Raw genomic sequence first — 144,179 nt, forward strand, 5'->3', positions numbered from 1 at the left:
ATAAAGCCTTTTAAAACCTCATTTCTCCTCTTTCATCTGCCATGACCCACCTGCTACAGCCTGCTTCTTTCCCAATGGAAAGGAAAGGTTAACAGGTTAACAGGCCCGGCCCTGCCACCCAGCGGGCTGCTGGGAAGCTCAGCCCCTTGGCGTCCCGTTGGTGCGAGTGCTGCGGTCTACTTCCGGTTCGGGGTCACACATCTCGCAGAGGGGTTGGCTGGCCGCTAGCCAATAGGAGGGCTCGGCGGACAAGTGCCGTGGCCTCTGGTTGGTCGGCGGCGGGGCAGGGGCGGGCAGAGGGGAAGAGGCGGAGCGCGGCGGGTGCCGCCCCGGAGAGGTGGCGGAGCGGGGCCCGGCAGAGGTCGGCGCCAGCGCCGCGGGAGGATGCGGCTGCGCTCGGGTGTCTTCGCCTCCTCCTGCCTCCTGGTGGAGGCCCTGGGAGTCGCGCTCTTCCTCCGGGGCTTCTTCCCGCTGCCCGTCAGGTCTCTGCCCCGCAGAGAGGCCCGCGGGGACCCTCCCGCCGAACCGGCCCCGCCCGGCCCAGGTAACGCCAGCAGCCTGCCCCTGCCCTAGTCACCGCAGCAACCGTGCTCCCCTCTCGCCGCCCGCAGCAGCTCCCGGCCCCGCCCCGGCCCGGCGGGGTGGGGGACGGGGCGGCCGAGCCCCGGCGGGGCTGGGTGTCTTGCCGCGCACCGTCGCGCCTGCCGCCGCCGCCGCCGCTTTGTGTTGGGTCTCCGGGGCTGTGAGGTTGCAGAGGCGGGAGCAGCCGGCGGCCGGCCCGTGCCGGGAGGCCCCTCGGTACTGCAGGACAGCTTTCGGTAGCGCCGTCCTGTTCCCAGACCTGTTTCCGAAGTAGCTGAGAACTTAACTAATTTTGCGTGCAGTTATCAATCACCGCCAGCAGTATCTGCTCACGGTCGCAAAAAGCTACTTAAGCATCAGCTGTCGCGTTTTCGGAGGGTGTGCTTTTCTGTCGTTCTGTTCCCCTTTCCATATCTCTGATGCAGCTGTCGTAGCCATACTTTTTAATGGTAAGTCGTTTGCATTAAATAATGCCATTTCAGTTATAACAGTTCGCTTGCTTGCTGTGTTAATTTACTTGTTGCGTTGTGCTTGAGAATCATTGTTTCTGTGATTCTCACTGTGGTGTGTGATTGTCTTAATGCCACGTTAGTGAGACTTTTAACACCTCAATAGTGAAGAAAGCAACTGTAGTAATACAGGTTTCCTTCACAGTTCAGTCAGATTGCAAAACGCACAATATTACTGTCCATTTCTCTGAAGTCGTGGTCTCTACAGGTCCTGCGGTATTCCTTAGCTGAAATTGTGAAACTGAAGTTTTCAAACATCTTTTTAATGAAGAGTCAGTAGAGGATGTGCTGATATGTAGCTGTCTTATATGTCCACTAACAAGTTGTATTAACATAATGAGAAGAGGAGGCATGTGTACTTGAAGGAGTGTTTTTCACTGGTGTTTGGAGCTTGTGAGGTGAAACTTCAGGTTCAGTGGAGAGCTGAATTGAGTAGTATCTTGCTCATACAAAGCTCTTGCTCAGGACATCTACTTATGGTTAACTTGGTGAACAGGACTGTAGTTGTCAAACTGGGTCTTTAGCTGCTTGTTATTAACTCTTCTAAAGTATATAACATTATGCATGTTGGGACAGGCTTACTTAAATTGCAAGAAACAGTGGAGGAAGAGAAGGTTGTGTAATTTAGAGCGTGGTGTGCTGATATCAGTTAAGCAGGAACACTGAAAGAATCTAATCTGGTAACAGACCTGAGTGGATGCAGCCAAATGGCAGGTTGCTTTTTAGCTGGAGATTACCAAGACTGTCAGAAATGTTTGATAGCCTGCTGTGAATGAAATGTTGTATTCACATGTGGTTATTAGCAGGAGACTAACATGAGTTGAAGACTATAAATGTGTACGACGGGGCTCTACAAACAGTTTAAATTTAGGCATGTCACTAGTAATCCTGGGCATAGGTAGGCAAAAATGGAATGACAGTGGAAGAATACTTCCTTTCTGTAGTTCTTGGATTACAATTTGCTTGCAGAGTGATCTCTTGATCTGGATGATAAGCTCTAAAGGCAGGGGGTTGCTTACTAAACCATGATACAGGAGGCTTTCAGCCTACTTTAGATCTGTTCAGAAAAGAATATTTTTTCAGTGCGTCTGTATTTCCTGAATGTTTCACTTTGTGAGTTGTGACTACCATTGAATCCATGCTGTCTTGCCTGTGGGATGACTGATAAAATTGTGTAGTTGCTTGTATAGTAGTGAATACTTGCAGCACATCATTGTGGTAAGTTTTTGATAGAACCTGTGGTTTTGTTCACTGCTTAGAGAAGTTCAGCTTAATTTGAAGTAACTGTTTTCTAAATAACCGTAGCAGGGATAAATAAGTAAGCTGCATGCCAAGAGTTACACTATGTATTGCTTTAGCTATCTTATAATAAATATTTTCAGGTGACTTGTAATTGCCTCCTAATTCCTTTGCACTTCTCAATGCTTTGACTTACTGATGAATAACACTGTAGGAGGGAGTTGTGAGTAGGGTGTATGTGATCTGAACATTTTTGGTGTCCAGCAAGTTTTGTTTCCCTAAGCAAGTGGATAGGACTAATTTAAGAGAAAGATTTAACTAACAGTACAGCAGTTGTGCCTTCTTGTTTTTCATTGAGAGCCAAAGCATGCCCACTAAGTTGATAATTCAAGTCCTGGAAAAACATTATCATTTTAATCAAGGTTGCTGGCAGTTGGCATTTTGCTGTTGTTGAGATTTCCTTCTTCCTCGTCGTGCCCCCTTCCCCAATTTTCTTATCTGGAAAAATCACTAGCAGCAATGAGTCTGTGAATGTCAATTTATTGATGCTTATCTGTGTACCCAAAAATACAGTTTCTGAGGTTGTTTTTTGAGGTTCTCTTGTTAGACACGACATTATCTATGACCTTTCCAAATTGTCATCCACTTGTTCAGAAACACATTTTACTCTAAAGGAGTGTAAAAAACCTAACTTTACATAATACATGTACTGAGAAGTTGATTCACCACAATGTTGTCTGAGTAGAGATCTGTGGGTAGGATCCATTCTGCTTCTATTTTATCCTTCTGTTTTTTTTCCTGGTAGAGATGTGGGACCTGTAGAGGTTGGGTCAAAAACTGCTGCTGTAAAAGCTAAAAGTCACTGTGTGGACCAAGCTCAATGCAAATGAAGAGTTGTTGCGGGCAGAATTAAGTGGTGGGCTTGAAGGCACGACACTGCCTGTTCCCTCATGCACAGCAGCATTTTGCTGTGCCCACCCACGTAGTGTGATAAGGGGATTCTGGAATTGGATTTTGGTCCTGCCATCACTGAACTATCCCAGCATACAGTCTTCTACCTTGAAGGGCTCAAGTGTGCACAATTATTTTCCCTTCAAATTTCAGTGAAACTGTCTATTTCTTTGTAATTTTCCTGTTCTCTTATGGTGGGATTTGATAGAGAGGCATTGCTTGAGGTATGTTCTGATGTGCAAAACTGGGTATTAGCACAGGTGAATGCTGCATCTTTTTTCTAACAAAACTTGTCTGTCGGATATATGTCGTTCACCTTTACTAAATTAACCAGAGAGCAGGTAGCAGCTATTCCTTCTTATTCCTTTGAACATTCTCCATTTCGTAGCTTTTTCTTAGTTCTCCCAATTGCACATCATGCTTTCCATTCACATTTTGTTTTCCTTCCTAGATGCTGTATTGGATTTTTTTGTTGTTATTGTTGTTGTGTCATTCCTGTGCTGGATGGCCTGAAAACTCAGCTTCCTCTGATTGCTTCTCATGTTTGCTATTGTTTGCAACTTCTCGCTTCTGAACGTAAAGTTAATAAAGAAGTTGGAAGCACTCATTTCTGTGGTGAAGTTGTCCTTTAACTTCTGTCTAGCCACTGTTAAAATTTGTTGATGACTTTTATATACCTTTTTTTTTTTTCGTTTAGGAATGGTTTCTAACTGGACCGAAATTCCGTCACCACTTTTCAAAAAAGTTGTCATTGTGCTCATAGACGCTTTGAGAGATGACTTTGTGTTTGGATCCAAAGGTAAACAGTTCATGCCGTATACTACACAAGTTGTTGAAAAAGGGACATCCTACAGTTTCATTGCTGAAGTGAAGCCACCCACTGTGACTATGCCTCGAATTAAGGTAAGTGGTTTTTTTCTACTTAGGGTTGTTTCATTTGAGGAAGTTTTGAAGGCTGGGTTGTTTGATATGCTGAGAGGTGGCATAAAGGCCAGGTTTGCTGTGTTATTGCAATTTGTGGCTGAAACTCGCTTTGCTGTAGTAGTGCATGTGATAGAGTCCTGATTTGCCATGCCCAGAGATGCTTCCTGCAGGAAAGGTCAGGTCAGGGATCGAAGGAAAGTAGAGAGGCTGAGTAAGAGGAAGACGTGGCAGCTTTCACTTAAGCCACTTTTCCTTGTTTTCTTCCTTTATTTGGTAGCTTTGTGGTGGGAAGGTCTGTGAGAGTCAGGTAAGGGCAGTTAAGGCCCTAGTGCAGGCTTAAATGATTGAAATAATCTTTTCATTTGTAATCATGGGAAGGCAGTAGCCTCTCAGTTGTCAAATTTACCAGTTGTCTTCTATCCAAGAACATTTTTGTTGGTATTTCTCTGTGTTCTTGTAACTTCTGATAGGAAATCCAGTTTAGTGTAAATTTGTTTTGTCATAGGGATGTTTTTGCAGACCTTAAAAAGAAAATTGTGCCAAGTTCCAGGTAACTAAAAGATGAATTGTCGCTGTCTCATCAAAATACTTGATCATCCAGGATTCTTAGTGATGGATCTAAGTGACATTTCTTGCATTGAGGAAGCTGAGAGAGCGAGCTTTGGTAGATCAGCTAGAAGGCCAGTGAGAGAGTGAGGGGGAGATAGTCTGGTAACTTGATAGGTGGACTTCATTGCGTTTTCTAGAAGATTCTTAAGTACGGTTTTGAATGTGCTACCATTGTTGTTGTTGTGTTAAGTCAGTTTACTTAGGCCTTCTAAACCGTCTTTTTGGTGTTTTAATGACTAGTAAATGAAGCAAATTTCAACTGGCATACAAAGTCGTTTTGCTGTCCACTAATTAAGAAAATATTATTTAACCCTTCTGTAAAGCAGTTATTATCTCTGACATCAGCTAGGACTCTGTTGTGTCAGGTGATGCGATGTGGCATGGCAGCTCATATGCTCTTTTACTTTATTATGTTTCTTTATTGAAAGTGTATTTTCTCTGCCCTCTGCTTCATTGCTTCCTCTTAAATTAATATTGCCTTCTGAGTACTGGAAACTTTTTGGTTTCTGTTAATATATCTCCTTTCGTTTCTTGTTTTATGTAGGCTTTGATGACGGGTAGCATACCTGGTTTCATTGATGTTATTGTGAACCTCAATTCTCCAGCTCTGTTGGATGACAATCTGATATGGCAGGCAAAAACAGCTGGAAAAAGAATAATCTTTTATGGTGATGATACTTGGGTTAAATTGTTTCCAAAGCATTTTGTGGAATATGATGGAACAACATCCTTTTTTGTGTCAGACTTCACAGAGGTAAGAGGCTTTGTATAATCCCAGGTTAAATAATGTGAGTACAAACACATAGTGACAACTTCTAAGAATGAATGAGTAAAGCTATCCTTGTTCTGAAATACAAACCTGGCAATTAAATAGAAATTACAGTTATATGTGTTTTCAGTATTGGCAATGTGAAGCTAAGCATTTCAGTCCCTCATGCATATGCTATGGGAAGTGTTTGGATGATACAGTAACAAACTGTGTTACTGTATAACTTTCCTAAACATATGATATTCTCACAAAACTTGTGGTAGGAAGTCAGACCACTTGCTTTGTTTAAAAATTCCACTACCGTATGGGCAATATGAGCAGTGTTTCAGTATGTTATCGAAGAGGGAGCATAGAAAGTAAATGAAACAAATTGTGAAAATTTTTATTCTAGGCACACTAAAAGAGTAAATAGTTCAGCAATTTCAGTTCGTATTTTGAACTGTTATGATTTGTAAAACCTCAGGCCATTGACCTGCCGCTAGTGACAAAAGTATTTTATTATCGTGTTTAGGGAAGTTAGGTAGTTTAACATGTGAATTGGAAGACACTTTTAACTGGTTACTCTAATAAGACTTGCAGAAGCTTCAACGTGGAGTGGAAAAATGCAACCATGCTGCTGGGTCCGCTCTTTATGCGGTCTTTATGCTTTCTGAATATAGTCGGTTAAACAAAAAGCTTTTTATAGTTGTTTAGATAGTTATATCCAGAGTCAACAAAGTGGTGTTGCATGTGAAATTTTGTAAAGACTTTTAATATCCAGAGAGAAATATATGCAACTAAAACCAGGTAGTCAACCTAAGCAGGAGAACATGTGAGTTAGGCCCCAAATAGCACTTTTCAAATATTTTTTCTTTCTTGCTATGTTGTCAGTTCTTTTTCTCACAGCAAGTAGAATCTTTTTGTGTTTGCACAGTAGCAAAAATTGAGTTGAAAGAGCAGGAGTGGGTTTTTCTCCTGTGCTTCCAAGCACCAAAGAGAGGCTTTTCCGTGTACCTACTTCTTGTGCAGTGATAAATCAGGAGTGTGAAGGATGAAAGTGACTGAAAATTTCTTGAAACAGTTCTTAAAAGTATTTGTGGAAGCATGGCAACTAATTTTCTGTTTGTGTGTAATCTGATGTCTCATAACCAGAAAAGAGTGAAATGGGGTGAAGAATCTGGTTTTTAAGACAGATTTTTGGACTGCCTGGCATTGAACTAACCCATCTGATTTTTTTTCTTTTTTTTTTCCTTGCTAACACTGTGCATGACTGTAATTCTCATCAGCTTCTACAGAATTTTCATGTGTAGTGTGTCTAATTTTTCTATGGTTTTTACAAGAGAGAAATTATTTTTACCTTTTATTTGTTTTCCTTTTATTTTTGAGGTTGATGATAACGTTACCAGGCATTTGGATAGAGTGTTAAAGAGAGAAGACTGGGATCTCCTAATACTACATTACCTGGGGTTGGACCATATTGGACATGTGACTGGGCCAAACAGCCCATTAGTGGGACCAAAACTTCGTGAAATGGATAACATCCTAAAGAAGATTCATATTTCTCTTCTTTCAAAGGTCATATAGCTCCTTGGATCAATGTCTGTTAGTTGTAGACTAACTTTAAAATGCTTGCTTGTTTGTGGGTGGTAGCTTGTTTATTCCTAGACCAAAGTGGGTATTCTGTTCTTTTCCTTCCCTGACCATTCCCCAGTTAATAGTATAGTGTAGCATTTTTAAGGATTTAATGGCTGGCTTTAGTAACATCTGTTAACAGACTCTTCTGAACAGCTATGGGAAATAAGTCCCCCTTGGTGTGCGGGAAGAAGAGAGGAATGCATGCCAAAATTTTATCACTCATGAATTAAAATGGTGGTTGGTGTACTTTCTGGTAACAAAATTCAGCAGAAGGAATAATGGACAAGTATAGCTAATGGCTCTGATTTCTGTAATTGTGAAGGCATACCTAATTCTTAGATATTGAAAAGATTCAAATGGAAATGGTGGTTGTAAACAGCATTTTTCTTATGCTAAATGAAGCACATAAATTGCCAAATCTGAATCTGTTCTTAGATTTGGAAATACAGGATGTCACTTATCTAAATAGTCTGGATGTTGAAGTACCAAGTCCTAATTCCAAGTGGCCTGAAGCTTTTTTCTTTTTTTTTTTTTTTTGGGAACTGCAATTGAGAATAGCTGCTGATAAAATTTCAATAGTATTTTTAGACAAATGGATACTATTGTATGAAAAAAGAGGTTAAATCCTGCTTGTGGAAGTTATAATCTCATGAAAGTTGCAGTGGTTTTGCTGCAGTTTGTTAGTATGTTTTGCTTTTGGCAACTGTATGCAAGCCTTTATCTCAGTTTTAGAATACAGAAATAATAAAAGCACTTTACCAGTACCTGTTGTATCCAAAAGTAATAACTAGAGATTACAAAAAGCTGCTTTGTTATGGAATGACAATATTTATTTTCTGCCATCTTTGATTTGTTAGCTCAAAATTGTTGGATAGGCCTTACTTATGCTTGTGTTTTCTCTTGCTTCAGAAAGGTAAACATCATTTGACATCAGTCATGGCAGATGTCTACCCCAAAAGCAGTTGAGAGACTAGAGACTATTAGAAATAGGATTATCTTTTTATATTAAATTTCTATTTTATTAATATGTACAATATTAATAATTTAGCATTTATATTATATTAAAAACTTAATGAAGCTGAAGAAATGGAGGTGGGGAATACTTCTCTGTTAATGCTGCTGCTCCTGGACTCCTGATTTGCTTCCTACAGTATGGTGACCTTTATTTAATCCTTTGGTCAGTGGTGACTGTAAATGAGGGGTTTTGTAACGGTTTTTTGTGTTTTTTTTGTAAAATACTGAGAAGTATGTTAGATACATATGTGTGCCTTAACTGCTACAAATGAATATTACTGCATAACACTTAGTTGCAGACATATCTTGCAATCTGCCCCAGGTGTGGTGAGCCAATTTAAAAAATGGAATTTATTTTGAGAAATATCGATGTGTGAAAATGATAAAGATAGTAAAGCACTATACATACACATCTTGTTTGTACAGTAACTTACATTTATTCCTGTGACTTGCAGGAAGAAGCTTCTCTGCCCAATTTGCTAGTTGTCTGTGGGGATCATGGGATGTCTGAAACAGGTAGTCATGGTGGTTCTTCAGAAGGAGAAGTGCACACACCACTGCTGTTTATCAGCTCCGCTTTTGAAAAGAGAAGTGGTAAGGATCAAAGAAGCTTGACCTTTTTTAGAACACACTGCCATCTCTAATTTATATTACCCCTAGAATTCTTCCTGAAAAGTGCTTTGGTTTGTTTTACAGATATCTGGCAAGGCCTATTCTCTGTGACTTAAAACTCTGGTTTTAGCCAGAGTTTGCATCGTCGTGGTGAAACCATGACTTAAGCTTTGTCACCACTGCGTATTTCTCACAGGATAACCTTTTGCAGTATTGTCCTACTTGAGTGTTGAGAGCTAATGAGAGCTGTTGTCAGTATTCTGGGATACTGGTAAATGGATAGGATTAGAAGTAAAATCCTATTTGAAATGAGTTTTAAGTTTTGTCTTTCTTGGCCAGAATATTTCCCTGGCCTCCATTCTTCCCTCTCAGACAGCGAGGACAGAAAAATGAATGACAATTTCTCATGCTGAGAGTAACAGGAAAGAGGAAGAATTGCTCTTGTGAAATGATGAAAGATGACAGCAGTGAAAACATCACTGTTGATTGCTGAGTGTTAAGGAGAGAGTATGACCCATGAGTGTATTTACTGTGTTGGACAGGCAGGTAATTTTAAATCATTGATGTGAGTTTATCTGTTCCTAAAACTCATTTTCTAATTGTATAGTATAGCTTAAGGAGAGAGGGAAGAAGGGAATGGTGTGGTAGAGAATCTTTAATCTAATCTCTAGAGTCTTGCTTAAATAAACTCCTTGACTGAGTGAATCATTGAGATGTAGTTATACCAGGAGTGAGTATTTTCTTCAAAATAATACGTCCCTTTGCCTTTCATTCTGCCTCTTGCTCATTTCCATCTGATTTGCTTGCTTTTAAAGCCTGTTTGCAGAACCTTGCCTTGTTTATCTTGCTGGAGGTTCCTGCAGCACAGTTATCTGTCATTTATCTGTCTGTCATTTATAAAGCTGTTATCCAGCTGCAATAGAAAGCATTGCTTAAGGAATCACTGGACTTTTTTTAGATATAAAACCAAAACAAAGTCAAGAGCTGACCAAAGCTCTCAGGTAAGTTTTTGCTATATAAATTTCACTGATATGTGTTGACAACCAGGCCACATGAGTGTAGTTTCTGTAAATGATTGCATCCCAGAACTAATCTTGTTCATTGGGATTAGTTTCTGTTAGGTTTAAAGTGAATGTGCAGTTTTTACAATACAGTGAAATGTATCTATTCACCTATGTTTTGGGATCGAGTTTGTGATTTCTAATGATGCCCATGTAAATATCCAGCAGCTTGCTTCTCATTGCTACAGGAATCAGAATTCTAGTGACTGCTCCTTATGATCCTACTGTAAACAAAATGTGCTGTGGTTAATTTAGTCGACCTCAAAATAGTAATCCTGTGGGCTTTTGCATTTAGTCAGAATATTACTTGTGTAGCCTTCTACAGAGATGTGTCACTCATGATGGGCTAAATGCATTTGATAGTTTGGCTTTTTTTAGCCAGTTAAGAACTTGCCTTTAAAGATGAAATCTGAAAACTGCTGACATAGAGGCACTCATGCAAAGAGGCTTTAGGGATTATAGATGGCGTTCCTGTACAAGTATGGGATTAATCAGAGCTAGGTGAGAAATGAGAGAAGTTCTAATGCTCTTAAAGTGACCCTTGAGAGTAATAAACACTATATATAGAATTCTTTCTGTACTGTACTTAAGTCAAAACACTCAATGCCTGGAGTTACAAAGAGAACAAAATAAAAGCATAATAGAAAAACACTGTTATGTAACTAGTAAAGCACACAAAGAAACAATTGGGAAGACAATCTTAAAGAAAAGCTTACTTATGTTATTGAAATCGTTCATGCATATAGATGTGTGTGGGACTGAAGGCTGATACCTGCAGTAAGGTAATGGGAACACAGAACCCTTTAAAAATCACTGGGTTTGCCTGCATGGAGCCATGGATTTGGTCCTCAGCATTATTACCTGACCTTTAATTCTGTTTGCCTAGCAACCTGATATTAATTAAATCTTGTGCTGTTGTCATTGTATCAAGAAGCTTCTTGAATGCTGTCAGCATTATTCTCATTCTTCATTCATGCATTAAATTAGTCTACAGTAGTGCTTTCTATTCTTTCTAATGTAAAAGTTATCAGACCCTCTTAGAATGTAGGCTGCAACTTGATATTAAGGTGATCTCCTGGCCCATCTCTTTTCTTACTTGTACTTGCATAACATTCATGTTGTATTTGCAGTAGTTGCTAACATTGAAGAGTGATACTTGCTGAGAATTGAATAAATTTTGGTTTTGCAACAGCAGGGGACAGCAGCTGAAAAAGATCACTCAGCCCTCTGTAGATCACTTGAAATAGCTGACCTAACACCAATGAAAAAATTTTGAAACTAACAAGATCAAGATGCCAGCTGTCTCTGGAGAAATAGAATGGGCCTGTTACTGAAATATGTTTTTTCCTCTCTCTTCCCGCCCCCTCCTTTTTTTGTTGATTCTAGGTCCTCTAGCCCAACCTGAACTTGTGCAACAAACTGATTTAGCTAGCACACTGGCAGTAGGTCTAGGTCTACCAATTTCAAGAAACAGTGTTGGGAACCTTATATTGCCAGTTGTGGGAGGCAAGACGATGAGAGAACAACTACGGTTTGTGCACTTGAATGGGTTCCAGCTTAGCAAACTGCTGCAAGAGAATACACCTGCGTATGAAAAAGGTAAATTAGCTAAAAAAAAAAAAAAGTTGTACATACAAAAGGAGATTGTTTATAACACAGTTTGGGCTTTTAGGTTCAAGAGTATAGCATGGCACTGCTATATATAGCATGGCACACAAAATTAGCCATTCAGTTGAAAGCAGTGTTCAGAGAAATGGTGAGGCACACTGCCTCTGAATAAAGTTTTTTTTTTTTAATGACCAGTACTGCTCCTAGTAGGCAAAAGAGCAGAAATAATGATGAAAGAGTAAGATTAAAGTAAAACCTCAGTAGTTTCATGTCTGCTATTTGTGAGGTATCCTACATAGGACACAGATTCTGTGCTATTTGGAGGAATAGCACAATGGAGTGAATTTTCTAGTTTAAATAAAAAGATGCTTCAAGTAAAGCCGGGAAATAGTTTAAGTAAAGTTATCTTTTTATTTCATTGTTATGTATGAATTTACTTGGAGTGAGAACCTAGAGAACTGCAAAATTGTATATTAAAAATACACATAGGTGTGCACATATATATGTGTGTGTGTATTTAGAGGAAAGAAAAAACAAGTGGAAAAAATAACCGAAACCTAGCAAAATGTAGTATTTCGTTAAGAAGCATGATACAAACTGCATATAAGTTAAGCAAGTTAATATGATAATTATGTGAAAAAAATTGAGTCAGAGGATGAAGGAGAATGTGGACATTATAAGATGGACATTAGAAGATGTTGTTGTCTTAAAGTGACTGTGAAGCTTGAAGTCCTTGTCTTTTGATTTATAATCTGTTGAATCATTAAAATAACTGGATGAGGATGCAGAACTGTGTTACAGGTATGAATAATTAAAGTGGATAACTGTAAAGTTTAGCAACATGATCATTGTAGGTCAAGAATTAATTATCTTTCAACATCACGACTTCTAATCATAATTAAACCCTGTCCAGGAGTCTTAACAAAACAAATGCTGCTTATGATAGCAACACGTCAATAGCAGGACCTATGCTCCATCTATTCTGATGTTTTTTTCTGCACAGATTTCCTCACTTAACCCATTTGTGTCAAATGAGGAAACTTGCCCTGTTGGTGGAGTTCAGGATATGGCTGTGTTACTGACAATTCCAACACAAAGCTCCATCTGACAGTATTTCTGCAAGCACTGCTGAAACAGACTGAAGTTTCTACCAGCTTCTGGTTTATATCTTCACTTTCATTTTCTTTTTGTCCAGAACAGCTTAATTTCAACTTGTAGCCTTCATCTGAGAAATTAAATCAAAATTGCTGAGGATGGAAATGTGAGAAATTTTTATGCTACTTTCTTGTGACTGCAAACTGCTATTAGAGGTGCTACCCTACTGGAAAGGCGTTGGGGGGCAAAGCATCCATGATGAGCTTCTCTCAGTAATGGAGAGTCTCAGTAACATGGAACTAGATCCAAGTCGTGGTAGCTTTTTTTTTTTTTACAGAGTCTTAGGGTGAATTCTCCCTGTTGCTGTAAACTTCTTAGTGGGTCTTGTTTTTCTTAGAGTGTCCTAGATGTGCAAGGCTGTAGCCTAACGCTTTGGTCAGGACAATTAAGATTGGCAGGGAAAAGAAATGCGCTGTTTGTTTAGTGTTGCTTTATTGATGTGGATACTTCAGGCCCTAGAAATACTAAAGAAAATGTCACTAACTCAGTGAGTAATGCTGCATGTAGTTTAAAAGCATGCATGAATGGCCCTTTATTTTGAGTGGCTTCTAAGTGAAGATAAATACCATCCCACCTCTCCCGCGACAGGTGCATACACGTTTGCATATCTGTCATGATTCCTATAGGAAAGGGATTATCTTGCAAAGAAGTCATTATATTCAGTAATCAGATTCATCTTCAAGAAGGATGCCCATTTTTAAAAAGGGTAAAAAGGAGGACCCTGGGAACTACTGACCAGTTAGCCTCACCTCTGTGCCCAGTAAGATCATGGAATAAATCCTCCTGGAAGATATGTCAAAATACATGGAAGACAGGGAGATGATTACAGATGGCCAGCATTGCTTCACCAAGGGCAAATTGTGCCTGACTAATCTAGTTGCCTTCTACAATGGAGTAACTGCATCAGTGGACAAGAGAAAAGCTACAGGTGTCACCTACCTCGACTTCTGTAAGGCCTTTGATACGGCCTCCCCCAACACTCTCGCTGCTGTATTAGAGAGATACGGGTTTGACAAATAGACTCTAGGATGAGTAAGAAATTGGCTGGATGGCCATGTCCAAAGAGTTATAGTCAATATCCAAGTGGAAACCAGTAACGACTGGTGATCTAGTGAAAGATGTCCGTGCCCATAGCGGCAGGGGTGAACTAGATGATCTTTAAAGGTACCTTCCCTTCCAACCTGAAGCATTCTATGATTGTAAGTTGGGAAGGTGAGGAGGGACAGTTGCCCTTTATGTGAGAAAGCAGTGGCAGTGCATGGAGCTCTGCCTGGGAGTGGATGATGAAACAGTTGAGAACTTCTGGGTCTGGATTAGTGGACAGACCAACATGGGCAATATTGTTATGGGTGTCTGCTACAGACAGCCTGATTGGGGGTCTTCAGACAATGGGAGGAAGCCCCATGTTCATCATCCATGGTGCTCATATGGTGCTTCAACCATCCTGTTGCAATTCAGGCTCAATAACTGGACAGTGAGGTGGACTAAAAAGTGGCTCAGCAGCTGGCTTCACATGGTTGTGATCAGCAGTACCAGTCCCAGGGCTTGACACAGGCCAATACTGTTTAACGTCTTCATTAATGACCTGGGCAATGGGACAGAGTGCCCCCTCAGCAAGTCTGCACACAATACAGAACTGGGAGGAGTGTTTGATACCGTAGGTGGGTGTGCTGCCATTCAGAGGCACCTTGACAGGCTGGAGAAACCTCGACGGGCTGACAGGAACCTCTTAAGATTCAGCAAAGGGAAACGTCAAATCATACATGTGGGAAGAAGTAATCCCATGCACCAGTGCAGATTGGGTACTGACTGGCTGGAAAGCAGTGTGATGGAGAAGGACGAAGTGTCCTTGGAGACACCAAGTTGAACATCAGCCAGCAATACACCCTTGTGGAAGGAGGGTCAACAGTATCCTAGACTGCATTAGGAGGGCAGTCATCAGCAGGTGAATCCTTCTTCTTTCTTCAGCTGTAGTGAGACCACATCTGGGGTCCTGGGTCCAATTCTGGGCTGCCTAGTACAAGAAAGGCATGGGTATAATGTAGTGAGTGTAGTGAATGGCCATGAAGGTGATGAAGAGATTGCAACATCTGTCATACAAGGAGAGGCTGAGGGTCCTAGGACTGCTTGGGTTGGATATGAGAAGACTCAGCAGGGATCTTATCAATTTAGGTAATACATAATGGGAGGGAATAAAGAAGATTGAACCAGGGTCTACTTGGTGGTGCCCAGTGAATAGACAAGAGGCAGTGGACATAAATTGATATACAGGAAATTTTATTTAAATGAAAGAAAACTTTTTTTATGTAAGGGTTGTCAAACACTGGAATGAGTTGTCCAGAGAGGTTGTGGAGTCTGCATAGCTGGAGACATTCAAGAACTGACTGGACACAGTCCTGAGCAACCTGCCCTAGTTCACCCTGCTCTGACCCTTTGATTTTTATTTGTGGACCATCTGGACACTCATCAGGGTTGTGCTGACAAGTCTTGGGCCATACCATTTCTGAATTCCACAGACAAGGTGTGCTGCCAGGTTTTCTGTGGGAAAGAAATTCCAGAAGATAACCCAATTAGACATCTCACTCACATTTGCTGCTGCAGGTTCAAGCTTTCCAATGCAGATTCTTGGCTAGTAACAACTGGTGGATCATAACATTTCAGTTGAATGCTAAGAGAAAGGCCTGTGACTGGAGCTTGAGTTTAAAGTGAAAGAAACTTGACAGAGATAGCCTAAGCCTTGCTGCTTTTTTTTTATTATTATTTTCAACTCTTCAGCTCAAAAAGAGTAGATTCTTCGTAAGGGGAAAACATGGAATTCCTGTGGAGGGTATTGTAATTTGCAGCACAGAGATAGGGCACCAGCTATTAGTACCTTGAGTATGATGACTGAGTCATGGTAAGAAAAGATTCACCCATTGTAAGCTATAGCATAATGTATACATTCATTTTTGGTGCAGTGTTCGTTTCCTTTTTAATGCAAAAAGATGAAGTCAGATGTCAGTTGAGATGAATCACAGTCAGATGGGAAGGCAGTATGACTTTTACATGCTGTTTCATGAAGAAGCTGTGGAGTTGCCTGGATTCAGCCACTCCAATGTTAAGAACAAACTGGAACAGTACACAAAAATCTCTTCGTCTTCAAGGTTGTTTTAAGTATATCTGTTAATAAAGAGCAGAATGGAGGCAACCTAGTAACTTTTTTCTTTCCTCCCCACACCTCCTCCCCCTCCCCACCCCCCAATGTTTGTTCATACAAACGTGCATTTTCAAACCAAGAAGTGGTACAGCATTTCATGGGACTTTGGTTTTGTTAAACCTATCTTCAGCTAAATGAAATTCTCAATGAGAAACTTGAAGGTTGACTAAGGGCTTGATTATTTTGGAAGAGACTTTTTGAAACATACTAATAAATGCTAATGTGAAGCATTAGGTTTTCTTTTGATAGGGATGGACACATGCAGCTAAAAAAAGTCTGGAAAAGGAGAGTAAAAACAGCTGGCAAAAATGAAGAAGCTGAAAGGAGAAGTATCTAGAAACACACTTTGGGTTTCTGAGTGAGTTTGTACCTCAATGTAAGGTGGGCAGCTGTAGGTATCTAGTAATGCTTCCCTCATGTTCTGAACTAGGGATGAACTGGGATTGTTTCTTTAAGAGGCACTTCGCAGTGGAATGAAGAGTCACGCTTGAGAACAAGTTGGATATTGTTATTAAAATGAGTGTCCACTTTTCAATTTGGAACTAATCCGGAACTTGTATTAGATGCGTGGGTTTATTGAAACAATTTGATTGTTGCTGGAAGATTTATATACTGAAACTGGAGAAGTCACTTTTACATTATCCATTCTTTTCTTATGTTTGTAATTTTTGTTTTAAATGGTTGCTGTCTGTGACTGGAACTAAGTGAAATTGTTATCAAACAGATGCTTGGGAAGCATAGCCATTTGCTCATGATAACATTGGAGGGAGGCTGAAGCAGAAAATGCTAGTATCATACTATGCAAGTAAACCATTGCCAGTTCCTTGGGAAACGTGTAACTGGGCAAGTTCGCTTTGAATTTTGCCGCAAGTTTAACTTGGCTTGTGAGTATCCCATGCAGGAGTGACTTGCAAGTGTTATCCACCAGTTACCAAAATAGTGTTCCAACAACCCAGAGTCTATGACCCTTTTCATTTTGTACTTACTGCATACAAATGTGCCATTGGACACATATTATTGGAGTTCTCAAAGGCAATTTGCTAACTGTGGTCTTTATTCCTTTCTACAGGATCTTTAAATCATTGACTTAACATATATCAAAGATATAAATGTGCGTTTGACTAGAACAGTAATCTTTCATAACATGGACAGAATGGGTTTCGTGGGCAGTAGCATGGAAAGAGGTAGATGAGAGTGAAATAAAAATGCTAAAAGGAATGAAGAGGAAGACTGGGCAAAAAGCATGAAAAGGGAGCAGAACGGCAGCAGATGTGGAGAGAATTTATTTAGATTTCAAAATATAACTTGAACTTGTTTCAATATTCTGTTTAATGAAGTAGTGTCATGTCAAATCTCAGTTTGATTAAAGCTCATTTTAGATGATCCTTTCTGGATTTCCTCAAAGATATGAATATTTAACTCTTATTTCAAATATACTGGAAGAGGAATTTTCTAGGGAATTCACTGTTCAAAGAACTAGGGTAGGGAAATGAAAGTCTTCACGCGCACTGGCAGCTATCTCTATGTGCAACTGTTCGCTGCTGGCTGAATTGTACTTTCTAGCAGATACCTGCAAGCCTCCTGCGCAGTAGGATCAGCATGCTTTGGAGTCTGTTATAAATCTTGGGGGACTAGACTGGACATTCTGAGTTAAACACTGCTTTCTAAAACTCTCACTTTGAATTCAGCCTGTTGCAGATCACAAAGTGTCTTGTAGTGATAAGAGACTTGCAAATGGTAAGCACAGTTCTTTCATAACTGTACAAGAATTGCGAATAGAAATACCTGATTCATCTTCTTTCACTTGAAATAAAATTTTAAATGTTTCTGAGTTTAATAATGTACTTTTGCTGAAAAGGCTTAACAAAGAACATGCTGGGTTTTTTCCAAGTCTGATACACTGTTGATCTATCAGGAGTAAAAATGAGCTGTAACTTAGTCTTTGTGACACCAAACTTACTTGAATCATTGCTTTAACCCTTGTCATCTGAAACCGTACAGCAAAAGTTTTGCCCTACTTTTTAGCTAAGAAGGTAAGGATTGCAAATGGGAAGATAATGACAGGCTCATTATATAAAAATTTCCAAATTGACCTTTTTGCTCTTAAGTTGTCATTAACTTTCAAGTGAAATCGCAGGGAAATAGCAAGGATTATTACTGTGAAGTGAAATTAAACATTTATTTCTTGCAGAAAATAGATATATGTGAATGTTCATACATAGCACAATGTCCCGTGAGATACAAGTTTCTGAAAATTTTATGCTCTTGCTTTTCTTGTGTTGTTGACTGCATTTATGCTGTGATTACATACTATACTCAATGACCAATATTTTAAATAGCATGTAATATGTTGGAGTATGGGGTGATGCACTTACATAATGAAGAGGGAAAACATGTCTTAAGTGCTTTCAGGAAAAACACCATTTTCCACATTTACAATAAAACACAGAAACTGACTTAATCGTTCTATTTTAAATAAATGCTCTTGAAATTAAACTTACATGAAGTGAATAGAATGCTCTTCAGGTGCATGTAGGACCCACACCAATAACTTTGGCAGAAATGGTTTTAATTTTTTTTACCTTTATGCTTGTAGTAAGTGTCTACACTTTTTTTTTAATGTGTGAACAAAATGATGCTTATCTGTTTTCACCTGCAGAATCAGGTTATTGTCGCTGCTAAATATATCTTTTTGGGAAGTAAAAAGGCTATCAAGAGTCAGCTTTTTGTGGTGCAGCTTTTTGTGTAAATGTTTAGTAATGGGAAAGTTGATGATGAAAATCAATAATAGTTGATGGGAGAATAAAATAGTAGAGCACTTTCATGTGTCCTTTAAATCAGCTTGAATCATTGTCTCTCCACAACTACCCTCTGACGTGTATCAACCAGAACAGTTGGTGTAAAGTAAGGATTCTGTGGAATAACCAGTGAGGGGAAATACATGTAGGAGAAAAGCTACTGCTGCTGTGCTTGCAAAGGACTTCTAAAATGTAGGAATTGGCTGTTTGCTTCTTTCCTGTGTCTCCTGTTGTCCTTATTCAAGCTTTTAAAATGAATTTAGAGAGAACAGGTAATGCAGTCATGTTTCTACAGTATAAGAGAGAAAGAAAAGAAACTGTGATGTCTCTGTACCTATATTAAAAAGCATACTCACATTAAAACATGAACCTACAGAATTCAGTGGTTCCTTATTTATGAAATGTAAGGAGTTGATTTAAAATTACTTCCTTCAGGGACATAGTCTAGTGCTATTCTTGTCTTCATCCCCAGTTCTGAAAGCAGACCACAATCTTCATCAGTGCTGTCAGTGTTCACCCGCAGTCCTGTTTACACATTTATCAGAAGACTTAATCAAAACTATATTTCTACAAGAAAATATTACCTAGGTATAGACAAGAGATCTGTGTCCTGGAGGTTGGGATTTTTCTGAGTTTTTCTTAATCTATTTTTTGGGTTTGTTTTGGTTTTTGTTTATTTTTCTTCACGTTCAGAATTTTTTTAGGTGTAGATAGGCCATCATGAAATAACCTTATGCCACAAGAGTCTTGCTTCCACAGGTTGGTGGGAGCATCAGGTTTTCTCGTTTTCAGTTGAGTTAGACTGTGGACTGTCCTTACACTATAACAGAATTACAAAGTTTCACTGCTGGGGACTGCTTTGCACCAGCTTCATAGTCTGAAACCAAACTGTGCACTACAGCTGTTAACTTTTCTATTACTGTTTCAAAATCTCATATCTTGTGTGTTTAACTTCATGTTACCAACTGACTCTCATTAGCTTTGCAGCAAAATTGAGGCCCCTAATATGGTGTGTCTGTCCTTTGATGTTTCCTCCAGAGATTAGCTATTTGATCATTTCCCACTTGGCTTGTACAATATGGCCTGGATAATGAGTGGCTCCAGTGGAAAACATGACTTTTTTTCAGGATTTAAAGCATTTGAATAAGTTTGTCCTGGAAACCTTTTGTAAGAGTGAATGGATGTTTTAATACATTTGTCACTTTTAGAGGTCTTGACATTTTATCAGGTTAGGGATTAATTGCTTTTATTCTGAGTAACTGGTTCGTTATGGTCTTGCTGCAGGAAGATAATGTAACTTTCTAGGTATGAAAAAAGTTTCAACCCCCATAGCAATTTTTTTTTTCTATTATACAAGCAAATATAAAAATATGATCACATCTCTAATTAATCCTCTTTTGTTCATGGATTGTCTTACCTCTTTTTTCTCTTTTTTTTTTTTTTTTTTTTCCCCTCCTTAGATCCTGGATATGAACATTTTAAGATAGCAGAAAAGTCCCATGGTAATTGGATCAAACTGTATTTAGAGGGGAATAATTCAGAAATACTCTTAAATCTTGGCAAAAAGGTCCTGAAGCAATATTTGGAGGCCCTGAAGACTCTGAGTTCTTCACTAAGCAAACAAGTGGCACAATATGACATGTATTCGATGATGGTGGGGACTGTGATCATTATGGAGGTACAAAAATACATCTTTCTGTGAAAAAGCTAAGGGCACAAACGTAAAAGTTTCTGGGTTTTGACTGCTTAGTGTATACTCTTACTGGTCTTTAGAATTACCAAGTATGAACCCTTAGAGTTGGCTGACTTTCTGCTTGGATGAGGTTAATATTCTTTTTAAAGTATAACTTAGCCTTTAAAATGATTCAAGAGAGCTTTTGATATAAGCTGCTTACGTTTTGGTGTAACTAGTTAGAGTAAATATGCAGATGTGCTACAACTTAAATTACTCCCATATTAGCTAGCCTTCTACTTTTTGAGTAGCCTTACTGAATTTAAAAAAAAAAAAAAAAAGTCTGGCAAGTAAGTTCCTACCTGTTTCTCTTTACCTAACAGTGAGCATAGCTGCTCAGAACAGGCAATACCTTGTGTGGGCAGTTTTCACAATTCCAAGAATTGTTCTTTGTACTGATAGGTGTAGAGCCCTGAAATAAATACTTGCTGTAAGGTGCTGGGTTGCCACTTTATATCTCATGTAGGAATAAAGATAAGATATCCCATGTCTGGAATTTTAAGTGGTTCTCTGCAATTGATATTTTGGGCAAATCTCAAATGCTGGAAATATCTTCTGTGCTAATGCTTTGAGAACCGTGCTGAAGGGATGCCATGCCCAGGCATGGTACTTTTATGTACAGAAGCTTGCACTGACCTTTTAGATGACATGAGTGTCAACTTTTGTAAGAATAAGTGTTGTTCCCTGCGATGGGAATACCTACTACAACCTTAATTTAGTCCTTGCATGTGTGTGATGCTGTAAAAGACTGTTTAATTGCTGTAGCGCTGGTCCTGTTCAGTGCCTGGAATGGATAACAGTACCTGAGCAGCTATTTAGTATTTGAGTCTCCTTTGTCCTGGCAGGGCTTTATGACTCATCTTGTATGCACTGTTCTCTGTGTACAGAGTACATCTGAAATGGCTTTCTAGTAGACTGCTCAGTAGGGTTTATCACTCTGCTGATCACTTCACAGGAATTAGTTCCACAGTGCACGTGGGAGATGAGATCGTAGGTTCTGTTCCTGCTGTACTGATGGCAAATCTGGAGGTGAACAAAGCTCAGCACAAAGCTGAAGTGCTTATATTTTTTCTTTGTTCCTTTGTTTTGGGAACCTATGTATTCAAGCTCTTGACAGTTACTTTGGCCCTGAAGCACTGGATTTCTTTTTTTCTTTTCTGGAATGCAGTTGTAGGTGCTTACTGTTTCTACAAAAGAGATCTCAGGTATTTTACTCAATGGGCCTTTATCAAAGGAAACATGCAGCTACTAACAAGGAAAATTTTGGTTGACAAGAGCTTCCTCAGCATCACTGTAAGACTCGGTGCAAAACTGCTGGAGCTTTTTCTTTTCTCCAGTGCAGTACTCAAGAAACTGCCTTGCTTTCCAAAATCTTTCTGTCTTGGTACGTATTTCTACCCTCACTGAATAAATAAGGGTAGGGAATCTCACAGGTGGCTTCAAACTACACCATGCTATAAATGCCATTTATCTTGTATTTCAGATGAGGAGAATACCTCTGGGACATGGATTGATAGCAGTACATTTGCTCAAAAGAGCTAAATTTAGATTTGTAGATAGCTACAATTTGATCATTTTCCTATCATGAATGCTGTCTTTGTTTTAATTTTAAGTGCTGTGTTAAAAGGTAAGACCTAGGCCAGTTTGATACTGTGAAACCTCATATTTTCATAACCAAGTGAACTGTGCGAAGTAGAATATGAAGAAGGAGGAAGACTATTGCAATGTATTTGATTTTTTTGGTCTACTTTACTATACGTCGCTATATTGTGGGAAAAATTTTAGGCAGAGGTTTTCACAAGTGACAGTGAAAGATTGCAGATTGGCAATGGTCTGATATAGTTGTTTTTATCTTGATTTGCTTTAATCTTGCCCTAGCACAAGCTGTTTTAGCTCTATCTAGTCCTAGCTCCATCTGTGCCCCTTGCACATTTTAGCATGTGGCTGAATTTTCCCTTCACTTGTAAAGGTTTGTACATGGATAGCAGAAATTATTCATGATATTATTCATCTCCACTGCCACAGTTACCTGAGAGGAAATTTGGAATTCTGCCTGATCTGTGTGCAGTTTAGCGCAAAGCGCAAGTAAAACCAATAAATCAAATTAAGATGAGGAGAGGTATAAAACATACAGGGAGAATTCGTAAGCTTGAAGTGCAGCATACACTTGTGTGATACTATGAGAAATTTCCCTGGTCTGAGAAGCTATTTAACTCAGCAGGATCTCTGTGTATGTGTCTCTCTCACATTGTGAGATAAATGGCCTTTGGTAGAGTGTATATGTAACTTCAGGCATTTACAGGTGACAAATAATGGATCAACTGTGTTCACTTAGGAACTATTTTGATATTGGGAGTTAACTCTTACTTTTGCAGTGACTGAAGATCATGCATGTGATCAGTTACCACAGGTGAGGAGGCACATGATAATTTATTAAACTGGTAACTTGTGTGTCAGAGCTCTTAATAAATGAAAACACAATCTTTGATTCTCCCATTTACATGGTAATATCTTACTGGGTTCAAAAAATCCAGCATAGTTCTTCACAGTTTTTTTGATGAAGTGTGTATACTAGCAGAGTGACATGGATGACAACAGTATGATTTTTTTGTGTGAATTCTCACTGTATGTTTTGGCTAACCCCAATTCTTTAAGTATTAATTCTCTATTTTTTTTCTAGGTTCTGCTGCTGCTTTTGCTCAGCATTCCAAAAGCCCTGAGCAGCCACGCAGAATTTGAAGTGCCCCTCTCCCCTCCACTATTCTCTCTGCTGTTTTACTTGATGTGTCTGATGCTGTGTGCAGTTCACATCATTGTATGCACATCGGCAGAAAGTTTATGCTATTTCTGCAGTATGTCCTGGTTAACAGCAGTTGGAGTGATGATGCTGATTTCTGCACTCATGTGCGGTATTTTATCTGCCATTGCAAAGATCTTTGAGAATTCCAGACTTCCACTGAAGGTGAGAGCATGCATTAATTATGGTTCAAAATGTTCTGCTCTTTATGGTATACTTTCATATAAAGTTTTATAAAAGTTCTCTCTGTGTGTACTTAAAGAAGTTGTTATTTGTAATGTAATTTGAATAATTTAAAATTGTAATTGAAATGTGGTATGTTCACTGTGGCGTGATACTGATTGCTATAATGAAGATCATAGAAGTACTTATTTTCACATTACTTTAAGAAATATTCTAATTAGTGCAAATTATTTTGCGGTTGATTTTATGAGATCAGAAGCAGTTACGCTGTATACTAATTTTATGCTATTACACAGTGATGTTTCACAATTGTGATTAAAGCAAGATGTATGATATTTTGCAACAACATGCACTGGTGATGATTTGTCCATTCCCAAATACTACAGACGTTAATGCTCTAAGACTAATAAGAAAATACTTTGCCAGTACCCTTTTGTATACTGGTATTCTTAATGCTTTTTAAAAATAGTTTTGAAACTGTAACAGAGGGAGCAAAAATAATCTGTATCTTCTTCTTAAGTTAAACTTTTTAATTTTTTTAAGTTTAAGGAACTGAATTTATTACAATCTGTGGAATGCTCAGAAATGTTCTCAGTTGTGCGAGTAGTTACCTTCTGTGAAGTACTTGATGAGTTTTATTGTTGTATTGAATAGAATTCAGATAATTCCAAGGAAATAGAAATTGCGATGTCTTATTCTTCTTTCACTGTGAAACTTAGTATGCCAAGAACTGTCAGTCACACCATAAAATCAGCTTCTAGCTGTTTTGCTGCCAAGGCTATTGAAGCTTGTGTGGGTTTTTTTTAAAGGCAAATGAAAGAAGAAAGTAAAATTAATCAATGTGAACAGAGAAATCTGCTGAATCAGATGTCTAGTTGTATAGTTTGTTAACACTGCGGGTACTTAGGGGCATGTTGGTCTTTAAATGGACTCAGTTCACTTCTGCCATTTCTGAGTAATTCTACTTAGGGTCTTTATTAGCTTTCTGTATTTTATTGTAAACAAGGTAGAAATTATTCTTAAAAAAAGTAAACCAATATGGTCTTGAAATAATAATTAATGATCTAGTGTGTTCTGTAGAAACTTAATATTTACTTGCTGTGCAATGATAATCAAACACAACTATGGAAGAGAAGCTCATTTTTCATCTTAATTGTTACCAGTTTTTCTAATTCTAGCAAACAGTAAGAACCTAAAAATGATGACTGTCTAGACCTGCGTAAAATTTACAGATGTCCCACTTCAATAGAGTTGAGAGCAATGACAATGGATGGTAGCTTTCTCCTCCAGGTTGATAGTCTCAAAGCAATTCAGTCTGTCTGTGACCAGAAATCTTTATTATATGGCTAGAGATGAGTTAATTCCTTGTGACACCCGTGACTGTAGGAGTAACTTTGTATGACCCAGGAAAAATGTTTTACTACTAGATCAATGACTGAAATCTAGGAAGATGCTGCTATTCCTTGGCTATTACTAAATTTAGAATAGGCTGTTACCAAGTATTGGTTGACAGGTATGACCTCTGATTTTTACTTTGGCCTGAGTCTTAAGGTTTCATTCCCATCTGTTCTTGACATGTTTGCATCCTTGTTGGTGAGAGACAGCTGCTGGTGTGAACAACTTCCTGCAGATGGCTTATATATTGCTAATACAGCTGCGATGTCAATGATCACATCAGCAACTGCAAAATGTCTCCTGGTATTCAAAACTTGAGTTGGGTGGAAAGGCTTTTCTTATGAAAGGAATTAATTGCTAGCTCCCTGACGGAGGCAAATAATTCCTCAAGGAACACATAGAAAGAAGCACCCATATAATCCATGCTGTTCTACTTTTAGAATGAATCTTTGAGGAACTTTAGAGGAGGAAGTGCCATTTCCATACCCATAATCTGCTGGCCATTTCTGATGATCCCACCTTGTCAGTTATGCCTAGGGAGCATGGACAGGAGTATGTGTGAGAAGTTTTTATCTATCCCTTCTATTTCAGTTGTCTTCCTTCCCCACCCCTGCTTTCTCTGTACATCTGCCTTTGAGGGCAAACTGAGCAAAACCAGTCAAGCTGATTAGAAATTATATCCAGGATACTGTATCCAGTTTTATATCTTTGCCTCCAGCACCCTACATTCTGCATGTGAGAGACCACAGCAGCTGGAGGTTTCTCCCTGGTTGATGCTGGGGCTTTAGATTCAATCCGCTGTTGCTTGAAGAAGGATATTTCAGCAGTAACTTGTCTCCTTTTCCTCTTTGGTACCAATTATGAGACCATCTGGAATTCAAGAAGTGGGGAAAAAAACCTTTTTATTCACAAGTGAAATTTCGTGTTACTGTGTAGAGAACTGGTAGTGCAAAACAACGAGATGTCTCAAACAGCCTTGGTGCTAAAACCGCAATGCGGAGCGACAATCGCTCGGACCCAGGACCGGACGGTACCTGGAGTGAGGGTGAGGGAGGGAGCCCTGTGGAGACAAGAGGGCCTTGCCTCGGCCCCATCCCCGCCCGCTGTGAAGCCTCTTATTCTCCCTATTCACCTTATTCACCTACTGCCTGGGGGAGGGTCCTGGTATCGCTCCTCTTGGTCTGACTGGTCGCCCCTCTTCATTTGACTGGTATCTCTGCCGCTCCTGGAACTGGGACGAGAGAAGGTTCCAGAAGTCCAGAGACTGAAATCTATAAATAGGGACTGTGGCTCCCTCGCGGGGGCTCTCTCCACCAGATACCCCTGTGGGCAGGCCCAGCGCTGGATCCAGGAATGGTGATTCTCCTCTTCTTCCCTCTTTCTGTCTCCCCCTCTTTCTCTTTCACTTCTCCTAAGGTTATTAAGTTGTTAAAGTTGATAAATTGTAATTAGGAGTACTGCATGGTCTACCTCGATTTTCCATAAAGCCGCATTGCTTAGCCGCATAGCTGGGGTAGAGATAATCATGAGAAGGCTGGCGGGTATTGAATATTTGTACTCAACATTTGTATCTATAGAAGCTTTCTATTAAAGCTGGTGCTTGTGTATGGACCTTGAGTGATTCAAGCATTTCCTGTTTGAACTAGAAAGGTAGGGGAATATCTGAAATTGGTGCATACATGTTTTCTGGAGTTTGACCTAGCTGGGACCTCAGGACAGATCATCTGCTTCAAGTTGATAATACATGAATGAGGGGGTTTTCAGCAGTGTTTTCCAGAAGGTTTGTGTGTTTATTTGTTTTTCCAAGGCTGGGGCAGATACAAGTAAAAAATACCGGATTCTCCATCCCAGGTCTGTCTGTGATCATATTCCTACCTGAGACATTTCTGAAAATGTGGGAAGCTGAAGTATGTCTTATGAAGTGTAGGCAATAGTAATTCTGGTTGAGGCAGACGTGACTTTGTTGTCAGACCTGTGGAAATCCATTTTTGTCATCCCATCTTCAGTCCTGTTCCACAGGTGACTGGATTGCTGGATATGTATCTCATCTCATCAGTCAGGCTTTGCTGTCTCTGTTCAAGTTCCAAAGCAAGCTTGAAATATTTTGTAGGTTTAGTTAGTAAGTTCTTCCATTCCAGACATGTATAAAAGCAGTGACCTGGATTTGATTTACATTTTTACTAATCTTAGGGCTGTTGCAGAATGATATGGTGGGGTTTTTTGCAGGTGGCTGCTTATACAAGCATAGACCCTGAAGAATGTGAAAGGAGCAGTGGATAATCTGGTGTTGCTTGCAGTGTGGATGTGAGAGGTTATTTACTGGTAACTGGCACACAAACACTATAATTCACAAATATTAATGTCCCAACTTCTGTCTCCTTTTCCAATAGAATGTCTAGACTTTTGGGGAGAAACTGCTTGTCTGTATATGCTGTGTGTTGATCTTGAGGGGCCTTCGATGCGAGTTAGGAATTTTACTATGCTAAAACATCTCCATATCCAAGTGTCTGTGACCTGTGCATCTCCACAGTGCGAATCTGCACATAGGCTCCATTTCTGAAAGAGCTCTGAAGCCCTGCTCTTCTGATGGCAGGATTAGAATCCTGAATCAGGGTCTTGCCAGTTAAAAAAACCTAAAAATCTTTTCTAAGCTCATGCTATACGATAAAATGTAGGTATTTTAGAAGTAATTAAGATAAGCACTCCTCTTAATGGCTTCAGAGCTTTTTTCCTTCAAATTGTTTCCGTTCACATCCAAAGATTTCTCTGAAGTGCTTCTCATTTGTAATGCTTTTTTTCCACTGTGGCTGAATATAGAAACTGATTACCAAGTTCATGAATTTTCTGAAGACCAGTGCAGGCAGTGTTAGCATCTGCTTCCTGACTGTTATTTATAGGTTCTGATTACTGTGTTTCTAGCAGCACCAGTTCCTTCTTTTAATGACACTTCAGGCTTTAAATAGTTTTGCAGCCCTTTATGAATTCCAGAAAATCGTCAAAAATTTTAGCTTCTTGTTCATAGCTTCACTCTAATTGCTTGGTAGTTGACTTAAGTATGATATTTACTACTAGTAGTTGTATTTTTTTTCCTATTTCTGTTAGAAATCAAAACCAATGTTGTTTTTTAAAATAGAGCACAAAAGTTAAAGCCTGTCACATACAGCTTTTGAGAATTTTGATTGTGCAGAATTATAGGGTTTTTTAATTACATAAACAAAATGTCCCTCCTTCTGTGTGTTTTTTTTTGTTTTGTTTTGTTTTTTAAATACCCCATTCATTTAAAAATATTTTTGGTTTTCCTCCTCTGTGTGATATTCTTTACTGAGTTGAACGATAAAACATTTTTATGCAATTGTACTCTAAAATTTTTTTTTGCATTTGTTGACTAGGGGAAAAAAAAAGGTGATTGGATGGTGCCTTTACTGCGTAGCTTTCCAAAATGATCCCAAACTACTGTGAAAATGTAGGAGCAAGTGTGGTCTGTGGTACTCTGTCATAGGAAAGTTATCATCATTGGGAATCAAGACTGGATGCAGGGAGTTCAAATGTAAGAAGGGAACAGAATGATAATGTCCTGGTTTCAGCTGGGATATTAATTTTCTTCTTGGTAGCCGGTCTGTGTTTTGGGTTTAGGATGAGAACAATGTCGGTGATGCACTGATGTTTCGGTTCTTGCCAAGTAGTGCTAAGTAGTTGCTAAGTGGCGCTCACACTGGTCAAGGACTTTTCAGCTTCCCCTGCTCTGCCGGGTGCACAAGAAGATGGGAGGGGGCACAGCCAGGATGGCTGACCCAAACTGGCCAAGGGGCTATTCCATACCATGTGACGTCATGCTCAGTATATGAGCGGGGGGCGGGGGGGGGGGAGTTGGCCAGGGGAGGGGCAACGATCGCTGCTTGGGGGATGTGCTGGGCATCAGTTGGCGGCTGGTAAGCAGTTGTACAGTGTACCGCTTGCTTTGTATTACTATTGTACTATCATTGCTTGTTTTTATTATTATTGTTACTATTACTATTACTACTGTTCTATTTTTATTTTACTTTAGTTATTAAACTGTTCTTCTCTCAACCCACGAGTTTTCCCCTTTGGCCGTTCCGATTCTCTCCCCCATCCCACTGGTGGGGGAGTGAGCGAGCGGCTGCGTGGTGCTTAGTTGCTAGCTGGGGTTAAACCACGACAGATAAGTATTTAAATTTTGGGTGATGGTGAGCATGGAAAGTAAAACGTTTCTCATCTGAAAAATGATTGTAAAATTCCTCAGGCATTAACTATGGATGGTTAATTTTTGTGTAAAAGAGCTTTACTCTCAACCGTACAGAAGCCACATAACTGGAATTGGACCTAGAAGGTGGACTACAGGAGGTTTTATTTCAAAGTGAAGAAAATGTAAATTTCATGGACAGACTTGCATATATTCCATTGTTTATGTATGGGCACTTTTGCAAGCTAGCAAGATATGTACAAAGACAGGGCAAAGAGATCAGTTTCTGTATTACTTAATTACTAATGCTGATACATCAAATGTTAAAGCTACCTTGGCTTGGCAGATTATAGGCTTAAATTGAAAGCCTGGCATCTATAAATTTCTAAACAAAAGAGTCTGTATTAAGTTTGTTTGCCAAGATATCAGTGCGAGTCATACGAGTCTTTTAATATCTGGAGTGCCTACTGGGTTCCTGAGGGTTGGAGGTGTTGAGCAGCTAGAAAGCCAGAGCTGTGAATATCAGAGTAGGACCTACATTTCTGTGCCTATAAACCAGATCTAAAAACTAAATACAATCTAAGTAATCTAAGGTCAGGATGTATAAAAAACTGTAATGATGGCATTCCTAATAAGGCACAGCTCATATATGAGGGATTACCAGTAAATTTAGAAAAACTTGATGAAGCTATTTTCAGTATTTCTTAGATCATGAAGGATCAGGAGATTTTAATTTGCAGCCTAATTTTTCATTTTGCATAGTGACTAACTCTGGTCTGAAATGTGGTTTATCAATAAATACCATTGGACTTTAACCCTTTGATGTGAATATAGGAGTAAATTTTTTCACTGCAATTGTGAGAGTCAGACAGACAAGAAATACGGCTTTCTGATACTGGGACATTTCACACTAATGCCATCATTTTCATGAAGCTTTTGCTTGTTCCCCATTGATAATACATCACCTCTTCAGTTTTTTTATCAGTGCTGACAGCAACTGAGCAATCCTTATATAGATTTTATGTTATATCTTATAAAGAAGACAAATTAATTGTATTGAAGACTGGTTCATTGTCATTTGTTGAGGATCTCAGATTCCTTTGTCTCTGCAAGCAGACGGTGCTTACATGCTTGCTTATTATTTAGTTAGCCAAGATCTTTTAAGGTCTGCGTGATGTAATTATTGGAGTTTAAACTTCTGGTAGTTTAGTCATATACTGTTCTTGTCTCAGCTTTGTGAATTTCATGGTCTTTGGTCTCTGCATGGACTCTACCTTGTCCTTGTGTTCCAGAATGTAGCTTATGGTATTTGATTTCCAGAGTACAACACTAAACAAAAAGCAGTGGTCTTTAGACCACCAAAGAAATTTCAAATGCTCATAAATTTAGATTGGGCCTGGGCAGTTTTTCATATTATGACTGTTTTTATGCTAAATTTTTGCTGTTCTTTTCCCTCGTTATTGTTGTGTGTAACCTCATGGGGATTTTTTTGTTGTTTTTGTTTTTGTTTGTGTGGGTTTTTTTTAAGTGAAATGACTTTGGTGTAATATATTTCTTTAACAACACAAGAAATAGAGGTGATGTGAATAGGTGATAACTCCTTCATTCTTTTATATACATCTTATAAAACTTTGATTTTGCAAAAGTTGTTTTCCTCGAAGACAAATTGCAGGTAGTGTTAACTAGCTTCTTGCATCAAGTATGTGTGTTGTCCTCTCCATGCTACATGGTCTTACTTACTGAACACAAATACGTATGGGGATATATGTATTGTTTACATCCAGTTTCTTGTTACTTGCTCTAAGATTAGCGAGTTTCTATATTCTTCTAACAAATGATTTAAACAGTTCAAGAATCATAGTGCACTGTCCATCTTTGAATGGGAGTGTGGACTCTCTGAGATTTATCTGTATGAATATTCAAGATGATTTTTTAAAGTTTGTTCATAAGGTCAAATGTAGGAGGATGATGATGAAGTGTGCAGTTAAAGAAATTAACGTGAAAATGGGTTCAGAGATCTTTGTTCTGAAGTAAAAATGGCATGCAGTAGTTTTGATTTGGCTTTTAGGTTGTTATTTATCAGGTGTTTAAAATACCAGTTTAAGAGATACTTCTTGATATCCTCTAATAGAGGAAAAATTAATGAGAAAATAAAACGGTAAAGGATGATTTTTGACAGCGTCTTTCCCAAAATGCTTCACAAGTATGTAACCCACTTGTTAAGGTATGTTAGGAAGCCCTGCTGGCTCTGGTGGCTTCCAGGGCTGGGGCATTTGTCCTGCCTTGCTGCTGGAGCCCAGCTGTGCGTGCCCAGCCTGGGCTCCTGTCCCCACCTCTGGCTCAGACTGGATGGAAGTTAAATGGACAGAGGTCCCTCCAGTCAGTGGCCTTGTGACCTCTCATGCATAGGTGCACACTCTGGGCCCTCCAGTTTCTGATGCAGACCTACAAGCTTGGTGATTGATGGTTGCTTTTCCTGTTGCTGACACCTTGACCTCTCTTGCACTCTGATCCCTCCAGCTGCTGGCACCTCAGGCACACAGTCCTGATGGCCTGTGGTCCCCACTCCGCTCTCTGGCACGTGGACCCTCAGGCGCTGCAATCACTGGCACTACAGGGATGTGGTCCAATGACCCATATTCCTGCTCAGGTTGCTGGCGTTTGCTTTTACTTGCTCTGGTCTCAAGTTGCTGGCATGCAGGCTTGTCCCCAGTTGCATGCAGCGAGGCCTTGCAGCACCCACAGGTGGGACAGAGAGTGGAGTTGCACAGAAAGATAGTTAGGAGAGGATTTAGTAACACAGGATGGGCTGCAGTGATCAGGCACAGGGCTCAGTCAGAGAAGTGTGCTGACTGGCGCCTGCTTATACGTGACTCTGGCCTTTTTATCCTTCCTCCTCTTACTTTGCCCCCTGCCTCCAGCCTGTTCCTCACCACCCCCTCTCCCCCACCTTTGACACTTTCCTGAAGCATTGCTTAATGAGCTTGCATAGATCCACAGGCACCCTCAGATATCCATAATACTCATGTTCTGTCACTTGCCCCATATCTGTTACAAAGTCCAGGCTGATGCTCTTGAGACCTATGCCTGTGGATTCTTAATGGCCTGTCAGTTAATGGCTGAAGAGTTTTGGTTATCTTTATGATCTCTCTTAGTGCTTACTTACCATGTTTGTGTCTCTGTGTGGTCTTTCTATGGCTTTCCCTGTTACTTCATATTCCCTGTGAGCTGAAAAGGTCCTTTATGTGATAACGTCAATGAACCAGATGCTCTCACCTTCCGCATGCCTTTACACTTTCTTTTTAGCCTTATCACTGAGGGCAGTGATGATGTGGCAATTCCAAGTAGCTGCTGTGAACAGGAAATCAAACGAATGGAGGCACTAGACAAAGAATATTATGGTTTTAGATAGGCACAGCATGTGAAGTAAATAATAGATGTAAGATTTAAAGTAGATTTTATGATGAAAGACACGTTTCAAGCTAAGCAAGGTTAAGGGGTGCCATCAAACTATCTGCAAGTAACTTTTGTTAATTTGAGTAGCGAAGACTGTCACTGTACTGAGTTGAGGGTAGCACAGATTTAAACTATTAGAAAATTACCTATTATCTGTATCTCAAGTTTGATTTCTGCAGGATTTCTATTTTTACTTCCACACATGTGCAACGGGGAGAGATCTTGTTTCAAACCTTCTGTCACAGGGTGGTAGGGAATCTTAATCTGTATAGTTGTGATGATTATTCTTAGAGACGTTTTTTCCCTTAAGCAGAAGGTCACTTTAAACAGTATTATTATGTTGCAATGCTATTATGATAAATGCTAAAACACTATCATGATTCTTTTATAAATTTTTGGGATTTGTCAAGATAGAAATAACTTGTCTCACTGTTTATTTTGTTTTCTTTGAGGAAGTTGCAGTAAGCACACTATGAATGCTTAAACAAGTGAAATTTTTGTACAGTTTCACCACTGCTATAATTTTTTTGTTTGCAGAATCCAGTTGTGTCCAGTTCCAGCTGGTCAGAAATAGATGTGCTGATTCTGGCTGGAACAATTGGCCATGTTTTGAGTTTGGGGGCAAGCAGTTTTATAGAAGAGGAACATCAAACCTGGTATTTTCTTATCAATACGCTTTGTTTGGCGCTGTGTCAGGAACTCTGTAGAAATAATTTTCTTCTGAAAGAATGTGACCCTCAACATAGCACCACTGTGAAACAAAATTTTGATAGTATCAGGGAAGCCTCTGAGTGCAAGAATATAGACATTCCAGCAGCCGGCAATTCAAAATTGGGAAAGGCCACCTCTTCAGCTGAATTCATAAAAGGATCAGATAAGTGGATAAGCTTAGCAAGTCCATGGATCATCCTTATTTGCTGCCGGCTACTTCGATCCTTGAATCAGACAGGTGTCCAGTGGGCTCACCGGCCAGACTTTGGACATTGGCTGACAAGGTGGGTATCTGATTTATTGTCATACTGTCTTATTTAAAAATTAATGTATGTTTCACTTGGTGAAATACATATACATTTCTATACAGTTGCTGTTTAGAAAATGCTGTGAACACGCAAAGTGGGTAGTGAAGCAACATAAGGAATTTTTCACTGCTATTTCATGCAGGAGTAATTCCTTGTGTACTGTCAATAGTTTATAATCTTTGCCCTGCACCATGACTTACCTAATTAATGCCAATTATAGAGCATAGGTTTATCAGAGGCAAAAAGTAAATATTTTCCATGTGAAAGTCAACAGTGTCTGGTTTGGGAAATTAAAAATCGCTTAATAGAATTAAACCCTTGAAATTGAGGCAGAAGGTTCTGCTCAGTTCCAAACTTTATGAAGTTGGAGGATAAGATGCTGCACATAGAATTCTTCCTTGTCTATCACAGATATTTAATGTATGGGTGGAAAACTGAAGTAATTTTTCAAGTGTAGTATAATAAACAAGAAAGGGAATTTTTTACAACTTGAAGAACACTGGAGAAGGGCTTTTACTTTTTCTGTTACCTTTTAGTATTTTGAAGAACTACCGCCATTATTCTGTGATAATAAGTATTTGATATTTGAACAGTCTTCTGTAGTTCAGCTGGTGGACAGAGAAGCAATACTTTGTGACTGACTAGTCAAGGTTTTGCAGACAGCAGATGGGGAGGCTGTGCTGCGTAAGATAAAGAAATATCTTGCCAGTATCTTACAAACATGCGGATGAAATGTCATTCATCATTCATTAATAGCAACATGAGCAAATGAACTAATATGAAACTTGTTACTTATTGGCAGCCTCACAGATAAAATGCTAATTGCTGTGACAGGCATGTGTGCTGAAAGACATGAGTTATGAGGGAATTTATCACATTATAGCAGTTGTACTATACTAAAGCTTTCGCCATACATTCCTCCTCTTGAGATGAGGTGAGGGATTGAGGAAGGAATGTCATATTCCCAATGTTAAGTCCACATGATAGAGATCTCCTTCATTATGAGCTAAGCCAGTGTGTGAGCAGGATTAGGTGTGATTTGGTGTGACTGGGAGGATTTTTATAATTAATCCTGAGCATCTTCCAAAGATTTATTTGCCCAATAACTTCCTGAGCCAAATGTCTTCTTCAGACTGTCAGCCCTTTTCTTTGGAGTGTGCTAGTGCCACAATGCCATGAAAGAAGGACTTTATATTCTTGCAGCTGAAAAATTGTGTTTGTTTGGGATGTGCTTTTGGTAAGTGTGCTCCAACCTCTGGTTTTCTCCTGCTAGGTATGCCTATAGAGCAGCAAAACCTGTTATAGCCTTCAGCTGTGGGGACACAGGGAGATAGCACAGGTAGAACATAGTCTGCAGCTAGAGTAGGTGGTTCTAGGGCTTCCTGATTTACAACAGAAGCTGGAAAATCCTGTATGCCCAGCTCTAACACTATTGTCTGTCAGGAGCTTCCAAGCAACCCACTCAGGTAAACCAAGGTTGTTTACACCTGTTCTGCCTTAGTATTTTTTTTTTTTTTTTTTTTTTTTTGTTGGGGAGAGAGGGAGGAGAAGGCAAGAAGGAGGCTATTTTTGTTTTTCATTTTTTCTCCTGTGAATCGGAATTGGCATGTTTTGCAGAATTCCTATATATCTTTGAAAACAACAGAATCACAGGATGGTTGAGGTTGGAGGGGACCTCTGGAAATTATTTGCTTCAATCCCCCTACTCAGAGCAGAGTGCGCTGGAACAGATTACTCACATCCTTGTCTACCTGGGTCTTTGATATCTCCAAGCATGGAGACTGCACAACTCTTCTGGCCAACCTGTTTTCTTTTTCCCCAAAAAATTTTCATTCTGTTTAAACAGAATTTCCTTTATTTCAATTTGTGTCGATTGCCTCTTGTCCTTTTGCTGGGCACCACTGAGAAGAATATGGCTTTATCTTTTTTTAATACCCCCCCACCTTGAATCAGGCTGGTAAGATCCATACTGAGCCTTCTCTTTTCGAGGCTAAACAGCCCTGGTGCTTTGAGCTTCTCCTTTTATGACAGATGCTTCAATCCCATTGTCATTTTCCTAGTCCTTCACCGCACTTGCTCCAACATGTCCATTTCTTTCTCTGTACTGGGTAACCCATAACTGGACCCAGGGCTGAACACAGGGGAGGAAACACCCTCCTCAACCTGCTGGTAATGTTTTTCATAATGCTGCTGTTTGCTGCAAGGGCACATTGCTGGCTGATGGTTAACTCAGTGTCCACCAGGACACTCAGAGCAGCCCCCAATCTGTCCTAATGTGTGTAGCTATTTGTTCCAAGGTGCAGGACTTGCCTCTTCCCCTTGTTGAACTTCAGAAGGTTCCTGCTGGGCCATGTCTCCAGCCTGTTGAGGTGCCTCCGAGTGGCAACAGGCCCACCTACTGTATCAGCCACTCCTCCCAGTTCTGTAATGTGCGCAGACTTGCTTAGGGGGCATGCTGTCCCATTGTCCATTAATAAAGATGTCCAACAGTATTGGCACTAGTGCCAAGCCCTGGGCTTGATCATTAGTGACAGGCCTTCAGGTGGACTTTGTACTGCTAATCTCAACTGTGTGAGCCCAGCAGCTGAGGCAGTTTTCAGTCCACCTCACTGTCCACTTTCCTAGCCTGGACTGCATCAGTTTGCCTGTGAAGGTGCTATGGGAGATGGTGTTAAAAGCCTTCTTAAAGCCAAGATAAACAACATTGCTTGCTCTCCACTCTTCCACCAAGCTAGTCATCTCATCATGAACATCTGTCAGGTTGATTAAGTGTTATTTCCCCTTCATAACGCCATCACAACCCTATTATTAAAGCTGTCTGCCTCCCTCTTCAGTAAAGCTGAAGTACAGCAGCTAAATAGCAAACCCAAAACTTCAGAATTTTACAGGTGAATTGCTCCCTGTGCTTTCCCACCAAATTAGAGCCTCACATTGGGTGTATTTTCTTGGGTCTTGAAGCAAGTTGGATAGAAAAGGTCCTACGGCTATAGTCTTAGGCTGCAATTGCTTATTTGGCTGTAATGGTATATTAAAGGACCTCTTGCCTCATAAGGCAAGGTATGGGCTGTCTTGCTCCTCCCATCACTGGCCCTGTGTTTTACCAGCACAGCTGTTGCTTTGTCAGTATGGGGAACTAAATCGTTGAATAGATATGGCTGGAAAAATAAGCCAAGATGGGGTGGGACTCTTGGCTTTCGGATGGATCACTTCCCACTCTGATTTACCATACAGCTTCACAGGCAAATGAGCTGGCTTAGTAACAGGAATGCAGGAAGAGAAGAGTGTGCAAGCCAGCACTGCTGCTGTTGACATTCATGTAGAAACAAAATGTGGAAGTATCTGCATCTTTTGAAGTGCTGCAGACAGTTTTTCTTTTGTGCCATTGTCAAGCATTCCTTACAAAAACCCACTTGCCTTTCAAATCTGATTGAGAAAGAAGTAATGATTCACAAACTTCTACTTTTGGGGGATTTAAAAAGATTGTGGAACAGTCCAGAGTGCTGTGCCATGGCATGCTAAGAGGATGTGTCATTGGGGATGCCACAGTTCTGCATTCTCCCTTTCATTGGTGTAACTACTTCTGCCGTGTTTAGGGAGCAAGTGAAAGAGCAGAACCCTGGCAGCCCTGGCACAGGTTGACTCAGGCTGCTGTGGAGCTACATCTTGACTTAAATCAGTGGAGCAGTTTTTAGCTTAACAGGAGAATACAATATATGTCACCATGCTGAGATATACTTCAGTTGCTTTATAGGATTAAAAGATTGCTCAAATACCAGCATTTGAAGTGCATAGTTTTTGGACTTGAGTGATGGGATGTAGGTGGTGGTTCACTGGACAAGCTTTGGAAAGATCAGTCAACAACGCAACTAAATCTTTGCACATGCTGTGGTTTGTAGAGTATCTGTGAATTCCTATTTGCCAAGCATGCTTCCATTTTATTTGGTTGGAGTTTTTAACATCTTTGTTGCTTTTCCTTCACAAGAGAACATGGTGGTAGAGATCTCTGTTTCCCTAGTGTTTTGATCAGGATCAAGGTGATGTGTTTTCTTTATAGCATAAATTAAAAGTTGGTGATAAGCTGAGTTGCATAAAGCACTTATTCCTCTTCCCAAAATGCATTGCTAGTCTGTAAGGTTGATTGTTATTCTATTTTTAGTACGTGTTTTATTTGCATAGTTATGTCTTAATAGCACATTTTTTAGTAATAAGAAATTAGGACCTTACTTAGATTATGGGTACCCTTGTTAGTTTGAGTTGAAGCTGCTCAGGCTTTTTCTAGCCAGCCTTCTATTTTGTCTCCAAGATAAACTTACGAACAAACTACCTGCCCCCTCCCCCCCCCCGCCCTTGACCTCTTAGACATCTGTGCTCATGCTCAGACTAATATTTTGCTTATCTGGACACTACTTAAGGGGCTCAGCATTTGATACAAAGAGACTATTGTGAAGGTTTGTATATGAGAAAATGTAAGTAGCAAACCACAGAAAATCAATCTACCTGTAGTGTGTTGAATTTGGCTATTAGGGATGCATTCCACTATGCTGAAATAAGGAAAATGTTTTTTGTTATTTGCAGAGAGACTCTGTAAAACCTGCTACAAAGAAAAAAAAAAAATACTTTGGTGGGAAAAAGGACAACAGAAAATCAGACAGTAGAGGAAGTGGAAGAGAGCATGCAATCCCTAAATTTGCCTGGAAGTCAGGTTTTCTTTTTAATTAGTTGGTATTCAGTTAGCTTAATTTGGCTGTTAATCTTGGTCAGAGCTGTTACTTGGAAGGTGTTGGAGCTGCTACATGGCTCACTGTGGAAGGGGTGAAGCTGTCAATGACAGCGTCAGCCTGAAGAGAAGTGATGAGAAGCAGCAGCATGGGAAGATGATAATATTTGCTTTTAATAATGTACTTAACCATCCTGAAATGCCCTTCCCCCCCAAAGCTAGCATACCATGTGACTCCTGTGTATTCTATTGTACACAGTAGAATGAAAGTAAACAATTAAAAAAGGCTTTATCCACATAAAATATGAATCATGTGCACATTTATAATTCCTTTCATTCTACTTATATTTGCAGTAGTGAGGTGAGGTCAAAGCAGTGGAAGGAAATGTATTCATTCTTCATTCTGGTACCAGAAGTATGAAAGTGTAGACCACAAGCTGTTACAGTAAGAACATATAGCCAAAGCGCTCTTCCCCCCCCCCCCCCTTCCCCCCTCCCCAGGTTCTCTCTCAGGTAAATCTTGGTACCTCACTTTCAATTTTGTGGTTTGGCCAACCCCACTACATTTTAGCTGAGATACCTGGACGCGAGTTGGATATAAACCCTGTGCTAGCAGTCAAGAATGCACCATTGGTGACTGATGTGCATATGACTTTGAACATACCCTTGCTGTCCACTGGACCTTCTCTGAGAATTTTTTTTCTTTTTGGGGGAGTTAGAGTATGATTTCAAATGTTCACTGTAGGAAATTGCAGCTGTTAGTGAGTGTCTTGCTTGATATAGCACCAGCAATTACTCCTTACAGGTAGGTATATTTTTTAACTTTTATGTGTTGCTATGTTAGATTTGCCTGCAAGAGTCTCTTAACAAGTGCATTGACTTTTTTGGATACAGAGACAAAGGTGATGATGTGCTGTTATTTATCCCTAATTTTTTTTATCTTGCTCTCATACAATGAGCAGCCAAGGAGAATATAGCCTGAAAGCTTTTAAAATTTTCCACAAAGGTTCATTTGAAAGAATGCAGTGGCTACTAAATTAGTTCTTTATGTGTTGATCATAAGAGATGGCGCATGCACTATCTTCACTGCTTGCTGCAGCAATCCATTCACTGCTTCTACTGTCTCCTCCTGTAGAGGAAGAACAATAGTGAGGAGAAACATCAAGACTACATTTTCTCTCTCGTAGTATTCTAGTTCTTATTCCTCTCACTTTCTTCTACTGGCCTGCAGAGAGCAGTGGCTCTCTTGGGAGTCTTGTTAAGTTGTATGAAGTGCTTGACTGGGTCCTTCAGTGAGAACTAACAGGACAATTTTTCTGCCCCATATCCTTTCTTCTCTGACTTTCCAAGCACAACAGCTGAAACAACTATTGGTCAAACTCCTGATAAAGCATATGCTAGGGAATAGGAAGGTAAACCTGTTTGAAGTACTAAAATTTTGATTAAATCAAAGATAAAACTGGAGTTTCATAGGTGCGATCAGAGTTAATGCAGATAACAGCCAAGGCTCACTGTCAGTTTGCTCAAGTTAGTGATCTGTTATCATGGCATTTTGAAGTGTGGAAGACAGAAGATGGAGCCCTTGGCTCTCACACCCTACATGATGTTCTTAACAGAAGGTAAATCTAACAAAATTAGCGGTTCTAGGTCATTTGGGATACAGGGAATATTTGCGTAGGCAAGGGTTAGCAATTCTTGGATTACAGTGGGCTTTCTGAAATTGCATAGCTAGTTATGGTATGAGTGCAGATCTTGCCGTACCTCATTACATTTTGCAGCGCTAATTGATACCACTGTAGATTTAAATACGTAACATTGGCAACATGCTCAGTGAAATGTCCTTGATTCTGGAATGAGTGTTACCTATTTAGGATGTGGGGGAACAAACAAACTGTGTCTGTAATCTTCTTGGCCATGATGCAAATTTTATGTCTTTATCTCTTGTATGTATTGATCCAGTACAAGGTGCTGTAGTTGCGTAAGGGAATCATACTGCGCTAATGTGTTTGCGTGTGCATGTTTTAAACTATGTAAGTATATTTCTGGTCATTTTGGCTAGGTAATTTTTGTATGTCTAAAATTAAACAAATCAAATATGTATGCAGTTATTTAAAAAGGGAGAATAGTTCTAATTCTATAGCGCAAAAATCTTTCCTGCCTTATGCTAGAAAATGAAATGCTGTAGTATAAGCAAAATGCACTGTTTCAAAATGTATAAATAACAAAACTCTAGTTTAAAAGCATTAGACCCTTTTCCATTATGCAATATGCAGCTCAGTTTTTATATAATTAACAGAATAACTAGCGTATGGTGGAACACAATAATTACACTTTTAGACATGCATGCTTGAATAGAAAACCTCGTTAATAAAACCGCTTTTCTAAAAATACGAAACTATTTTACCATACCTCTTGGAAAGTTCATAACAGATGTCAGTGCAGTGATTAATCTGGAAATACAGTGCTGTAGCTAAGGCTCTGTCAAATTGTTTTGCAGCAATTACAGTGGTTGGAACGTTTGGGGTTTTTTTGTTGTTTCTTTTTTTTTCTTTTTCCCCAGCTCTGAACATAAATCTGAACTCTCATTCTTGGCTGCAGTCTCCCTACTTATGATCTTCTTTCTGGTTCAAAGAAGATGCTCCCTGGTTTCAAAAATTGCTATGGCACTCGGGCTCCTGGGAGTCTACAGTTACCGGGCAGCTGTTGGAAATGTCATATTTCCATGGCAACATGACAGCAAAGATATTTCAAAGTAAGTTAATCAACAGATATGTAAATCTATTTCTAGAGAGGTGTTAACTTTGGATATCAGGGGATGAGGTGGGAGGGGACGTTGTGTCTAGGCTGGAATCACATTCTTATGAATAAAACTCTATTTTGTAGGTGGCCTGCACTCAGTTTTTGTGGTGTGTGCATAATTTTGAGTCCCATGAAATGTCTTTCAACTGTGACAGATCAGAAGCAAGTCAGATAAGAATTAATATCAGGAAAATCTAATAGTCATACCCTGTATTTTTGCTACAAAGAAACCCCAAATGCACCACCTCCTCTTGTTTTAGATGGACTTGCCACGTTTATCAGAGCACATGCCAAGCTAATTTAGCTACTTCCTAGTTCTGAAAAATGCTTAGGCAGTAATTGGGAGAATTGCTTTTCCATATCTTTCTTTTGCAGGTGAGCGTTTTGTAATGTATGGCCTTTCAAGATGTAACCAAATCCTTCTGGAGGTCTAGGCTGTGCTGCACAATGTGTACTAAGGATTTTTATGTGGATGTTAAATTTCTTATGGTCTGTAGCTGTAAGGGAGTTATTAGCTCTTTCACCAATAGCTACTTTTGGAATGTAGCTAAGTGGCTTTAGGTTTCTTATGGTACTTTTTACTGTTGGATTGTACCTGGATCTGCAGCCTCAAGTTTTTCTAAATGTCAGAGAGCTGTGGAAAACTTCCAGAGTCATTTAATGAGGACAAAAGGGTCATGGAAGAGAAGTTGTATGACAATTGTCTTCTGGATGTAATAAACTTTCTCTTGCACTCATTTTGAATTTGATATGGATGCAAATAGTTTCTGTTGGAGCTTCTTAATCAGGGGCCAGAGATTCACAAGATGTGCAAGATGAAAAAAACCCTGCAGGAGAAGATCTTAGGACATATAGAAGATCAGATTTGCTAAAGAGACATGTTTTAGAACAAATATTTTTATGTATGTATATCTAGATATATTTACATACATTCCATCTCTCCAAATATTGAACATAATTCTAGTTGCATACTAGTGTTAACAGTTTGTGCTAGTTCTGCTGGATGCAAAAGTAATGGTAATCTTTATTTAGTCTGCAGAATTTGGCTCTGTATTCGAAACATGCCTGATTCTGAGTTTGACCTCTAGTTTTGCTTTGTGTTTGAGTAAAATCCTTAGAGAAGAGTACTGTCCTTCCAATAAGAAGAAAAATATTGCAGTGTGGGACAGAACATTAAATACAGCAATTGAACCACAAATAAAATGTGATTGGAGAAATAAGTGGAGTACTTAAATAGTAAAGGCAAAGCATTTACTGGGAACTTGTTCATTGTATAGTTGGCATATTGATCACAATTATAATCACAAGGAAGAGATGAGGTTTTTGTGTTATTTCACCTTAAATAAATAGTGAACGTGGTTATTTGCTTAAATTATGTTAGGCCTTTATATATCTCTGATTATATACTGTTTTAAAAGTTACTGTCATGTTTAAAAGCTTTATACCCTTTAGATCCTCTGTGTAAGCTGTTCGGTGAAAGCTGGTAGAGTTAGCAAACGCAGGTTCTGGCCTTTGTGTCGGCATGTGTTCCGCACCTGGGGCGGGAAGTGTGGTGCAGGGCTCTTTCTGGATCTCAGTAAGAAAGGACCAACAACAAATGTGTAACAAAACAGCTGTTATAATAAGATAGAGTAAAAAGAGGAATGTAGTTAGTGAGTGCCTTCAGATGCTAGGAACCCTGTATTTGTGCAGCATCAGACAAACCCCAGTGAATCTTCCCATTGCATGCTGTGGCACACAGGTCGCGTCAGTGGAGAGGTTCTCCCTCCCTCCCATACCATGGTGCCTTCTATTTTGTGTAAAAGAAAAAAAACCAAACAAACGAAAACAAGCCCATGTGTCTACTCCTGCCAGGTCAGAACATTATCTCTGTCATAACGCCCACCAGCGCATGACACAGGCCAGCACAGGGGTTCCAGCATGGTCCCTTTCAGCGGCTACTCATGCTAACATGTGGGCTTCTCAAGCCTAAAGTACAAGGCCTAATAGAGCAGACATGGTTTGCCCAAGATCACTAGCTCTTCAAACACGTTATCTTTGCCAAGGCTCACAATACAGCATGTCAAAAAACATGGCAGACGTTATTAGTTTTCAGATGTTAGCTGATGTGTTGACATAGTGATCCTAGCTCATCTTTGTTTGATGGCTGATGTGATAAATGGTAAAAGCTATTTAAAATGCTGCCAGGAACAAAACCAGGACTTTCTTTTAAATGTGCCTAGAGGTATCTTTAGTGTATTCATGACATGGAATAGCTCCAGATCCAGCTGCAAGGTAGAGGTAGTTTTGTGTAATATAAGAAAAAGTGTAGGCAGCCACTGCATTTTTCATGCATAATGCTTTCTTCTGTAAGATGGAGAATCTTTGCTCTGAAACACCCCCTCTCTGTACCCTCTACTAATGATAAGTGTTTTCTATGAATGTGACAACTGCTGCGAGGTGGATGAGGGAGAAGAGGTAATTGAAGTGTGTCCCATCTTCTATGGCTTAGACTGAGATAACCTCTAAATTAAAAAATGCAAGGAAGTAATTTGGCCTTCCATTTTCCTCAGAGTTCTTTTTAAAAATGATAGGTTGTATAATGAAAAAGATAAGTATATACCGTACTTACACAAACAAAATAGTAGTACTGCATTTGCTGAGAAATTTTTTTTTGTTTGAATTTCCATCAACCAGTTAATTTAAGTTTTCACTTAACTCATTTAGTAGTGACAAATACCCAAAGTTATTTCCTAAAGTTTTACTTATAAGTCACATGAATATATTTGAACATTTTATGGTAATAATTACATCAGAATTACCAGAGATACTGAAATAGGGCACAGAATTTCTGCTTTAGCCAGAAACACAGGAACACTCTGAACTTTACTGTTTCGTTTTGTTTTGGTTTTTTTTTCGCTAAAGGAAAAAGCCAGTCGGCCTTATGGGGGATTTACAAAGGCTTGCTATTTAAGGGAATAAAATAGCAAAGCCCATTTGTATAGACCATTAGGTATGAGTTTGAACCTTTGAAAGCTAAACTGCACTGTATTCATGTTTAGGAAGGCCACATCACTGTCATGTGGTGGTTTTGCCTTTTTTCTTAGTTCTGTTGGTGCAAGAAGAAAACTGAACATGTAAATACTGTTGCTTATTATTTCTGCTCTTAGTTTTTAGCTCTCTCTTCTGTATGTGGAAAAGAAAGATTGATTTCAAGCTCATTTGTTAGTAATTGTTTGAGAAGGAAGGTGATGTTCCAAAGACTGAAAAAATACATAAATTTTAAAGGAGAAATTTATTTTTAGAAATTTTGACTTGTGGTATTTTCTGTGGTCAGCTAGTTACACTAGTTACACGAAGTGTAACTATGCTTTTAGTATTTTTAGTGTCATGGTCTAATCCTCCATATAGTATTAAGTCCAGATGATCAAGAATCCTCCATTCTGAGTGAATTATATTTGTAGGAGACCATGTCATTCACCACTCATGTATAAAGTGACTGGTAATTCCTAAGGATAGTGTACATTAAATTATGGATAAAGTGTGTAAATAATGTGTATTTTTATCTTTTGCCAAATAAAAAAATAGATTTATAACCACAAATTTTTTAATATGCTCATTTGGTGAGTTCAGTGGATTATTACTGTAGCTTAGCTCACACTAACATGATCTGTGACCTTTCTGGCCAGTAAACATGAGAATATCCGTACATTCTGATGGATATCTGCTTTCACTTTCTTTGTTCCTTGGGCCTTGTGCTTCTAGAATAGCAGGTCACAGTTTTTAAGATTACTGGCCCTTGTCCTTGTCAGCTTTTTGGATGAGCTGCTGTACATTCTTCAGAATCTGACTTTCCCTGGAAATGAAGAGGCCAATGAATTTATAGGTCTAATGAACATAGCAGTAAATGCTAATTACGCTTACTACTTAAAACATTCATTTTTTCGTAATGGGATTGCTTAGGGATTTGAAAAACATGTACAGTTACAAGGAAAAAAAGTGCTAGTATAAACCAGCATGTCTGTATATCTGCAGCTGTGTAAGGTGAGAAAATGTCTGAAGTATGCAGAAATTTCGGACTGAAATAAGGATCTTCAAATACTAACACTGTCTTTTTGGTTGGCTGAAAAGAAATATATGTTTGTGTGAATGAGTTGTGAAAAATCACTGAATAGCTTAAAGGGAATAGTAATTTTTAAGTCAATTTAATTCCTGAAATAAAGTTTCCATATCACTCTAAGGAGAATTTTTTGGGAAATTCATTATGCTATATAAATGGCATATTTCTATGACTGTGGATCTAGACCTTGAATAGTCATAACATAAATTTATTTTTGTTACATTCATTGACATATAATTTTATTTTTGTATTTTAAGTTAGTTTTTAGCACAAGCTGTTTTCTTTGCTAAAGTTGATTTGGGGGTTTTGTAATTTACGCATGAACCATTTTTAGAGTTCTTGTATTTGAGAAAGCTCTCTCATGAAATTGGCCAGTACTAGCCTTAGAATTCAACCTGTTTGGCAGAACTGCATTGGTCTTGCACCTCGCTTGAAAGACTTTTTGACCTGTGAAATAGATATTAGTAAGTAGCTCATCTTTCTGTTTTATTTATTAATTATGATTACTTTTTTTTCTTAATTTCCTCTTTAGGGGGATTACTGAAGCTCGTTTTGTTTATGTCTTTGTTCTTGGCATAGTCTTCACTGGCACTAAAGATTTACTAAAGTCACAGGTTATTTCTGCAGACTCCAGCGTGAAGAGTACAGGATTATGGGAAGTGTATAGTGGACTGGTTCTACTAGCAGCCCTTCTATTTAGACCTCACAATTTACCAGTCTTGGTGTTTTGTCTGCTGATTCAGACAATGATGACAAGATATATCTGGAGACCTTTGAAATTTGATGCAGCACAGATTACTATCATGCACTACTGGTTTGGCCAAGCTTTCTTCTATTTTCAGGTAAGCTGAATACTCTCCGTGCTACAGGGGTGGGAGGGGAAGTAGTTTTTGAAAGAAATATTGTCCTTTGTGAGTAAAATACCAACTGCATCTCAGGGAGGAAGAGTTTACTGAATTCTCAGAAGGGTTTAGTTTCTAACTGTATTATTAATGTTCTGTTTTCAGAATCAGGGGTTTGGGTGCCTAACTAAAAGAAGGACATTGAGGTGCTGGAGCGTGTCCAAAGAAGGGCAATGAAGCTGGTGAAGGGTCTAGAGAACAAGTCTTACAAGGAGCGGCTAAGAGAACTGGGGTTGTTTAGCCTGGAGAAGAGGATGCTGAGGGGAGACCTTATTGCTCTCTACAGCTACCTGAAAGTAGGTTGTAGCGAGGTGGGAGTCAGTCTCTTCTCCCAAGTAACAAGCGATAGGACAAGAGGAAATGTCCTCAAGTTGTGCAAGGGGAGGTTTAGATTGGATATTAGGAAAAATTTCTTCACCGAAAGAGTTGTCAAGCACTGGAACAGGCTGCCCAGGGAAGTGCTTGAGTCCCCATCCCTGGAGGTGTTTTAAAAGATGTGCTTAGGGACATGGTTTCATGGTGGACTTGGCAGTGCTAGGTTAATGGTTGGACTTGATGATCTTAAAGGTTTTTTCCAACCTAAACAATTCTATGATTCTATGAAAGATGCATACCCTGATAACTTATCCTCAATATAGATTTCTGAAAGTGTTAAAAATATTGGATACCTATACGAGGGGTGATTTTGGTCTGTTAGTGGGCCTCCTAAGTACTTTTCTGGTGATAACAATTTAAAAATTTCAGCTGAGTTGATTAATACCAATAAAAGGCAGATGGCTTTTTGTCCCTGATTCTTGAGGCTCACAGAACCTTTGGTAGCATCACAATAGGTCTACATACAGTTTAAGACTGAAGAGATGTTCTGTGACAAGTTAATGTCTCTTATGAGAATCAAAACTAATTGCCATTCTTATTATATCAAACAGTATCTTCTTTTCTGAGGAGCCTTACTAATTTCAATAACATAGTTCTCTGCATTGCAAATAAGGTTGCAATTCCACAAAACCTTTCCTTAGCATTGAAGCTGGAGAGGTTCTTTCAACTTCTAATAATATTGGAAACTTAGTGTAGCAGACTGTCTTAAGAGGACATTTGTTAAGCTGGGAATCAGGTTGTTTCTGATTTAGGAGGAGAGGCATTCTGATCTGTTGCAAAATTTCAAGGTGAGATCTGCATTGGCTTTACTTTTGAGGCATGGCTGAGCATGTTAAAACTGTTGTCAAGCTTAGGGTACTTTGTATTGTGTTTCTGATCCCGTTTAGTCCTGACTGAGGATTGGCTTGACTTTGCTTTGAGAGTACATGTCAGGATAGGGAATTGCTGATGGGGATAAGATCGTTGTGATTCATCCATTCCTACCCAGTTTTCCTGCTCAGAGGACATAACATTTCGTGTTTGAATGGCTTTTGCATGTCTCGAATGTTACTGTTCAGGCAGCCAGCTCTGATGATGGCCTTCTGAGAGCAGCCCTTAGTGGTGTTGGCAAGAGGCTGAAGGGATGGCCCTCTCAGTACTGAGGTACCAAGCAAAAGCAGCTGCCAGAAATTTAATGGTGGGTAGGCTGGCAAGAAAATCATAGTTATGGAAAAGGGACTAATAAAGAATAGTTTGAATGTTTTCATAAAGCACCCATTTTCAGTGATGATGAATTCTTCGTACAGTTGGCTGAGAATTTCACAGAACCACCAAATCACAGAAGAGTTGAGGCTGGGAGGCGCCTCTGGAGATCATTCAGTCAGACCTCCCTCTGTCCAACACAGGTCAACCAGATCAGTTTGGTCTGGACTGTGTCCAGTCCAATTTTAAATACTTGCAAGGATGAAGACTCTGGAACCTCTCTGGGCAGTTGGACCTAGTGTTTGACAACCCTAGCCAGTAAAAAAGCTTTTTCTGATGTTTAAACAGAACATCTTGTATTTCAGTTTGTGTGCATTGCTTTTCATTGTTTTGCTAGTCACTACTGAGTGACTGAGAAGGTCAGAGTCTGGCTATGTTGGCTTTACTCCCCCTCATCAAGTGTTTATACACATTGTTATGATCCTTGCGGAGCTTTCTGCTCTTGAGAGTAAACAGACCCAGCTCTTTCAGATAGATGTTTGTTCTCATCATCTTTGTAGCTCTTCAGTGGATTTTCTCCAGTACATCCATGTCTTTCTTGTGCTGGGGAGCCCAGAACTGGATCCAGAAGCCTAGATGTGATCTCACCACTGCTTAGTAGAGGGAATGGAGCATCTCCCTCAACCGGCTAGTGATGCTCTCCCTAATGCAGTCCCAGGTGCTGTTGGTCTTTGCACAAAGGGCAAACAACTGGCTGATAAACAAGGTAGTGTGCACCAAGACCCCCATGTCCATCTCTGTCAAGCTGCTTTCCATATGGTTAGCCCCTAGCCTGACCCAAGGCATGGATTTATTCCTCCTCAAGTGCTGGATTTGACATTTCCATGTGTTAAACTTCTTGAGTTTCTTGACAGCCCATTTCTCCAGCCTGTCGAGGTGCAGCAGACCCATCTACTGTATCAACCACTCCTCCCACTTCTGTAATGTGAGCAGACTTGCCAAGGGGGCCTTCTGTCCCATTGTCCAGGTCATTAACGAAGATGTTAAACAGTATCAGCCCCAGTGTCAGGCCCTGGGATTGATCACTAGTTACTGGCCTCCCGGTGGACTTTGTGCTGCTGATTACAACCGCGTGAGCCCCGCAGCTGAGGCAGTTTTCAGTCCACCTCACTGTCCACTTTCCTAGCCTGGACTGCATCAGTTTGCCTGTGAGGATGTAATGGGAGATGGTGTTAAAAGCCTTCTTGTGAGGTGAAAAGTGCATTAGATACATGCCCATGTATCTTCAGGCCAATATGGTATGATGGAATAGAAAATAAGGACTTTCTGAAATAATACATTTGCTGTGAAAGTGTAATTGGACAGGTTAAATTTTCTGTCTTCTCTGATCTGAGCGCTGCAAAAAATTGGGGAATAACTTTTCTGGAAGAATTTCCATGAACTTCAGAAAACATGTTCACCTGCTTCAGAAATAAGCTATCAGAGGCTATGATGAGCATGATACCTCTTTCCATCTGATTATGCTATGCCAAAGGTTTTTTTTCTATACCAATAAAAATGTATTTATTCAAGACCAGTAAAAGGTGACAGTTAGATCTGATAGCACGTGTTGGGTTTTTTTAGTGGTTTTATACTGGTGTTAGTGGGAAGATAGAAACATGTTTTAAGATTTTTCTTTTTCTTCTTAATGACTAATTTTTTGCACTTTCAACTACCCTTGCAATTGAGGAGTTTTTTGGTTTTTAGAGGACTGGAAGAAGTGATTTCCATTTTAACTGGCTGCACATTGTGCTGTTGGATATCCTGCATTTTCAGGGCATCCACCCACGCCTCATCACACCCCGCTGGCAATTTTGACATTTCTTCTGGATGTGTTTCCTTTGGAAGTAATAACTTCCATCATGATACAGATTTCAGCAAACTTGAGGATATTTTAAAAATTAGCTCTGACAAGGGAGTCTCTTGCACATAGACATGCTGCTGAATCACAGCATCCAAAGCTCAGGAAGGAGAAATTCTCCATTGCTTTGTTGTGAGCCAGATTGCTTGATTGGTCTTTGTGCATTTCCTGTCATTCTAAGATCTAGAGAATGAATTGTGATAATTACTTATCAAACTTCTGGTAGAAGCAAACTAAAGCTTTTTTTCCTCAATGTCGCTTCCCATGCTGGTTTTTTATTAAGTCCGAGATACGAAACAGAGCAGATCCAGACAAGGAGCTGCCTTTTTGTGTCACATCACATGTCTGTAAACTCTAGCTTTGAAGAGAATCTTCTGAATTTAGCAACAGCTTAGCAAAAATTTTGACAAATTCTCTCTTTAGCACAGGCCCCTTTGAAAAATGTATCTATTTCTGAAGAACTCGCTAACAGTCTTTTGCAGATTTTTTTGGCTGTCTACTTGGAAAACCAAGGTGTGTGCCTATTCAGCATGCCCAAGGCAGAATAAAATGACAAATGAATTGTAATAGAACAGGAGGGACTTTAGAAAGAATGTTTTTTATCGTGGCCTCTTTATCTGTTTTTCTCTATTTATCTCTATTTCTTTATTTTTTCTATTTTCAAAACATCCTAGAGATGTTTCAAAAATAGAGATCAATTCTGCTAGGGGAAAAAGTGTTTTTAAGAGTCAAGACAGATGGAATTTTCCTCCATCCCCCACTCCTCACAGAACAAATTTTCAGTTCTCTTTTTAAAATGCTGTAAGTACATTTACATTAGATGCCCTTTCTAAGATGGAGATTAAGAGTTTGACCAACATACCACTCTTCAGATGTTAGCTTTGTTCTTTTATTCTCTGGTGGAAAAACTGTTCTGCGGGTATGGAAAGGAACAAATTGAATCATACAAATGTGAAGAGGTCGGGTTTTTGCCCTTCACAATTGAAAGCAATTACCTGATGTGCAAAATATTAGTGTAGAAAAGTAGAATGGTCAAGTTGGTAGCTCATAAAATTACAAAGGCTACAAAGGTCCCTAAAAATCTAATTAATGCTCTCTCTTCAATTGGTAAATTTCTCCCAATTTCTTCTGAGAACAGATTTTCCTGTCTGGGACTCTAGATCCAAAGATGCAAGTAACTTCTTCAAGAAATTATGTTTAATTTCATGCTCTTTGTATGTAGACCTGCTCAGTATGTAGCATTCTAATCTTCACCACCGGGGAAAATTAAAAACCTGACAACCTACAAAACCCACTTCATTAATTATTTTTCTTGGATGGATTTAAATTTCTCCTTCCCTTTCCTTTGAGTACAGAGTCTAGAGGATGAATGACTTGTTGCAAGGGGAAAACTGCTCAGTTTTTCTAGCTTAAAATCAGGATTGAAGTGTTTTATTGATTTACTAGTGACACATAATTAACTGGCAATCATATATTAATGGAACTTAATTAACTGGCAGTCACTGAACTATAGACGCAGGATCCGTACTAGATATACAACAGATGAACACTTGCCTATTTCTATGCCATTTTGTATACCTGACTTGAAAAAGATCTAGCCCCCACCCCTGCACCAGGACCCCCCTCTCCCAAACACATAGAGGTAACTGCCCCTCCAGGTGTGTTACAGACACTCTCTTCTCAAGGCAATGCAGGTTCCCCTGTTTACTCACACCTCTTGTGACAGGTGCAGGTGCTCAAGCTTTAGGTGTTTATGTATATCTTAAGAGTACCATAGACGAGTGACCTCAGGAGAAGCCATAGATGATTTTGGGTGGTTATGTACACTTCCCAGCTCTTCCTTAACTGAGTGATGGAAGGTGGAACTCTGAAAGTACCCATACTTTCCATGATGCAGCTTTCTGGTTTAGTAACAGATTTTAATTGTTTGAATAAACCGTTTAATCCCTTTTCTTTACATTGTGGGAAAAACAGGAAGGTCTTTGCTTGGTGACAGCTTTCAGATCCCCTCCTTACTTCTGTGCCTTCCAGTGAAGATACGCTGATCTTACTGAGTAAACTACAGGTGTCCCAGATTTAGCAACTACCTGTCTTGGCCATGACCATCAACACTGAGGTCTTACATTTTGACTGACTCGAAGGGTTTTATTTCAAACACAGTATGTATCATTTGTTCTCAAATACTGAATAAACATTAAGGAAGTACAACGGGGCTGTTTCTGCTGGAGAAGTCCATCAAGTTCTCAACTTCAGTATTGACCTCTGTTCAGCCTGCCTTGGTATCAGCTAGTCATTTGTTTGCTACCTCTGGAGCGAGCGATATCTATGCTTGAATGCTAGGGTAAAGATGTGAAGGAAGCACAACTGTATTACTAGGCATGATGTGCACTGCTGGCATAGATTTAAATGTCTTCCCTGACTTTCTTTCCTCAAGTTTTGTGGTTACTAGAGCTACCACTATTAAACTGGCTGGGTTCAGAGTGGTGCTAGGTTTTTAATTTCCAGACAGGCATAAAGATCTAATGTAGCATACAAAAATGATAGCAGGTTTATGGTTGAAATACAGAAACTGAAAAACACTGAAATTTGTTGTTGATGTAGATCAGATTGGATACTAAATTTAAACTGTGCTAGCTCAATGAGGCAGGAGAAGAGACATATAAACTAAATATAAACCCCTTCCATCTGGAAATAGGAGAGAGATTTGGAGAACTACTTTTGCACATATCCTGGTGTGATTATGAGGAGAATGAGACTTCTTGCCCATGTTGCTGAGCCTTTATTAAATCCTGGTAGGGAAGAGGGTACATAATGACAAAAGCAGTAACTCTGTCTTGCTATGCATGGAATATAAGTGATGGCCTTTTGAATATAATAGTGAGTAAAAGTAGACTTGTTCAGGATAGCATATTTCGTGAATGAAAAAAAAATTTGTAGGGTCCTTAAAGACTTTATGGAAGCATAGCTGTGAAAATAGTAAGTCTACAGAGTAAGCAAGGTTCATAGGAACAGATACTATTTTTCATTAATCAATTAGTATAGTTGACAAAAGTGGGGGAAAAAAATGAAGTACGTGAGTGTGGAGGCTAATATTTTGATGTAGAAGTAGAAAAAAAAAAAACAAACCACAAATTAAGTACAGGTTGAAAACAAATGCCTTGAGCTTCACGCTTGGTTTTGCATTCTGCACTTCATCTGTGCCAGGGCTCTGAGTGCATCTCCTGTCTAGGAGTTTAGTTTAGTGGAGTTCAAGGTCATGTCCTTCACTGAGAGGAGCTGTTGGGAGGAAAGCTAGGAGGAAGGGGCTGGCCCTCCTTTCCTCTGGGAGCTGCTTTTAACCTGATGCTTTACTGCCTGTGCTGTGTCACAGCTGTGTAAGCAGGTATGTCTGTGCCTGTCTCGTACCTTCTTGATCCTGATTTGGACCTGCTGGCTGGGCTTCCTGGCCTAATCTTGGACCTGCCTTGTCACTATAGACTTGCTGTGTGACACCTGGAGTGCATCTGGCCCTGATTGCTGTCTCTGGATCCAGCCCTGACCTGGACATGCCACTGAGCATTCGCAGTCCTCCTGACTTACTGCTCTCACCTGCCTTGTTTTCATGCTCATTTCCCAGCTTACCTTCCCTTGCAGAACCAGCTGGGCCTTGCTGCTCTCTGACAATGTGAACCTAAAAAGCAAATTTATTAAACAGTTGTAACTACACATTAACTTGTTTTTCCAGCCCTTTAGCAAGATTTTTGTGAGTAGTAAGCAGTGGAAGAGGTTGCTCACACAGGTTGTGCAGTCATCATGCTTGGAGGTTTTCAGAGCTTGGCTGGATAAAGTCAAGTGTTATCTAGTAGAGCTGGGTAAAACCACTTCAGTTTTTAGTCTTGTTATGGTAGTTAGGATCTTTGCTTTATTTATTGCTTTGTGTAAATCGACTAAGAGAAGCAAAGTTAAAAATACTCCAGTATTGTCAAACAGATATGAAATTAATACATTTAGTCAGAATGCTACTTGTTTGTCAGGATATTATTGCAAGCTTGAGAACCTCTTGATGAATTTTTCAAGAAGCTTGAATGATTGATTGTATTCTCCTATGCTCTGAGTTGTCCACATCTCATAATTCATCAGTCACTTCCCAGAAGTATACTATATCTTTATCATTGCTACTTGCCCTTCAAATGCGGTGAGAATAGAAATAAATATCTTGGTTGTTTCTCTGAACTATAGCAGCTCCTAAAAAAAATGTTGCTGTAAATATTTCTTAAAATATTTTAGTTACCTTGGATGAAAGCTCATAAATGAACAAAAATTCCATGTATTTATTTTGGTCTTGTGTTTTTCTGGTATTTTTTTATCACTGGAGGAGAACAGAATAGGTTTGTATATTTTCAGAATCATTTATATCTAATTCATCTTGCCTTTAGGTAGAGAGATGGACTGAGTGACATTTTAAAGTGGCTTATAGCTTTCTCTTCTTATGATTTCAAAGCATTGTAGGATTATTTATGTTGGAGAGGACCTCAGAAGGCCCACAGTTCAAGGCCATTCTCAGAGCAGCATGAGCTGGTCAGAACTCAGAGTCTCAAAACCTCCAAGGATGGAGACAGCAGAACCTTTCCGGCCAACCTTTTCCAATTACTTCATTTTTTTTCACCTTAAATTATTTGCTTCAAATAATTAAAATAAATTCCTCATTCTATGTTTGTTTATAGAATTTCAGTTACTGGAAAGACATACAATTATGTGAAGGGCTCAGTGGAAGTGCAGTAACAGTCTGCTGTGTTAAATCAGTCGTTAAACAAGCCAGAAGCATGCCAGTTTTGTCTTGCACCTCTGTACTTCTCAGTTCAGTGAGAGTCATTGAGATACTGCAGGTAATAGCTCGTATTCAGTGAATGATGTGGTATCTAAAAAGTTTTCAGAAGAATTGCAGCTGTGAAGATGGTTTTAGATTGTTTTCATTACTGTCTATGGAGGGATTCTCCTCTGTTAGTGTAGCAAATACGCTGGTTAGTTTCTCTAGCCAGTGTTCTTATATTTGTGCTTCATCGATCTAGATCATGAAGGATTATCATGGAATGCTTTTATGCAGTAGTGCATTGTCTCCTGTCACTTTCTGCCCTTACCACAATAAGCTACTGCACTGTTCGAAATACTTGAGTGATACTTTAAAACAAAAGGGGACACTCTGACTTGTCAGTTATTTATGCATTGTGTGGAGTATTAGAAGTTATAAGCTATGAAATTTCAGTTCAAATATATGAATTAGTCTTGGAGAAATACATCTAATGTGAAGAGAAAATGCTTCTTACTGCTCAGCAGGGCTCTTCCAGTAGTAGCTGTGTAGCCATCCGTGAGGCTCATCAGATTCCTGGTGAGAATGGGGTGTTTAGACACTTAACATCCAGTGTGGTTGGAGTTGTTAGTGCGTGGATCCAAGTGTGTGCATCCTTGCTCTCCTTGTTCTACAGCTACATCACCTTAAACAAAGTCAAAGATAGTGGAGTGAACGCTGTGTGAAAGGAACCACAGGGAGCTGGGGAGAACGTAGAAAGCACTGTTCCTTCCTTCTGGTTCCTTCCTCTGGGGGAGAGAAAATATAATGAGAGGCTCGTGGGTTGAAATAAGGACAGGGAGAGATCATTCACTAGTTACTGTCACGAGCAAAACAGACTTGACCTGGGGAAAACTAATTTAATTTATTACTAGTCATTTCCCAGTAGGATAATGATAAATAAAAACTAAATCTTAAAACACCTACTCACCACTCTTCCCTTCTTCCTGGGCTTAACTTTACTCCTGATTTCTCTACCTCCTCCCACCCAGCAGCGCAGGGGGATGGGGAATGGGGGTTGCGGTCAGTTCATCACACGTTGTCTCTGCTGCTCCTTCCTCTGCAGGGCAAGGACTCCTCACGCTCTTCCCCTGCTCCAGTGTGGGGTCCCTCCCACAGGACACAGTCCTCCACAAACTTCTCCAGTGTGGGTCCTTCCCACGGGCTGCAGTTCTTCATGAGCTGCTCCAGCGTGGGTCCCTTCCATGGGGCGGAGTCCTTCAGGAACAGACTGCTCCAGGTTGGGTCCCCCCACGGGGTCACAAGTCCTGCCAGCAAACCTGCTCCAGCGTGGGCTCCTCTTTTAACAGGTCCATAGGTGCTGCCAGGAGCCTGCTCCAGCGTGGGCTTTCCATGGGGTCACAGCCTCCTTCAGGCATCCGCATGCTTTGGTGTGGGGTCCTCCACAGGCTGCAGGTGGAGATCTGCTCCACCATGGACCTCCATGGGCTGCAGGGGGACAGCCTGCCTCACCATGGTCTTCACCATGGGCTGCAGGGGAATCTGTGCTCCGGCGCCTGGACCACCTCCTGTCCCTCCTTCTTCACTGACCTTGGTGTCTGCAAGGGTGTTCCTCTCACATATTCGCACCCTTCCCTCTGGCTGCAATTGCTGTTGCGCAGTTTACCCCCCACCCCCCCTTCTTGAATATGTTATCCCAGAGGCGCTACCACCATCGCTGATGGGCTTGGCCTTGGCCAGTGGCAGGTCCCTCTTGGACCCAGCTGGCATTGGCTGTATCGGACATAGGGGAAGCTTCTAGCAGCCTCTCACAGAAGCTACCTCTGTAGCCCCCCTGCTACCAAAACCTTGCCATGCAAACCCAATATACCCTGTGTGCTCTGGATTTTGTGGGCAATCCAGACGTGTATCTGATGGTGGCACTTCCTCGCTGGGGTAACTTGCGGTTCAAGAAGACTGTAGTCACTAAGGTGAGAGGAGATCAGGTTGGAGGGAAAGGGGGAGTTGCCACTCCTCATATGCTCTGCTGGGACTGGGTCTGAGGCTATCGGTGGTGACAGCCCTTACATTTGGATTGTTCTGGAATTCTGTAGAGGGGAAAAGAGTTTGATGAGTGTTAGAATACCAGTGCTGTAGAAACCGATCAGCTTCTCCAGGTACTAGACTGAGGAAACCTATCTGTGACCTGCTAAGCTAAGAAATAATCTGCCTTAATCACAAGGTGTGTTTGCTACTTTAAGTAAAGTTAAATACTTGGCCATTTTCAGTAGAGAATACTTCCTTCAATTTTATATTATCCCTTGTTATTTAGTGGTCTTAGTCACTGAAAAAGAAAATTAGGTAAAACATACAAGTCTTGGATAGCTCTTGATACTTTCGTTGCTTTATGTTCCTTCTGTTTTTCTCTTTCTAGGTTTTAAATGCCTTTTATTGATGATTCAGGCTATCTAGGCTGACTTTTGATCTATTTCAGTGTAATCTATTGTGGTATAGAGACTTGGGAAGCAGAAACCTCTCTGAATTTGCCTGTCTTAATCCAGTTACGTGCAGCAACTTGTGTTGTGGGGCAGGCAGGTGGGCGGTATAGTGTTCCACTACAGTTCTTAGAGCCCTGTTGTCTCTAAGGGCATGAAATATTTATTTCCTGGTGTAATTTTAGGCAACAGGCCTAAAATCTTGGGTTTGAACCATGTGTGATGAAAAATGCATTTTTTTCATTACTGTGACTGAAATCAGCAAGTGTAGCTGCTTGCTTTAAGCTCATTTTTTGATGTAATTTATTAAACAGGCATGTTAATTTGCAGACAAAATAAGACAAGCAAAAGATCATGCTGTTTATGCCTTCATTAGTCTGTAAATCCTAAATAGAAGCTCTTGTTTGGTAAGCTGCTTTATTGAAAATCTGACATAAAGAATATAGCTGTACTGTAAAGTGGCTTAAAGAGTAAGCCTCTAACTGGTGCAATAATTAATATTATTCTAATGTATTCCAGATGTTTCTTTGGAGATATTTGAATCTTCTTTATTCCTGTTTCAGGGAAATTCAAATGGCATTGCTACTGTGGATGTTTCAGCAGGTTTTGTGGGACTAGAAAGCTATGTGGAGATACCAGCTATCTTCCTTACAGCATTTGCAACATACGCAGGACCTTTGCTTTGGGCCATTCATCTGCTGTGCTACTTGAGTTCTGAAGTTAGCAGGTAATCATGTTTTGAACTAAAGTAATGTTCTTTTTCGTACTGCAGATATAAACACCATCCATATAGCATGTACCTTTTCAAACAAATAGTTTTGTTCACATAATTTTTTTCCCTGGAAGTTAGTTTTCTATTAAGAAAATGCATGTTCTTTTTTTGGTGTGAGTTTGTATCACCTCACTCTTCCAGTTTCATTTTCTCTGCAGAAGTTTGGCACTGGGAATATACATGTATGTTTTACTAATTTTGTTTCTTAATGAGTTTTCAGTTTGCTGTGCTAAATTACTTAAAATTTTATTACATTTTATTGTAACAGCATGTGCTGCCTAAAAACATTCTTCTTGGAACCCATTAAGTAGGACACCTGAGAAGGACTTTTTAAAGTAATAGAATAGAATTCAAACTTAACTAACGTGCTGTTCTTTGAATGTCTGTCCTTGTTTGGCATAGTGACATACAACATTTTATAAATAAAACAGATTTATTTTATTGTATGTTACTGGTTATTGCAGTCATTTGTAGCTAAAATATTTGTACTTTTGGGTATCTTGTGTAGCGGATGGGTTAATGTAACATGAATTAGTGCATTTGGAATTAGTTCATTTTAAGAAGACATAGTTGGAAAATCCCTATGTAACTTAGAGCGTGCACGTAAAATCCCTTGGACTCTCTAATATTGCATTTAACTCATCATCCAGGGCATTCAGACTGAGAGATGCAGTATGCTAAAATAGAGGAGTTGTAACTTCTGTATCATACAATATCAATGCACAAATGCGAAAACTTGATATATTTTCACAGAAATAACATTCTTACCATCCCAGAGTCTTTTCTCTGTTATCTGTGGAATTTAAATGAACTTTTTTTTTTTTTTTTAAATGAGGAGCAAAATGTTGCAGCAGGCTTGGCAGGTGGAATTTTAGGCAGTATTTAGTTTATCACAACTCTTTGCCTTAAGTATTGTCATTCTCTGTGAACCTCTGACTTCCCTTTATCTGCAGTGTCATCTAGTCTCATCCTGTCTGTGTATTTTGTTTTCTGGCTTCTCTCTTCTCCTTTTGCTTGTTTGTTTTGGGCTATACCTACACTGTGAACTTGTGTTGGCATGTGTGTGTTCATCAAAGGCGTAAAGAGATGGAATCCCCAGCTGACCAAGCTCTGTAGACTAGTGAAGGTTTTTGAACCAGGAAAGACCTGTTCCTAACCTAACAGGCCAAATTCCTGGACAGTCATTGTGTCCATTGCTCCATATTAACAAGCACCTTTAACAGGTAGAATTATTATTCACCTTATTCACTGATTTGCCTGTCTGCCATATTGCTTCCTAAAGATGTCTAGCTCTCTCTACTTTATTGCAGTGGAATTATGCAGCCCAGTGCTGGCCCATTGTATTGCTCTAGTAATGCACTCCATATTGTAGATTGAGACTCACTGTAGAACATTACCTCTTAGTCTGAGACCAACTACCTTGAAGTCATCTTTGGTCAGATAGATTGATACTGTCTAAGTACTGGTCTTTATGTATAATGCCTCTCAAAACCAGCCTTTTCTCTGCTCATTCTGGTATTTTTTTTGCTTCAGAAGGAGTAGATGTGGAATATACTAATTATTGATGTTTGGATTTGTGTAACTACAGACACCCCTTTCTCAAATTTTCCTTACTACCTGGTGTCTTTATGCCAAACTCAGTTTTAACTCTCTGTTTCTAATGCTCCTCAGTTTAGCTTTAGTAACTGATTTGCTCCATCAATACATCTTCCTGGTATCTAAGCTCTTCAAGTTTTCTCCATTCTTTCAACTCTCTTAAAAAAGAGTTACCATACACATATAAAAAGCCCCGTCTCTTGTTTTCTAGTAAATATGTAACCCATGACCCTGGGTATTACTTACATTGTATTAATCTACTGTTTTCTCCCAATTCCTTTATACCTCTGCCATGCTTTGTTCAAAATAGTGCTAGACAATTTCACTGGTCCCATCCATGTTCCTGTGGTGGTGGGTTTTTTTAGCAGTCCCACTTTCCATTCTTTGTTATTACACTGTAGGTGCTTTGAAACTGGACCTTTTTGCTTGTGCTTGGAGGACTCCAACCACAGTGGAGTAAACTGCCTCAGAGCCATTGTCTGGGGAGGGAGAGGGAAAGAATAAGAGCTCCCATAAAACTTCAGCTCTCTAAAAATATTAATGTTGTTTAAACCCTAGACTGCAGACTGTGATGAACACTAACATACAATGAAGAGAAAATGATACCATGTAGCATGTTTTTGAAAGCTCTTCTAACAAAATAATAAAAAATGTTCTGTAACAAAATCTTTGAGGATCTGTACTTGTTTAGTATTGTTTCAAATAACGTGCCTCTATAGTAGTGTTGGTTGTTGTTCTGATGTTTTCTTGGTTGAATTTTTGCAGATTAAAAGCTCAGCTAGTAGTGTTGCCAGGTACAATGTTGGTTTAAACGGCTCTCAGGTGGGTAGCTGTGACCTGTAATACCACATCACTTATGTAAGTAGATTCCATCAAGCAGCTTGTGTCTGTAGCCATTTTAAGGTTCATTTGGGCCAACTGGTAAGGTTGTTTCCTCTACGAAACAGTGAATAACTCTGGACTGGAATCTCTGTAGCCGCTGGGACTTGTTTAAATTGGTATGTTATGGTGCTCGGAACTTGGTCCTTATGCTTTTTGTTTTACTCTTGTGTTTTGCTGTTGCTGGCCAAATGGTTGTCTCATTACTTTGTTGTTATTCCTTGGAACCAAAGCTGAAAGTGCAGAAGGCAGAGATCAGCTGCTCGTGTGTTTTCTTAAATGTATGGGAGACTGAGTGTTTTAAAAAACTGCTGGATCCTCTAGAATGGCCTTTATATAAAGGCTTCTTATTAATTGTTTTATAAGCAATATGTCTTGGTCAGTGAAATTCAAACCCTTTCCTTTTTTTATGTGGTCCTGAGTGCAAGATGAAGATCCTTTCCCCATGTCCTCCAGATAGTAAAGTCTTAAAGAATCCAGCTGCCCTGTTTTTTTGGAGTATGCTGAGTGGGTCGCATTAGATTGCTACAGGATGTCGTCAGGATTCCTGACCCATCCTGGCACAGTCTCAGCTGAATGGATGTGCCCAGAACTGCTCATCAGTGCCATTCTTAGCAAGGTCCCTAGTATCCTGCAGCCTGTTTTAGAGCTGTTGCATCTGAGGAAATTGACCTGGACAGGGAAGCCTGACTTCAGTGCTAGCTATCTTTGTTTATTCCAGCCACTTAGTAGAGCCCATGTAATGGGCCCACGTACAGCTGTATCAGCTGGGTTGGCTTACCAGAGCTTCTTGCTGGAGTTCTTAGAAGCTGAGCTCCACTGGGCCATCACTTCCTAGGTGCAAGTACACATGCATTCCCTTCCCTCTCTCTGTACTTTGCGTTTATGAAAGCACAGAATAGTTGAGTCAGGAGTCCAACCCTCCTGTCCAAAGGAGGGTCAACCAGAGCAGGTTCCTCAGGGCCATGTCCAGTTGGTTTTTGAGTATCTCCAAGGATGGACACTCCAGGATCTCCTTGGGTAACCTGTTCCAGTATATGACAACCCTCGCAGTAAAACAGTTGTTTTATGATGTTTAAGTGGAATTTGTTGTATTTCAGTTTGTGTCCATTGCCTTTTGTCTTTTCACTGGGCACCACTGAAGAGAGCCTGTGTACATCTTCTTTACTTCTGCCCATCAGATATTTATGAACATTGGTGAGATCCCTGTGGAGGCTTCTCTACTCAAGGCTAAACAATACCAGCTTTCTCAGCCTCTCATTTTATGTCAGATGCTCCAATCCCTTCAGCATCTTTGTGACCTTTCAGTGGACTTACTCCAGTACACCCATGTCTGTCTTGTACTGGGGAGCCCAGAACTGGATCCGGAACCCCAGATGTGATCTCACCACTGCTCAGCAGAGAGGAAAGATCACCTTCCTCAACCTGTTGGCTCTACTTTTCCCATGACAGCCCTGGGTTGGCTCAAGGGAACATCACTTGCTCATATTCAACTTGTCCACCAGGAACAACCTATGCCCTTCTCTGCCAAACTGTTTTCCAGATGGTTGGCCCCAAGTCTGTACTGGTGGATGGGTTTATTCTTCCCCAGGTGCAGGATTTGACATCTCCCTTTGTTAAACTTCTTGAGTTTCTTGTCAGCCCATTTCTCCAGCCTGTCGAGGTGCAGCAGACCCATCTACTGTATCAACCACTCCTCCCACTTCTGTAATGTGAGCAGACTTGCCGAGGGGGCCTTCTGTCCCATTGTCCAGGTCATTAACGAAGATGTTAAACAGTATCAGCCCCAGTGTCAGGCCCTGGGATTGATCACTAGTTACTGGCCTCCCGGTGGACTTTGTGCTGCTGATTGCAACTGCGTGAGCCCCGCAGCTGAGGCAGTTTTCAGTCCACCTCACTGTCCACTTTCCTAGACTGGACTGCATCAGTTTGCCTGTGAGGATGTTATGGGAGATGGTGTTAAAAGCCTTCTTGTGAGGTGAAAGTGCATTAGATATGTGTAGCTCATGTATCTTTGGCCAATATGGTAAAATGGAATAGAAGATAAGGAGATTTTGAAATAATACATATGCTGTGGAAATGTAGTTGGAACTCCTTAAACAATTTGCTTCCATCTGATCAAACACGTGGAACTATAAAATATTCTCCTCATATGGAAAGGTAAATATGTTTCTAAAATAATTAAGTGGCATGTGATAGACAGTCACATGGATATTACTGCCACTTTTAGTCCTTCAGGCTCTCCTGAGAAACTTGGCAGCTTAAATGTGATGGGATTTTCACAGACAGAAATAGTAAGAACTCTTTGGCTTCAGTCTCCATGGAAACGGTGCAATAACTCTTGAAACTATTTTTGAGATAGGTAGTATTGATTAAACTGATGCCTAAACTTAACGAAGTATTCTCTGTGTGACTTGCATAAATTCCAGAGAGCACCTGATTCACATATAGGGTGACTGCTGTTTTTGTTCTGATCTGGAGTAGAACTTTGGATTTTGGGATCCTTATGACTGGGAAAAGGGCCATGTTGTTGGATAATCTGACCTACATTATATGACCACACTGTGCAGTACAATCCAGATGGATGCAGTTTTCAAGCTCCTACCCAAACAAAATTGTCATGTGGGTGATGTTCACAGTGTTGTGTAATTACCGCTCTTTAGCTAGGCATCGTGATAGTTTTCAGATTACTTGCACATTGTAATCTGTGTTTGAATTGGTTCGGTGAGTCAGGTATCAGGGTGAACTGGTGAACATTTCCTAGCATTAGAAGGCTGCATGCTTATTGTCTTTTCTTCCTCACTGATCAAACGTTGTAACAGTGCTTTCATGTTAGCGAATGGCTTTCAGGTACTGAAAATGGAAGTTGTGCCCAACAGGGGGGTGTTAAATAGTTGCAAAACTTCTAATGTCATGCCATGACTTTGTTAATGTAGAATGCTAGCACAGCAAACTTAAGTTTTGCTGTGAACTCTTTTATAAAGCTGATCTAAACAGAATTAGGAAGGCATGCTAGCTACAGGAATTTCAGCAGTTAACATCAGCTTTTGCCATCTTCAGTCTAATGTGTTTGATTCATGGGGTGCCCCAGTCACAGTCCACGTTAGTACATTAATGCTTTTTTCTTTCTGACATAAGCTGGACATGCACTGAGTGTTGCCATATACTATTTTTTTTTTGAGTCCCAAGTAGAAAATGCAGTGCTCCTTAAAGACAAAGGAACAATCCAAACATTTTTCCCTGAACCCTTCAGTATTTTAGATAAGTAGTTTTTAATTCTTCTGGTTTCATTCCATTCTCTCTTCCTTAGGTTAATTAAAGCTGAAAAAATGTTTCCGACTAAGAATGTACTGCTGCTGCATTATCTACAATGGTAATACCTGTTATATATTGTGTTTGCCAGCAGTCCCATTCTATAAATAAAAAAAATAAATAAAATGTATAGAAGATGGTATCTACTTGTTTGTTGATGTGTATGGAAATTTGGAAGTGATCTGATAAAATTGCAATGGGGTTTTATTGCCACAAGCCGAAAGAGTATTTTACTCACTAAGGTATCTCCTGACATGCTGTCATTGCACTGAGGGCTGCAGATTTCTCTTAGACATCATTAGTGCTCTGTGATGGATGCCTCCTCATTAATTCCTTTGTCATGCTTGTGAGACACTGACTTTTCCTGTGAGGTTCCTTCAGGCAGCCATGGGTCTTTGTATTGAAAAGTATTTTCTTCGTAGTGAAAAGTTATCCAACAAAGTAGGGTTGCCTGCAGTTGCCTCTATGTTATAAACAAATGACAAGTTGCTTCAAAGCCATTTGCAAAATAAATGTCCTCTTGCTCCATAGACCATCTATGCAGTTGTGTTTTAGGAGCTGAAACACTTTCTATGTAAATGTTAAGGAAAGTTGTGTGCACAGAATTTATAAATACACAGATTTTAGGTGGGTTAGGTTATTTTTGCTTTGTGTAGATAGATGTAAGCATCTGAACAGATTTGGAACTTAAAAAATTATATCATAATTTTTGGTAGAGTTGGCATATCCAATATGAGGTTTGGTTTCTAGAAATGACTGATGACCCTAATTGAGAACTTGTGCTCCAATGTGCTAGTTACTGCCCAGATGCATTGTAGAGTTGGCCGCACAGCTTTTAAATGGTCTTACTGATGCCATGCACTGCCATTGCTATGAGATTGTTCTCATCAACAGAACTGCTTGCTTAGGTACAGGTATGTAAGTAAGCATGTCGGGTATGCTTTTTAATTTTTAAGTGGTCTATCACTTATTCTTTGTGGACAATCCTGAGTTGAAAGGAAAGGGTTCTCAAATTGTTTTTTATTTCTGCCCAAGCTCTAATTTGAGGTTTTTATGGCTACATTGTCTTCCTCCTCTTGCTCTTCTGGTGTTCATCTGACTGCTAGAAGTATGCTCAAGGGCACGTAGCTGCGTTGGTTGTACAGCCTTCCAGTTCTCAGTGTATCTGTGGAGCTACAAGCTTCTTACTCTACCTAGAGTGCAGGTATGCAGTATCACTCTGCTGTACAAAAGGATGCAGCATTTGACCTTTATTCTTTTTTGGAAACTCTGCATTGTGAGACATATTTTTCTGCAATCCTGTATGGCTAGACTTAAAAAAGCTACTTACACAAAAGAGTTCATTAAATTTAATATACACATAAGCTTATTGAATTTATTAGGAGAATCAGCATTAATGACATTGGGCATGAGTCGCCTAGGGAACATCCATTTCAGGCAGAAATTTTGGGATCCGATGGTAAGCAACCAGAATTTCTTCAAAGAATAATGACAGTCCAGATAAGATCTGTTAGCAGGACTCTAGAAAGACTTCAAAAGCCTCTGAAAATATGAAAAAAATAATGAAAGGAAGGTTCATGAAGTTTTGTGTCTGTAAATAAATTTCTGGTAGTCCTTCCCATTGTTAGTGAACTACAGCTGTGGGAGCTTAACAGAGGAAAGCTAGCTTGCATCAGAGTTGCAGGATAGCAAGTGGTCGTGTGGAATGTTATTTTCAAAAATCATAGGCACTGGGGTGCAACAAAAGGAACTTTAGTAAATTCTGATGAAAAGGATTAGGTTTGTCTATACTGACATCTAAGAAGATATCTCTGAGTAGTCCACACAGCTGTTAGTAGAGGAAGGACCCTGAAGCTTGGTGCTGCTATAAAATGCAGTGATATTTTCCTATGTGCTTCCCCTCTGTCTCTGACTCACTGTTCCTCATTGTGTCTTGCTTGCTATCTCTCTCTTACTTGATATCCCTCTCTACCTTGCTTGTTATCCTCCCCATCCCTCTCTTTCTCTTGCTATCCCCCCCCCCCCCCCCCCGAAACACTTTACACCTCTTTGATGTACTTTGCCTCTCTCCCTCTCACACTTTCCTTCTCTCTTGTGCATTTTCTTTGTCACAAAAATTTGCAACTGGCCTGTGCCGACTGAGGAGAGAGGCAAGGACTCCCAGTATAGAATTACCAGAGTAAATATTTACTCATGCACATGAGGTGTCCCAGCCAAACTGGGGCACCCCAAATGTGGGTTTACACAGGGTTCTTTACCTCTGCTCATGCTTCTCCCTTGCTATCCCTGTCTGTCTCTGTCTCTCACTGTCTTGCGATGCACCTGTCTTCCCCCCGCCTCCAAAGCTATGCCTCTCTCTTTTGCTTTCCCACCCTCTGACAGATGCTTCCCCTTCTTGTGCACTTTCCCCATCTCTCATGCCTGAGCTTTCACCATCTCTTATGCATCGATGTTCCTTGCCTCTTTCGTGTGCAGGCTTTCCCCACCTCTTGTGCATGTGCTTCCCCTCCTCACACGTGCTTACCTCTCTCTCATGGGCTTCCCCACTCTTGCACTCTCCTCACCCATGGGCTTCTGTCCCTCTCATGCTTCTGCCCCTTTGCAAGCATGCTTCCCCCCTCTCATGCTTCCCCATGCACTTTCCTCCTCACACTTCCCCCATCGTGGTCCCCCATCGTGCTTTTTCCCCTCTCTCGCACACACTTCCTTCCTCTCCCTGTCGTACTTTCTCCCTCTCACGCACGCATTCCCCATGCCTTGTGTGCGCTTTCTCCTGCCTTGCATGCCCTTCACCTGCTCTTACCCACTCCTCCCCCTCTCATACATGCTTCCACCTTCTCTCATGCACTCTCCCCTTCTTGCACACGCTTCCACCTTCTCTCAAATGCCTCTCTCTCTCTCTCTCTCTCTCTCGCCTGCTTCCCTCTCCTTTGTGCTCTTCCCCTGGCTGGCACGCTTCCATCTCTTTTGTGTGGTCCTCCCCTCCAATGTGCGTTTCCCCTCTTGCACACTTCCCCCCTGCCCGCTTCCCTCTCTCACGCATGCACTCTCCTCCTTGCGCGTGCACTTTCTTCCTCTTGCATGCGCATGTCTTCTCACACATGCTCTCCCTCTCTCACTTGAATGTGCTTTGTCCCTCCCTTGCTTTCTTTCTCTCTTGTGCATTTTTGCTCTCTTGTGTGTCTTTGTCTTGTGTGTCCTTCTGTGTCTTGCTTTTTCTATCTTCTTTTTGCTTCTCTGGATTTTTCTCCTTGAGTGCTTTCCCATGTCTCACACTTTTCCCATCTCTCACACACACTCCCAAATTCTTACAAATTCAAATTGCTTGCACTTTCCCTCTCTGTCACATGTTCAGTCTCTTACCTGGGTCCTCCTTCTTTCTCCCCCCTTGCCTCTCTCACATGCCTTTTCTTTCTCTTGCACTTCCCTCCTTCATTCTCTCTTTGCCTCTTTGTCTCTTGCTTTCCCTCTCCTTTGTATGCTTTGTCTCTGACAGACTTTTCCTTTCTGGCATGCACTTTCCCTCTCTTAAGCTTGCAGACTCTCACTTGGGCTTTCTCCTTCTCACTCGCTCTCTGTCCCTTCTACCTGTATAGTTTTTCCTCTCAATCTGTAGAGCTTCCCCCAACCATACCTTGCTTTCTGCTTGTCTCAGACCTGCTTTCCCTCCCTCTTAGATTTGCATTTCCCCTTTCTTGGGCATTTCCCGTCTCTTGGATGCACTTTACCTCTGTCTTTCAAGCTTTCTTGAGTTCCTCCCCTCCCCCCCCCCCCCGGCTTTCCCTCATCCTCTCTCTTTGTTTCTCTTCCCTCTCTCTGCTGTCCCTTTCCCGCTCCCTCCCCCTCCCACATTCCCTCTCACTCTCAGGCTCTCTTTCTGTCTTTCTCTCTGCACCTGCATTTCCCTCTCTCTGACACCCTTTTCCTGTGTGCCTTTTGCCTTTCTCTCTGATGTGCTTTGCCTGTCCCTCATGTATATCCTTACCAATGATCTGGATGAGGTGATCAAGTGCACCCTCAGTCAGTTTGCAGACAACACCAAATTGGGTGGAAGTGTTGATCTGCTGGAGGGTAGGAAGCTCTCTACAGAGGGATCTGGCCAGGCTGGATCGATGGGCCGAGGCCAACTGTATGAGGTTCAACAAGGCTAAGTGACAGCTCCTGCACTTGGGTGCATGCAACCCTACAGGCTTGGGGAGGAGTGGCTGGAAGGCTGCCTGGCAGAAACGGACCTGGGGGTGCTGGTCGACAGCCAGCTGAATATGAGATGGCGGTGTGCCCAGGTGGCCAAGAAGGCCAATAGCATCCTGGCTTGTATCAGAAACAGCGTGGCCAGCAGGACTAGGGAAATGATTGTCCCCCTGTACTCGGCACCAGTGAGCCTGCACCTCGAGTACTGTGTTCAGTTTTGCGCGCCTCCCTACAAGGAAGACATTGAGGTGATGGAGCTGGTCCAAAGAAGAGCAGTGAAGCTGGTGAAGGGTCTAGAGAGCAAGTCTTATGAGGAGCAGCTGAGGGAGTTGTTTAGCCTGGAGAAAAGGAGGCTCTGGGGGAGACCTTATCACTCTCTATAACTACTTGAAAGGAGGTTGTGGCAAGGTGAGTGTTGGTATCTTTTCCCAAGTAACAAGTGATAGGATGAGAGGAAACATCCTGAAGCTGCGCCAGGGGAGGTTTAGATTGGATATTAGGAAAAATTTCTTCACTGAAAGGGTTGTCAAGCATTGGACCAGGCTGCCCAGGGAATTGGTTGAGTCCCCATCCCTGGAGGTATTCAAAAGATGTGTAGATGTGGTGCTTAGGGATATGGTTTCATGGTGGACTTGGCAGTGCTGGGTTAACAATTGCACTCAATGATCTTGAGGGTCTTTTCCAACCTAAATGATTCTGTGCACTCTGCCTCTTGCATGTATGTTCCCTCCTTTGCACTTTCGCTGCCCCCTGATGCTTTCTTTCTCCTGCATGTTTTGCCTCTCCTGCGTTTCACCTGTCTTATGTGCTGTGACTCTCTCAAGTGCTTTTTTCTTGTACTTCCCAACTTTCCTAACTCATTCTGTCACTTTGCCCCTTGCATATGCTTTGCCTTTTGTGTGTACTTCCCTCTATTTCCGTGCTTCCCCTTGTTGCATGCACTTTCCCCTCTTGCACACTTCCCCCTCACATGCACTTCTCTCCCTTGTGCATGTTGTCTTTCTCGTGTCCACGTTGCCTGTCTCGCACACTTTGCCTCTCATGTGTGCTTTACCTTTCACATGCCTCTCTCGGATGCGTGCACTTTGCCTTTCTCTCTTTCTTGCATGCATATATGCTTTCTCTCTCTTCCACTTCTCAGTCTCTTGTGCTCATGCTTTACCTATCATGCATGCAAGTTTTGCTTCTTGTGCACATGCTTTGCCACTCTCTCTCCCTCTCTCATGTGCACTTTTCTGCTTTGTCTTATGTGCTTTGCTGCTGTTGTGTCAATTTAGGACTTTGCTCTCTCATTCTTTCTTGCTTTCCTGTCTAACATTCTTTCCTGCCCTCTCATGCATTTCCATCTCTCAGCTTTGTCTCTCACTGTCCCCCTCTGTCCTGCTTGCTGTCCTGCTCTCTGCCTTGCTATACATCTCTCTCTCTTGCTCACTATCCCTCCCTCTCAATCACACCCCCAACCATTCCTCTCTCTCTCAAACTTTCCATCTTATCTCCATCTCTTTCTCCTCCCCTCCCCCTCCCCTATCTATCTCTGTCTCCAGCTCTCTCTGTCCTCTCTCCTTTGCTTCCTTGGTCTCTTTTGCTCTCTGCCTTCCATCTTTCCCTCAGGTGTGCTTTCCCTCCCTCAGTTGTGTCCCTGCCCCCCAGCTTTCCTTCTCTTCCAAACATGTTTTGCCTCTCTCAGTCACACACTTCGCCTCTAACATGATTTTTTTTTCTCTTGTGCTTGCCTTTTTCGTTCTCCCTTTCTTTGCCTCTCATTTTCTCCATCCCTCACGTGCTTTCCCATCTCTGACACATTCTTGCATGCACTTTCCGTCTCATTCATGCTTTCAGTCCCTCACCTGTGCTTTCCCTCTATTGTTTGCTATTTCTCTGTTACTCCCTATCCCTCTTTCTCGCTCTTGGTATCCCCCCCCCCCGCCATCCATCTGTCTTAGGCTTTCCCTTTGGCTCAAATGTACTCTCCCTCACAAATCATCCCCCAATCTCATTCTTAATGTTCCTGCTCTCTGTTTTGCTTCTGCCTCTTGGTCTCTGCTTGTCTCAGGCTTTCTCTGTATTCCCTCTCTCTGTCCTTCCAGTTGACTCTCTCCCTCAGATGTGCTTTCCCTCTTTGCAATGTGCTTTCTCACTGTCTCTGTCCCCCCCAGCCCCCCAACCTTTCCCCTCTCTTGGTCATGTTCTCCCTCTCGACAGAAACTCCGTCTCTCTCTTTCAGATGTGTTTTCCGTCTCATTCTGCTCTGCTTTCTCATTCACAGTCCCTTCCCCTCTCTGTCTTAAACACACTCTGCCTCTCTCTGACGTACCTTGCCTCTCACACATGCTTTGCCTCTCTCTTGGTTTCCTTCTCTCTCATGTTCTTGTGAGCATTTGTGCTCTTGCATGCTTCTTTTCTATTTTCTATTTCTTTGTTTCCCACCTTCCCCCCCATCTCCCTACTGCTTTCTCTTTCTCTTGCTCTCACTTCCCCTATGTATTTCTCTCTCGCTCTCTCTGTTCCCCTCCACCCCCTCCAAATTTTCCTTCTTTCTCAGACGTGCTTTCCTTCTCTCTCAGGTATGTTTTCTCTCTTTCTCTAACATGTTCCTACTTTTGCAGTTTTGCTTTTTTGCTTGCACTTTCCCACTTGTGCTTTCTTTTACTTGTGCTTTTCTTCCCTTTCTCTTGTGCTATTCCTTGCTATCTGTTGCTGTCCCTCTCACGTTTCCCTTCTCTCTTGCTTTCCCTCTCCCTCTCATCTTTCTTGGTCCCTTTTCCCCTCACCCTCTCTCCCCTCTCTCTCTGTCCCATGCCCTTCCCATCCACCTTGTTTTGCCTGCTTTTCTGTCTTCACCCACCTTCCTCCCCCCACCCCCTTGTCCCTCTCTCTTGTGCTTTTCCTCCTGCTTTCTTGTGCTGTCTCTCTCTATCTCCTGCTCTACCTCTCTCTGACACACTTTTCCTTTGTACTGCTTTACCTTGCACATGGTTTGCCTCTGTCATGTGATTTGCCTCTGAGTGCCTTCCCCCCCCCCCCTCCAATGTGCTTTCCTTCTCTTACTCCACTGCCCCTTGCTTGTCTTTTCTCCTGGACACACTCTTCCCCCTCCTCGTTTTTTCTGTCCTTTGCACGTCCCTCTCTTGTTCTGCCTCACTTTCCCTCCCCCTCTTTCATTTTACCACTCTGTTTTTTGTTTTCCCCATCCCTGGCATGCTTTTCCATCTCTAAAATACTTCCTTTCTTGCATGCACTTTCCCTCATTTATGCTTCCAGTCTCTCGTGCTTTCTTCTCTCTGTGGCTCATTATCCCTCTCTCTATTATACAGCACCCCCCCCCCCCCCCCCCCACTCCCTGGTGCATTTTTCTCTCACACATGTGTTGTCACTCTGTCATGCTTTCCTTTGGTCTCCTGTGTGCTTTGACTCTCTTGTGTTGTTCTTTTTTCTCTTGTGTTTCCCTCTGTCACTCTTTTGCTTTCCCCTTCTCTGTCTTGCTTCCCCATTCTCTCTTTCCTCATCTTGCATGCTTTCTCCCTGTTGCACAGTTTTCATCTCTCCTGCTTGCAGTTTTCTTTTTGCACATTGAACATGCTTCCTGTCCCCTGTGTTTTTTTCTCCCTCTCTTGCGCTGGCTCTTGCTAACCCTTGCTATCCATCTCTTTCCCTTCTCTTGCTTCCCCCTGTCACTCTCTTACTCTCCCCCCCCCCCCCCTACTTTTCTTCTCTTTTCCCTCTCTATCCCTTTTGGTTCCACCTCTCCTCACTAGCTCCCTCACTTGCCCCCTCTCTCTCTGACACACTTTTCCTTTATATTTTCCCCTCTGTCTTGTACAGTCTCTCTGTCACCTGCTTTCTTCTCGGTTGGCCTTCCCTCTCTTGGGTGCCCTTTCTCTCTCATGTGCACTTTTCATCTCTCTGTAGTTTGTCTCTCATGTTTCTTCTTTCTCTTGCACTTGCTTCTCTCCCCCACCCCATATCTAGCATGCTTTCTCTCTGTTGCACAATCCCTTTCTCTCCTGCTTGTACTTTCCCTCGCTTACGCTTTGTCTCTTGTGCTTCTCCTCCCCCTTTTGTGCTATCCCTATCTCTCACTATCCTTCTTCCTCAATTCCCTTCTTTCTCTCACTTTCCTTCTCAATCTCTTGTTCCTTTTTCCTTCCCTCCCTCTCTTCCCCTTCACTCTGTTCCACCTTCCCATCTCCCCACCCTGTGTCTCTCTTCACCCTCCTTGCTTTTGATCTTTCTCAAACACTTTCCTCTTTCACTTTTCCACCTCTCAGGTGCTTTCCCTGTTGTCTTAGCCTCACCCCGTCCCTCTCTTGCATGCCTTGCCTCTCTGGTGCACTTTTACTTTCTCTTGCACTTCCGTCTCGTCACTCACTTGCTAGCTCTCTCTCTCTTAAGTTTTCCCCTTCCTTGTGTGCATTTCCATCTCTGACACATTTTTCTATTTTCTTAAATGCATTCTTCCTCTTGCTTATGCTTGCAGTCTCTTGCTTATGCTTTCCCTACTTCTGTTGTTTGCTCTCTCTCTTTCTACTGTTTGCTATCCCTACTTCTCTCTCAGTATCCCTCTCTCATTCCTGTGCTGTCTCTCCCTCTTTCTCTCTCTTGCTTTCCCATTGCCTCAGGCACATTTTTGCTCTCTCTGATGTGCTTGCTCTCCTCCCTCCCCCCAGATTTCTCTGTCAAGCTTTGCCCCGTCTTGGTCACACCATCTGACATGCTTCACCTCTTGCATGCGCTTTGCCTCTCTTGTGTACATGCTTTGCCTCTTTCAGATGCTTACCTGCTCTTGTGAATTTGCTTTGCCTCTCTCACATGCTGTTGCAGTCTCTTCCATACTTCCCCTCTCTCTGTTGTGATTTCCTTCTTGCTCGTGCTTTCAGTCTCTTAGTTGTGCTTTTCTTCTCTTTCTCATGACATCTGTATCTCTTGCCACCCTCTCAGTTCCCCTCTCTCCATCTCTCTCCCCCTGCCCCCTGCCCTGTTCTCTCCCTTCCCTGTCCCCCTTATGTTCCCTTTCTCTCTTGCACACTTCACACATCTCTGTCTTTCCATTTGCATCTCTCCTGCTTTGCACCTCTCTGTCGCGTGTTATTCCTCTTTCTCAGGCAGATGTTAGCTCCCTCTTTCTAGTGCTTTCCCTCTTATATGCACTTTGCCTCTCTTGTGTGCCGTCTGTTATGTGCTTTCATTGCCTTGCATGTTTATTCTTTCTCAGGTGCTTCCCTCTCACAATGTCTATTGCTTTCAGCCTCTCTATCTTGCATTCCCCCATCTCATGTGCTTCCTGCATCTCTCACAATTCTCCTCTCTTTGTATTGCGCTTTTCCCCTTGCATTTAGTTGTGCTTTTCCTCCCTCCACCTCCTGCTATCCCTGTCTTGCTTTGCCTTTCTGTTGCTTTGCCTCTTCCCCTCTTTTCCACCGTTCCTACTTTTTTTCTCTCACACTTTTCCTCTCTGTCTCTCCTAGACATATATTTCCTCCATATTGCTTTCCTTCTCTCCCTCACACAATTTGTTACTCCCATGTCTCACATGGTTTGCCTCTTTCACCTGCTTTGCCTCTCTGTCATGTGGCTTGCCTCTGTCTCTCTGTCCCCTACTTTGCCTCGGTCTCTCTCACACATAATTTACGTCGCTCACGTGCTTTCTCCCTCCTGCTTGTATCCCCCTCCTGCTCTGGCAGTCTTTCCCTCTCTCTTAGGTGCTTTCCCTCGCAGGTGCTTTCGCTCCCTCTCACATGCTTCCCATGCCCTTTCCCTGTTTCTGCCGTGTCCCCTGCCTGGCACCCCCTCTGCCTGCCTCGCTCAACAGCCTCCCTCTCGCACGCATTCTCTCTCTCACGTGCGTTCCCTCTCACATGAATTTTGCCGCTCTCTCATGTGTGCTCCCCCCTCATCTCCACCTGATGCACTTTCCCTCTCTCACACACATTTTCCCGCTCGCTGCCATGTGGTTTGCCTCTCTGTCATGTGCTTTTCCTCTCAGATGTGCTGCTTGCGCTCTCTCACACATGCTTTGCTTCCCTTGCGTGCTTTTTCTTTCCCTTGTGCTTTACTGTTTCCTTTTTTCTCTCATGTTGTCTCTTCCTCTCTTGCTAACCTCCTCTGGCATGCTTTCCCACCCTTATCACACTTTTCCTCTTTCTTGCATGCTCTTTCCCTCTCACTCGTGCTTTCAGTCTCTTGCTAGTGCTTTCCCCCTCCACCTTGCTGCCCCTCTCTTTCTTGCTCCCTGTCCCTCTACCACTTGCGATCCCTCACACGTTCTCTAGCTTCCCCTCTCTTGCTGCATGTTTCCCTCTCTGTCATATGCCCTTTCCCGCTGTCTTGGATGTTCATGCCCTCTCTCGAATGTGCATTCCCTCTCTCCTGGATGCACTTTGCTCCCCTCTCTTGCTTTCCATATATCTCTTGTGTGCCTTCACTTTCTTGCACACCCCCCTTTCTCTGTGTCACTTTGCTCTTCTGCTGTCCCCCTCCCTTGCATGCTCTCCCAGGCACACAATTTTCCTCTCTGATGCTTACACTTTCACTCCTCTCTCTCGGACACATATTTGCTCTGTTGATTTCCCTTTCCCACACAGTCCCACCCCTCAGTCACATGCTTTGCCCCTATCTCCTGTCCCCTTTCCCTCATATACTCCATCTCTCTCTGTCACACGCCTTGTCTCTCATGCATATGCCTCTTCTGGCACTTCATTTTCTTGCTCACCCTGTCTTTCTTTCTCTTACCCTCCCCAATTTCCCCTCTCTCCCCACTGTCTCAAGCCTCCTCCACACCCCCCAAATATGCTTTTCATCTCTCTAATGAGTTTTCTCACCCCTCCTCAGTCCTTCCCCCCTGCCCTTCCAGCCTCTCCCTGAGCCTTCTACCCCTCTCTGCTTTCCAACTCTCTTGCATGCTTTCCAGTTCTCTCACACGTTCCTTCACTCACATCTTTCTCATGCTCTTCCCTCTCTCATTCTCTTGCTTTCCTCTCTTTTGATTTCCTTGCCCTTCTTACATGCTTTTCCATCCCTCACACCCTTTTCCTCTCGTGCTTGCACTTCCCCTCCTGCAGATGCTTTCAGTCTCTTGCTCACTACCCTTCTCTGCCCTCTTCCCTCTCTGCCGCTGTCCCTCCTATCCCGTTCTCCCCGCCCTGCAGTGTTCTCTCTCCCCGCGCTGTTCCTCCCTCATACCCTCTCTCCCTGTGTCTCTCTTCTGTCCTCTCTCGAGTCTTTCTGCCCTCTCTTCCCCACCTGCCCCCCCCGTCTCCCTCTCTCTTGCCATGGAACGCACTTTCCCCATCTCTTGCATACTTTTCCGATCTCTTTCGTGTGCTTCCCCCACTTTCTCTTCCCCCATCTTCCTCATGCTCTTTCCTCTCTCATTCTATCTTGCTTTGCTCTCTTGCAGTTCCCCCCCCACCCCCGCCTTGCATGCTTTTCCATCTCCCACTGGCACTTTACCTCTTGTACATTATTTCAGTCTCCGCTTTTGTCTCTTGCTTCACTAGCACTCATCATCTCGCTGTCTTACTTCCTAGTCCTCTCCTTCGCCGCCCCCCCCCCCCGCCCCCAGCATCCCTCCCTGTCTTTGTCCCACATCTTATTTCTCTTGCTGCCCCTCTCACTTTCCTTCTCAATCACCTCCCCGTTTCCTCTCTCCCCAACACACCCTCTCTCTTGCTTCCCCTCTGTCTCCCCCCCTCCTTGCTTCTGCCCGTTTTTCCTCCCTTGCAGACAGCCTTTCCCTCTCTCACACACTTTTGCACTCGCTGTCATACACAGTTTGTCACTCTTGTATGCTGTCCCCTCCCATCTGTCTCTCTCTCTCGTGGTCCCTCCCTCTTGCAGTCCCGCCACCCCCCACTCTTCCCTTTCGCTGCCCCTCCTCACCTTGTCCCTCTTTCCCCACCCCCTGCCCCTGTTCTGACCTTCCTCTCTCTTTGGCTGCCCCCCTATCGAGTGTCCCCCCTACTGTCCCCACCTCTCTCCGTGCCCCCCCCCCCGCCCATGTCTCCCTGTCCCTCTGTCTCACTTGCTGTCCCTGTCTCACTCACTCACTGCCCCCCCCCCGCCCCCCGCCCCATCCTTCCATCTCTCTAGCTGTTTCTCCATCTCACTCTGCTGTCCCTCTGTCTCTCTCTGTCTCATGGCCCCTGTCTTTCTCACTGTTGCCCCCCTCCCTGTCCCTTTGCTCTCCTTGCCCTTGCTGTTCCTTCCTCTGGTGCACTGTCCCTTCTCCATCTCTCTATGTCCTTTCCTCTCTCCCTCTTAGTGTACCTCCCCCAGTCCGTCATCTCCCTCCCTACTCTTGCTGGCCATCCCCCTCACTCTCTCTCCCACTGTCCCTCCTGATCTTTCTCCCCTGCCTGCCCCATCCATCACTCTCTCCCCCACTGTACCTTCCTCTCTTTCCCTCTCACTGCCCCTACTGCTCTCCCTCTGCCTCACTGTTCCTTTCATTCTCCTTGTCTCACTCCCCACCCCTCACTCTGTCTTGTTGTCCCTATCTCTCTTTATATCTCTCTCACACTGCCCCTACGTTTCTTTCACACTCACTGTCCCTTCCCCTTTCTCATGATTTCCGCATATTTACACTTTTCCTCTCTCATCTGTCACTCTCCCTTTCTCTGTCTCTCTCATGTTCCCTCTTTTGCGCATTTTCCTTTCTTGGACACTTTGCCTCTTTCACAAGTGCCGTCCCTGTCTTACACACACTTTGTCTCTGGCATGCTCGTTGCCTCTACTGCATGGTCTTTACTTCCCTTGCACACTTTTTGCCCTCCCTTGAATAAGCTTTCCCTCTTTGCCTTACAAGCTTTTTGACTCATATTCATCCTGTTATATCCTTTCTGTCTCAGTTTCTCCATCTCATGCTTTCTTTCTCTTGCACATGCTGTTATGTGCAACCTGGCATGCTTGAGCTCTCTCACGCACTTACTCTCTCTCACACTTTCACTCTCTCATTTCTGCAACCTCTCTGTCACATTTGCCCCTTCTTGTGTGCTTTCACTCTCATATGCTATCCTTCTCATTTGTGCATCCCATCTCGTGCACTTCCCCTTTCTTCCGCCTTCTCTCCAGTGCTTGCTTTCTCTTGTGCTTTCCCTCTGCACAGGTGTGCTTTCCTACTGCTATATGTGTGCTTTCCTGGTCTCTTGCATGCATGCACTTTCCCTGTCTTGCATGTCCTTCTCCTCCTATGTGCACTTTACCTCTATTGCATGTGCTTTCCCTCTGACTCATTTGTATGATTTACTTTTCTCTCTGTTCCTCGCATTAATTCCTTCTCCCTTGTGCACATGCTTTTCCCTCTGTATCTCTCACACATTCCCTCTCCCCTTCTTGTGCACTTTCTGTCTCTCCTCCCCACCTCATGCACTTTTCCTCTCACTCATGCTCGTGCTTTCCCTCTCTTGTTCTTGCTTCCCCTTTATCTCTCACACCGTTTCCCTGTCTTTCTCTCACACACTTCCCTCTTTCACTTTCTTGCATGCTTTCTCATGCTTTTGTCACATGGCTTCCCTTTCCAACATGCTTTCGTCATCTCCTACCCTTCTGCATATGCTCTTCCCTGTCTCTACTGAACCCTTTCCCTCTCTTATGTGTCCTTCCCCTCTCTCATTTTTTCCTTTTCTTGTAGGTTCTCTCACACATTTTGTTTCTTTCCTGTACTTCACTGCCTTTAATGCTTTACCTTTACCACATGCAGTTTCTCTTTCTGTTTAACAGTCTCCCAGTCTCTCTTGCCTGTACTTTCCCTCCCTCACGCACACTGTCTCTCTCTTTCCCTCCTCTTCACTTGCTCTTTCACTCCCCCTCTTCTCTCTTGCTCATGCTTTCTGTCCCTCTTTCACACTTTCCCTCCCTCTCCTTTTCATGCATGCTCTCAATTTCTAGCTTGTTTTCCCTCTTATGCATGTTTTTACTTCATTGTATGTGCTTTTCCTTTTGTCTGTTGCAGTTTTCCATGCTCTTTCTTGTATACTTTTCTCTCTTGTGTGTACTCAGCACTGGTGAGGCCGCACCTCAACTACTGTGTTCAGTTTTGGGCCCCTCACTACAAGAAGGACATCGAGGTGCTGGAGCGTGTCCAAAGAAGGGCAACGAAGCTGGTGAAGGGTCTGGAGCACAAGTCTTACGAGGAGCGGCTGAGGGAACTGGCGTTGTTTAATTTGGAGAAGAGGAGGCTGAGGGGGAGACCTTATCGCTCTCTACAGCTACCTGAAAGGAGGTTGTAGTGAGATGAGGGTTGGTCTCTTCTCCCAAGTAACAAGTGATAGGACAAGAGGAAATGGGCTCAAGGTGTGCCAGGGGAGATTTAGATTAGATATCAGGAAAAATTTCTTCATGGAGAGAGTGGTTAGGCATTGGAACAGACTGCCCAGGGAAGTGGTGCAATCACAGTCTGTGGAGGTATTCAAAAAAGGTGGATGTGGCGCTTAGGAACATGGTTTAGAGGTGGACCAGGCAGTTAGGTTAACAGGTTGGACTTGATGATCTCAGAGGTCCTTTCCAACCTTGACAATTCTATGATTCTATGATAAATACACTTTCCCTCTCTCTTTCCCTCACACGCTATTGTTTTTCCCTCCTCTCGCAAGTTTTCCCTCTCTTGCATGCATGCTTTCCTTCTCTGTTGTGTGTTTCGCCTCTTTTGCATGTGCTTTTCCTCTCTTGTATGCTTTGCCCCTCTCGCTGTCTTGCACTTTCCCTCTGTTGTTTGTACTTTCCCTCTGCTGGGCACACTTTCCCTCCCTCACGCAGCATTTCCCCTCCCTCCCTTGTGCTGTCTTGCATGCTTTTCCTCTCACTTGTGCGCTTTCCTATTCTGTCATGTGCTTTCCCTCTTTCACGTGCGCATTCTGTCTCTAATGAACATCTCTTCTTTTTCCCTTACATTCTCTCTCTCGTATCGTTCATCTTTTTTAGTATGCCTTCCCCCTCTACGGCACCTTTCCCATGCTCTTTCTGTTGCATCTTTCCTTCTTCTGTGTGTGCTCCCTCTCTTTCTCTCTCTCACTTGCTCATATGTGCACTCCTCCCCTGCCCCCATTTGCTTTCCCTTTCTGTCCCTGGCATGCTTTCCCTCTCTTTCTCTCATGCTTTTCGTCTTTCAGTCACAGTTTCCTGCTCTATCATGCGCGTTCCCTCTCTCTCTCATACACTGTTTCTCATATGCGCCCTCCCTCTTGTTTGTGCAAGCTTTCCTTGTCTCTATTGTGAGCGTTTCTCACTTCCATGCTCTCTTGAGCTCTCTCATTTAACATATGTGCCTACTTCCCCTCTCAAATACTTCTCTTCTTGGTTGAACTTGTCTCTCTCATGCTCTTTCATTCCCTCTCACAGGCTTTCTGTTCCTCCCTGTTGTGTAAGGTTTCCTTCCCTCTCTTACCTACTTTACCTCTGTCCCATGCACCTGTTCCTCTCTCTTGGATGCCCTTCACGCTTTTCAATTCTTTCTTAATGTCTCTTTCCCCTGCCCCCTCTCCTGCATTACTTCTCTGTCATGCACTGTTCCTTTATTATGTGTGCTTTCCCTTCGTCCCTGGTACACTTCCTTTCTCTCTTTCACCATCCCTCTCTCATGGATGCACTTTTCCTGTCTCTCTCCCTTGTTTTCTTTCTCTTAGGCACATTTACCCTTTCTCTGTCACATGCTATATCACAAGTGCTTTCTCTCTGTCATCATGCTTTCCCTTTCTCCCTTGTCTGTTTTCCTGCTCTGTCTGCGCTTTCCCCTGCACATCACATACCTTACATGTGCTTTTCTCTCTTTTTCTTGTGCTTTGTTTGCCTTGCACTTTCTTTTGCTGACACTCTTACTTTAACCTCCTGTCTTGCACACTTCCTCCGTCTAAGGCTTCCCCTGTATCTCACTTACCTCTTGCACATACTTTGTCTTGCATGCTTTCCCCCTCTCTCATGCATGCTCTATCTTTACCTCTCTCTCATGTGTCTGCTTTTCCGTATAGATTCTGTGTAGTTTCCCGTCTGGTGTACTCTTGCCCTTGATCTTGGGCATTTGCTCTCTCTCGCACATGCACACTGTTGCTTTCTCTTGCATGCACGTTTCTTTTTTCTCCTTCTTGTGCTCCCCCTCTGTTGTGCCCTTTTCTTCTTTCTGTCATGCTCTTTCCCTCTTTCTTGCATGTGAGGGCTTTCCGTCTCTCTTGTGCACGTTCTTTGTCTTGCATGCTGTTTCTTGCTGTCCTGGGCTTTTTGTGTCTGTCTCATGCAACTTCCCCTGTTCTGCACTCTTTCCCTTCCTCTCTGTCACACTTTCTCATGCTTTCTATTGCATTCTTTCCCTTTCTCGCATGCTGTCCCTCCAGTACATGTTTTTCCTCTCTTGTGCATGCCATTTCCATATCTGTTGTGTGCTTTCCTTCTTACTTGCTTGTACTTTCTCTCTCTTGCATGTTTCAGTCTCTCTCATCCTTTTCCTCTCTGCTGTGTGTAGGCTTTAGCTGTCTCATGTATGTTCCCTCTGTTGTGGGTTAACCCCAGTCCACAGTTAAGCACCACACAGCCATTTGCTTGCTCCCCTCCCAGTGGGATGGGGGAGAGAATCAGAAGGCAAATGTAAGAAAACTCGTGGATTGAGACAGAGACAGGTTAATAAGCAAAGCAAAGCTGTGTGTGCAAGCAAAGCAAACTAAGGAATTTATTCACTGCTTCCCATTGTCAGGCAGATTTTTAGCCACTTTCCTGGAAAGCAGGGCCTCAGCATGCATAATGGTTACTTGCAAAGACACACTGTAACCACAAACATCCCCCGTCCTCCTTTTTTCCCCCAGCTGTTACTGCTGAGCACAACATATGGGATATTCTGTTGGTCAGTTGGGGTCAGTTGTCCCAACTATGTCCATTCCCAACTCCTTGTGCACCCCCAGCCTGCTTACTGGGGGGGCAGCATGAGAAACTGAGAAGGCCTTGATGATATGCAAACAATGTTCAGCAATAACTAAAACATTGGTGTGTTACCAATGCTGTTTTCATCACAAATCCAAGCCACAGCACCATATGAGCTGCTATGAAGAAAGGGAACTCCATCCCAGCCACACCCAGTACACGCTCTCTCTCATGCTTTAGCTCTCAAGAATTCTGATGCGCGCTTCTTCTCTTTGCATGCTTTTCCACTCCATCTTATGCTTTCCCTCTTACGCTCTTGCTTGTTACCTCATGCTCTCTCACTTTTCTGTCTTTGCCTTTTTCTTGACTTCTGGGGCTTTTTTCCCTTGCATGCAGCTTTTCTCTCTTGTTTTCCTTCTCATGCACTCTTCCCCTCTCTCTTGCAGCACTCTTTCCCACTTACTGTCTCATGCTTCTTAATGCTGTTCGACACTCTTGCGGACATGCTTCCCCCCTCTCTCTCTCTCTCCTTTTCTCTAACACTCTTGTTCTTTACATCTCTTTCATGCCTTCCCCCTCTGTCTTGCACATTCTCCCTTTCTCTCCAGTATGTTTTCCTCTCTGTCTAGCATATGGCCTTTCCCTGTCATGTGTATGCCTTCTCTCTCTCCCTTTGTCACTCATGCTTTCTCTCTCACACATGCTCCTCTGCTCTTTTGGGCACTTCCGCTTCCGTCTCACATGTGCTTTCCTGTTCTTGGGCTTTCCATCTCTCACATGCTATACCTCTTCCTTGCACATGCTCTCCTTTTGTTGTGAGTATGCTGCAACATGTTTCCTCTCACTCTCATGCATGCTTTTCCTCTTGCACACACATGCTGGCTCTCTCCCTCACATGTGCTTTCCCTCTTGTGGTTTCTCTCCTGCATGCCCCCCTGCCTCACCATATGATTCTGCTCTTTCATGTCCTTTCCTTCTTGTGTACTTGCTCTCTCAGTCTTCCTTGCTGTCATGCTTCTGCAGGCTTTCCTGCTCTCACACTTTCTTCCTACTGTGTGCTTTTCCTCTCTTGTGTGTGGTTTTCCTGTGTCATGTTCTTTCCCTCTCCCTTCCAGTTTCCCTCTCTGTTTTACTCTCACCATCTCATTCCTTCCCTCTTGCTCTTTTCTTAATTTCTCAAGCTTTCCCACTTCCTTTTGCATGCTTTTCCACTCTTGTGCCTTTTTTCTTATGTCTGTCTTTCTTTTGCTTTCCTTCTCACACAAGCTTTCTCTCTTGTGCACTTTTTGCTCTGTCACTCTTTTCTTGTTGCTCTTTTGCTCTTCCAGCTTTCTTGGAGTAGCTTTATCTGTCTCTTGTGTGCTTTGCCTCCCCCTTCCACTCATGATGTCTCTTCCTTGCTCACACCATCCCCCTTTCATGGTTTCTCTCTGTATTGCGTGTTTTGCTTCTCTCACCCATTCACGTTTTCCCTTGCTTGCTCTTTCTTGTGTTGTTTTCCTCTTTTGCATGCTTTCCCTTTTTTGGGGGCATTTCCCATCTCTCTCCCCCTCACACGCTCCTTCCCTCTCTTGCATACTTTTTCCTTCTCACTGTCTTATGCTTTTCCTCTGCCTCTTGTGCGTTTCCCTTCTCATGGACGTGCTTTCTACCTCTCCACACCCCTCCCCTCACCCCCTGCCCCTTTCCTTTCTTGTCTTGCCAGCTTTCTCTTGTGCACACCCCTTCCCTCTCTGGTACTCTCTCTCTTGCTGCTTCCCCCTTCTATGTTGTGGTTTTCCTCTGTCTCTCAGTGACAGACTTTGCCTCTTTATTTTTGCCACGCTTCTTTGCATGTTCGTTCATGTCTTCTCAGACATGTGCCCTCCCTCTTACATGTTCTGTCCCACTTTCTCTTTTGCCTCACGTGCAATTTTGCTTTCTCTCTCTGTCACATGCTTTCTCTCTCTCTGTTGTGGCCTTTATCTCTGTCTTGTGTTTTCCCTCTCCCATGTGCAGATGTGCTTCCCACCTCTGTCTTGCCTTTCCCCTTTCTTTCCCTATCTTGAGCATTCTTTCCTTCATTTCTGAACACATGATCGTTCTCTGTCATTCTCAGTCTCACACGCTTTCCATCTCTGTTATGCTTTCCCCCTCTTATATGCTTCCCCTTATACACATGCTCTCCTCTTCTTGTTTGTGCCTTTTCTCTTGCATGCTTTCCCTCTTGCTCTCATGGGCTTTCCCTCTCTCTGTGTGTCTCTTCTCTCTCTTGCATGCACCTCCCCTTGTTCCTGTGCATGGTTTTCCACACTCGTGCATTTTTTCACTTGTATGTGTTTTGTTATTCTTGCAACTCTTGCTCATTCTTTCTCTCTGTCTTTCACTCTTTATCTTGCTCTCCTGCTTCCTTTCTTTTGCCTTTTCCCTCTTCTTTGATCTCTCGAGCTTTCCATCTCTTTCATGTGTGTATTGTCATGCACGTTTCCCCCCTTTCTCACATGCTTTCCCTTTCTTGTACTTTCCTTCTCATGCAGTTTCTTGCATGTGTTCTTCCCTTCTCTCTTGCATGTTCTTGCCCTCTATCTTATGTACCCTTTCCTCTTTTTCACATGAATGCTTAACCTCTCTGTTACATGCTATCCTTCTGTCATACATGGTTTCCCTGTCCTGCACATGCTCTTTCCTTTTTCTTGATCTCTTAAGTTTTCTCTCTCTTTTGCCCACTTCCTTCGTCTTACACACAGTCTTTATCCCTTATGTGTGCTTTCTCTCTTAAGCATGCTCTCTGCCTTGCAGGTGCTTACCGTCTCTTGTGTGCTTTCCCTCTTCTCATTGCTTTCCCTCACTCTCGTCCTCACTCTTTCCCTCTTATTTACTCTTTCCTAATACCGTCCCACAATATGCTTCCCCCCTCTCTCCTTTCTCTCGCTCCTTCTTTTCCCTCTCACTTCCCCTCTAGTCTTCCCTCACACTCCACCTCTCTTGCTGGCTCTCTGTCCTTGCATCTCACTCATTCCCTTTTGCTCTTGCTCTTGCCCTCTTGCTTACTTTCCCATCTTTCTCTCCCTCTTCTGCTTGCTTTCCCCTCTCTTTCCTTTGTTTTCCATCTCCCTATTGTTTGCTGTCTTTGCCTCTTGCTTTTCTTTGCTCTCACTCCCTTTCCATCTTCCACTCTTTCCCTCTCACAATCTTTCCAATTCACTCCCTTTTCCTCCTGTTCTCTTTGTCTCTTTCCTTCTGCCTTTGTGTCCCTCTCTCTTTCCCACTCACTCAGCTTCCCTCTGCCTCTCTCTTGGATCAGTTTCTCTTTCCCTCTCAGGTGCTCTCTTTCCTTCTGCTTGTCTGCCTCTTGCTCTCTTCTATACGCACTTACTTGCTCTCTTTCACTCTTCCCTTCTTTCTCCTGTGTCACTCTGTTATGCTGTCTTATCCCCTCTCAATCTCCCTCTCTGCCTCTCCTTTCCTCTTGCTTGATCTCTTTTGCTTTCACATGTTGTTTTTCATTTTTTCCCCTCTGTCTCACTCACTTCTTGCCCAGTGTCCTTCCCTCACTCTGTCTTTGTCTCACCTTCCCTCCTGATTGCTCTGACTTGCACAATCTTTCCTGTCTGCTTCTCATTCCCTCTTGCTCCCTTTGTTTACTCATCACTCTCTCTCCGTTGGGCTCTCTTTCTGTCTTTCCTTCTGTCTCTGTCCCTCTTGCTGTCTCACTTTTTCACCGTCTTTCCTGCTGATTTTCTTTTACATCCATTTTTGCCTTCCCACTTGCTTGGCCTCTTTCTCTTATTATCTCTTTCCCTGTCAATTGTTGTCTTTCCTCCACCCTTGCACTCATTCCTTCTGTCTGTCTTTCCCTTTTTTTCTCTTTTTCTCCCTGTCCTGATAACTTTTCCCCTCTTGTTTGCTCTTTCCTCTGCCTTTCTTCCATTCTTGCTCACTCTTTCCCCTTCTAGCTACCTTTTCCTATTCCTGTCTTTCAATCTTGATTTGCTTCTTTTGACACTCACTCCCTTTCCCTCTTGTTCTTTCCTTCTGCCTCTTTCTCTATTACTTTCTTTCCTTCTGCCTCTATGCCCTGTCCCCCTCTTTTCCTCTTGCTCCTTTCCTTTCATTCTGATACGCTCTTCACAGAATCACAGAATGGTTGAGGTTGGAAGGGACCTCTGGAGGTTATCTGGTCCAAGCCCCCTGCTGTAGCAGGACCACCTGGAGCCTCTTGCTGAGGACCATGTTCAGATGGCTTTGAATATCTCCAAGGATGGAGACTCCACAGACTCTCTGGGCAACCTGTGCCTGTGCTCAGTCATCTTTCAGTTTAAAGGTGTTTCCTGACATTCAGAGGGAACTTTTGTGTTTGTGTCCATTGCCTCTTGTCCTTTCACTGGGCACCATGAGCCTGGCTCCATCCTCTTTGCAGCTTCCCTTCAGCTATTTATATACGTTGATAAGATCCTCCCTGAGCCTTCTCTTCTCTAGGCTAAACAATCCCAGCTCTCTCAGCTTAGGAGAGATGGAGAGATGTTCCAGTCCCTTCATCATCTTAACGACCCTTCACTGGACTCTTTCCAGTAGCTCCATCTCTCTCTTGCAGTGGGGAACCCAGAACAAGACCCAGCACTCCAGGTGTGGCCTCACCAGTGCTGAGGAGAGGGCAAGGATCCCCTCCCTCAACCTGCTGGCAACACTTCTCCTAATGCAGCCCAAGGTACATTGTCCTCAGCCGCAAGGGCACATTGGCTCATGACAACTTAGTGTCCATCAGGACCCAAGGTCCTTTTCTGAAAAGCTGCTTTCCAGCTGGGTGGCCCCCAGCATGTACTGGTGCCTGGGGTTGTTCCTCCCCAGGTGCAGGACTTTGCACTTCCCTTTGTTGAACTTCTTGAGGTTCCTGTTGGCCTATTTCTCCAGCCTGTTGAGGTCCGTCTGAATGGCACCACAGCCTTCTAGTGTTATCAGCCTCTCCTGCTGGTTTTGTATCATCAGCAAACTTGCTGAGGGCACACTCTGCCCCATCATCCGGGTCATTAACAAAAATGTTGAACAGTATTGGTCCCTGTGTTGAGCCTCACAGCACTAGTCACTGGCTTCCAACTAGACTTTGCGTCACTGTTCACCACCCTCTGGGCTTGGCTGTTAAGCCAGTTTTCAGTCCCCCTCTCTGTCTGCTTTTCCAGCCCACACTTATTACCTTCTCTATGAGGATCTTATGGGAGACAGTGTCAAAAGCCTTACTGAAGTCTAGGTAAGCTATATCCACTGCTCTCCCCTCATCTACTAAGCCAGCAGTTTCATTGTAGAAGTTTATCAGGTTGGTCAAGCATGACTTCCCCTTGATGAATCCATGCTGACTACTCCTGATCACCTTCTTGTCCCTCATGAGCCTGGAAATGGTGTACAGGAATACTTGTTCCATCACCTTCCCAGGGATTGAGGTGAGGCTGACTGGCCTGTTGTTCTGTGGATCTTCCTTTAAGATAGGAGTGACAGGTCTTTCCTCCAGTCCTCAGGCACATTTCTCAATTCCCATGATCATTCAAAGATTGAGTGTGCCCTTGCAATGACATCAGGCAGCTCCCTCAGTATTTGTGAGTGCATCCAATCAGGGCCCATGAATTTATGTATGTCCAGTTTGCTTAAGTATTCTCTAACCTGATCCTCTTCCACAAGGGGTGAGTCTTCCTTGCTGTCTACTTTCTCTGGGCCTGTGAGTGCTTAGATTTCCAAAGAACAGTCTTATTAGCAAAGACTGAGGTGAAGAAGGTATTCAGTACCTCAGCACTTTCCGTGTTTTGTGTCACCAGGTCCCCTGCTGCCTTTAGCAGCAGGAACACATTTTCCCTAGTCATTCTTTTCGCACTCATGTACTTGTATAGAAGCCCTTCTTGTTGCATTTGACAACCCTTGCCAGATTCAATTCCACACCCTGTCTCCTCACTCACACTCTTACTTTTGCTTATTTTCTCCCTCTCACTTCTCCTGCTTCCTCTCTCTCCCTTTCCTTCCCCCTCCTGCACTCTCAGCTGTCTCTGCTCTTCTCTCCCCTTTTTTCTCTCAATCTCTCCCTTTCCCTCGCTATCGCCCTTGTTCTTTCTGTCTCCTTTTCTCTCTCTCCCTCTCTGTGTCCAACAGGTGATGTCAACATTTTCCTCAGAGCTGTCTTTTTAGGTTCCTTGGCCACTGAACATATGCACACTGCAAAGTAATATCCACAATCTTCTGAAAGTTGTGTCTCGTCTGTTTGCATTACATTTTCTGTGTCAGAGCCAAGATTAGCATTACAGTATGACCAAAGCTATAGCATGAAAAATCCTGTGCTGATTTTTCTTCATTCTCCTCAGCTAGAGTCTGGTAAGGAAGAGGGTCTGCACCTAGTACACCAAGGTATCTTCCTCAATAATCAATTTGGTCTCGCGCTTAATTTCTTGTCAAGGTGAAACCATTTTTGTTTACTGTTCCTTTTGTGCTTCATGGTATTAGCACTGTCTCATCTTTTGCAGAGATCCTAGGATATGGGTTTACAGATCCTGCTGTAATCCATTTTGCTTGCAAGACAAAGCATGTGGGGCTTTACGGTCTTTATGCTAATGTTCAGTATTGTTGTTTTTAATGATTCAACTTCATGCAAATTATTTGTAAGTCTAACACTCCTATAAACTTGCCAAAGTAAAAAGTATGTATGATACTTGGGCTCAGTAAGAGTATCCTTGCATAATCCCAGAAGTCATCTCATTGCACCATAAGAAATAATGAGTCTGTGAAGATGAGTCCGCTGTACATTGCACCAGAAAAAGCTGTGAAGAAAGTTGGGGGCAATGTTCTGATACACTGCATGAAGTATACACAGTGCACTGAAGGAATTCTCTCCCCTTGCTCTTCAGTACTTTGGATATTCCTCCCTGTTAATTCTGAAGCAGAAATCTTCAGATTGAAGCATAGTACCAACTTTATTTCTTCTCTACAATTAGTAAGGGCTGCATGATGATGCTAGGTTCTCAGTGTTTTATATTACTGCTCAAGGCGGAGCAGGGCCATTCAGAGGGGCAATTCTGGAAAGAGAGAACCATATTTGTAGACTTTTGCTTACATACTGCTTTATTGTAGAAATGTTTCTAGATGTAACCTGTACTTTTTGCTGCTAATGGCCTTGTCTTACAGTTCTTACTTGCAGGTTTTTTTCTTTTTCACCATCAGTTTTCTGTCCTCTGTTCTGTGGCCAACATAAGCTGACTTCTTGGTTCTGGTAGCTATGGGTAGGACTGTACATGGGATACTGTCCTTCTGCGTTTATCCAGGATTTTTCTATCTTCTTTTCTCACACCTTTTCTTGAAGTGCACAAGTTCTTCTCAAATGTGTACGTCATTGGGGTGGCAGGAGTAATTTGAGGAGAGACCTATTACTTTAGTTAAGTCACAAGTTTAAAAATAGTTACTATAATGGAAAAATACAAGAAAGAACTGACTCTGCCCTCAGTGCAGAAGAGTGAGCATTGCTTCACAGAACCATAGAACAGGCCAGGTTGAAAGATCATCTGGTCCAACCTTCCATGGGAAGGGGAGCCTCTATGAGATCATCTAGCATCCTGTCGAGTCACGTCTTGAAAACACCCAGTGATGGGGACTGTACCACATCCCTGGAGAGATTGTTCCAGTGATTGATTCTTCTCACTGTAAAAAATGTCTTTCTTATCCTGAGATGAAACCTCTTCCGGTGTAACTTGTATCTGTTGCCTTTTATCTTCTCCATGTGGTACCTGGTGAAGAGAGCACCTCCATCCTCTTTGTAGCCACCCTGTAAGTACTGGAATACTGTGATGAGGTCTCCCTGAGCCTTCTCTTCTCCAGGGAGAAAAAAACCTAACTCCTCCAGTCTTACCTTGTAGGGTGGGCTCTCCAGCCCTTTGATCATCTCCGTCCCTCCTTTGGACCCTCTCCAGACCAGAACTGAACACAGCACTCCAGGTGTGGCCTGACAAGCACCGAGTAGAGTGGGATGATCACATTTCTAAAGAGGTAGTAATGCCTCTGTGGATGCAGCACAGGAGCTGATTTACCTTTGTTGCTGCAGCAGTGCTCTGCTAACTCACGTTCAACTTGTTGTCTGCCAGCACCTCCAGGTCCCCTTCAGCAAGGCTATTCCCTAGCCATGCAGATCTTAGCCTGTACTAGGCCCTTTGGTTATTCTGTCCCAGCTGCAGGACTTTGCACTTATCTTTGTTAAACTTCATACAGTTATTGCTAGCCCACTATTCCAGCCTGTCCAGGTCTCTCTGTAAGATGGCTTTTCCTTCTGATGTGTCCACTTCACCACGCAGTTTAGTATCATCAGCAAACTTGGTGTGAGTGCTTTCAGTCCTATCATCCAGTTCATTTATGAAGATGTTGAACAGGTTGGGGCCCAGTATCAGGACCTGGGTGATAGGTTGCCAGCCTGAGTAAAAACCATTGATCACCAACCTCTGATGAGTGCAGTCGCATTGGCCAGTTTCCTACCCATACTTAAAAAATTTCCTACCCGTTACTTAAATAATTTGTGCCTCACCTCTCTAGAAATGCCTTGTGATGCTGTTCACATGTCCTGTTAGACTTGTATATTCCAAACTGCTAAGTTTGAATTTAATCAAATAACATGGTAACAGTCTATTTTAAGTCTCTTCAGAGCCTGCCTGTCCAGAACAATCGTCAGATGCAATTTTTCTTTACACCTTTAGCTAAGATGATGAAGAAGAGCTGTTTGTTTACAAAGGTGGGCAGGAAAGCCTGTAGATGCACCTTAACAGAAAGTCAAGCTATAAGTTCCCTTGTTATTCCCTGCATGTATGATGCTGATGTAAAATGCTTCAGGCTTTTTTCTACCTGAAGTCTTCAGAAGTGCTAAGTGGATTTTGGAAGAACACTTGCAGAAAATTGACTAATGCTGGGCTTTGAAATAATTATGATTCATGTTTTGCTTGTTAGAAATTTTAATGATTTGGTTATATCTTGTTGCTTTAAAGTCTGGACCAGTGTCAACAGGAATAGACAGATTTAACTTTTTTGGTTTTCTTGGAGCTGGGCAGAGTAACATGTGCTAAGGATTAACCTGAACAGAGCTTTATGGGAAAGCTTGAGGCAGTGATAACAGGCAGGAACAGTCACTGCTTATATACCAGTATGGCCCGCCACAGAAGTAGTGAGGAAAAACGTATCAAGCAGAGCACTTGGGATTTCATGCAAATCATGTCTTTGAAGAATGACTGGAACTCATCAATAGCCATCATAGCTTACATGGAGAAAGATGGTTTCCTGAATCAAAGGTGCCTGCTGAAAAGGAGTAGCTTCTTTGTGGTGAAGAAGTCTAGAGATTACATGGCCATGTTGCCTAGAGTGCAGTTTAGCTATCTCTTTGCCTGCAATTCTGAAATAGACACAGATGTGTGAGCTTGTGAAGTGTTTTCTCTTTTCTATAAGGGAAGGTGAGGACTGATCAAGTGAAGCTGAAAAGCAGAGAGTTTCCAGTCCTTTGTAAGTGGATTGCGACAGGATCAGTATTTGGGGAAATTAACTTGGGCAGGGGATGAATTGGATCTGTGAATATCTTTCCAGTTAGGTTGCCAAGATTTTTAGAAGGCTTTACTAAAGGTACAATTGATTTCTTGCCCTAGCAGTTAAATGATCATAGTAGCCATTCAGAGTGGCTGTTCAGACCTTCTGGCCCCATGCAAGCATAATTCAATTCCTACTTGCAATCTAACATAAATCTTTGTTAGGTACCCAATTTAGAGAGTTCCTCTGGAACTATTTTCAGGGTCCAAGCCTGACTGAAAAAGGGAAAAAGGAAAAAAGGAATCTGAAACTTAATTGATATATGCCCTGTGTTTTAGATGCAGCTCTGTTCTAAGCAGGTTAACTAGGAGTGGATGCCGATGAGAAGAGTTACCTCTGCTGGGTGATTGAGATGACTTCTCTTTCTGACAGGAAGCTCCCAGCACAGCTGATTATGCCAGCAGTGAAAACAGGCAGAACTGTTGATATGATCCTATTTTTCCTGCTCTTGATGCTGAAATGAAGAGAATGGAAGTTTCAGGTCTTAATAGCCTTTTACAGCTAAGTCTTTATGAGAACATGCTGAACTCTATACTACAGTCCACACATACTACAGTCCGCTGTAACTTACTGCCCTGGACACTTGACCTTGCTCAGGTAGTTGTAGCTTCTCTGCCTTTCTTACTGGGAAAGAGGATGCACAGGAAAATCAATGGTCATTCCCAAGTTCCTTCATTTCCGTGGTTGTAGAATATACTTGACAACCCTTTTAGCTTGCTGGCAATTGCCCTTCTTGATATCTGTCCATCGATACAGTTTGGTGTCAAAAACTGTGACTTTACAGAGTTAATGCTGTTCTGATTGATAGCCTATACCAGAGCTGATCGTGTAAGTTTCCAAAGGACTCTTGGTTCCCTTGGATCTGCTAAAATATAAAGTGTTTTCCCATGACAATGCAGGATTGTATGCTATAATATAAAATAGCACTGTAAGAATTACACTAGGTGAGAGCAGGGCATGGGGGAGAGACATAGCAAATTTGTTCTTGCTGCTAAACTAATTGATATTTGCTTAGATCAGAGAAATTTCTTATAGATTGCAGATACTCTAAGATGTTGCAGACAGACACTTGGAGTGCTACAGGGTTTGTTTCTGACTGTGACCCTTTATTAATATATACAGGACAGATTAACAAAGTGCCAACTATTTTTCAGAGAGCGCTAAACAGGGAGATCTTGCAAACTGAAACTGCAGAAAGCCTAGAAAGCAAAGTGCCACTGATACAGTAAAAAATGTTAATACAGTAAAGAATGTTAATACAGTAAATATTGCCTTCAAATATGCAAATTCAGTATCTCCAATAAGAGGTAATATAGGCAGTGATATTCAGCTGGAAAAGAGGAGCTGGAATGGCAGAAATGCTGGAGGATAACTTTCATTGAAAGGATTCAGCACATTTCATACTGAAACCCTCCAGATGTGACCCCCCCTCCCCCAATCCCAGAAAAAATACAATCCTGGGGTATTTGTCACTCATGCTTGCATTTTGGTGGGTTAGAACAAGGGTTGGAATAACGTAAAGTAGTGTGTTTTAAAATTCCATGTGGAAGCATTTGTAGGGCTGTCTGTGGAGGTTTTTTGCTTGCATTTTAAACTACAAAACTTGTGCCACCATCTTCCAGCTATTTTATATAACTGGGAGACATGCTTTCACAAGAAAAGAGCTGTTTTTCTTTCATGTTTTTGGCATCGTAACTTTTTCATTTTACAAACCTTGTATTACCCGTTTTAATAACACCTTAGAGACGGATTGAGAGACGAAAGATTTGTTGACAAAACACTGGCAATTAGGATTTAGGAGATCCAAAGAAGCGGAAAACCTATTAATAGCACAATTTCTTGGCCATATTTTTCTATGTATTAAATATTGAGTTAAAAGAGAGGAGTTTTGTTGAAAGCCAATATGTACTCTAGACTATACTTAATGTTTTCAGTCTAAATACGGCGTGTTCAGTGATGTGAATCTGTAGTGTTCTTTGCATCAAAAGTCTCCGAAGGCATTGTTTTTTCTGGATCTAGTGATCTTCAGCGTCAATCTCACGTGAAGTTTGGATATGCTTTGTCATCTTTAATACATTTGGATTTCTCATTGAAGTCCCCAGAAGCTAACTTGCTAAATAAGCTCAGTATTAGAGGCTGGGTACGTATTTTTTTTTTACTCCTGCATTATGCAGAGGCCTTAATATTGGGCTGATTCTGTCAGAACATGGAGGTAGTGTATACAGTTTACATCCCTCTATGCTCTTCTCCTTTAAATAAGAAAAGGCATTAATGGTTGCAGAGACAGTTCAGTATGGAGCAGTTACAGGTTAGTGCTTTAGATGTGTCCTGTAATCTGTTGTTTTCAATGAAGCAGCACTGAGAGGTTGCAAGGTTGTTCATTACTGGCTGATCCAGCTCATAAATGGTAGGATACATGAATGGCATGCCACAGCCAGCGTTTTGTGCTCTCCTGGTGACTTCTTTTGGAATAACTAGGGAACCAGCTGAACTACCTGGATTGTCTCAGTCATGTTATCAGCAGCAGCCTGATCCCTGGCCACTGTGTTCCTTGTGGCTTGGCGAAACCCTGAACCCTGTGGTCACTCTGTGTGTGTAGAATGAGCAGGAGGAGGACACAAAGTCGTTATTCTTAGCTATTCAGCAAATGGGTGCCTGGCAGAAACAAGAAGAAAGAATGGTGCTGTGCTTGAAGAACTGAGTCGTTGCCATAGCATCAGAATAGCTGAATAGGTCTAACTGCCTGTGCTCAGTTATTCCAGTGCTATTTCCACAACGACACGTGTGTATACTCTTATACCAGCTCCAAAATAAACCAAATTATCCTGCTATTGAACCCCACTAACAGTTTAACTTTGTGGATGCAGTGTGCTTATGTTGCCTTCTCTAAATTGCACTGCTGCATTATACTGTGAAACTGTCCAAGATTTCCCTCTGCAGGTAGGTGTCTATGTCTTGTTGAGAGATGAAGCAAGTGCTGAGACCTTTTGGAAGTAAAAGTATTACATAAGCAGAAAGCAGTTTATTATTTTTACTCTACTGGAATACAGAAATAATTGTACCATTTACTTATTGACTTGGGGATTATTTGCTAGTAATCATAATGTGAAAATGCAGTATTTAAATGTTACTAGTAAAGATTACTGTGTGTTCTCATTCCAGTACAAAATGCGAGTATCTAAAACAGTACATCTACCTAATTTTTGAGCCAAAGAAGTGAACACACACAGATTCAATTCAAAATAATCTTCCAGCCAGTTTCTTCATAATTAAAAAAGTAGCCGTTTTTAAAATTTTTAACACCATTGATTTACAATTAGGAGCTTTCTCACAATAGGGTACTAAATGTGTTGTTAGGTGAGCACACACTAGGGAAGAAGATATGAATGGAAATTTAAATTTAAAATGCAGGGCTCTTGAAAGACCTGGATATATAAGTTCATGGACACTCTCACTTCTCTCTTTTAGGATTCCCTTGCAAATCCCATCATTGAGCTTAATAAATGTGATAACCACAGCCACTGATAGCCTTCATCTAGCTGGTCTATCAAATGTATATTTTTACTCTAGAAAATGGTTTAAAAATTGGCTGTTTGCCTATCTGACTCAAAAACCATTTCCTCTGTTTATTCAGTTGTATCATCTAACCACTACAAATACTGTTTTTACTCATATCAGCATGAAAACAGCTAAGACTGACTGAACTGCAGTTTGTTTAATCCTTGTCAACAAAATCAGTTATTGAACATAAAGCTGGTTATTTACACAAGCTCAGTGAAGACTAAGATAGTTATGCAGAAGCAGGGAGCAGCCTAGTTCACTCCCAAGTCACAGTTTCCTTGGCTAAGCAGCGAGGGAAGTAGTTTTCTGTGAACTGAATGTATGTTTTGCACTCATTCACACCTGCTGTTCTTAGTTTATTTTTCAACTCTGCTTTCATGACCTGTTCTTTCTTCCACTGAAAGCCTTGGGAATTTTACTCTTGACTTTGCTGGAAAACAGGACTGTATCCTAATTATTTTGATTTAAAGAATAATAAGTTTAATGGTTTATGTAAAATACTGCATTTTGTAGCTTACTTAGTCATAAGTGACTAATTTACATCTCACAGAAGTGCTAGTCATCTTAAATTTTTATTACTTGGAACAAGATCAGAATTAAAAACCGTGAGGAGTAGAACAGATTCTCAGCTTACGATTTCAGTGTAAATCATTTCTGCTTTTTGTCAGTGTGTTCTTTTGGGAACTGATGATGTAAAATATTTTGATGGGGAGAGGAAAATGTTCTGCTTATTATTCCAGTGAAATAGCTTTATTCCTTCCTTTTGTCTGAACAGGTAAGCATCTGAATTTGGTGTGAATTAGTCTCTGCAGATGTAGTTTGGGGAAAATGGACATGTGCCAACCCAGCATCATTGCTTCAAGTTGGCACCTCAAGGGAGGGAGAGCAGTCAAAGTGTAGAAAACCCTTTCACTTCCATTTTCATCCGACTCCTGTTACCCACCAGAATACCTGAATGTGGCAGACTTGGACTGTGTAGGTTGCATATGGGGCAGACATTTCTTGCAATACTGTGGGCCCAGCTGAGCTAAGCTGCTGTGACAGGAATGCAATGGGTTGCTCATGTAAGCCTAAGAATATGGTATTCTCTGGAAAACATTATGTTAGCTAGCTTTGCAAATATTTCTAATAGCACAAATTTTATGTTGCTTGTACAATGTTACTGGCTATGGGCAGCAGTGTACTCTGGCAAGTTTGATGCCTTTCACAAGGGGAGCAGAGTCCATCTGATTATCCATTGTACAGGTTAGGCAGCTTTGTGAAGAGTACTGAAGTCTTTTTTCTCTGCCTCTTACCATCCAGATTCTGTGGAAAGGCACTGGAACGCCAACAAGAGATCAAGCTATCTTGAAACTGCTTAATGGAGACTTTAACAATTAGGACAAAGTATATTAAAGCACAGCACCTTCTAAGTTTGAGGTGAACTACTGGGTGCCTTTATTGTGGTGACAGTTGTTATGCTTACACTTAACATACTTACACATTATAGGATATATAGAGGTGATAAGGACAAGCTTTATTAGTTACATCGTTGCTCAATTGCTGATCAATAATCAGTTTTCTAACACAAAGTGGAGATCTGTGAGTATTATTTGTGTTGTGAAATAATGCTAAAGAGCGGATGAACTCAGATATCTTTACCAAGTTTGCCTGAGAATGAACTCTGTTTTTGTTACCAGGAATTCAGCGGCAGTGGGTCACGGCTGTTTCTGCTACGCTCTAATGCGTTCAATTCCAGTTGCCATCTACATTGTTTTGGTAACAGGTCTGCGTTACCACTTGTTCATATGGAGCGTCTTCTCACCAAAACTACTTTATGAGGGAGTGCATGTGTTCATCACAGCCGCTATCTGCCTGTTCTTCACAGCCATGGATCAGAACCGCTCTCACAAAGTTCAAGATTGAAAATAAGTGTGTGGTACACAGTTCTGCATTGCAGTGTCCAGTGTGTCACTGGAATGGAAGAAGGAAAATAACAGCTTTAAATTGTTGTGCGGAATTTGAAGAGTAAACTTGTTTATTTTAGTCAAGATCAGGATTTGATGGGCCTGTCCTGTTTTAAAACTGAGTTTGCTTTAAAAATGTTGAATTGAAATAAACTGTTTTTTCATGTATAACTTTTGTTCTATAGCTGTCATTGTAGCACTCTCCAAATAACACAATGGCAATATTACATGATTTGAATTTAAAAATCATTTAATATAAATACGGACCACTGCCTCATGGGCACTGAAAGAATCTTTTTACCTTCTTAGACTACAGAATCCTAAAAATATGTAGGATTTCTCGGTGCTGTTCAGAAGATCTTATATTCATTAGCCTTGGGGGGGTTGTTTGTTTTGTTTCTAGCATGTGTATTGAAATTATTATTAAATTATTGAATTATTGTGCAAATATCCCAGGTAAGAGATTTTTTTGTTTGTTTTGCATAGGCAGCATTTCTATTTAAAGGCAGTATTTTCTTTGTAAGATGAGTGCAATCATTATCTGTAATGGATTTCGATCTGGACTTCAGGCACTGGATAAGAAATGCTAATGGGCTAACAAAGTAATGAATCTTCTGTGGAGTCCATTCACTGCTAAAATGTTGTGTTTCTTTATATTAATCTATAAATGTTAAATCAGGTTGGTGGCAGCTGCACTGAGCATTTGATAATGTTTTCCACACTAGGGTAGAGAGTTATGAGCCATGAGCAGGAAAATAGTTTAATGGTCTAAGTTACCAGCAGAACAAAAGGTGTGTTTGTATCACCTTCCCTCTAGTGACCTGTCTAGCCACCTCACTTAAATGTGCTATAATTAGTTCCTAACAATGTTGGTTTCCTTGTTTCTGTCAAGAAGATAATACATTGATGACTATCCTGAGTACTAGTATTCTTTATGTGGGTTTTTTTGCCTCATATTTTTGTCCATGTTAGCAGCCAATAGGATTTAATCTAAATGTATTAGAGGTGTAGCAGAAGAGAAGCATACAGGAAACTTTAACTTTTGTTATAAATCTGAAAATAAAAAGCTTTTAAGCCCTATGTAGCTGACAGCACATTTGTTAGGATCACTGATATGCTTTTCATCTCATGTTTCAGGTAGAGCAAATCTTAAAAAGTAGGCCTTTAGTTTTTATACATTAATAATAGGCCATCTTGATCACTAATAATGAATTTTTTTCAACTATAAAACAACAATATTTTCAGTACCCTGGCCACATGTTCATCTTCACCTGGAGAGGAGACTACTGGATCTTAATGTCATTCACTGTGACCTGTTGGAAGTTTGAAAATTAAATACTTTTAATAAAATGTTTTTCACTGCAAATTATGGAATATTTAAAACAGTTTGTATTTGGGAATATTGTAGACATTTACCATTTTCATCATTCTCAGTATTTTTCTGGTTACCTGTTGCCTAGCAACTATATGGGGATTATCGATGTCTTCTCTGTTTGCTTACTTGGTTAATTCCTAAGCAATCCTCCCTAATGTTCATACAGAATATGTTTATAAGAGATTTGACGCAGAGAGAAAGGGTGCTAATGAAGAGAGAGAAGAGGTGGAGGGGAGGTTGCTTCTGGGGTACAGAATCCTAAACCAATGTGGGATGACATTCACAAGATCTTTTATTCCTTCCTTCTGATATTTTTTGCTTCTACTGTATCTCTTGGACATTTTATCAAATAGTGGAATCTAATCTATTGTCTGTTTATTAAGGTTGCAATTCTTCAGATTACTTAGTTAAATAATCATAGTTTCCCCTCTCTCCTCTGAAGTTGAAAGATGTCCAGATTGAATCCAGGAGAAAATAAATTATTTGGAAAAACTCTGTTATTTAGATCTTCAAGACCAGGAAAGGAAGGAAGAAGAAGGAACTTAGACTGCATCCCTGTCTTGAGTTAACACATGAATTTAGGTGATACCTCAGGAAAACATGGTGGTTTCAACTTCAAAATTGCCATTTTTGTTCTTTTTCACCCTTTCTCTTTGAGTATAAGCAAATGAAATACTATATTAACATCATCAGCTTTTGGGCGATGGCAGTGCAAAGCTGAGGCAGTGAAGAAATTGGTTCTTGTCGCAGGCAAACAGACTTGAACTGGGGAATTGCGTAAAAATAATTTCATTTTAAATCAACACAAAGTTTTGTCAATTGATCTGAATGTACAGAGAAAGCAAATGCCTGAACACAAATTCTCATCTCACTAGTTAGCTGCTCCTCTCCCCTCCTCATCCCAACTCCTGTTGTCATGTTCGGTGTGTCCCAAATCCTCAGACAAGGAGACAAACGATGTGTCAAGCAGGAATAGTACATGGGATGGTTTCTGCCCTTCTGAGTATACTGGTTTTTTCTGTCCAAGTCCTCTGTGGTCCCTGCTCCCGTGTGGTATCAGCCTGGGCTGCAGCTTCCTCAGGAGTACCCTGTGCACAGGCACAGACTCCTCCTTAAATACGTTCTGAGCAGGGATGTTGTGTAGTTCTCTGTTTGGATGAAGTTTTGACACACAGTAAATTTTTCCACTCAACATCTTCGCTGCTGGTCAGAGTCAGGTTCAGCCAGTTACAGGGGTCTATGGCTTCATCTACTAGATTCCAGTAGATCACCATTGGTCAGTGTGGCTCACTGCCACTCAAAGCTTGTAACATATGTCCAGTATCGTCCTAAAGATCCAGAACGTGATGAAGCTTGAGCTAAGAAAAGACTCTCGTAAATCATTTCAGGTTTAAGAAAAAAAAAATCTATTCCTATTTCAGATACTATATATCTGTATTTCTGCTCTGTAGAAAAAAAAAAAACAAGTTTTCCTTGGCTCTACGTAAGCGAGCAAAACACCCACACCGTGTCCCCCTGCCTTCGCAGCAGGCGATGAATGCATGCTAAGCTACTGCTCCTATGTGGTGCTGTCTGTAAAGGTCAGGGCAGTTTTCAGAATTCCTCACGTAAAGCATTTGCAAATTAAACAAGATTTATCTCCATAACTGCACAGTCACAGGAGGAAGGGCCACAGATGCAAGTTGCCATGAAGGGCTTCCTCTGAAAAACCAAATCTTCCCTGAGTGCTTCAGCAGCACAGGGAGGGGAAGGACACCATGGTCCCATGGGTCAGTGCGGCAGGAGAGGGAGCTGGCTGATCTCATTGTAGGCTGCTTTCTCTAGCTGTGAAAGGCTGTGATCGGGGGATGTTCATGAGGCTAGCACTGCACTGTCTTCCAGAAGTGTAAGGAGGGTCTTAGCCTCTCAGCCTCTCCTCAGTCCCCAGGCAGACAATGGAGAGGGAGACTTATTTCCCAAGAACTGCATGGAGGGGAAATGACCAAGAGGGATTTACCAGGACAACTTGTGCGTGATTGCCTTTTCTGAAGAGATTACAGACTCTGTGGAGAAGGGAAGGGCACTGGATCTTGGACAACTTGACTTTAGCAAGGCCTTCAGCATGGTGTACTTGGTGCCCAAGTGGTGAGCTATAGATCAGTGGGCTTGAAGGTGGACTGGATCTCTGGGCTCTCAGGGTTGTCTTCAGTGGTCTGAGGTGCCACGGTTGGCTGGTAAGCAGTGGTGTCCCAGGGGAGCAATGCTAGGGCAAGGCAATTTAAAATCTTTCTTTAGCTGGATGAGGGGGTAGCAAGACCAGGGCAAGTCTGGAGATGGTACCAAATGGGAGAGCAGTGTATATTCTGGAGGGGAGGGCCACCCTTTGGAGGGACCTTGGCAGGCTGTACAACGAAGTACAGCCTGGGCAAATGCCAAGTCCTGCCCCTGGCTGGGAGGAGCCTCGTAGTGGTGCAGGATGGGGCCTATGGGCTGAGGAACAGCTCTGGAGCCTCAGTGGGCAGCAAGGGGGACTGTGAGCAGCACTGACAGCCCGATCCTGTTCCCCAGCTGATCAGCATGCAAGGAACACACGCAGACACACGGACACACACACACACACACAGACACACAGACACAGACACACACAGACACACACTTCGGTTGCTGGTATCCAGACCTCTTCCTGGTGAGTCCAGTTTGAAGTTCACTGGTGTTCACATGTACCTACTAAGAGTAGAGACTGCAGTCAAAAGAAAAAAGAAGTAGGATTTAATGAGACGATGGGACACACAGCGGTGATGAAGTGAAAGGCTCCATCAGAAATATACTGACTAGCAACCTGTTTATACTCAACCAGCCCTTTTTATCCACTTTTTCCTCTGCTTTTCCATGTTTGTTCCTCCCAGAGCCATCTTGATCCTTCTTTTTCCCCCCCTTTGGTGCTTTCCCTAAGCATCACATAATGTCTTACATGTCCCATCAGTCCCCTTAAAAACGTCCCATTAGTTTTACAGAATCCCCAAGTGCTCTTCCCTGTGCATCCCATAATGAGTCCTGTGCAGAGGATTCTCTGCTTTTGTTACGTTTAAAGTTGACTCTGCTGTTTTTTTACTGACTGTTTGACAGGCTATTGCCTGAAGTCAAAGAGGTTTGTCATAGATTTCATAACAAAAATAAAAAAAATTAACCAACAGGAAATAAAACAACTGTGTCACTGGCTTTTTTAAGAGATAAACATTGCAGCTGAAAACTGTTGTTACTTTTGGCTTTATTTTATGTAGCTGTGTATTATGTGTTAGATACAAGAAGTAAGCATCACTGGAAGGAGAGGTTTAATGCCATCTGCCGTTAGCCATGCCAGCTTCAAGTGCCTCCATAGTTTGAGGATTCCCAGATTTGATGACGAAGGCTCCTATTTGGCCATTGCTTCTGTTATGATTCAGATGATTCCCCAAAACTTTCAGCTTGCCTATCAGGCCTGAAGTGAAAGTTGTGGCCTTGCTGTGATCTCTGTGGGCCCATGCCAGGTACATGTGATAGGACGCATACACAGAGGTGACTGACTTTCTGAAGTTGTTTTTCTGGCTTCAGACTGAGAACTAGGCCTGTGAACATGAATCCCTGCATTTTGCCTGATGGGGGACATCATAGGTTCATCCCAAGGACCTGTATCTCCCAACATTTGATAAAAAGCTTGGGTTGCTATGAGGAGTAGTCCTGTTCCTTCAGCAGTTGTCTCCCCCACTCAGTGTAACACCATTGTCCTCCCTACTGGCAGGGTGTTGAGGACACATTTTCAGCATGACACTAGCTTAAGGTGTAACTCGTTTGATCCACAGCTCAAAGCACACCCTTGTTGCATGACGTTGTTGTCAACTTAAGAATGAGGGTGCTAGCCGCTGGAGATGGGATTCAGCATAATGTTTAGTCTCAACACTGACTATACATGGTAAAACTTTCATCACCTATGCCTTTTTTATGCCTCTGATTTTACCACTGCAGTGTGTTGTATTTGGTGATGTCTACTGCAAAGACCACTGGTGATGCAGAACAAGGCACAGCACAGCTCACACAGCAAATATGCACCCAGTACTGGTGGTTGGTGTATTGGTCATCAGCATGAAGACAGGAGGTTCAAAATACTCAAAATCCCCTGCAGCTGTTACCCTGAGAGCTGGTTATATCTGGTGAGATAGGAAGACTTGAGCTGAACTTTTCCTGATATAGAAAAAATTAGAGCTGCTGGAAGGGTGCTGTCTTTGGAGCCTGTAGGACTTCCCAGTGGGTCAAAATAGCTCTACCTTGTCCCAAGCTTTTACTGACCTGCATAAGCTCTTCGTATGCGTGGTCCCCTGAAAAAGCTGAGCCTGTGGTCCCAGAGATGGCGCTGGAGAGTGGTGTAGTGTCTGCAGTTGTTAAGGCTTGCTGGTGCAGCACAAGTTAGTTTGTCACCATTCGTGTACAGCAGACTAACATCTGTAGATCCTTTGGGTGGCTGGGCACAAGATCAAATTAAAGAAAACATGCTGCTGAATCATACCTGGGGCCATGGAAATCAACATCTTATTCTCTTGTTTTGAAGAAACTCTTAAAAAGAGACTTAACATGACTGGTGCAGCTCTCTCGGCTGGAGTCAACAGCCCAGAGCAACAGGTTAGGAGTGGGTGAGCGGCCTCTTGCATTTTGGCTGCACATGAACTCCCTTTGCACATCACTGCTCAGGACTTTTGGCAGTGGCACTGGAAGCCTATTTCCTCCACAAAAGCCATGCTGGAGGTGCCTTGTCAATGGAGGAAGGTCCTTGGTCCTCCCCTTTCACAACTGGGACACAGGAGACAGCTGCTGAGAAAAGACAGAGGCCAGTTAAAGAGGACTGCCACAGCTGGAGATGCAGTTTTGACTGGGTTTTTGCTGTCTGCAGCTCTGCCATTATGTTTGTGAGGATGTGAACACCTCCTTTCTGCTGTGGGTGTTGCCAGAAAGTGCCCAGCGTTGCCTGTTTAATCCTGCTAGACAGTATGCTGCAGCACAGAAATCCTAGGCTTCCCTCCTGCTTTCCCGTAAACTTACTGGGCTAGCCTGTGGAGATACGCCCCGGGAGGTAAACACATGCATACTGCTGAGGAGACTGCAGCACAGCACTTCGTATAGGCGCTTGCACCGAGATGCCTGCATGTGATAAATCCACCGGGGAACAGCAGCATGGGACACACCTTTGGTTTACAAAGCACAGCCTGATGTGTGAAGCATGTTAAAGATTAATATGTGGAGAAGCACTCTCCTCTCACTCACCTATTTGGCCTCCTAGAAGCAGGTGCCTGCGGGGTGCTTAGGAGCTCCATGCTCTTCAGATCTGGGTGAATGGAGGGGAGTCTGGAGAAGTCCCTTGAGGGCACTGGGCCTCCTTCCTGAGGCTTTCAGTAGAGGGCGGAGATGATTCCCAGGTGGGATGGGAAGAGCACTTCAGGGAAGGTAAATCTGTGGTGAGGGAGGTACAGGGGGAAAACAAAATAAGAGTTACTGGAGGCAACTTTTTCCTGTTGTGGGATAGTTTCTGCAGAGCGGGCAGGGCTAGGGGAGAATACTGTAAATCCCATCTGCCCTTGTAACACATGCAGCATCTCTGAGCGAGGCACAATGAAGCCATTTTATGAAAACCCCATGGTAAAAAACCACACAAATCAAGACAGTTGTCTGACTGGGAGTGATAGTTCACTTACATGTAAGCTCACAATAGCTGACTTCCAGTATACTTTCATCTCAACATCCTACTCAGAGAAGAGTTTTACTGGTGGGGAAGAAAGGGAAGATAAGGAAACAGAATGTGTGTGACCTTATTCGTACTGCTGACCTGTTTCAACCAAACCTGGAGCAGAGCAGAGATCTTAGGATAACCTGAGTTCCCATATCTCTCTGCAAAGGATCCAGCAATGTGTCATGGACAAGGATCTCAGGGCATGCCCCCACTAAAGACTGGCAGTCAGGACTTAGCTAGTGTCCAGTACACATAAAAGCCTGTCTGACCTGTCATGCAGGTATGCTTTGGGTAAAGGATGGATATTGAAGTCAGGCTTTGCTAGTTCCCCTGGTCCTGGAATAGCTTTCTTTAAATGCATACTGAAGAAGCTCCTACAAGTTCCTTCTTACTCACTCCAGAGAGAGAGTAGTAGCTCAAGTTTCCTGACAAATGTGCCTCAGTAGCAGAGTTTTACTGGGCTTTTGATGTAGGCTTCTTAGCTCAGACCATGGTCAATACCTCCAGCTTTGCCTTAGCAGCCTTGCGGTGGAGTCTGGACAGCTGTTGCCTATTTTGGCTCCTGAGTACAGGTGCAGTGTATAGATGAGACACCCTTTCCATCCTTCTCTGCATTGCTGCATCTGTCAGTGTACATGAGACTGGCTGCACTGGACTCTCACCTCTGCAGAAAGGGAGCCAGAAGTGCCATGGAGCCTGCCTGGGACTTGGACTGTGAGTTGGGGGTGAAAGCCTTTTCCCAAAGTGTTGTGGGGACACACTGGGAGCTGTCTGCTACCAGGAGGGACACACAGTACTCTCCTAGCTTGCAGATCAGCACAGACACACAGTTAAAGGAAGACCAGTCTTTCCTTCTGCATCCCCTGGAAAACTCTTGTGTAGAGCCTGCTTGCTTGGCCTAGGGTGGATTTGGCAGAGCCAACATCATGATACCAAAAGTATACCATGTGCTATATCATGGCTAGCAGACAGGTATAGCACAAACAAGCTATTTAAAGCCTGAAATTCTGGTAATAAAATAGTAGATGATTAGCAAAGTAATTTTACTCCATTTGCAACAAATGTGCTCATTTGCATGAAGAGTGCAGTGAACGTAGATTAGCTGAAACAAAAGCACAGAGATTGGGCAGTTTTCCTCTTTGATGCAAAGATTATAATTAGTTAGTATTTTTGTATGTGATGGTTTGAAAATGTCTTAGCTGAATACAGAGCAAGTGTAACTTCTCTGGAAGTATTTTACCTGCTTAGCTCAAATTGCTGGATTCTTTTCATCAGATCAAATAGATTTTCTTACATTCTTACATGGGACATCTCCCCCAAAAAACATCTAAAGATACTGTTTGCCTGGAATGGGCTTTTTAATGTTATTGTTTAATGGCCTTGCTCCATTCCCACTGAAATCAGGGGAGTTTTGCTCACACTGCCAAGAGAGTCCTAACTTGCAAATCATTTCCAGTTCCCATCATTGAAATCTTTTGCTTGTCTGATGCTACATTGTTTAAAATGTCTTAAGTACTCTTAGAAAATAAAGGCCAAATCAGTTTAATTCTGCATTTGAAATGTCAGTGTCATGCTGCTTTTATGTAGGCATATGCATATTGAGTATTATTTTCTGAGTGTAATTGCCTTAAGTGCTGTTGATCGTGCAAAGTGAATGATGCATTCTCTGACTCAAGGGTCTCAGAATCAAAGATCCCAATCCTGCAAATGCTTAAGCATGTGGAGAAAGCCCTCTCAAGGGATGACACAGATATCCAGCTACTCTTGTGCTCAAGGCTAGGGTCTGCGTTTAGCAGACGGAAACCAGCAGAAGCACACAGCATCTCATCCCTGACCCGTACTGGTCATTGCGGGGAGAGGCTTGGCAGGAGAGAAGGAGAAGGACTGGTGAGCACAGGTGCAGGCAGGAGAAGAGCAGTGTGGATGGAGTGTTTGGAATCAGATGCAAGTAGCCAGACAGGGCATAGAAAACACCAGGAAGACAAATGAACAGAGGAAAAATAAAGGAAGAGTGGCAAATGTGTGAGTACAGGATGAAGGAGTGATCCTTCAACTTACCAGTGGTAACATGAGAAAGTTAGGTTGAAATCTGTTTTCCAGGTGTTTGTAGAGGGCTTGTTCTGATTGGCTTCACTGCATTCTATTCCTGAATTGAAATACCACAAAAATAAAGGGCAGTTTGGAAAGACAGGCTGCCCAGAATGAGCAGTGTTGGGAAATGAGACCAGTTTGAAGACCAGTAGCATTTATAAGAATTGCCAATTCAAACTGCCTGCTTTTACTGAGCACTCTTCCTCTCCATTTTGAGGAACATTCATTCTGTTCTACATTGCATGATTTCTCAGGAGCAGCGTCTCAAATTACAAGCTTAGGGTGCTGAGATCTCATAATTCATAGTGTTTTGTGTTGCCTTGGGATCCTGTCATGGTCACCCTCACAGGTACAGATGTGTTCAGAGCACTGTGTCTTGATGTAGTGGAGGCAGAAAAACAGTACGAGAAAGACATGGACCCATTGGAGCAGGTCCACGGGAGCGCCACAAAAATGACTGGGGGGGAGGGCTGGAACACTTCTCCTATGAGGACAGGCTGAGAGAGTTGGGGTTGTTCAGCCTGGAGAAGAGAAGGCTCTGGGGAGACCTTACTGCAGCCTTTCAATACTTAAAGGGGGCTTATGAGAAAGATGGGGACAGACTTTAGTAGGGCCTGTAGCGATAGGACAAGGGGTAATCGTTTTAAGCTAAAAGAGGGTAGATTTAGATTAGATATAAGGAAGACATTTTTTATGATGAGGGTGGTGAAACACTAGAACGGGTTGCCCGGAGAGGTGGTAAAAGTGCCCCATCCCTGGAAACATTCAAGGTGAGGTTGGACAGGGCTCTGAGCAACCTGATCTAGTTGAAGATGTCCCTGCTCATTGCAGGGGGGTTGGACTAGGTGACCTTTAAAGGTCCCTTCCAACCCAAACCATTCTATGATTCTAAGAAAAACAGGGAGGGGTTGGAAAGCTGTAAATGTAATGTAAAAATATCCATAGATATTACACCCATGAGCATTACTAGAGTTGTTACTAGAGAGCCGTTTCTTTTTCATGTATGAATGTTTTACAAAACACTCATTTGATGGCTCTTACTTCACTAAGTTGCTTGCTCCCTGAAGGTTACATCTGGGGAAAGGCCCTCCCACAGCTTGTGAATGAAGAAGGTAGGCTTGTTTTAAGAAGGACCAAGCCAAAAGTCTTGGAAGTGGCTGAGAATTTCTTTGCTTTAAAAAGAGAGAGTTTCACTGGTGAAAGAAAAGCCACAGCAATCTATGAGGAAGTATTATAACTGGGAAATCCCTTCTTTTCTGGACATGTCCTCTTCAGGATCGTGCAAGATCACTGCAAGAGGAAGACAGCATGCGTATTTGCTTGTTTTGCGTATTTTTTTTGACAGCTCTTCTACCTTCCATGCATCTTCTACTCTGTTTTGCTATATCTACTGCAGCTGCTGAGTCCCTGCACTACTCAGCTGCACACAAGCCAGCTTGTGGGAACACCACCACCATGTACCTCTTTCAGGGTGCATCCCACAACTTTCTCCATGCCTTTCTGTGTATATGTTTGTCCATCATCTCCTGCATTTCACATAGCTATGTTGAAAGAAACCCATCTAGGTTTCAAGAGAGGGAAAAGCTCTTTTAGATAGCAGTCTTGTGCCTCTGCCTCCACATGGCAATTGCTGCCTTGTTGGTATGTACATACATGAGGTGTGGGAGGAACGTCTGGGATCCTGTTCCAGTAAATTAAATGACAGAGATCAAATGCAGCCTCTTCTGCACACTTCTTCATAACTGGTGTCTGTCATATGAGACAACACTTATGAAAACTTGAGTATTTCAGTCTGGTAACTGACGAGGCTGGTGGCATGCTATTGCCTGGCAACCATTGCTGGTCCGGGCTCTGGTCCTGCAGGAGGAGGCATGAGGGCAGAAAGGGAAAAGTTAGCCTACCCTTTCCTCTGCCATGTCTGAGTAATATATTCGCAAGAAAATGAGCTTCTAGCCGTGCTCAGCTTTCCCGGTTCAGGCTGAATTTGCCACATTGACTTTATGGTTGGAAGGGTAGTGGAGAACTTGGAGATCAGTCACATAATAGGGCTCAGAAGTGGCAGTGGCAGCGGCAGCTCTTTCTCCAGAGCCCTCTGACTAGAGCACTCAACATGGGGAAGATGAGGGGACAGTTGTCTGAGTCTCTCCAGCTCCCAGGCAGTCAGGAACACTTATCCCAGTATCACCGGTATGTATTTTTACCCTCTTCTGTTCACTCTGTATGAAGCAGCTGAGTGTTCGTTGGAGCTGAGGTCCCTCCCCAGCAGTTAGTGAGCTGTCTTCTTCTGCATGCTATGAATATTTACATGTCTTATGCAAGCTGAAGAGCTTCATGGGAAATCAAGGAGAGCTGCCCTCAGCACAGGTCACAGCGTGACCTGCAGGGATCCAGGCAAGACATCCGTGTGCACAGGGACAGTCTTTGCAGGTCAGATCTGGAAAGGGCATGACTTTTTGTAATGTGGCTGACAGAAATGAGGCAAGGCTTGCAGGTGGAGAGAAGAAATTTTATTTGCTAAGGTAAAAATCAGGCAAGTTCTTGTAAGCATGTGCAGTGCTGAATTGGGGCCCCAGCCCCTGGCCTCCTGTCTTACAAAGGCTGCTTCAGGGTCTGAGCAGCTGGAGCTCCCTGCACAGAGCTTGTGCTGAGATGTCTTCTGGTGAACTGAACAACAAACCAAAAACCAGCCCTTATGTTCAGTTGTCCGCTATCTGCTGCCATTAATCCACTTGAGATAATTTGGCAACAGAGATCAGAATGAATTAATTTGGGATTTGCAGGCTGTCGAATGTTTTTCCTCAGGCAGCTCTCTGTTGAGCTTGTGGACTTTGGGGATTAGCTGCTGTTTAAAGCAGCCGTGTATGAACTTCCATGATAGCTTGTGCTCTGTCTGTCCAGCTGAGCTAGAGAAGTGATGCCTGTGGGTGCAAGCTTGGAATTCAGCGCTCTGCTGCTCTGCCTTGGTTCCCCCATCCCTAGTGGGATTGATCTCACTGAGTTTCTAGCATCAAGGTGTAGGCTTTTAAATCTTCCTGTGGCCTGGGCTCTGCTCTATGACAGCTAATGTTGCATTGGACACCTGTACAGCCTCAGCCTCTCCAGGAAGGGACTGTTACTGCTTGATGGCCGCTTCTTTGGGGCTAAAGCAGCTGTTGTTCCCTGTTTGCTTCTTGATACAGGCAATTCAATCTTCTGCTTCCACTTGCAGAGTTCATCCTCTGCCCCAGGGGGACCAGTCTTTGGTGCTGGGAGTAAAGCAGCTAAATAGAAAGAACAAGCTATGAAGAAGGGACAGAGGAGTTTGGGGAGTGGTGCAGGGACGTGGCGAGCTGCTGTGTGAGGGGAGCTGCCCTCCAAGGTGTTTAGAGCAGAAGCAAGTGCCCGCAGCCAGGGACCTGGACACACTGTGCAGGGGCTGCTCTCTCCCTGGCATCCAAAGAGGATATGCCACGTTTCCCTGCCTGCCTGAGTGTTTAAGCACATCATTCATACCTTTCATACCTGGACATCCATACCTTTTTTAACAAACTTGAGTGGACAAAGTGAGGGCAACTGGAGTCACAGGAGGCTGTGGCGAGAGCCTGGAGTCTGGAAACCACCTGCTGAAAGGCAGGTACTTAGAAACACATGTAGAGGCTGAGATCTGCATCCTGACTTTCAAATGGGCAGAGAATACGACATTTCCCACCGGCTTTAATAGCAACCGTTTGGAAACAAAACGACAAAACTACTCAACAGATTTGTCACCTGTGTGCTAACATCAAGTTTTCACCTTCTTTTTATGTCCAGGTCCATATTTTCCTCCTTTTTTACCACAAAGAAGCTATTGTGTGCTTTGCAGTGGGAATTTAAAGGAGGAGCCAGGATGAAAAACTAGACTAGGTGCATTGGGTCTTCTGGTCTTGATCTTGCAAGTGCACGTATCTGGGATGCTGCAACGTGACACGCGGTCTGTGAGATTCACAGAGAAGGCTGTGTTTGACCACAATAGGCCTAAACTTGCATTGGCAGGAGCCTGAGCGGCAGTCCTGTGTTCAGAAGCTATAGCTCCATTTCCTCCAGCAGCTGCTGGAGCAAGCCTTCTACTAACTTCCGGAGAGACTAATTCTTTGACCTTGCCTCTAAGCTGTGGTTAAAAAACATGAGTATGTTTTTTAAATGTTTAGATAAAAATCAGTGCTCAGCCCACACCTTCCTATTTTAAAACTAGGAATTTTTAACTGGAGAGAAGTATAGATCCGTGACAAGAAGAGATGGCAGCTAGAACTGTCCTGGTGACTGATTTTGCATTTGCAAGTTACTATAGAAAACTTTTCAATCCAGAAATATTTTAGCTGGCACTTGTATAAATTGGATCCTCTTAAAATAGCATGAGTTATTTTAGAAGCCTTTTCTGCCTTGAGCTTCTTAGTACCTATTAGGAAATATTAAGTGTGCACTCACTATGCTAAAACGAATAACGGAGATCTCAGAGCAATCAGTTCTGTGTGGGATGCTTAAAGCGTTAACATATTTCAAAGTGACTATTTGCAAATTAAGATACCTAGAGTTGGAAGTGATCATAATGTGACTTCTGCAGTTGAAAGACATAGAGTAGGAAATATAGAGAGTTGGCAGTGTGTATGTATGTGTTCTGAATTAGGATTAAGTGTTTATGTGTGCACTCTCTCAGCTCATATTGCTATAGCATTATTAATATCCATCCATATATAATTGATTTAAAAGCTATTCACTCTAAGATACAGTTTCTGTGATCTGAGAACTTCACATGGAGCTACTAATCTCAGCCAATTTAAAGCAAATAATGTTGTTATTTGTTATTGTACAGCTGGTTTTATTGTTTCCTTTTTTTTGCACATAGGAAGAAATTTTCTTTTCAATGGGAAATAACCACTGCTGCCACAGCAGAGAGAACAACCTTTTGCCCACGTCTCCATTTTGGATGGAGAGGCATGGGCCAGAGAAGCCACGTGACGACGGACCAGCATGCACAGTGGTGAGCTTCTGTCAGGCACAGCTTTGGCCATCCTGCTGCCCCTTGGGACCCTTGTGATTTTGGGATCATTAATATTTGCTTCTCTCTGGAAACCCCATGGAGTTTCGGGATCCCCAGCTGATCTGGGACAGGAGATCTGGGTAGCGACTGTAGTAACACCTTCAGATTTTGAGATGCTTTTTCAGCCTGCAGTCATGAGGAGGTGGCAATTGCATGACCCTGTGGAAAGCAGAATGGTGATGCTGTGGGGGGACTGGCAGCCAAAGCAGCTGATAACTAACTGCCTGCATCCCCCCAGGGTGAGGCCATGGTGTGGAGAGGATGGCGGGAGGAGCAGGGACCTGCACCTCAGACCAGCATCATAAGGCCAAGTGAAGCAGTGTTGGGAGGTAGGCAGGGGGTAGTTGTGTTACAGGTTGGAGCAGCAGCAGTTTGCAACTGTATTTTTGCAAGTTTCTGGGGCCTATTCTGAAAAGAAAGAAGTACCGCAGGGTAGGAACAGCCTGTAGGGATCATAAAACTAGTGCCCATTTTCCCTGCTAAGTCCCAGGGTCATCCCTGCAGCTCTGTTTGCAGCATCCAGAATGGACCTTCCTCTGATTATGTGAGCACATCCCCATTTCTGGCACTTTGTCTGTAATAAAGATGCTAATTCCCCCCAAAAAACCCAGAAAATGGTGCGTGACAAAAAGTTTGGTTTAAGCCATGGTAAAAATGTCATGCTCTTTCTTTTTCTTGTCCTGCTGCTTGGAGCCAGCAGTTCAGGCGCATCTCTCTGTAACTGCACAGTCCTGAAGGACAGAGGTTTCGGCCCACTGCTTGGGCTGCTGCAGCTCTTTCTAAGTCCATCTTACTACTGAAGTTGCTGCTACTTAGCCAAGGAATGCAACAGAAACACATATCACATACACACACATAATTTAATAGCTCTGCATGGGTCTTCATCCAAAAACCAAAACAAAATATATCTGGTCTGCATTTATTCTAAAAAATTACCCCTAGTCTACTGAATACAATGATTTGTCTTCTTTATGCAGTGTGCTAACAACTATGCTGTTAGAAACAAAGAGTAACGTCTGCACTTGGGGTCATCTTCTTACACAAAATTGCCTGAGCCTTCAAGCTCCTTTGTGTTGTGTTTGGTGCCCTGCAACAGTGCGTCCATGTTTATCAAAGGAAATGCTAGGTTTTTCAGAGTGTCTTGAGTAACAGTGGAGCCAAACAGCTTCTGGTGGGTGTTAAAATATTTTTCTAGTTTGAAAGGTTCATACAGCAGTCATTTGTTAACAAACAAAAGCCCTGGTTGTTGGCACCTGCTGGAAAGGCAGTAAAAATAATTCAAATCAAATTGAAACCCATTGTGCTCATGCCTTACCTGGACCATGTTAAATGGACCTCGAGAGGGTGTTTAAACACACCCCTGTGGATTTTTTTTTTGTCATCTGAATGAAAAGTAACTAAAGAAGTGTTTGTCTAAAAAATGTTTCCCAGGCCCTTCCTGCCCCAATGCCTCAGAACATTTTGGGCTCACACTTGTGCTAAGCAAAATCTTTAAATTTGTAGTAACTGCTCAAATGGGTACCCTAGAGCAAAGAACACATAATAAGGAAGAAAAGTGAGACAGTAACTGGATTTGAGCCCTTCAAGGAAAGCCGTCTGCGGTATACATCTGTGTAGTGGGAGCTTTAGCCCTGGTTGGGATCATGGCGTGGTCCTTTTTTTTAACATCCCCTGATAACAGCCTGGGTGGTTCAGGCCAGCTTTCCAAGCACAGCTTCACTGACATGAAAGCCAGGATGTGAATATGGGCAAAAATATGAGGCAGAGCTAGGGCAGACCCTTTCACACATTAAACTCAAAACTAGCTGGAAATACCTTCAAGGTTTATTCCAGCAGCTGGGCACAGAAAGGGAATGATAATCCACCTTCTCCTCCTCCCACTCCGCGAGGGGCCACCCTGAACTCTGCAGCAGTGACTGTGGTGTTGCTGCAGATGGATGCTGGGTGAAGGAATGGCACAGGTTTGGAGACCAGCAGCCTGCCACCTTGGTCAAATCCTGGTTGCCCCAGGTGCTCAAGTAACTGACAGCAGGCATGTACATTGGTCATGATGCAGTAACATAAAATGAGGTGGGAGCTGGGGGACACTGTATCCTTGTGTGGACATCAGCACTCACATGATGATTTGAAATTGCTGGGCTGTGTGACTGCTCAGTGAATGGCTGCAGCATGGCACAACAGACAAAGCAAGGGGACAGGAGCATGGATCCTACCTGCAGTACTGCTGCTGCATTGCAGTAAGGCCATGATCATGGCATGCTGCCCATCTTCCTTGCTTTCAGCTTTTGCTAAACAAGGTGCAGAGCTGGGACCTGAAGTCCCACTCTTCCCTGGAGAGCCTGTCTCCTCCAGGAGGTTCTTCTGGCTAGTTCAGCATTTTTCAGCCAACCACAACATGGGATTGCTGGTAACATCCCCCCAGGAGCCCCTCTCAGACTGACAGCTAATGGGATAAAGCTTGCTGACATGGCCTGGGATGTGTGCCAACCCATCAACCATTGCTGGATAAATTTGCCCTTGTGGTTAGGAAGAGAGGGAATCCTGCTCTCCATTGTAAGGAGCCAGATGATAACTGGAGAGCACACTGCTGGATTAGATAGAGGCGTTAGGGGGGCATAAAAGAAGTTACAATACAATGGTTGTGGTAAACACAGATGGGAAAGGGAAATAATTATTGAGATAGGACACTTCTCTATGAAATAACCTGGAACCCATTTGAGCTGGGTGCAGACAAGCCATTTGGACAAAGGTCTTTCAGCTGGCAGTGAAGAGCGCAGTCCATATTCAGTGTGTCAGAGCTTATCCTGGATGTTCGCATGGAGGAGTGTCCCAGAGCAAGACTGGGACACAAACAGCAGCATCGGAGTAGAAGTGGAGCAATGGTGTCACCTCTGTGCTTGCTGCTGGAGTGACGGCAGCAGAAATGCTGTGTCCTGCCCTGATCTTGCAGCTTAGAAACACACTGCTAATTTGGAAGAGGCTCTGAGAAGAGCAATGAGAACAATTAGGAGACTAGAAAACTTGCCTTTGTAATGAAAGAGTTGGGAGTTCAATTTATTTGACTTATCACCCTGGGGCTGACTTGATCCATATCTGTAAGTACCTGCTGGGTATTTCTTCCCCACAGTGGCTTGCAGGTATTGCATCCTCCAAAGTGGAGGAATCTCACAGGAACACAGCAGCAACACCTCTCCCCTGCTGGCTCAGCTCGGGTCTTGCTTTGCTGTTCTCTGGGGGCACGGGCCACACTGGACCAGTGGCACCCTCATTGGCATTGGTGCTGCAGGAAGCACTGCCCTGGCACGGGTTGCTTGGTCAGGGATCTGAGGTGAAGGTACTGCCTCTCTGCTGACAGGCCCCCAGGGTGCCCAGCCTCTTGGATACTAGGGAGGGGACGATCTGCAGATCAGGGATCTAGCACCATGTCCCTTCACTCCTTTATCTCAGCATAACCCTTTGCTACTCCCCCTTGGTTCCCAAACCTGGCTGATCCAAGTGCAAGGCAAGTCTGTCCTGCTTTGGCTTATGCTGGGGGGGAGCAGCATGGTCTCTTCTTGGAGTGGTCCAGCAAGGGAGGAAGGGAGGAAGGGAGGGGAAGGGGCCACAACTGGATGCCAGGTCACCCCTTTCCTCCTCTCCCTGAGAGAGGGAGAGGTCATGCAGGTAGTACCTCCTTAGCCTAGGCAAGGAAGGCCAGGGACACAAGAAGCATGGGCAAGGCACATGTGATTACCAGCATAAAGTCAAAGCCTAGTTTTGGTAGCACATACCTTTGGGCTGTCTGCGTTGCCACCACTCTAGGTGGTCTGCAGAAAAAACCACCATCTCAAGCTACCTGAGGTGGATGGACTTGTGTTTCTTCTGCTTGGGACTAGCACATCCACATTTCATGGCAGGTGAGTCTCATGTCCTCTGGATCCCATTCACTGTCTGTGTGCCCCTGATAAACTTTTGGGGTGGAGGTCTATAGGATGATCACAGCGAGTTTTCCTGGGCCGAAGGCACCCAAGACTGTCCTGGGCACAAGGCACCCAAGAGTGTCTGTCTGCAGAGGATGATGGAAAAATTATCCTGTTAGCTGTGCAGAGGTTTCCTCCAAGAGGGAGTTAGATTGTATGAAATCATCGCTACCAGTCTGGGAGTGAAACAGACTATGCTTGGGCTCTTGACATGGCTTTGTCTACTGCTGCATTGAAGTACTACTTTACAGGAGTTGTACTCGATGATCCTTGTGGGTCCCTTCCAACTTAGGATATTCTACTTCACTGCTATTGCTACGTCTGGTTATATTAATGTTTTATAAGACCTGGCACAAAAGCACAGAAGGGTTTTCCTTGTTAGCTGAATGGCCAAATTTTCATTGTTATCCCAAGGATTAACTCCAGTGCTCAGACAGCTATGCTGTTTTCTTTCCTAGCTATGGAAGTAGCTGATACTGTCTCTGAGAGACTGTTATGACTTCTTGAATGAAAAGGGGAAGCACAGAGATTTCTGCGAGCTACTCTGCTCCACTACTCAGTAACACATGGTATATGTTCATAGCAAACCCCTTCTCCCTAGGAGACGACTTTCTGCTCTTCTTGGTGAAATACGTGCTGTAACACTGAAGCCCTCTAAAGAGGACATTTTCTGCTTGCAAGGGAAAAGCTTTAAAAATCAGTTGGATTCAACCTTTCCTCCCTTGGAGGGAGGTGAGAAGAGTACCGCATGCATGATATGACTTGCTTTTATACCCAATTTTTTTTCCTTTTCTTAACACATTCCACTGAGATAACAAGAAGGGGCTATTTATTACCCAAAGCTGTAATGCTGTTCTAACCGGAGGTCTAATTCTGGCTCTCCCTCTGTCATAAACACTTCAGACTAGAAGCTGCAGACCTGGGCGATGTCCCCTCTGCATGTGCATCTCCAGTGGCCCCACAGCTGTATGTGCCAACTTCATGTTTTGGAGGAAAACACATTCCCTGTTTTCCAGTTTTCTCTTGGGGTTTGGGCTGTGCGGAGCTTGCCTGCAGCTCTTGTGATTTCCTTTCTTTTTCTTTACTCCTGGTGTTTCCCATGGTGGCAGCCTGCTTTCCCCACGGGCCTGCTCATCTCTGTACTTCCACAGCAGGCAGGGAGGAGGCAGCAAGTGCTGGTAGAAAGTGAGCCTCGGGGGACACTTGCAGCTTCCTTTTATTGACTCCAGAGGCCTCTCTTGAATTTGCAATCTAGATGGCTTTGGACTGGATAAAGGCAAATCCTTCCCTGACAAACTCTCTGGAGACTGCATGTGTGCTCAGGGCTTGAATCAGCAGAAAAAGTTTTAGTGACTCCATTGGCTTTGAACGAGGCTCAGGAGGATAGGCCAGTGGTGAAAGCTAGGAAAAGCAGAGAGCTAGTACCTGAGCAGGAGATGGTGAAGGGAAAGAGAGACAGGATTGCTCTGCTTTTCTCTCCATATGAAATTCTGTAAGAAAAGCCAAAAGGACTTGTTTTCTGTTGTGAGGAAAACCGATTTTATAATGAGTGAGTAGGAGATTTCAGTTCTGACAGGATGGGCTGGCTCAGGGCTCATAAAGCTGTTATGCTTCCAGCTCTTCCAGATATGCCATCTTTGCTGGAAATGATGTTTGGCTGAAATCTGCTGCCTTTGGATGTTTGCCTCTAATTCCAGATGTTCAATGGCCTGGTCAGAGTTGTTATGCAGAAATTTAGAGTCCATGCACTGCAGATGAACTGGTGTATCCTGTGCAGGTGACCTATTTGCTACACACTGAAATGGATGTGTTGAAATTTTTGTACATGACGCAGAGAGGGTTGTGTGCTCAGGATGCCAAGGGATCATTGCACAGGCTTGTCTGTGGTGGGACTTATGCTGTGCAGCAAGCTGGACATGCATGTGCATGATTTCTGTCCTGGAAAACCCTCCATGGGGAGAAACATGGCAGCCCTGTTTGGGGGGAAGGTGTATGAGACTGAATAATTAAAGTGCTTTCATTGTTAATAGGCTGTTGAAAACCTCTACTTGACAAGATGAGGGAGATTATCTTCCCCCTGAGGCTAAGGCCCCCCTTTTGCAGGTGAAGTCTATAAATGTGAGTGGAGGAATGCTTGATTGGACCACAGACCACCCAGCCCCAGTATCCTGTCTCTGACTATGACCAGTGACAAACGCTCTACTGGACAAGCATAATATGGGAGATAATATTTGGTGACAGTTTGTCAATTCACCTAAAATCCTGGTCTTGACACATCTGACAGCTAAGTTATGTGGAGAAAAGTAGGCTGCTGTGGAGTTGAATGATGGCTCTCATTCTGTGATGGGAGACTAGTGATTTCCTGACTGTTCCTCCATGACTATCCTCACCTCCCCCAGCTGTCCCTCCTCAGCTGAAGTCTGTGTCACCCATCCTCCTGCAGGGGACCTGTCCTTTCCCTGGCCCCACTATCTGCCTCTGGTCCCTCCACCTGTTACGGCCACCACCTGTTGCAGCACTGGACAGCAGGTTGCTTTGTGTGAGCGCAACCATTTCCCACCTGCTTTCCTAGCTCTTACTCTCTGATCCCCATAGTACGGCACCTCAAGCATCTTCTTGTTGTTTCCAGCTGTGGCTCTCTTTGCTGACCTTTGGGAACTGAGCTTGCAAAATGTCCCTGGTTCACTGTGAGCTGCAGGTGAGAGAGTAAATTTTAATTACTCCCTGAATCCGGTGGGTTGGACAACCTCTCCCTGCAGCCCAAAAGCACTGTACATTCTGTTCTGTATATCAGGTGCTTTATTAGATCCACTGTAGCAGAAAATGCAATGTAAAACTGAGCATAGACTTATTTTAGATACAGTAGCAGCAAAATTAAGAAGGGAAATATCTTTGACTTACTGGGGGAAGTCATTTAGGAAGAAATTGGAATGGTTAATTAGAGAAAATTATCTCAATCTAATACTTTAAAGCTAACTTAAATGCTCCAGTCTCTTTCATGTAAGGAAAAATCTCTTTTAATAGCTTAGATTATTATCAAGGGATGTAAGTTTAGCAGTGGCAACAATTTTTTTATAAATTTTCCTTCTAGAAATATTGTTAAAGTGGCATGCAAAATATTGCGACAGAGATGTAAAAATAATTTCTATTTTTTTTCTTGGGGGGTGGGAGGTTGGGGACAGGGAGAAGACAGGGAAAGAGATTTATGAAGCTTTTCAAGTTTTGATGTACAACATAAGGGCTAGAAACTTTGAAATCAAAAGCCGTACCTGTGTGATTCCTGAATTTCAAACTATCAAAAGAAACACTTAGTCTCTTGACAAAATCCCAGGATTTATAGGGGTGCCAGTAAAAATGCTTTTTCACAGTAGGTATCATATTGCAAATTCCCAAAACATTTTGTTCGGTTTAAACTAAGAAATTAAAAAAATCCTGAGGTTAATTACCTTCATTAATTTAATCTTTTACCCAGGCTCCCAGTTGTTAAACTAAGAGCTTGGGAGTGATGTTTGACAGCTTTCCCAAAGCAGAATTCTGGCCTTCACCTGCCAAAGACCTGAAGTTTTGCAGGATGTGTGCCTGTGAGGTGGTAGTAGACAGTCAGCTTGAAACTGTAGAGTTGCTGCAAAAGCATGACCAAAGTGGGAGAGAAAACCTGCTTGTCCCATTACCACTATGTTCCCGTCTCCTTTGCCTTGGTTAGGGTTGCCTGTCTTTTCCTTGTTATATTTCCTTTGCTTTCTAATGCAGTAGTCTTCTAGCTGAAGAGACTCCTCTCCTGGGACACCTGGTACCTGATTGCTTGCTAAAACACTGATTGTTCAAGAGAAGCCTTGGTTGGTTTTACTGATTTTCCAGTTAGAAGAGGACATTACTCTTTTTTTTTTTTCTGTTTTCCCAGTTTCCTCTGCTGCCCAGGCTGTCCCACCTGATGCAAACAAGGCAGTGTATTAGAGAAACAAGGATAACAGAGGGCCTGGAGGTGGACTGGGACTACCGCTATCCTTGTGAGAGTGCCACACCGCCAATTGTTGCTGTCAGCACTGTACTTTTTCTGCAACATGAAGCATTTGGATATCAAATTTTTAGTTCCTACTTTCATTTACCTTCATTCTCACAAGAACTAAAAGCAAGCCAGCCAACAGCTCCTCCCTCACTCAGAAAACCCCCTTCCTTCCAAAAGCAATAAAAACGTGTTGTACAGTTACATGTTGAGCATGAGTACAGGCACCAGCCTGTGTATGGCCATTAGGCTGTGCATGAGGGAGAGTTTGCATGGGAGACTCCAGAAAATTGCCTTAATGAGTCAGTACCAAAGAGCCCATGCAGGGGTAGCCTTTTATTTTCTCCTAAGAGTTGGTAACCTATTAAGCTACTCTAAGATGCAGCTCTACCCTCACACCTCAGGGAAGGATGAATGCCATTTAGCCACTGGGTAGATAACATGTCCCATGACAGTATCTGGAACTACCTAATGAGAAGTTGTAGGATATTTTTTTCCCTTTGGGAGACACATTTTCAATGTAATTATGCATCTCCTACACCAGGGATGCTTTGCTTCAGCTAGTGTAAATTCTGCTTTTCACTGCATTTTTTGCAGAGGAGTGGAACAGATTCTGCTATGTTCGTCTAGAATAAATATGCAGTGATTCATATTTTCAGTAGAACAATTCCATTATGCCAATGTTACTATAATAAACTTGTCTTTTTTTTTTTTTTTTTTGTATAGCACAGTTCTGACAGTATTGTGTTTTGAAAAATATTAGAAGAGTGGATTAATCTCCATAAAAGTGGTTAGCACTCCACTTCTTATATAAGCATGATGTTGCAGCTTTGGGACCAGAATACAAATGGCTCCTGAAGTTATCTGTCTACTTACAAATTTTAATGTTAGGAACTCTAATAACAGTGAAATGCCACGATGACTCCTTTGTGCCACTCTGGCACAAAGCTGGTGAGCAGGGCACATACTGAGCTGATGACTGCATTCACAAATGTTCATTAGCATTTAGCCCACAACTTTTGTAAACAGGACCAAAATGGGTATTCATCTTAAATTACAAAAAGGAGTTATAAGAAAGTAGTCAGCACATTCAGTGCTGTATGTATGCCTTCAGTCATAGATCAACCTTCAGCCTCAATGGAGGCTGGAAAGGAACAACATACAACCAGGTTACTTGGTAATAACCTAGTGCCCAAGACTTCCATGTCTTTCCATGGAGCAGCTGATTCTGGCCAAAGGATTTTAGCTGGATACACCACTGGAGTTTTCTAGTATCACAGATGCTGCGTTTACAAGAACAGTTAAAGACTTTTGAAAGGAATGATGTAATAGCACATGGGGCAAAAACTGAAAATAGGGCCAGATTCTGATCGCATTTGGATTCATTTTAATGTGGAGCAAATCCAAGAATTTAAGCAAAATTAATTCATGTACCGCTATCGTAAACTGAGCCTGAGTTTGCTCCAGTCTGCCACACACCTCAGTCCATCACCCTCAGCCTTCCCCTCCAATGCTCAGGCAGCATGCTAGCCTGAGGTTGTGCTGGACACAGGGAGATGGTTTCTGTGTGGGGGCTCATGCTCCATGATGCCTCGTTTGCTCTGTGGCTTTGCAGAGGTTGGGAACCACCAGCCCAGATGCCTACACCAGACCTAGGTTCCTGCCAGCTGTCGCCATCAGAAGGCATGGTAGCAACAAGGCTGTACTCAAAATGAAGGTTTCATATACCCTCTACCCACCTCTGTGATGCCTTAAACATGCCAGTATGAATCCTGATGGGGAAAGGGAACTTGCAGGGGTAGGATGCAGCTGCAGAAGCAAGGGAAGACAGCAAAGGCTGAAGTGGCATGGCAGAGAAAAGGTGGAGAGGCTGGGTATGAAATGTAGGGGCAGAGAATGGCAGGTCAGAGGAGCTGGGAATGGGTGGGGAAGAAAAGAGGCAGAAAGCTGTTAAAGTGGCTTGAATTAGTGTGGAGAGCTTTCATTGAACAGGCCAAAGAGAGAAAGGGAGTCTTGCCTCCTATTTTTAGCCAAGCAGCTGAATTGCTCCACTTCCCTGCCTGCGGGGGTCGGGTGGTAATGGAAGCCACCCTCTGAGCAGCCGCTGAGCAGGAGCAGGGCTGTGCTTTGCCTGCAGGTACGACTGATTTCTGAGTGCTGCATGATGGCACGTGCTGCGATGCAGACCTCCCCTGAGCTGAAGTTCAGGAAAATGAAAATGCTAAGGGACCTGGCCATGGATGGGCACATGTGTGTTGGTGGCTATCCCAGGGGACTGGGGGGCATCAAGTGGCCCTCCCCTCTCGACTGCCAGAAAACCACGGCTATGCCTGGGCAGAAATGTGTTGTATCCTGCAGGGGAGCTTGCCATCAGCCTCATGCGGAGCAGCCTGTCTCCATTTCAGCACTTGGTGCATTCCCCGTGCCTGTGAGCTTGCATGGCACATCATTTTGGGTATCTTTGGTAAATCCCCAGCTATCTAGGGAAATTATCTTCCTAATTTAGCAGCAAGCACCTTGTGCTTTTCCAGAGGGCAATTCAGTGCAGCTAAATTAGGTTCCTGCCTTGCTTCACGCTTTGAAAGAGCCTTCATCTCTGTCTAATGACTGGAGAGTACGTGCTTCCAGCTCACATGCTTAGGTTAGGTGATGCTGTGTATATACTACTGATTTCTCCTGGGCCATGCCCAGGAATTAACACCACGTTAATGGCATTGCCTCAGAAAGGGAGCCACCTCAAGGGTGTGCCTAGCTGAGCAGATAGGATGGGAGATGATGTGTAAGGCTGAGGGTGATAAAGGAAGAGAGAGGATCAGGGCCGTACTGACATGAGTGTTAGTCACACTTTCAAAGACCTGCCTCAGTTTCCTTCTCTGCAGGGAAATCTGGGTGATGTATTCTCAGGAGCCATTTTCATCAGTGGTGGTCTGTGAGGAAGTATAAAAAATCAGTTCATCATGCAGATCTTTTTTTAACTAACATTTTTATTTTTACTGTGATCTTTTTTGCTGCCATCACAACCCTGAAGACGGTGTTTGAAGAAGAAATGGATGAACTGACATCACCTTTTTGTCCTTCAGGGGTCTGTGAAGAGAAGAGGAGATGAAATGTAGCAGTTAATTCACCAGTGCCAGGATCCTATCTTTTATGCAGAACATGGCTATCAGGTTATGTTTTTGGTTTTGTGATTTTGAGTTATTATCCATAAATCATGGGGACCACAAAGGATGGGGTTCTTATGTCTGTCCATTGACATAATCCCTCACAGCTCAGTTTGTGGCTGGTGAAAGTTGGGGCTTTGCTGGGGCTGTGTGGTTTGCCAAACGCAGGAAACAACATGGCTTGTTGCACGATTGCTGGTGGTGCCCTAGGAAGAGGCAGAACTGATTCATCCCCTACAGATTAAGAGTGGCGTGAATGTGGTGACCATAACCTAAAAGGACAGAGCCTAATAAAAAAGGGCCCTATCAGCATTACAGGGCATCTGTGGCCACAAAATAAGCCACCTTGTCCTGCTCTATCTGCTGTCCTTACTTAGTTTACACTTGTGGGTATGTATGGTTTACGGTAAAAAGAACAAACTCTCTGGGAAGAAGCTGGCTGGAGGGAAGGCAGATGAGCTGGCACCAAGTTACAGGCAGCAGCAATGTTCCTCTGGGAACCTTTCTTCCCTCCCCTTTCTGTGTGGAAGTGAAAAGCTCAGCAAAGATTACTGTTAAGTCTGTGTCTGTTCTGAAATGGGTTTAGGCCCTTTAAAGATGATGTGTGCCAGTGTCTTCAGGTCATTAGTTTGTCTAAGTGTCTCAGACCAGCGTGATGAGGAACTGGGGACAGTGGGAGAGCTCAGTGCTAGTTTCTCTCTGACATGTAGGAGGCAGCAATTTGTATGATGTGTCTGGCTAACTGTGGCATAGATCTGGTGAATCCTTTCCTGCTCCAGGTGCCTTGCAGCAGCAAGGTATTGATGGCACAGTGCTTTCCACCTTTAATTACCTTGGGCTGGGGTGGCTGATAAATGTTGTCACCAGCATGTATTATGCTCCATGTGCAGTCTCGTCCTTCGATTTCCCTCAGCTCCTCATGTCCTTGTCCCAGGACAGAGCATGTGTGAGGACCACATGCTTTTCCCCACATCCTGCAGCAGCTACCAGCAAGATGGGATGCTGCCGGTGGTACCTTCTCCTCCCATGCAAAATGGATGCACAGCTGTCTCTGAGTTTGCTCAGGGCAGGGCTGTGAGTCGTTTGAGCAGAGAGTGAGGTCAGAAGTCAGTCAGGAAGATGCAATGAGTAGAGTCACACCTGGGCAACTTCTGGGATGCTTTCTGGGCACCTCTTGGTATGTTTCTCCCAACTTGTTTGCACATGGGCCTGGGAGTTGTACCTCCCTTCATGCTGCTGTTACTGCCCTGCCTCCTGATCTGGACGAAAACATTGTTAGGAAAGGAGGAAAGCTTGGAAGAAAAGAAATTGCCTTTCTGTTTATATGCCCCGTCTCTACAGTGACTGCTGGAAAAGCAAGTTTTGAATAACTGTTAGATTTGGGTTAGATTTGGGCAATTTAGTCCAGTTGCTGCTCTGGGTCTTTCAGCTGGTGAATGCACTGCCAGAGCCTGAAGCAGACCTGAGTGCAGTGGGCAGAGGGCTCCTGCTGAGCTCAGAGATGCTGACTGCCTGCTGGCCCCAGAGGAGGAAGGGTAGCACCCCATGCTCCCTGCTGAGCTTGACTGAAACATGGTCTTGCTGTAGCAGCTGCCTTTTATCTCTGAGAGACACCACTAGGCTTCAGGTGGTATCTCACGGTTGAGGACCTCCTGGGAGCTGTGACCTGGCACTCCCTTCCAGCCTGCTCCATCTGCAGTGCCAGTGGGAGCTCAGTGGGTGTTATGGTCAACAGTTAATAAATAGGCCGAAGCTGGGCACACAGCATACTGATGCATCCCACCTCTGCTCTAAGGTCTGGGCTCTGTGCTCCAGTGCCGTGCCAAGGTGGGGGCGGGTGTCATTCTTCTGCAGAGTAAGTTGCTGCAAAAGGAGAACCACAGCCACTCGTGTCACAGGTTTTCACCAAAGGAAAACAGATGCTCAAGTATCAGTCATTCAGCATCCCTGTCCTGGCTTAGAAAAATGCACTGAGTGAGGGGTCACACTGCCTTAGTCCCCATCGACCCTCCGGCTGATCTTGGGGACTCCAAGGAAGTTCACTTCTCCTGGAAGGGAGCCAGGATATTAATTTTCACCAGGGATGCCAGGCTTTGAGGGTAAACAGTATGTCTCCCATTGAGTGGCTGGAGATATGCTTATCTGTCTTCAAGAAAGGGCTATAGGTGGCCCGAGGAGCAATGGAAGAGTATCAAGGAGTTTGTGGAGCTGGCTGGTACAATTATTTTAATATTGCTGAGATTTTAGTATACCTGTAATGTGTTAGGGCACTGAGAGCCTTGGGCAGACATCTTTTTATTATTGTTTAAGCTGACATGATGAATCACCATTGGTACCTGATCTCAGATAGATCTGATACAGTGGCTGTCTGTACCTGCTGTTCTGGTCTTTCAGCTTTTTCCATTGTGCAGTTTCTGCAGATAAGATCTGTGGTGTGAGTTGAACATGAGTTATTGGAGGTACAGAAAAACACCGAGATTTCCAGGAAGCTGAAAGGTACATGAACAAAACTTCACTGATGCTGTGTGTTTGAGTCTTGGCTCATTTGGAAATCCAACAGATGAAACCATCTTCTTCAAATTTTGCTGGCAGAGGAATCACAGATGTATCTGGAGCACTTTCTCTTTTCTGGCATTACTTCATAATTCCAGCCAATTTGGCCTTTCCTCTTCTGCTTCAGGCCTGCTGTTCCCCAGAGCCTATTTCAATCTGAGTCCTCACAGGCAGCACATGGGTCATTGTGGTTTGCAAGAAGACATTTAGCTCTTTGGCTTCATCTCAGACACTAATTCACAACATACGTTTTGAGGTGCATGGCAGCAGATACCTGAGGCAAGCAAGGAGAGTGACTAGGAGGCAAGGATGTGCTGGGGATGCACCCTGGAAATGCTTCTATGTTACGTAAGCATGGAGGACCTGGGCTTGATGTATTCGATCACAGCCTTGAACACATCACTACCGCTCCCAAGAGGCTCAGACTAAGCTGCTGACAGGCAGAACAGCTTCAGTTCAACCAGGCTTAATGTGCATGGGTTTAATGCTCTCTTGCCTATGCCAACCATAGGCAATACCCTTGTTTTTGGAAAAAAATCAGGGGTAAAGCAAACAAAGCCAAAAGCACAGGAGGCAAGAGGAACTGCTAATAGCAGTTACTGTTCAGTTCAGGCAGATGAGAGCATTTTATTATCCCTTGCACAGTATCCAGGGGAACCTCAGGAGCTCCCTAGCAACAATGCAGCAGGAAAAGGAAGTGTCTTAATTCCTGGAGCAAGTGCGTTTGTGCAGGGCTATTGGCCCATAGGCGTTATCTGTCCTGGTTGTAATGGAATGGAGAGATGCTACGTCCTTCCACAGTAGTGACAGGCAGCAAAAATGGCAAAGGCTGCAATTTCTGGAACCAAGAAAGAGGAAAAAGCGCAGTCATGGTCTAAAGGACCATGTGGTTGCTCCATGAGGAAATTCTTCTCCAGTCATTAGCTGAAATACATGGCCGGTCTGTATATCTCATAGAGTAAAGCTGTTGTGACCTCCCCATTCCCCCTGCTCTCATAAAAATCCAACTTTTCAAGTTCCTTCCCTCCTTTTCTATCTCCATTTAATCATCCCTTCATCCAAATCTAATGTTTCCTTGTTTCTGGAGATGGCATACCTGATCTTACCATTGTTTCTCTTACTCCTCTTCTACAAGTGGATCATTATGAGAAAAATGGGAAACTGTACCCTCTCTGTTGCCTCAGGATTGGCTTTATAAAGGATCCCAAATTTCCTTTATGGCAAAGCTTTCAAAGACAAAATACAGCCTTCTGCAATAAGCAGATACTAAGGTCCTTTAGGAACTGAAAGACCACTGACACTAGAGACAAATGGCTCCATGTGTAAATGTCACCTTACAAATTTGATTTTAGATTTTTAATTTTGAAATTGTGCTTAGGTATGTCCCCCCTTTATTATAGAGGCCATCAGTGCATCTTTAATTTCCTCTGCATCTGGGATTTGTTAACTTGATGCAGTTCCCCTGAAAGGCACCATGACAAGGTGCACTTTGCATGTGTTCAACTTCAGATGAAGGCAATATCTGAGAGTTGGTCATGCCCCTCCAGTTCTTCCAGCACTGTGCTTTGTTTCACTTGGCTGGACTGGCATATAAACATCCGTAACTAAAACTGAGCCATTAACAAAAAATCTCACTCTTTCCTCATAAAGTCTTGAAAGAACACCATGTTGCACTGTTATCTCCACATGTAAGCTCTTGGCAGGCACAGGCATGTCTTCTTCCAGAGATGGGACTGCTGCGAAAGAGTTCATAGCTGGTCCCAGGTGTCCATGGGACTGGTAGTTTCTTTCTGTTGCTCACCAGGGTGTAACTTCCAGGCATCTTGTTCAGGTAAGACCTACAGACACCTGGAACAGAGTTTGCCTTTCCGCTTGAGGAATGTATGAGGCATTTTGTCCAAAACGTTGTGGTTTTCCCCTAAATTGTTCTGATGATTGGAAAGGAATGGAGCACTCCCTTCCTGCATGCCTGCATTGCCTGCCCCATCTTGATATGAGGAGTTTTCCTGACTAGAGGAGGCATGGCCATAGCTGGGTAATCTTGCTGTTCTGTAGAACACGCTGACTAAAGAGAAATAAAATTAGCTTTACCACTGATGCACATTGCACTGCAGACACCTTGTCATGGTGTAAGTATCTCTCCTTTATTCAACTCTTCTATGAGTATCTGTGTACTACACCAATTTCCACATCAGCAGGGTAAAATTTTGCCAGCTTCATGGGAATCCAGCATCCCTTGTGCTTGGTCATTTGGGGATGAACCCATATACCCCCCGGTTTAGTGCTATTGCAGTATTTGCAACCATGATGAGCTGAGCAGAACTTGGGCTGATGATTCATTACTGGAAGAGTGTTAAGCATACAAAGGAGAGGGTACAATCAGCAGGGGAGCTTGTTTTGCGTACTTCTGCTCTATTTTGCTTCACCAGCAGGAACATTTCTAAGACCAGCCTGCAATCCTCTGCAGCCCCAGTGGCCTGCTCTCTGGCAATGTAGTGCTGTAGAGACTCCTCTGACATGCACAGGCAGTGAAAGGAGTCTTGTTCTTACTGAATGTGAAGTGCTGCTGGCATGCACCTATGCTAAGCACCTCCTCTTCTGGTGGCCTCTATTAGTGCTTTTTATTAGTCAGGCAAGTGAGCAGTTCAAACAAACACCAAAAGAAAAAAAACCTGACATATGTATCTCACTGCCCTCCTCATATAAATCAGTGTGCAGTGATGAACGCTTATTATTTGTGTGCTTCTAGCTACTTGTAGATGGCCACCATCCAGATTAGATGCTCTGTGCCAGTACATCTGATTGTCAATAAGAGGCAGCTTGACTCAGCTGAAGCAAAAGCTTTTTCTGCATATGACAGAAGAGTATTGCTAAAGTTGGCTGACTCCTGGACTGTGTAGGATATATTCCAACTAATTTTTTTTTTTTTTCTAAATATCTTTCAGCTTTTTTTTGAAGAAATGCATTCAGAATTTCCCATAAGGCATTTGCCAAAGCTGACAGTCAGCACTTTCCATGCTCTGCTCTTCTTCTGGTGAAAAGAGGCAGGTTTTGGTGTAATTCCATTGACTGCAGTGGTTTTATTTCCATTTGTGCTCATCAGAGAGGTCAGAATCAGGACCTGACATTTATCCATTGGTGGCAGAAAGGTCAGTGCTGGCTGAAAGGCAGGTGGAGGTGCAAGGGAACAAGCCTCAGTGCAGAACACAAAAGGATCAAGGTACCAGCCCTGTTGCTGAGAAGTCTCCTCTTAGTGCTGAAATGGCCAGCAGAAATTGGTGATTCACTGAAACCAGCAAGTGGTGGTGTGGTAGACCAGCAACACATCCATTTTCAGTGCAGTTTCTCATGCAAGGGTTTATCAAGCTCCTCAGGGAAGCAGCTGAACCAGGCTATTATGCTGCCTCCCAGGTGCTGAAATAGCCTGTTGTCTCTTTGCATTAGTTATTTGTGTTGAGGTTCTAGCGGTATTTCTAGGTTGAAGTGGGTAAATGTTTGTTCTGGAGATGCACTTAGATGCCCATCTCCTCTGAGCAATACAGTTATTCATAGAAGTGAGGAAATTTAGCACGCAATAGCTCAGGAAGCTCGCTCTTTCCTATTTGGAGCCCTAATTAGAGCAATTAATCACTGCTGCTTCTGCCATCTAAGCTTCCAGGCTAGAATATATTGTCCTCTCTTGTCAGAGCAGAAATGTAAAAATGGTTTCCCTTTACCTGACACTTTGCCAATAGAGCCTTTATCAGTGCCTGCCTCCTACCAGCTTCTATCTTGCCTGAGAGCTGGAGCTGAAAATGTAAAGAAGAAATTGACGTGATTGTTCCAAAAGAAAGAAGAGGTGTGAAATTTTAAGAGATCAGCTTCTACTCTGTTTGTGTGGGTTTTAGTTGGGTTTCTCCACTTGAACTACCTTTCTTGGGAACTTCTTGTGGGTTTCCATTTTGCTGTGTAACAAGATGACCGTTTTTTTCTGGAAGTACCTGGACATTTCCACTGTAGAGAGGGGTTTTCTTTCCACTTGATGCAATTAAAACTTCTCCCCACAAAGTCCCTACCTGTTGAAGTTGTCCCAGTATGTGCCCAGGGCAGGACAGGGATGAGGTTGCCTCTTTGTGTTTTAACTCCATCTCTGCCCCTTGGCCAGCCCATCAGTGCTTAATTTAACTAGTTAAATGCATGATTGTCACTCCAGTCCCCCTACTTCCCGATGTATGAGCGTGCATCAGCAGATGAGCTGTAGGGGCTGGGGATCACAGCACAGCGCCATGGCCCTCTCTGTCTCAAACTATGCAGCTCTGTAAGTTAGGGACATCAGGGCTTTAGTCTCTCTTCTGTCTGGTCTTGCGACACTGATAACTCCTTCAGGGAAGAAAGGAATTTCTTGTGGCACCTGACCTCCTGGTGTGCTGCACCCCATGGTGTGCTGAGACCCTGTGCTATTGAATAGACTTGAGGGTAACTGGCCTTGAGGGTAAGGCAAGCAGCTGAAGATTGCAACTGCCCCTTTTCCTTGTGAGACCTGTGCAAAAAGTGTGGTAGTGCCTTCCTGTTCACAGCCCTGCAAGTTTCAGTGGGGCCCCCCATGGACTGTGACTGGGGAAGAGTCAGGTGTGGCTCCATGATGCTGGAAGTGCCTGCACTTCTGCTGAGATTTGGGGGTGCTCTCCTGCTCTGGTGCAGCACCAAACAGAACAGGTGAGCTTGCCTCACCAGTAGCAGTGACTTGACTAATGAAGATGGCCCTCTGTCCACAGCCAGCATACACATTTTAGCCGTGCACACACAAGACAAAAAACTCCCAATATGTAGCTATGAACACAGTAGGTACCAGACTGCAAGTTTAGTCTAGTCATATACAAAATAGTTTTTGAATAGTCAGCTGAAGATTTGAAGCATTTCCAGCTGCATGTGTAAGGCAAGTTGAAATTCCTGTTATTGTTAGCCTTTGCTGCACATTATGAGCAGTGTGACAGCACAGTTGTGAAATATCCATTTTCCTTTGGTGTAAATACCTTCTGCTACTTCCTTATCAGTCAGCTTCAAAACCTCTTACAATGAAGCAATTCTCCGGATCTGAGATGTTAACACTAATGTTTGTCTTTTTGCTGCCCGTGATGAAAAATTAATGAACTATGAATGAATGAACAGCTCTGCCCTGTTTATGCTTTTTTCTTTTCATGCTTGGGTGCTGAGATGCATTTACTGAAACAGGGCCAGGGTTGCTTTTTGACTTTTGAGACAAATATTGGTCCACAAAAACTTCCAACAGGAATCCTCATTCTTAGAGCTCTGGATCTTGCAGACCTTAAGCAGATGAGAACTGCCACAGCCTTCAGCAAAGGACAGCCCAGAGAATCCTACAGGTCTTGTAATGTGCCAAACATAGGACACAGGCAAAGGCTTTTCATATCTTTTTACTCATTTCTATTTATTGCCTCACCAGCTGATTGAATAATTCAGTACACCATTGGCAGACTCTCCCCCTAAGCACAGAGGCAGTAGAAAGGGTACACTTCACCATCCTGAGCCCGTGTGCTGCTTTTGCTTTGGAGAAGTTGCTACGGGGAGCAGAGGATGAAAACTGAACTCAAGACAGAACTTAACACCTCTGTTGTGAAGGTCTGCAATTTGATCACTTTCATTTTGTTCGTGGGGGAATAAAGACAGTCCTCCTCTCCCCATTCCACTTGACTTGGGCATTTTGCTTTTGCAACAGTGACCCACCCAGGAGCAGTTCCTCACATGCAGCCTAGGCCCCTCCACTCGAAGACCACTGTGTAACAAGTCTGGAGCTTTGGCATCATGACAGCAACCTGCCTTCCCCATCCTGTAACACAGGACAGTGTTTCACCTGGGCTGCAGCATGCCCTGCCTTACCTTCTCTCAACACAGGCACAGAACAGTGCCACAGTGCACCCATTTTCAGGGGTTCAGAAGCTCCCTGCACATATCCAGCAGGTGCTGGCTTAGTGGTGTCACAAGAGACAGCTGCTTGTTCCCACTGGCATGACAAGGCAGTGTGTTGTCCACTGCATATGGGAACATAAAGCTCAACACACTAAACAAGGGTCCAGGTAAGCCTGGATGATGATGCCTTTCAATATTTTCTGGTAGCTTTCCAAGGACTTTACTGAAGAGGAAGTCTCTCTGCCAGCCAAATGTGTTTCTGTGCAACTATCTGCTCCCAGTTTTTTGAGAGAAGCACCCTTCTGTTCCATTCGGCATAACAAACCGTATTACTTAGCAACAGTTTCACGAAAAGCAGTATCTGAATTTCTTTCCTTTTGATGTAGAGCAAGGGAGGAGTCAGAAAGCAGTATATGATTTTCTCAATCTTCCAGTCTTATTTTGGTGGTAGTAATTTTTTCAGTTACGAATCATTTTGACTGCTCGGGTCAGGAGGTTACTGCTCCTGGAATTAACACAGCTCTTGATTATATATAAAAAAAATTTGGACAGATTGAGTAGTTTTCAACACTTGCGTTTCCGTTTCCTCTGTTCTCCCAGGAGTCTAGTTTAGCTGATCTCCACACCATGGTAGCTTCTGGATCATTCAGGAAGAGGCAGATATTCCCAAATGCAACAAAGTAGAAATTCTCAATGGCTTTCTCCTTCCCTGTGCAAGCATGAGCTTCTTTTGGTAGGACTTTTCCATGTTTCTAGGAGCCATTTGGCCTAGAGCTAGCATGATGAGCCTCTACTCAGATCCACCACTGACAGTCTCTTGTGATTATCTTTGTGAGGGCATTCATTTTAATCATGAATGCATGGTAATTACAGACACCTTGAATAGTTCATCCAAAATCCATGACCGCCCTGTTGCCTGGTTGGCATATAAGGCCCCATCAGCACCATGTGCCAAATTCCTTATATGACCTCTATAGGAATTGGTAGCACTCAGTAATTCGTAGGACAGCTCTACTCGATCTCCCTACATTTAATAATTTAAATGCCTGGAGATTTCACTGAGTATTTTAGCAAGATGAGCTTTCATTTAAAATGTAGAACCTGGGAGAAAAAGCAAATTCTGAAAGAACCTTCTCTAAACCCAAGTATTAGATTTCAAAAAATATATCCCTGGAAAAATAATCCGTAGATATTATAGGTATTCTTCCATCTTCGAATCCGGTATCTTAATATAAAACCAGTGAATGCTCTGGAACGTTTAGTCCTCTGAACGCATTAAGAAGATCATGATAAGCTTTCTCTCTTCCCACGCTTCACTTTATCCTCTGCTAACAATGGCCACAGAGGACACCAACTGGTGAGGATGCTTATGGTATTTAGGAGGTGTTTAATCCCTAGTGCTGTATTGAAACAAACCATTCATTTGCGTAGACCATGAAATGAACTTCTTAACATGCCCATCAGACAGAACCATGCCAGGAGTACAAATCCAGAAGCGATACACTGGGAACTTCTGCTAGGTTGCACTGCTACTGGATAGTTTCACTCAGGACACCGCATTTTCTGTGATCTCGTCATGAGTCAGAGCCATTTTGTATGTGTTTTTCACTAGAAGTGTTTCCTTCCATAAAGCTTATGGAGGTCTTCCAGTTATCTAAAACTCAATGTGTGAAGGAGTAGCAGTCTGCAACATCATCTCCATTCCTACCTCAGGGTAAACTCACTGAAGTTTAAGGCTGCTGTGTCTGAAGAAGGAATGAAAGAGGCTATCAGGATTTTTTTCTGCTGCAAAGGAACGTATGCTCTTCTTAAGCGAGTATTTTGGCTTCTTAAATGACTTGATCTTCAGTCTCAGATTATCTAGGATGACATCAGGGTGACATACCCATGAACTTCAGCAGAACTTCACCAAGTGCCTGAACATTGGGTGGAAAGTACATAGCACAACTGGCCAGCAGAAAGCGAGGCAGTTATTGGAATCAAATTTTGAGAACAGCAATTTGTGGATTTCAGTCTTAGAAAGCTACATAGGGGAAGAATTTCAGAACCAATATTATAATAGAAAGAACATACAAACCCCCTGCACCCAACTTAAACTCTCAGATTTCTTCTAGTTGCTTTGTTTGGGCAGTGCCTCCTTTTGGGCAGGACATGCCATACACCTAATTGTTGCAACACGTATTTCAAGATTTTCCCCCAGCCCTATATTAGCCTTTGGGCTTCCTGGGGACCATCTTTTATCTGCTAAACTGTTATTAGATCAGCTATTACTGATTCTGGAACATATACTAAGCACTAGTCACAAGTCATTAAGTACTGAAAGATAATTAAGAAATTTAAAAACTGGACAGTGACCATCAGGAATTCAATCTTACTCACCCTTACACTTCTTAACTGGAAATATGAGCCTGTATTAAGGTGAAGTAACTTTAGCACACTTAAAGAGTGCCATCATATGATCTAGATTTTTACCAATGGAATTTATCTAAAATATTGGAACATCCTGTAACCAAGAAATATCTAACTTACAGAAACAGACTTGACTTCATGGTAAAACCTAGAATTTCATGTCAGGGTTCCACTTGTACAAGTTGTAACTCCCTGAAAAACAGGTTTTTGTAATGACAGTGGTAATTAAATCCCTAGTTTCAGTTGTACTATTAGACATCCATCTAAGACAATGAAGAATATGAAATGAAGAGCATTAGGCTTCTCTTATTGGATATGCTGTGCTTTAAAACGTATTTTATTGATCCTAAAATTACAAGATCAATTACTGACATTTTCTTGAGGATCAATCTCAGATTAAATGGCAAAATGAAGAATAGGTTTTCGTATGTACTATGTCCAAAAGCAGAAACAGATTGCCGTTCTCATGTGAACATTCAGAAACCTTTTCTCATGATTAAACAGTATGTCTGAAATATATCTAAGTTATACCAGCCACCATAGTGCTTTTTGGTGAACCAAAGATGTCCTACAGTGAAATCAAACTTTTGAGTAAAATCTGTACTACTTTAATACAATTTCCCTCTAACACCATTTTTTCCTGTTTTTAGATTCACGTATATTCTGTCTGTCAATTACAATGCAAAGTATAAGTAACAGATTTAAGCAAGGATGTTGGAGTGTGAAAATAATTCATGTGAATTGCTAATAGGCTGGTGGGAATACATTTTTTCCACAAGAAGGCAAATCCTGTCGCATAAAAGACAGCAGACTTGATTTTCCATCGTTTCCTCCCTTGACTAGCTGCTATTACCTGCAAAAGGGACAGGAAAGCTGGGAGCAGTCTGCTACCAAATCAGTACTCCACTGTGACCAAAACAGCAATATTGCGTCTATTCTTTCCTCCCTTTGAACAGATGCGAGTAAAGCTGTGAGCAAATTAAAACAAGCCATGGGGCAAAAAGCAGTCTCGTCGTTACTTCAGCTAAGCAAAATGGAGATTTGATAGCTTATACACAATGTTTCTCTTCCATTCTGCCCGTTTTTGCTACTTAAGGCAAAAGCCTTGCAGTTAACATCCTCCAGTGAAATGAATCGATCAGGCTTGCATTCGCCTCGACAATCATGTGACAGGGAATGGAAAACAGAGGGACAGTATGAGTCCTCTCAGGTAATTAACCTACGCTTCGATGCTTCCCACACCAGCCTATTTTCAATTTCAGCACAGTACAGTTTATACACTCTAACATTATTGCTCAGAAGATAGAGTGATGATTCAGGTTTACTAAAAATGGCTTCACAATACTGCAATCATGCTTGTGAAGCTTCATCTTGTATCCTGTATTTATAAGTTTCTTCTCACTAAGAAATAAATACGTGTGGTGTTTTATCAGAAAAGTCAGTCACCAGATACCTGAAACACTTGTATACCATCTTTAAGAAAACATGGCTTGTTTGGTCAATTTGCCTGCCAATTTTTTTCCTGTTTTTTTTAAAAAAAACGTGTATAATACTGTAGGTGACCTCCCTTAATACTGCTGTCCATACAAATAAGTAACTGAGAAATAGTATGCCACTGCTGCATCTTGTCATGCCAGAAGATCAATATTACTTTAAAGATTATTTAGAGTAGGTGTTACATACCATTTGTGCCCAGACCCACTGAAGTCAATGAAATGACGCCTACTGGCTTCTGTGGGAGTCCGACTTGGACATTACTCTGGCAATCTGTCCACCACAAAATTAAACTATTACAGGGGATAAAAGCCCAAATGAAGAAAAGTAGAAATTTGGGAACTAAATCTGAGCCACAAATAAATATCCTAATTCAATGGCATTCTGAACAGACTTAAATAAAACACAAACACACACACACATGTACACATACACACACACAAAAAAAAAGTTATGAATTTAACAATCTTAAAAATTCATAGTTCAAAATTGTTTACATTTAAACAATTGAGTATAATAGGTAGCTTTCTTGACTTTCCATTTATTTCCCTGAGCACTGATCTTTGGAACATCTGGAGTTTCAGAATTGTCTAGTTCATAATTCCTAAAATAGTTATCTTAAGTAAAATACCGTCTTTTTATGTCAAAAATCAATTCCTTAAGTAAAACTAAGATAAAACTTCCATGAACTACAATGTATATAGCCAATTTTTTTTAAAACCAACAACTATAATCACACTTCTGCATCTGTATTTAGGCACCTAGCTGGTCTGGTTTTCAAAATCCCCCTGCAGCCTGGCAGTTCCCGTTTAATTCAGCACAGGGTACTCTGCTGTCTCATAAACTCATCTAATTGGAGACCTACATAAGGATTTGCCTCCTTGCTTTAGTTACTCATTTTGCAAAATCTTAGCTGTATGAGCAATACAGTATGTTATGGGTTTGGTTTTATGCCTAAATTAGTATTACAGGTAAAGACTACTGGACTTCCCAGTCACTTCCCCATAAGGGGTTAAGGAGGTGCATCTGCAGAGAGCCGGCATAAAACCAATCTTCAGTACTAAAATGGGACATAGCTAGGGCATATATTTTAGGCTGGCGTTCCGCACTAGGAAATCTGCTGGCCAAAATGAGCTGTATTTTAAATTTCTGCTATTTAGAACTACTTGGCAAATTGGCAACTGCTGCTTTTAACTGTCTTCTCTCGATTAGAGCTTTAATTGTGAGCTTCACAGACATGAGTTTGCAATTTTAAGACTTCTAAGGCATTCTGCATTTTAGATTATATAAAGTGTGCAAGTCAAAACACTTCAGAAAACAAAACAGTGCAGAGCGATTTGAATATTTTTAGGCTAAAATCTTCTCCCTCCAATTCTAAGGCTGTAAATTACGTCAGTCTCTCTGCAGCTAAAAATTTAAAAATAATTTTCCATCGACCACAGAAATACACTGTAACTTTGCATTCTCTTAACACTCTCTCTCTCTCTCTGTCTCTTTGTGTCTCTCTCTGTCTCTCTGGGTAGCTGATATACTGGCATTATGCCGCAGGCTCCAACCACAGGATTAACAGAAAGGTTATTTTGTAGTATTTCATTTCAGTATACCGTAACTGGGGGAGGGGGTATTGAACCAAATGCAATCTGAAAAGTTGCTTTTTGGTTCTTTGTGCAACATGAAATTAAGCCTTTACCTGTTCTCAAATGATGTAATAAAATATGCCATACTGCTTCTCTTTAATTAGCAGTTTCTTACACTATCTGGTACTGGCATTCCACAGCACAATCCAAAAGGAGGATTACCTCTAAGTTCAGAAAGAGTTAACAGCATACAATCCCATTATTCCCCCCACCCCCCACTTCAGGAATTAAAATGGCCTCTTTTTTTTTTTCTTTTAAACCAAAAAAGAAAATTCTTGCTTTGTAATAGGAGTATAAATACTGTTTTGAAAACACATTTGGAAGATGTCTTCCAAGATGGTTTATCTTATTTGTTTCCTTTAAAACTGTGACCACTGCACCAGTTAAGGCTGTTTTACAATATATATATTTCAAATAAAACTTTAATATTCAAGCTTACCAGATTGATGAATTGTAACAGGTAAAATGGAACTCTTTACAAGGTAAACCATGTAGTTGTACAAAATAGAATTAAACCCTTCACCTGTGTAAAACAAAAAGAAATCCTGCCTTGCATTAAAAACACAGAACCTGTTTACAAAAAGGAATGTGTATGACATTTGGACTTCCTTTTAACTGCCATATCCTAGCAACATCTCAGTTGTTTTAGTAAAGGAACTAATCATCAATTTTAAACTGCAGTGAATTTACCAAACATTTTCACTATAGACTTCTGAAAGCTTTTACAGTAAGAAGTTATCAACAAAAGCAGGCACGTTAGTGTACAAAAACGTTGTTGATTTTTTTCCTGTTTCTTTTTCAAAGTGCAGGTTTTTCTCAATGTGCATCTTACAAGACCAACAAATGTTTTAACTCACTAAATCTTAAAACAGAACTCAATTCTCCCAAGGAGTAGTGTAAACGTTAAAGATCCCCAATACACCTCTAGTAAACGTGACACAAATGTCTCTGCGTTGTTTAGAAACTTAGCTCTTTTGAGAGGTAAAGAAGCTTCATGACACCTTTTCCTTACACTGGCTGGTTATCATAAATGGGTAACTCTGGACTGCTAAAGCTGGAGACTGATGAATCACTCGAAGGGAACTAAACTTGGCTACGGAGGAGAGGCGGCGGGAGGAACCAACCCTTAGGCGTTTCTTGCGCAGCCTTTGGAATATTCAGCCGCCGGCGGTCGGAGGGACAGATGGACGGAGGGACGGTGTGAGGAAGGGCAGGGGGAAAGAAAGGGGAAAGCAGGGAGGGAGGGAGGGAGAAGAAGCTTCCGCAGAGCCAGAGGCACGGCGGCACCCCGCCCGCGGCCCGCTGCGCCCGCGGCGGCAGGTCCGTCCCGTCGGCGGAGCCGGGGCCGTCCCGTCGGCGGAGCCGGGGCTGCCTCCCTGCCCGGCAGCGGCGAGGCGCTGGCGGGCCCGCTCCCGGCTGTCACGGCGAGGCGGGGGCCGGGCGGGGAGCCGGCCGTCCTGCCGTCGGTCAGCGCTAGGTGCCGTGAGCGCAGGGCTCCCCGGGGTAGATCTCCTCGTAGGCGGGGGGCTGCTCGCTGGGCAGCGGGTAGCAGTAGGGGTAGGAGGCATTGAGCTCGGGGTCCATGGGCGAGTAGCCGGGCAGCTCGACGGAAGGATGCCCGCCGCAGTGCACCTCCACGCCGGCCTCGTCGAAGACGTGGAAGACGCCCACGTTGATGTAGGAGACGGCCTGGAAGGGGCAATCCCCGGGGCTGAGCTCGGGTTCGCCGCCGGAGAAGAGGGAGCCCTGGCTGTGGCGCGGCGCCCGCCGCCCGCCGCCGCCGCCCCGCCGCCGCCGCCGCCGCCCGCCCGCCGCCGCCGCCGCCGCCGGGGCCGCTCGCCGCCGCCGCCGCCGCCGCCCGCGCTGCTGCGAGGCCTTGTAGTTCTTGACAAGGAGCAGGTTGAGCAGGCCCAGGAGGCACTCCAGCGCGTTGAAGACGGTGGAGAGCACCAAGCCGCGCTGGTAGTCCCTCAGCTTCTGGCAGCGGAGCGCCGCGGCGGAGCCGTCGGGGGCCGCAGGGCCGCTCCGCGGGCGGGCCGCGCCGCCGGGCTGCAGCAGGCAGTAGTGCGAGTACTTCCTCTCCACCAGCGACACGGTGTCGCCGTCGATGACGGCGCCGGCGAAGGCGCTCAGCACGCCCAGCATGAACACCAGCACACCCAGCAGCAGGAAGTTCTGCCGCCCCCCGGGCGGCGCCTTCTCCACCGGCCCCGACGGCGCGGCCGCCGCCTCCCCGCCGCCGGGGCCGCCGCCCGCTGGGTCCGGGTCCCCGGCCGGGGCCAGGGCCGAGGCTGGGTCCGGGTCCGCGGCCGGAGCCGGCGCCGCGGGCGCCTCGTCGGGCGGGCGGCAGCAGAGCAGCGCGGCGGCGAGCAGCGAGAGGCCGGCGGCCAGCAGCAGCCCCGAGTAGAAGGCGCCGGCGGCGGTGCCCAGGCGGAAGGGCTCTCCCTTGAGCTCCGAGCCCAGCGAGAAGCACTTGAGGCCCACGGCGGCGGCGCTGAGGGCGCAGGCGAGCAGGAGGCAGCTGGAGAGCGCGGCGCAGGCTCCCCGCACGCTCCACTTCATCCTCCGCGCCGCCGCCGCCGCCGCCGCCCCGCCGCCCGCCTCATCCTCCTCCCGCGGCCCCCCCCGGCCCCGCGGCGGCGGCGGCGCGGCGCGGCGCGGCCATGCGAGCGCGGCGCTCCCCGACGGGGCGGCTGGCCTCCGCTCCGCTCCGCACGGCAGGCAGCCGCCGGCCGCAGTGAGCCGGGCGCGGCGAGCGCACACGCTCCCCCCCCCCCCCCCCCCCGCCTCCCGGCCGCCGCCGCCTCCTCGTCCCCGCCCGCCCTCTCTTATCGCGGCGGCTGCAGGGAGGCGATTAATTATGGATGGGAGCTGCGGCGGGCGGGGGTACGGGGGGGCGGCCCGCCGGCCCGCCGCGGGTGGCGGGGGGGAATGCGACCCCCAGCTCGGCCCGTGGGCGGCGAGGCCGGCCTTCCTGCCTTCCCCCCCGCCTGACACGGGGGCCGCCGGGGGGCCACAGGCCGCCCTCCGGCTGGCTCCCCGCCGGGCAGCAGGGCAACGCCGGCGCAGCGAAGGCAGGGGCGGCGGGGGTTTGGACCCCCCGCCGGTGCCGATGCGGAGGGCTGCCGCCTGTCTCCACGCTCGCGTCCTCTCTCTCTCTCTTAATTTTATTTATTGTTTAGCGCTGGCTCTTGCAGGAGGCCGGCGGGCCGCGCTGCATCCCTGTAACTGCGCTGCGGTGTGTCGGCGGCTCTGATGCAGCGGACCGAGCGCCCGGCGCTGCGCTGCCCAGCACAGACCCTCCGCGCCCCTCTTTCTTTCGTGCTCTGCCGGCGAACCCCGGTGGGATTGCTCCCCGCCGGGTCATGCACCATGCTCCCTGGGCGCCGGGGCTCGGGGGTCCGACTGCCCGCGGCGGCGGCCCCCGGACGCCCCGTCCCGGAGCGCCGGCAGCGCCGGTGGGTGGAAGCCAGTGTCGGGCGGGGGGACGCCGCCGCCTGCCCCGGGGCAGGGTGGCCCGGCGGCTCCGTGGGGAGCACCCCGGATGGCCTCCCGAAGGCGAGGTGGGCACCTCAGCCTCGGAGCGGGGGAGCAGGTGGACCGTGCCTGTGCCGGCAGCCGGGCGCCGGACGGGGACCGGGGGCTTGGGGAAGGCTCTTCCTCTCCTGTCCTTTTCCTTCCGAGAAGCTGGAGCCTCCAGCTCCCCCATTTTCCCCTTCTGCCGTGCGCACGCCAGCCTTGCTGGGTATTTTTAGCCGGCGCCGCTGATTAGCATTCAGGGGAGCAAGCGAAGGAGAGAAAGCCGTTTTCCAAGCCGTTCTCTCTTCCCTTTCCAACAAGGCCAATGCACCTGTTGGCGGTGGGAGATGTGTGTGGGGTGTGATCTAGTGTTCGGCTTTCTCTATCCCCTCAGGGCCAGCCCTGTCAGCACCTCCCTGGGCAGCACCAGCACCCTGCTGCAGCCCCAGGCTGGGCCGGGTAACTGAGCATGGGGCTCTGCTCCAGGAGCTGCACCTCCGTGAGAGAGGTTTCTGGGCCCTGCATGGGGCAGTGGCCCTCCAAGGGCCCTTGGTGGGAGACTGCCCTTCCTGGACTCCAGCCTCCTGGTGGCACCATCCAAAAGTATCCGGGTCTCCAACAGGACAGGTCATCCTGCCCCTTGGGGCCACACAGACGCGGGAATTTTGCCCCCTCCCTGCTGTTCACAAAGGGCCCGTGGAGCACTTTGTGTGAAGAAACATGGCAATCCTGGTAGTCCAGGGCTGGCTGATGTGTGGCTACCTGATCCTCTTGTCAGGTTGTAGCCCTGGCTGTGGAGGCAGGACCAACCTTCTCGTGTCTCTCCGGGGGGGGGGGGCTGGCCGGGCATGCCACCTACTGCCATCATCAGCTCTTCCCCTTCCCAGGCTGTGCCTAGCTCCTGAGGTTTGGGGTGTGCAGGTCTGCTGATCTGTGGCCGTGTGAAGACTTCGATGTAGGTTATCTGGGACTTTGGCTCTGCTAGTGTTGAGTGCCTGGACTGCTGTGGAGGATCTTCAGATGTCTTTAAAAGAACTTGCCCTGTGTCCTTGTGACTCCTAAAAAGATTATATGCATAGAGGGCACACAGCATTTTGCAAAATATAGCACCCATCTCCTGACGTCTCTGTTGAACTCTACACATTGCCTTGGAAAGCACATGTAAACTCTCAATCCAGCTGCCAATGCCAAGGGCCCCGGGAGACACACTGTGTGTGTGGGTGTGAAGGAAAGGAGCTGTAGCTAGTGGGAAGTAAACACTTAATGAACTAATTATATGTAGAACGGGCAAAGTGCCTTACTCCCTGACACACAACATAAACTTACTTAGATGTGAGGGAAATGTGTGATTTGTATAATTTCATTTTTACTGTCAAGACCTTAATGGTGTTTAGAAAAGGATTAACTATTATGAATAGTGAGAACATTCTCTTAACACTAAATAAACACAAAATTAAGAAGGGGTCTCAGCCTTTATGCATCAAATTATTAATCAGCCTTTAACTGGCAATGGTTAGGGTAGGAAAAGCAAATCTTCCACTGGGGGCAGATTGTTCCTTTCTTGTACAACAAGTTTCTTGATGTTTCTTTCCTGCTTCCTGTTTTGGCAGCTTCCAGAAGTGCGCAGCAAGGCTTCTCCAGTATACTTCTTCACATGTTCCTACAGCTGTCTCAGCTGTTCAGTCTTCCTCATCTTGAATGTCATCTTCTAAGGGAAGGACCCTTACATCCCTGTGTTTGTGACAGGAAACTGATCTTGGATAGCACCCCTAAAAGCTGTGCATTGTGAGAGACCAGGCTGACACACAAATTTTATAATGTAATTAGTAATTCTGCTACACCTTTTTATTCCTCCTGTGGAACAACTTGCTACTGTTAACCTCTTCCAAATCTTACCTGTTTCTCCCCAGAATGACCCTCTGGCTTCCAAGCACCATGTTCAATATGCAAGGCCAGAAGCTTTACTACCAACACGCTTCCCCACATGTTATTTATTATTAATAAACCTCCCGTGTTTCAGTGTCACTCTGAGTTAGCACAATTTCCTGTATGGTTATTTCCAGCTTTGTACTGTGGCATATTTTTCAGTAAGAAGATACTTTATAAACACACACACACACACACACACACAGAGTAATGTCATTAGCATATCCTGCACATTGAAGTTCAACTGTCTTTGGATAAAATGTCTGAAAACACAGTAATGATGTTGTTACATTAATAATAATAGACATAAGACTTTATAAAATACTCTTATCACATCTATATCTTACATTGAATAATTTGTTCATGATTGAATTGGAATTTCTGTAAAAAATGACTGACCTACCAGCCTAAATAAAGGTCACTGGAGAATTCTCTGGATCCCAAAGGGTACTGCTGATCCCCTCAGTCCTAGCTGGTGGCCCCTTCAGATCAATGTTAGGATGCCCATCTGCGTCCTCATGGACTCATAGAATCATAGAATGCTTTGGGATGGAAGGGACCTTTGAAGGTCATCTAGTCCAACCCCCCTGCAATGGACAGGGACATCTTCAACTAGATCAGGTTGCTCAGAGCCCCATTCAGCCTGTCCTTGAATGTTTCCAAGGATGGGGCATTTACCACCTCTCTTGGCAACCTGTTCCAGTGTTTCACCACCCTCATCGTGAAAAATTTCTTCCTTGTGTTTAGTCTAAATCTACCCTCCTTTAGTTTAAAACTATTACCCCTTGTCCTGTCGCAGCAGGCCTTGCTAAAAAGACTATCCCCATCTTTCTTGTAGGCCCCCCTTAAGTACTGAAAGGCTGCAATAAGGTCTCCCCGCAGCCTTCTCTCCTCCAAGCTGAACAACCCCAGCTCTTTCAGCCTTTCCTCATAGCAGAGGTGTTCCATCCCTCTGATCCTTTTTGTGGCCCTCCTCTGGACCTGCTCCAACAGGTCCATGTCCTTCCTGTGCTGAGGACCCCAGAGCTGGACACAGCACTCCAGGTGAGGTTTCACCAGAACAGAGCAGAGGGGCAGAATCACCTCCCTCGACCTGCTGACCACGCTTCTTTTGATGCAGCCCAGGGTATGGTTGGCTTTCTGGGCTGCGAGAGCACATTGCCGGCTCATGTCCAGCTTTTCATCTACCCCCAAGTCCTTCTCTACAGGGGTGCTCTCAATCCCTTCATCCCCCAGCCTGTATTGATACCAAGGATTGCCCTGACCCAGGTTCAGGACCTTGCACTTGGCCTTGTTGAACCTCATGAGGTTCACACAGGCCCATTTCTCAAGCTTGTCCAGGTCCCTCTGGATGGCATCCCATCCCTCAGGCGTGTCAACTGGACTGCTCAGCTTGGTCTCATCTGCAAACTTGCTGAGGGCGCACTCGATCCCGCTGTCTATGTCATTGATGAAGACATTAAACAGCACTGGCCCCAGAACGGACCCCTGAGGGACACCACTTGTCTACTGATCTCCATCTGGACATTGAGCCATTGACCACTACCCTCTGGATGCGACCATCCAGCCAGTTTGCTATCCATCAAACAGTCGGCCCATCAAATCCATATCCTTCCAATTTAGAGAGAAGGATATTGTGGGGGACTGTGTCAAAGGCCTTACAGAAGTCCAGATAGATGACATCCATAGCTCTTCTCTTGTCCACTGATGCAGTCACTCTATTATAGAAGGCCTCTAGGTTCGTCAGGCAGGACTTAACCTTGGTGAAGTCGTGCTGGCTGTCTCGAATCACCTCCCTGTCCTCCATGTGCCTTAGCATAGCTTCTAGGAGGATCTGTTCCATGACCTTCCCAGGCACAGAGGTGAGGCTGACAGGTCAATAGTTCCCAGGCTCCTCCTTTTTACCCTTTTTAAAAATGGGTGCAATTTTTCCCTTTCCTTCACCTGACTGCCATGACTTTTTGAATATCACGGAGAGTGGCTTGGCAACTACATCAGCCATATATCATAGCTGATATATATGTGTCTCATTGGTCAGCCAGCTCTGCCCGCTGAAAAAAGAGTATCTGTGTGCAACAAAAGATGACAGAACTGCAAGCCACTTGGCCACATTAGTCCATCACCTAAATCAGTCACTGCAGGTGAGTTGGTCTGTCAGCCTCAGTTAATAGCAAAGCTGGGACCTGATGGAACTGTACTACAGCTGCTGACTAGTATGGTAGGTGCCACATGTTTTGAGTCTCTGGGTGTTAGTTTTATTTCCAAGCTTTGTTAGTCACATTTTCCTTTTCAATTGCCCAAATCAAAATTTATCACAGTTGTTTTCAAGGGTTATTTTGGTGGACTTCAGAACAGGTGTGCAAGGTTTTGTGAGACACCACCAGCCTGGGACGTGTGCTCCCAACGACCTTTACGATCATAGAGTGAGCTTTCTGTGTCTTACAGAGGAAGTCATTTATGGCCAGATCCTGCCTCCAAAGAGGGGTAGGGAGCTTTGGTCCAAGGTTTTGTTTAGATCACAAGGGAGCTGAGGGGCTGTGCTTGCTGGGTACTGGTTGGGAGTGGGTGCTGTCATGACCAGCGATGCAGGCTTGCTTTGCTCAGCATGCACAGAGCTGGACGTTTGCAGTAAGGTGCAGATCAGCCTCTTAACTTTTTGTGGTGACTCAGTGGCACAAAGGATGACAGAGCTATTAATTATTTGCTCTTCAGGCTGGAAGCTAAACTGTGTGTTTGTAAAATAGATGGAGATCTTCAGCTTATGCCACCAAAGTGCAAAGCATTGTGTTATTTTATTGTCTGCCTCTCCTCCCACACTGCATTTATGGTAAGATATATGTGTTGTTATTTCAATGCCAGTTTGATAAATGGGTGTCATAGCTTTGACTATTCAGTCATGATGGCTATGTAACCTCCCATAACTTATTCTGTTGCCTACTACATTTTTTTCTGTTTCTATAGGGGACATTATGGACTATAAAATCTTTTTACAAAAATTGCTTTATACGTGGTTATTAAGAATACATTAGAAATTAGAGATTTGAAACTCTGAAGATGGAACCTATCATGTTTCTCTCTGGGCCTCCTTCTCTTCCATTTGCAAGGTCCACCAGGATGTTTCTGTGTGCTTGAGGCCTGCTGTTCCCCTACTTTCACAGTATTTTACATGGAAGACTCCTCTCTTCAGGGAATTTATGGAAAATACTTCAAGGGAACACATGTTGGGAAAGGCTACAAGTTTGGAGCTAACTGGTGGCTGGACACTGATGAAAAAACCCGTCTATAGATGCTGCTTCAATGGGTGACATTTAAAATAGGAAGCAGAGAGGCTGGGAAGAAAATGTAAGGAGTTAAGATAGAGAAAGCAAACCCTATGCTAGAAGCTGGAGGTGTGTAGTTGTCTTGGCAGAGTTTTAGATTAAGGGAAGAAGGGTTTGAGAAATTAGGGGTATTGATACAACAAGGTCATTTACACTATAAGATCATGGGATGATTTAGGTTGGAAGGGACCTTTGGAGGTGTCTAGTCTGACCTACTCAAAGCAGGAACATCTCTGGTGTCAGACTGCCTTGCTCAGGGCTTTGTTCAGTCCATGTATCCTGTATCAGCAGCATTTGACAGTGTTTAGTAAATCTGAGCACTTCAACCAGTTTTTTAGAGCTTGTTTGTTTCTTGGCTCGGTTCCCTTGTACTGGCTTCAGGTGATGCTGGGGCATCTGAGAAGACCTGTTCAGGGCCCTGTGAAGAGTCTTTATTACCATTTCAGTTTAAATGCTCCAGGATGTGAATGAAAGAGTGGTTTCTCCATGCAGTAGGATTTAATCTTTTCAGTCAAGTGGTAATTATGTGAGGAACATTCTTTGTTTACAGGATTATAGAATAGGGCACAAGGTATTACGAAAGAGGTCAGATGTTTGCTGTGGCACTTGTAAAATTGGTTATTTGATATTATTTGATAAATTACTTAAACAAGGACATCTTTCCTTTGCTTGTTTCACAGAATTGTTCAATTATGACCAATTTGCAGAAAATGTAC

General features: G+C 43.3%; 2 protein-coding genes across 21 annotated transcripts; one reads left to right on the forward strand and one right to left on the reverse strand.

Moving 5' to 3' along the window:
• The first annotated feature begins 331 nt into the window (after positions 1-331).
• On the forward strand, positions 332-96,320 carry PIGG (phosphatidylinositol glycan anchor biosynthesis class G (EMM blood group)). 20 transcript variants are annotated; one of them, XM_082337518.1, is made up of 13 exons: positions 332-544; positions 3,979-4,184; positions 5,359-5,568; positions 6,949-7,137; positions 8,667-8,805; positions 11,271-11,483; positions 20,102-20,319; positions 23,054-23,335; positions 32,943-33,400; positions 40,702-40,893; positions 45,572-45,881; positions 57,222-57,385; positions 95,053-96,320. In XM_082337518.1, the coding sequence occupies exons 1-13, from the start codon at positions 385-387 to the stop codon at positions 95,276-95,278; spliced, it is 2,967 nt and encodes a 988-aa protein (XP_082193644.1). In that variant the 5' UTR covers positions 332-384; the 3' UTR covers positions 95,279-96,320. The 20 variants fall into 20 exon arrangements, 18 of the variants coding, with proteins under 18 accessions (XP_082193644.1, XP_082193653.1, XP_082193655.1 ...); XM_082337527.1 differs by lacking the exon at positions 11,271-11,483; XR_014230774.1 differs by lacking the exons at positions 40,702-40,893; positions 45,572-45,881 and having other exon boundaries at positions 95,053-95,139.
• A 39,808-nt stretch (positions 96,321-136,128) lies between these two features.
• On the reverse strand, positions 136,129-137,260 carry TMEM271 (transmembrane protein 271; the record flags this gene model as incomplete). Its single annotated transcript, XM_082337538.1, has 1 exon — positions 136,129-137,260. One exon carries the CDS (start codon positions 137,258-137,260, stop codon positions 136,172-136,174), a length of 1,089 nt encoding a protein of 362 aa, XP_082193664.1. The 3' UTR covers positions 136,129-136,171.
• Positions 137,261-144,179: the final 6,919 nt, after the last annotated feature.

The sequence above is a fragment of the Platalea leucorodia genome (assembly GCF_965183815.1).
Source record: "Platalea leucorodia genome assembly, chromosome: Z".
Lineage (NCBI taxonomy): Eukaryota > Metazoa > Chordata > Aves > Pelecaniformes > Threskiornithidae > Platalea > Platalea leucorodia.

What these genes read in the sequence shown, in the direction of transcription:
- PIGG (XM_082337518.1), top strand. Translation starts at nt 385, where the DNA reads ATGCGGCTGCGCTCGGGTGTCTTCGCCTCCTCCTGCCTCCTGGTGGAG. An exon ending in ATATTTCTCTTCTTTCAAAG is followed by an intron (nt 7,138 to 8,666) that starts GTCATATAGCTC and finishes TGTGACTTGCAG; the next exon opens with GAAGAAGCTTCTCTGCCCAA. An exon ending in TTTGGACATTGGCTGACAAG is followed by an intron (nt 33,401 to 40,701) that starts GTGGGTATCTGA and finishes CTTTTTCCCCAG; the next exon opens with CTCTGAACATAAATCTGAAC.